The following is a 144,179-nucleotide window of genomic DNA, read 5'->3' as shown; positions in this document are numbered from 1 at the left end:
TGATTTTTAATTACTGAGTGGCCTAGTACTTGGATGCTCAGAGCTATCTTTTAATAATAGAACAGGTTATTTCTGTATCTCCCCTGCTGTAACTCCCTGGTATATAACTTATTTTATTTTATTTTTATTTTCTTAAACTGGGCAAAGAAAGAAGCAGGACTCAGCTCCTGCAGACTTGTGCTTTGGCTAAAACACCAGCAGCCATCAAGATTACGTGACCAACCTGCATTTTGGTGCTGGTCAAAGCAACTGAGTAGAAGGCGATGTGGGGTTTGTTATGCTGTGGTTGCCATAGAATTATTTAAAAGGTATTTCATTGCAGGACAGCAAACTTCAAAAAACAACAGTAGCAACATGAGTCTTCCACATTTTTCTTCAGTTACCCTTGCCCCTGTTTACAAGTACAAATATTTATATATGAGCCAGGATAGTTTATCCTTCCTGCCGCCTCAACAGCAACACAATATTACTTTGCAGATCTTTAGTTCCGCTCACACAGAGACCTCAGCCCATTTCAGGAAAGAGTTTATCTGTTAACCCTTTCAAGAAGTCCAGGGGTTGTAAGATTATTACCTGCAGATAACATTGCTCAGGAGCAGTGGTGGAACCAGAAGTAAGGTCTGGGAGCAGCGGTTGTGAGGTCTTGTGCTGTGGCTGCCAGCCTGCCCTCCTCCCCCTTCATCCTGCAAAACAAGAAGGGTGAAAATTTTGTAGCCCAAATTCAGCATCTGCAATAGCACAGGAAGATCCCAGAGCACAGTACTGGATGAAACCTAAGATTGTTCTGTTTAAGATGCACCTAACCACTCCTGAGGCTCCAACAGGCACACTCATCTCTTTTTGAAACACTCAGTAATGGTGCTTATCCTCTCTAATGAGAAAGGTCTAGTGCCCAGCTCGATTATTTCAGACTTTCCTCAGTGGTCATACTTTCTACAACTGCCAGGTTTGTTGCTGTCTGCTGGACAGCCCCCAGTGTGTCCAGAGCAGTCAGCCCAGTGTCCTGGATGTGACCTGCCACTGTCAGGCTCCCATGCTGCTGGTGCAACCATCCTATTAACAGATGTCAGAACAAAACTTGTATTTTTTTTCTCTACTTGCAACACCCCAATACCAATGGTTTATATCCAGTTTGTGACCCAGTATGTTTCAATGATTTATTTTTGTGATAGCCCTTTGTTTTTTGCACCTGCTTCTTTCTCTGGGTTTTTTGTTTGTTTGTTTGTTTGGGTGTTTTCTTTCCCTTTTGCTTTATTTTCTTTGTAAACTGAAATGCAGCTGCAGTCAACTTTCCCCATGGGAAGCCAAAAAAGTCTGCAACAGCAGCAGTGCTTGGAAGCTGTGGCCATAATCTCATACAGAAGGTTCCTCTCTTGAGGAACACTCAAGACGAAACTCATAGCTAGTTCAAGGCTTGTGTGCATCACAGAGCATCTTAAATAAGCTTTCTTATGAGTTTTGTGCAGTGTCAAATGCACTTTGATAGCCTGTGTACAGATGCTGTTGCTTGATGCATCCCCCACTTCTCCCATGTGTAGAAAAAACAAGTGGCAGATAAGCACCAGCCTCCTCCAAGTCTGCTTTCATGCATTCCTTTCACCCTTGACTTGAAACTGCTGCTCCACTAGGCATCATTTTCTCCCCCAGGCCTAGCAATTTAAGCCTTGCTCACCATCCCAGACTTCACCTCTTCCCCATGACTGACAGTGCCGAAGGTCTGTGCACCATCCCTTGTTGCCATAGAGAATTAGCTGGGGGGGGGGGGGGGGGCGTGCACCTCTGCAGGCTTTGCAGAAAAGACACATTAAAAGCAGACACAAAGACAGTAAGGGGGTTCTCAAAGGGTTGCTCAGTGAAATGGGAAAAAAAAATGGAAGACAAAAGAAAATAATTAATTTTCCTGGGTCAGCAATGCTGGTAGACATTTAGACTCCAACAAGGAAGGGACTAAACAACCATCAGCAATCAGAGGAAAGGACCATTTAGCAAACACTGGTGGATTCATTTTCTCCTGTTTTAGCTTCAGCCTCCTGCTTACAGGATTCAGGCTTTGAAGTGCCACATTAACTGTACCAAAGCATCGTACCTGCAGATTGATGGGAAAACTCACAGAGACTCTTAGCTCAAAACAGACAGCAGCAGTCCAAAGTCAACATTTTTACATTAACTACCAGTATCCTCGGGACTTCACTCCAAGCCCTCTGCAGGGACTTACAGTAGCTACTGTTCCTTTTCCAAGGACACATTCACTTGAAGGTACATGTGGTACTTCTCAAGCACTGAGAGACAATGTAAAATTAGATAAGACAAACCTGATAAGATATAGTTTTATATAGGTTACAGTTTTCTAACTGGAAACCAGCCCTTTTATTTTTACTTTCCCTCCAACATTATAAAAACCTCCCTGCTCCCAGTCATTAGCTATTTCACTTTAATTAAACATATCCATTATTTTTAAATACAGAAGTAACTCAATTTAGGCAGGTCCATTAGCCCATGAACCCCTCTAAAGCTCTGCCTCTGTAGCCTAGGACATGACTCAAGGCAGCAGCAGAGCAGAGCACTGGGCTGGATGTGCCTGTTTGGAGCAGATGTTTATCCTTCCTGCCCCTTTCATTTCCACCTCTTTGAGACAGGCACATGCAGTGGCTGTGGCTTACCCCTGTCATGGCTTACATCACCTCCACTGATTCGGGTGGAGAACTGAGGAGCAGGAGAAGAACCCCTGGCATTCATACCGTGCACAATCCCCTCCAACACCCAGGGCAGGAGGGGCACAGCCAGGCCCTGCAGCAGCCCTGCTCCAGGTGAAGGGCACAGCTGGAGGAGGAGAGGTGCCTGCTCACCAGCCAGACGTCAGTGCCATGTTAACCATGGCTGGGGGGACAAAGGCAGTCCGAACCTGCAGCTGCCTGCCCTCACCAAGAGCTTAATCCTTTTTAAGTTCAGAGAATGAATGCCATGACCTGCAATTATTCATCTTTTGTGTTGTTAGCTACAGCTCCCTGCACTGTGCCAAATCACACAGTTCCAGACCGGTTTGGTGGTTGGAGCCTTATCAACAACCCCATCTTTACACTCCTCTGCCTGCCCTCTCCCTAAACCACCCTGTGACACTCCTGCCCAGTCCCTGGTGAGGGGCTTCCAAGGGCTGGGCAAGATCAGTTCTGCATGCAAGGTCCCCAGCGTGGTGAGGGAGCCCTTGGGGTGGCACATGGCCAGCAGGCACTACACAATGATGCCACTGAGGTGCTGAGCTGTCCTGGCAGACTCTAGGCGACAGGGAGGAGGGGACCAGGAGTACCATGTACCTTGCAGGGAACGTGCTGTGCCACCTCCCACAGTGGCTCCTGCCGGCTACCCCATGGCAGCACCAAGGCTGCACTGTCAGGGAAAAAACCAGCCACACCAAAAATACACCTTACCTGACAGATTGCAGGCTGCAGTTGTTATCACCAGGAAGAGCCTGGGTGCCAGCACAACCACCTCCCATCCCTGGTTTTAGCCCTAAAAACATGCATTTCTCCAATGCACTTTTTAGACATCCATAGTCGTGAGCAGGGAGATGCCCATGAAATGCCAGAAAGCTGCTGGTGCTGCCACTGTGTCTTTCAGCTCTCAGGGAATGTGCAGCTGACACAGGGCACCACTCACCTCTGTGACTACTCGTGGGGCAGACCTAACCCCAAGAGCAGCTGGTGGCCATTACATCATCACCCCTGTACCTGCTGGGCTGTGACTGGAAGAGCTGGGCTCTCCTGTCATTTTCCAGGTTGGCTGAAGGACCAGCAGGTGCTGAGCCCATGAGGGCAGGGGTGTAAGAGCAGCCAGGACCAGGGACAGGGTGCCTGGGCCTCCTGCACACACACAGCTTGTCTGTGTGCAGCATCGTGGAGCCACAGCCTTGCAGAGCCCTTTGGTTGTTTCCTTGTGCCCAGTCAAGGCTGTGAGGCTTCTGAAGGAGCTGCAGTCCATTAGGCAATGCTTATTAATGGGACACCTGTCTTCAAGGAGTCTTCAGATCTACACAATTAATACAAACAAGGTTTCATTTCATTTTTTCTCCAATTATCATTCATATTTAAATGCACTATTCACTACAGAATTGTAATTTTACACTTTTAAGTGATACACAGGACTTGGTTCAGGGCATCTCCTGCTTCACAGGCTATGCTTATAATTAGACTGTTGATTTGTGATGAAGTCATGGGGGTTACCCAGAGGATGAGACATGGGTTTGGCCCAAGTGGTACCTTTTTGTCCTATGTGAACGCCCAGAGCTGCGGAGCAACCAAACACAATGCTGAGGGCAGATATAACAGAGGGTTATATATTTGTATGTAGGTTATAAACAATAACACAACATTGTTTAAACCAGGAATAAGCAAATAATTGTACTTAAAATAATAGATGAGTACAACCTCCCTTCTATCAAAAGTAAAATGAGGTGCTATAAGTAGTAACATTTCTAAAATCAGACCCAAAGAAAACTTTATTGTTACAAAACTTGGGTTATCTTTAGTGCTATCAGGTTTTACTACTTTTTGAAGATGCCTAAATAGACCTTTGACAGCTGCTACTGTTATGGTATTTGTGCTGCTGGGGCCATGGCACCTAACAGATGGAAAAGCAGATAATGCAATAACAGCATTCATGAGTAATGTTTCAGAAGCAGTAGTCATGGTCTTTAAATAAAACCAGCAAAGCAGAACTGAGTCAACTTCACTCCTGGATCAAAGAAAGCTCCAGTTGCTTCAACTTTGACAATGTCAAAAATGTTCCTCAAAAACTAAAAGGACAAAAATTTAAACTCCATACCTGGAAAGATGCCTGAGTGCCTGTGGACTCTCCAAGGACAGCTGTGATGAGGAACCTGCAAAGAGCCCACATACAGGTGGGAACAAGCTACTGCCACCAGGACTCCTTCAGTGAGACCACCCGCAGGCTCTCCTCGCTGCTTCCAAAATGTGGCAGGAACTGTAAGGAACTCCCAGCTGCATTTGGTGGGCAGGCAGTCCCAATCACTGTGGCAACTCAGGAAGCCCTCAGTCCTTATTCTCACAGTGACAACTCCCACTAGAACCTATGCAGAAGGAAGGTGCACAGAAATCAAGTGAGCAGGACACAGCAGTGCCACCCTCTCACAGAGAATATTTTTAGTACTGTTCATAGAAACAACACATCAAAAGAGCGTTGCTTGTCTCCCAGCCAAACATGGAGACCAAATAAAATATTAGCAAAAACCCACTTGGCTGGGTGGGGCGAGTTACTAGTTGTGTCATGTCTGGCATGTTGATACAAATACATGCTGGATCCAGCTTGCCTTTCGAAATAATAGCTCACTCAGTCTTCATTGTGGGATTAAATGAATCAACAGTCCTTCAGGACAGCTCCTGATGGAGCCTGTTACTACCATTTGTATCGAATCAGTGGTTATCAGCCCACAGGAAATTATTAGTAGTAAGTCAAAATATTTGGTCTGACTGCCTCAGGGGAGGATGAACTGCTCATACCAAATCTGAGTGTTATCTCATCCCTGGCACCTATTCTAATCAACGTTTGGCTTCACTGGCTGAAAGTTCTTTGTACTTCAACTCTGAAGCTTGTACTGCTGTTGCAAAGGGTGAGAAGAGACAGAGGGCAAGACAAGAAGGCCAAGAGAGAGAAGTGAATTGTCATCCACCAGAGACTCCTGTCTAGCAACCCTTACTGAGTCATTTGGGCTTAAATCCCTTGAGATACTGAGGTGTCACCTCCTGCTCTTCCTTTCAGCTTCCTACCCTTGTGTCAGGGCACTGAACACCAGTACCTGGTCCTGCTGCCCCTGAACATGACAGCTGAGCTTCTGAACACCCACAGCACCAGGATGGCCCAATCCCATTCAGACAAAAAGGGCTTACAACTACAGCTGGTACATGAAGAGTCAGTAGCATTAGGTTTAGTCAGTAAGAGGAGTTTCCCTCTGCACTGGGAATCTCCTCTGACCATCTGCATCCCCCAAGGCTCCCTCATGTCAATCCCTCTGTGATTTCTGGCTCATTTGAACAACTCCCACCAGACAAAAAGGTCTCAGAACTCACAAAGAACTAAATCCTCAAGTCACTTTGCAAAACCTCTGAACTTCAGGCATCACAAAGTAAGCAGACCATACACAAGGTGAGTGACCAAGGGAACCTGATTTTCCTTCACATCTGTGTTTACAGATGGACTCACAGCTCCTTGCAAGTCATCCTGCTACCTCTTGGAGAAGCTATATTCATACTCCTGCAGAGAGGAGAAGTCAAAGCTACTTCAATTCAATAATTCTTTAACAATTTTGCTGACTACAAAATGGATTAAGATGGCAGACTCTGGTATTTTCCTGGTAGAGGCACAGCAGTGGTGAGATATCAGGGTGCTGGAGATTTGCTGGGAAGCCACTCTGGGGATTGCCTTCATCCTCTTCCTGCAAGTCCTCACCTATGCACAGGCAAGCATAAAATTGCATCCATAAAACACTTTTATCCTGATTTCTGAATGGAATGAGGTATGGGCAGTGTTTTGCTTTCTGCCTGACTAGTACCTCAAAATTTTTGAAAACATCAGTCACTTCCAGTAAAACTTGGCTGTGAGGCAAAGATCTAAAGGTGTTGCCTTACCAACAGGTTTTGGGAAAATAAACAGTTGGGCAGAGGAGAGTCTGCTCCTGCCTCCACAGAAGCAAGGACCGTGGTGCAATCTCAGCCACCCCTGGGGACAGGAGGCATGAGCACTTATCAGAAAATCTGCAGCCAGAGCTCACACTGTGTTCTGCAGAAGTTCCTCCATCCTTGGGCTTGGTTTTATTTCTGTACATCATCAAAGCTCCTGGTGCCCACGGAGACAGAAATGTGTGCTTAGGTGAGAGAAGGGGTTCAGGAGATCACCCTCCTGCCTGGATCCCCTCATGCTGGGAAGGAGCTGAGTGCACACGGCAGCTTCTCTCCAGGTCAGAGAAGTCAATCAGAAAACAGATTCTTTGCTTCTGTTGTCCAGAAAACTCACAAATTAAAAGTTTAGGACTCCCAACTCACATTTTAACTGCAAAAATCAGTCATAAGCTCAGGGTTTCCTATTCTTTTGACAAAGTATTTTTCTCCAACATCTTTAACTAATACATACAAGCATAACTATTTTTGTTATTTTTGGTATTCTGACCTTGCAAAAACTCAAGACAAAAATCTCTGCTCAACCATCTTTATTTCTTCTTGTGGCTCTCTGGTCTGTGAAATTGAAGGGTTGCTCTACGGCCCAGTACTGCTGCAATTTATCTGTTTAGAGAGAAGTGTCATTTAATCTGTGCTTTGAAGAACAAAGCAGAACACACAAAAAATTACATGGACTGTGCAAAGAGATTAAAAAGGGAGAAAATAGGACAAAACAACGTAGGTTAAATTTGGGACATAATCCAATATTGTGAATTTGTGGTTATGGGCACAAATGTTTCCTCTTTAAAATCGGTAATTGTGTCTGAGAGGGGCTGGCGTGTTTGTCAGCCAGCCTCTTGCTACAGTGACAGTTCCCCATATAGCACACACTTACCATCTAAACCACACCATTAAATGTCTTCACCTCACAACTGCCCACACACACAGGACTCCTCTCACAGAAAAGGGGGCCACTGAGAGCAGTGCGACTGTGCACAGAGTTAAAGCACAGGGGTGAGTTACTGCGAGTTCTTCATTCACCAGCCCTTTATCCCTACAGGCACAAACCCTTACGTTTCTAATTAAATTAACTCATTTATACCTGTGGGAAAATCCCAGCCCAGTATCACAGAGTGCACTGCACAAGCCAGTACACTAACATTCATAACAACTGATGCGTTAACTGGGATTTGAATAGAATCATTTAGGCATTAATAACATTTCCATCTCTGGATGAAGATCAAGCCTTTTCACTTCCGTGCATTTTGACATCCTTTAGCAACTGAGCATATTCCTAACAGAAATCTTAGTAAAGCCAACACACCAAGCATTTGTTTGCATAAATACAATTGGAACCTGGGGATAAAATTAGTGCTATAGAACTGTGAGAGTCTAGCATAATCAAAAGAATCTTAACATTTAGAATATATATTCTTAACTAGTACACATATGAAATGGCTGAGACAACGATACTCCCAGGCCAGTACCCCACCACCTTCCACAGAAGCTTTAGGAGGAAAACTAAAGAAACTGTCTAGATAAGAAGCACATCCTCAGGAGATCACATACCAAACCCCTAAGCAATTACTTGTGCTCAGAAACAAGAATTCCTTATTTCCATGTATCTCAAAGCAAGTATAGCATTTAAGAGGATTGTGTTTTACAAAGATTTCTAGAAGACAAATCATCTGTGTGACTCCACATAGGAAGTAGAGGAAAAAATGCAGCTGCTGGCTCACGACAAATAAAATATCTTCTGTAGTTACTAGCAAAATGTGTCATCCAAGGTTGTTTTTCAGAGCTACTACGGTTCACAATATGGTCTCATGAATGACTCCACCAGCATAAGGAGGTGTGGGTGCAAGGGGAGAAGTGGGATCACTTCTTTCAAATGATTTAATTAGAATTACAGGCTGGGATAAATAACAGAATTTCCCTGCCTGCTTCTTTTTAACATTTCCATATACTTTCATTTTTTGGCTCTAATCTTGCAAGCAGCCATTGCTTTGGGCAAGACCAAAGGCTGATCCTGCCCTGCATCTGCTTGGATAGTGGCCAGTAGCCAGAACGATGGGGAAAAAGCAAAAGAAATATGGCAAGCTTAAAATGACCCTTCCTCCATCATCTTCCATTAACCAGTAGTTTAGAATCCTCACGCAGAACTCGCTAAAACTGTGAAAGAATCATATCAGAAGTATTGCTCCTACAGTTCACTGCTACTTGGAAGAGAGTTTTAAGGGGAAAAAACACATAAATATGTATAAAAGATCTGATCAGAGAAAGGCACCATCATATAGCTGCAGTAATTATTGCAGTTCAAATACGTGCACAAGCTGTCATATACACAAGTACAGCTGTATTTCACCAGTCTGTAGGAATTACTGAAAAAAAAAATAGCTTGCAAAAAACCTATACAGAGGGAAAAATAGTCGGGGTAAGCAGCCCCAAAGTAGTGGAAGGATCATGCTCTAGAGGCACTCAAGCTTTAGCAATCTGGCTGCTGTCCCAGAGGGACTCATCACCCACACCACCTAGGTCAAACTGACAGCACAGATACTAGGGAAACTTCTCTCCCACGCGCACGGCTATTAAACAATGATCAGTCTAGCTGCTTATCCAGAAAGATTCAAAAGATCTATCATGTAAAATAAAACCTCATTGTTCCCAGCTTTTAATAATAGTTCTCTGAAAAGCATCTCTAATGATCGTGACCGCACAGGCTTTACGGGAGAGCAAATCACGGAGGACAGACCATACGTCTTTGCCCTGGGAAAAGCCATGGAGCGTTTCTTCCTGGCCCCAATGATCAACTGGAAAAGCAACTTTGGTTTAGGAGCAGCTGGAGAGAGAAAAAAAGAGGAGACTATCACAAAGGTTTTCAAACCATAGTTGCTATGAAACTGTTGTCTTAGAAGTATCTGCTTGCTACTTACTGCAATACAGCAGCTCTCAAGGCTCTCAGATGCAGAAAGACTTCCAGCACCACCAGGAACACGCAGAATCACGTAACTATCTGACTTAATGGTAACTCTTCCCTTGCCTTCCTCTGCCTCCTAATGCCCTGGGGTTTCTGCCAGTGTTCACCCTAAAGCCTTCCCCAGCAGAATGTACACTGACATATATAAATAGGAGCAGGCACATGCAACATCAACTGATACTGATATTCTGGGATATTAGTGAAAAAGGGAACAAGGGAACCCTTTAGAACTTGCCTTCACCAGCTGCCCTTTGTTCTTTTAATTATTTTTTTTCCTACTCATGTATAAATAGTGCTTTAATGGTTTCCTTGGGACAAACTATTCTGATAAATGTTTATGGAGTTAATAAGGAATTCCCTGCTCTGTGAGTAGGTAGATGTTTAGACAGTTTGATACTGGAAACATTATACAGCCTGTGCTGTAGCAGTTCCTAGGAAAGTTTGATGCAAGATCAGTTTCCTGTTCCAGTCATATCACATTGCAATTTATAGCAGTGACCATGAGGTAGCAGCTCCAAGGAAAGCAGCCTGCAGAAAACAAAGGGCATGTCACTGCAAATAGTACCATTCTCCAAGCACCAGTTTGCAGGCTTTTGGGGTTTGTTTTGATGAAGGCTTTTAGGGGGTTTTTTCTCTTTTTTTTTTTTTTAATTAGACAACAGAAAGGATAAGAGACCTCAAACCCTCCCACTTACTTGTAGCAGAATGATTGGTAATACCTCTCAGTCCTTAACCCAGACCAAGAGTCCACTGCATGAGGTGCTGTAAAAGCAACAAGGTCCTTTACCTTCACAGAAGCCACCTTTTCCTGCTTACCTGGAAGTATCATCCACAGGTAGTTATTTTGCATCCTGAATCCCAAGCTCTGCAGGAGAGACCTAATGTTTTTTCCACTGCTGCAGATGCTCAAGACCTTCATCCAAGCTCTCTTCAGGGCCTGATTCAACCAAGCAATACACTGCCTAGTATTGCTAGTAAATAAGAAAGTTTTATTAGAACAAACCCCACCCCCACCCTGGACCAACAGTAACATGAAACAACATTTCCCCATCAATGCTGTTCAATCACCATTCAAACAGGAAGCAAAACAAGAATTTCATTTTGAAGTAGCATTTTATTTTCTATTAGGTTTGTATACAGAGCTTCAGCCTAGTTCAGACAAACTGTGCACTGCAGTAGCTGTAGGGACACAGGTGCTTGCATGCTGTGCCTTTGCAATACCTCCTGGGTTGGGTTGGCAGGGCAAGGTTTTGGTAGTGGCATGGGGCAGGGGGTACAGGGGTGGCTTTTGTGAGAAGACACAAGAAGAGCCTGTCTGACAGAGCCAATGCCAGCTGGCTCCAAGACAGACCCGCCCCTGTCCAAAACTGAGTCCATCAGCAACAGTGGCAGTGTCTCTGGGATAATGTATTTAAGATGGATGAAAGAAACCTGTGCAACTGCAGCTGGAGAAAGGAGTGAGAATGTGTGAGAGAAACAACTGTGCCAGCACCAAGGTGGGCAGGAGGTGCTCCAGGTGCTGGAGCTGAGCCTCCCCCTGCAACCTGTGGTACAGAGATCCACCTGCAGCCTGTGGAGAATCCCATGCTGGAGAAGTGGAATGCCCAAAGAAGGCTGTGACTACATGGAAAGCCCATGCTGGGGGTTTGCTGGCCAGTGACTCCGTGGGGAACCCATGCTGTTGGAGAAATTTGAGAACTGTCTCCTGTGGGAGGGACGCCACAAAGGAGCAGGAGAAGAGTGTGACAAAACCTCACCATGAGGAAGAAGGAGTGGCAAGGACTGATGAACTGACCACATTCCCTGTCCCCCTGCACCCTTGTGGAATAGAGAAAATCAGGAGTAAAGCTAAGCCCAGGAAAAATGGAGGGTGGGAGGAAAGTATTAAGATCTGGGTTTATTTCCCATTATCCTACTCTGATGTGATTGGTAATAACTTAATTTTTCTCCATGTCAAGTCTGTAATTGGTGATCAATCTCTCCCTATTCTTATCTTGACCCATGAGCACTTTATTTTCTCTCCCCTGTCCAGCTGAGGAGAGGAGTGATGGAGCAGCTTTGGTGGGCACCTGGTCTCCAGCCAGGCTCAACCCACCACACCACCGCCTCTACGCAGCACCACTTTACACACTTTTCAGAACACCAAAGCAGTGAAGTAGTATTTGCACTAAAAAATTGCATTATAATAGCAAAAAATGTGTAAACCTTTTTAGTGTTACTCAAATACAGCATCTATCTTGAATACTGGGCCACATCCCTACAAGATAATGCATGTTATGGGAGAGCTCTCTGAACAGGGCCTTGTTGTGCCTGTAAGCTACACTAAAGGCTGCTATGAAGTCCCCCAGTGCATTCTGCAAAACCCCTACTCAGCCTTTGAGCTGAGGGCTAGTTCTGTTTTGACCAGCATAGTCTAGATATCCACATGCAAGTGGCACCAAATGAAGAATTCGTCCAAATCACAGCTGATATTTGTATTTCAGCTTCATAAAATATGTTCTTGGTGTTGGCTCTTGGTGTTCTCTGATAATTCCAAGTGGACAAAACTTACAGAATTTTTCAAAGTGACCTCTGGTTGTGGTCACCTGCCTTAATACCTTAGGGATCAGACTTTCTCTAGGAGACAACACAGGAAACTGTTAAATGGCACCAGGGAGCTCACTGCTGTTGAAACCAGACAGTGTGAGCCAGGTTTTTAGAGTACTGAGAAATCTACAATCCAGTTTTTTATTAGAAAGTTTAAATTTTAAAAGTTTACCCTAGAGCTCTGTATTGCTGGATCCTCTGTTGGAGCATACTCCATAAGTCAGAACTCCAGCTGTTTGGGCTGTGGCTGCATCAGCACTAGATTTGATCAGTCACAATGCTGAAAGCCCTTCATTGCTCGCTGTTCCACAGTCTCTTCCTCAAGCACCTGTTCCAGTAAGACCTGTTTGCAAATTGGAGGTTAAATGTAGTCCAGAAAAGGTCCAACAATCAATGCATACTGTACTCTTGTAGAGATTTAAATTGATTTCAGGCTTTTTTTGCCTGTAAATCAATTTCTATTTTAAATAGCTTGATTGAACCTGGATATGTGGGTATTTAAACTTCCCTTAAAAGTTCCCTTGTAAACCAGAGTTTTGGATCTCATTTCTCTTAGTGGCATAGCAGGTAAAGAGGAGTGAGAACACCCATTTGATATTATCTAGGGAAGTTAGAAATGAGCATAATGAACACAGCCTCACTGCTTTTCTGTTAATCCACCCTCAATGCCTGCCTACACAACAGCAGCAGAGTGCACCGTCTTTCCCTGCAGCATTCACCCCACTATGGAAGAAATAATGGCTTTTGTGCTTTCTGTACTCTCAGATCCTGACAATTCATGGTCAGACATACTCACACACACCAGTGCCTGGTCTGGGTCTCCCATCACAGCCAGGTTTCTGGCACAGCTTTAATAAACTATCAAACTACCTATTTTGAAAGCAAGATAAGGAGGAGGAAGAGAAGAGGTAAGTATGAACTATTTCATGAACTTCATAAATCAAGAAAACAGGTCACAAGTCTATCCAACCAAGCCTACAATCTTCCTCAAGATGCACAAAAACTATTCAAAGCATAAATACTCAATAAATTCCAAACCTGCACAGGCAGGCAGGTTTCGTCTCTCTGTGGGATCTTAACGAGGGTCTCACTACATTGCTTACACTTTGTTTCCATGCACAAGAAGTCTCTGAGAGGTATTTATTCCATTCACATGAAAAAACAATTTCATGTACTTGAAAGTCAAAAAGGATGGCAGCACAGAAAGTTTTCTTCATTACAAAGTGTTTTTCCATCAGGCAATTATTTATAAGAACTTTTGTTAACACTGGAGTTGAGGCTCTGGAACAAAGTGGATATATTGTTTACTAGCTTTGCCAGTCAATCTTCTCTTACAAAACCTCTCCCTTCCCCCTCTCCTTTTCCGGCCAAGTCAGTCCCTTGCATAGCTCAAGAGTTTCCTTTGTCACCAAGATCTCCTTTTCCACAAATTGTCCCTTGAATAATGCCATCTTCAATGTAGTGGCCCGAGGTATCTGTGCTCCTGCAGAGAACTGTTGAGGGGATCCGAGATGACCGTCTCTCCTGGCTCTTATCCTCAGAGGAGCAGCAAATCATCCTTTTCATGGTAGCCCACATCTCATCATCTTTGTAGGAATAAATTATTGGATTCATGACAGAGTTCAACAGGGCCAGGAGAAGAAACCACCTTTTAACATGCTGAATCCCACAGTCAGTACAGTTCAGGCCATCAAGCAGTAAGACGACCAGGCCAGGGGTCCAGCAGACAACAAAGGCACCTAGAAATATAGGAGACAATAAAAAGAAAACCAAAGCTGACTTCAAACTTCTAGGGTTTTGGAGTGTTTAACATCTTACAAGATTATTGAGTTTATCAAAATTCTACACAAAAATTATAAAAGCAGGAGAGGACAAAATTCTAATGACAGTAGAAAGATTATATCTGCTACAGCTTCTCTGCCAAGCCCCACGCAGGAGACAGGACAGCTCTCAGAAGACTGCAGGGAGCAAGAATCTGAACTGCTGACAGCATCAACTCAAACACATGTGGGAAAAGGTCATCACAACAGTGATTTATCCATGCTGATAAATAAACAAGAGCTCTGGATCATTTAAAAGCAGAGAACTGGCACTTGAACATACACTTCCTCTGCTCATCTCTCCTATGTACTGGAGGAGAAGACATCAGGTGGCTCACTTCCACCACTGCTGTAATATGATCTAAAGGGACAAGTCTCCTACCACCCTACAGCTGACTCTGCAGTGCCAATTAATTAGACAGGTGTCACATAATCTAAATGTGTCCTGGGTGGGAACCCACAGCTAGTGTAGCATGCATGCCACTGCCTACAATGCACAAGCACTGTCGGCTCCCCAGTCAGAGCTGAGCCCACCTCCTTCCACTGCTCCATCCCAGCTCTGCTGAGCCTTGAGACACAGTGATTCGGCTGCAGGAAAAAATTCAGTTACACAGGAAAAGAGAGAAGGAAACAGATGAGTTAGTGAAGGTGAAGTGAAGGATGGAGCAGTCAGAACAAAAAAATGAAGGGGTAGGAAAGAAAACAAAATCACAACACAAAGTATGAGGAAGTAAGCATATAGTGGTGGGGGAAGAGAAAACTCTGTGAGAGAGGCCAAAAAAAAATTAAAGGGAGAATAAGGGAGAGGAGATCATAGACTGGACACAACACAAAGAAAGCATTAAAACCACAGCTTAAAGCTTAGTTCAGTATTGCATTTGCACCTTCCCATGTTCCTGCACATCCACACCATAACTGAGGATGAGGAGGGGGAATATCACTACCAAATGCAGCCTCGGCCACAAGTTGGAGAGGGGCCCTGGACTGCCCCATCTGCCCCTTGGTCTCCCTCCTGCACTGCACCCCATGATCCCTTGCCCAGAGCCGAGGCAAGGAGTAGCCATATGCATGATAATACTAACTTAGCACAAGCCACAATTGCTGTCTGACATACAGAAATAGAAAATTACAACTCTGCCTAGCCATCACAGTTTGAACAATGTACCAAGGAAATTCCAATCACTTATCACAGCAGAGTTTCCCCATTTTGGAGCTTAGAAAAAAATAATTCAACAATAATAGCATCTACATGCCTAAAAGCTCTGCTGGGGGTGTGGGTATCTGTTCAACACTTTTAGTAGAACAAGCAAGTCCACCTCATCTTTTAAAAGCTGCTGCTATTCCCATATCCAAGCTGTGGAAGCCAGCAGTGGATCACAGCAGGAGCCAGGCAGTGCCAGAGCCAGTGCTCAGCAGCACCCCAGCCACCCCAGCAGCTGTGCTGCACACATGGGCTGGTGTCAGCAGCTCTGACACTTCTCCCCACCGAGCACTGAAGTGGGCATTGCCCATATGACAGGCAGGCCATAATGGTATTTTAAGTGGATTTGTGTGATTTAGCAAGCAGTAGGATTGCTGGAGAATGTGTCCAGGACAAGGTATTGTGGATCTTGCTGCAACTTAGAGCTCCTGGACTACGGGCAAAATTCAACCAAGTGATTTACTCTGTTCTAGGCAATATTGAACAGAAAGGCAAGAGACCACTTTCTTCAGAAACTGAATTTTCTGCTGCACCAAGATTTTTCTGATGCTAAGTACTAATTTCATGGTGTTAGTTTTGAGATACTGGTTAACATCAGTAACATTCCTCCATTTCCCAGTGGCATCGGGAGCTGCATGCTTCTACCACAACACTTGTTTTCCCTGGTCAGTCTCTGTTTTACACACTGGTTTGGCTCCTGCATGCTGAGTAAGCAGTTGTGAGCAGGGCACCAGCTCTCTCTTATCTACAGTGGAGAAAACACTGCACAGATTTGCTGTCCTGGGGTTCACCAGCAAATCCCATCAGTTTTAACAAGAGCTGGAACCTAACCACCCAGACAATACTGTGCCTAGTTAAGTGTCTCAGCAAGTATTTGAACACAGAGCTTTCACTACTGACCAAGGGTCACTGGCAAAGCTGCCAATCCACCAACTCCACACAGAAACTGAGATGGTAACAAACCTTCCTTACAACAGATGCTGAAAGCATTTTGACTACTTGTACCACAAGGTGTGCAAGGTCCAACCATGCTTTTATAGAAATCAGCAGGAGAAGAAAGAGACCCCAAAAGCCACATTTAACAAAAGACACAAAAATGTCTCCTTCAAACAGAACGCAAGATTTCAGGCAGGATTAGTCCACGAACTCCTAGGATATATCCCTGTCTGCCTATACAAGCAAAATCCTTAAAGGTTTCAGCTGCAAAAGTAAGGGAAGATAAGACATCTGCAGGCATGTCTCCACACATTTCCCATGACTGAAAACAAGGACGAAGCAATGCAGTGACAGTGTCCGAGTTACTGGAAAATGCTTTCATGGGGCTGCTGTTTTGACTCCATCAAAAACACATTTTGCTCTTAGCACCACAAAGATGAAAGTGAGGCACATCTCAGACTCACAGCCTTGCTCAGATTTTGTTATTTTTACCACTAAGCTTTCAGAAGAAACCATGGTTAGGCATAAAAATATACCTTAGTCTCAGCCCTTTGGCAATTTTCTTCTTTGCAGAATATTTATCCCATAGGAGCTCCCCCAAAGTACCACACTGCAAAGATAATTTAACTTCTGGGACTCTAAAATTCACGCAAGTGACATGAAATACAGCCTGGCTGCCACATACATTAGAACAACTCAGAGTCTTTGCACTAGATTATGGGAGATCAGGTGTCACAATGCCTAAAGGTTAGTTTGAGGATTTTCCATTAGATTTAACTATGGAATTTCTTGTAGATTACATCATCTCTGCTTAAAAATTAATTCCTGTGGCTCTGGAAACACTATGAATACTTCAATAGCATAATTTCATAAACCCTTGCACATCAAGGCTATCCCTGAGCATGCCAACACTGAGAGAAAAAAAAGCACAGTAGGTTCCAGCTGCCTTTGCCACATGTGCGTTAAAAGAGCAAGTCACCAATTAAAGTCTAAATTCACTGAAACTGAAAATCATCCACCCCAAAGCTGCTATTTCAGCAGGAATCTCACTGCCAGGTTCAGAGGAGCTACCACATACACAACCACCTGAAAATCACATACCTGCACACCTGCAGCCACTCTTCTTCAAGGTTACAGTCACAGGCTGAGCTGGGATTATGCCATAAGGTCAGTCCAAGGGGATTTTAGCACCTTTTGCTCGGTTTCACATCTTCCAGTTTCAACTAGATAACTCCCTGTGGTTCAGCATGCCAAAAGGAAAGCCTTACTCCTATGCCATGATGGACTATTTTAGGGGTTATGGTAGGGATATGTAGATGACAGGAACTTGACTCCTAGCATCTGGAACGACCCTCCAAGCCTAAGGGATGGTGCAAAAAGCCACCTGAAGCTGTGGTGAATGAATCCAAGGAATCCATAAAATCTCAATTTCCCCAGCTCTCAACTGTAGGGCCACAGAAGAACACCCAGAAAGGACAGGGATGTTCTGCTGGAAGGGCAATCAGCCGTAGCCCAGCCTAACCAAGGAGGGAGCAGGAGGAAGCTGGGAGGAGCAGCATGCCAGCAGCTCCCAGCTACACACAGCCTCCTTCCACACAGCTGCAGATCAGAAGGATTTTGTCCTGAATCTCCCATGAAACCAACAGAGTACATGAACAAGGATGCTGGGGTTTATTATGCTTTATCCAGCACAGCACCTTGGAATAGGCTTTCAGTTAAGACCATATCAGGCATGTACTCCAAAGCATTTTCAGATGTTTTGGAACAAACCATTAAAAATAACTGCTTTAGGCAAAACCCATGTGCTGCATGTAACTGTAGGCTCTTGCATCAGTGGTTGTAAGCAGGACTTTGGAAGAATCCTTTTGGTCACTTGGCGACTCCTGTGGTAATAAGAAAGTCCAGAAACAAGCTATGTGGTTTCTAATACATTTTGCACAGAGTGCTTGAATGACGTGGCCAGGAAAGTACATTTCAAACTGTTTAAAAAAATAAGTTCTCATTCTTGGAAATAAATGTTTATTAAAAGCCTCTCAGAGTCAAAATTTGGAGAACTGATATGAAGGAACATGCCAAGATACATTTCCTCTGACCCAGGAGCTTGAAGTAGATTGTACACCCAGCAACACCAGCACTAATTCGACTTCTTTGGAAGCAGGCTCTGTTTTGGTTTTGTTTCTGACTTTGTGACTGACAAAGTAATATACAAAATTATAATCTCTGAAGTAGCACTCAGGCTTTCTGAGTTAAATTTCCCTGGCCCAGCACACAATATCATTAAATGCTTTGCCAGAATTATAGTTCAATTTCATGGCTGAAAAGCCATATGCTGGTGAGTAAGAGAAAGCTAATGCTGAACTTCAAATCAACCTATAGTCCTAAGGCCCCACTCCCTAGTAAAAGAAACATTAAGTTCGAAATGAGATTTTAAGCGGGGTTTATTTCCACACAGTCACAAAGAACACTGAAGGCTTGCCACAGGCTAAAGGACTACAAGTGATGAGCAAATGTCAGCCACCATCCCTGCCCCTCCAACTCCCACATCTGCTCCAGAGAGCAGTTCTGCCTTCAACAGAAATGCTCAGAGAACTGCTTTCTAAAAGTGCTCTGTTTTCTGTCTCTTTCCAATGCAGCAGTTAACTACAGTCTACTTGATCCCTATGCATTAGGGTAGGATCATATTTGGAGCAATTCAGAGTTTTTCTGCAGGGATTTTCTCCTTTCAGGCGGGTGGTTTAGGTTTCACTGCATGAGAGCTTAGATAGGGAAAAAATCAGATCTTGCCCCTGCAAGTCAAGGGCGGGGGGACAGGCACAACCACCAAATTGACTCTATAAGTACCATAAAGTGAAAGGGAAAGAAAGAACAGCTGGGGAAGGATTTAGAAAGACAAGGCTCTGGCAGAGGACAGGCCAACTTCAGAAGACACAGAAGTATAAGTGAGAACCTTGTACATGCTTGAACTATCTGTCCACTTTCTTTTACAAGTCAGGCACTGTGAAGTTTAATGGATTTCAACTTCTAAAGCACTTTAAAACATCATTTGGTAGACAAAGGTGTTATGTAGCACAGCACTAATATTTCAGAAAAAAATAATAAAATCAGATACCAGTCTCCTCAAACAGCATCCAAAAACTGCAAGGGAAAGCAAGTGTCCTCAGCGTGAAGTTCCTACCCTGGCGAGTCCTACCTCCATGAAAAATTACAGTTTTCTCCCAGAGCTCTCTAGTACTACCATGCTGCAGCATGAAACAACTGTGTCCCAGGTATACATGGCCACCAGCTTTCCCAAAAGCTTTCACTTTTCTACATTGGCTCATCCAACCTCAGTAAAGCCATAGTTGTGGGTTTAGAGTCCACCACCACCTGAGCCCAGCTTCACAAATGTCTCAGTCTACCCCCAGTTCCACCTGGAGCCCTGCTCACATGATACGTGGTTTCCCAGAACACATCTTGTCCAGATTCAAGTAATTCTGGGGAAAATTGACTGCTACAGCTGGTATTTGTTCCAAGGATCAGTCATCCACTTTGTTTATCTCTAGTTTAATGTGCACTACATCACAATTACCTGATGAAGTGTTCTGAGCTGCTCAAGTATCAACAGTGTCTTTAGGGTAGAACCGAGGTCAAATCTCGTGTTATGATTCAGAGATCTAAGGTTATGCTGCACCATCATTATCTAAAAATATTTTACACCATGCAATATCCACAAAATGAAGGTGAATCTTTCCCTTGAAAAGCAAACTTCTGTCAAATTCATGGACCCACCAGGCATCCTCTCCTTTCCCTAGGGAAGGTACATTTCTAGGGGGAAGAAGTTTCTGTGTTCAGGAAACAGCCAAGAGGAAGATGTGCAAAAAAAACCTATTGATGTCCAACATTAGAGCTCATGGCCTTGTGCAAATATTAAAGAACATTATTTTGAAAATGTTCTACTAGGTAATTGTAAACCTTCACAAGCTGTTCTCCAAAGTGATTTTGTATCTTCCTGCTCAAAAAAAAAATAAAAGCCAAAAAACAAAACACCTTCACAATTTGTGTTTTGTAACAAGGTGCCTAACAACAGAGACATTTTTCTTCTGTGTGCTGACCAGTCCTCTATCTCATGTTTCTGCATAGTGCAACAGCTATTTCACTGTCTAAAGTACACAGAAGTTTAGATGCCTCCAGCACTTTTAAGTTCAGTGAGGTTTTTTGTGTTAGGAGGTTTGAGCAATTTTTGTGGGATTTTTTGTTTGTTTGTTGGTTGGTTTGTTTCAAATAAAAGCTAAGCCAAACCAACACAAACCAATCCATTGGCACTGCCAGCCTTGCCCACCATGGTTTGTAGCCTCTTACCTAAGACAGTCATGACAGTCTTCATAAGCTTCACGGGGGTTCTCCTCCGGCTAATGGACCCGCTGGTGTGTGATGATAAGACATTGGTTTTCCTCTGGACGTACATGTAGATTCTTATGTAAACCACCACCATAATGAAGAAGACGACCAGGTTTAAGACACTCCAGAACACCAGGTAACTTCTGCTGTAAATGGGTGCCAGGGATGAGCAGACAGTAATGTCACAGAGGCAGTTCCAGCCCAGGGTCGGAACAGCGCCCATGAAAATAGCAATGGCCCAAATTGATATAATTAAGAAGGTGACTCTCTTCTTGGTGAGATTGCTGTGGATCTTCATCCGCATGATCGACATGTGCCGCTCCACAGCGATGACGAGCAGGTTCACCAGGGACGCCGTCAGGCTGGTGTCCAGGAGGCCTTGACGCAAAAACCAGCGGTTAACTGTTAGTGTCTTGGACACGGGGCCGGTGTTGAACATCAAGAAGACATAGGCAATTCCAGCAAAAAAGTCTGCAGCAGCTAAGTTGGCAAGAAGATAATAAAAGGGAAAATGAAACCTCTTGTTCTTGACCACAGCTGCTATGACTAATGAATTTGAAATAAAAATGAAGAGGCAAAAAAATGTCCCAAAGCATAGAACACCAATGAGCTGTGCTCCTGTCCACTCATCCGCTGTGTCTGTCTTTGTCCTGTTGTAGAAAAAGTCCATGCGCTTGTCATAGTAGCATTCGTTCATCCTGGATTAAAGCCCCTGCATCCTAGGAAGGGTGGAAGGAAGAAAGAAAGAAGATTAACAGCCAGGTAATAGTCCTTGCTTCAATCACCATACCTTCTTTTTTTGGGGACAAGGGGTTGTGACATGGACACGAGAGGGTATATACTTGGAGGCCTTAACTAAAAATTCGAACTGTACAGGGTTGATGCAGAAGATATTCTGGAGGACCACACGCCATGATGCTTGGATGAATCAGGAATTTCAAGAGATTTTCCTACTTAAAAAATTCCAGCACAGTTCTCTTGCACTAGCAGTCATACTGTAGAGGCAACAAGGTGGAAGTTAAGAAGTTAAAAATTACTTTCTGGAGATCATGGAGAAAATCTGAGCAACAGCCAAGCCATTCTTGCTGTGAAATCCCATGTTTGAGCCACAGCCCCATCATTATTTCCATTTCTCAGTGTAGCCAGTAGGGATAGGGAAGAATAAATCATAACTCTTCCATTTTACTGACTAAGCAATAAAAGGCCCATTACACAAAAAATATTTTTTTTGTTTTTCAATTATATATTAATAAATGTAAAAAAAGTATGTATATAAGATACGACAGGCATATATATTCTGAGCACATACCTGTTATTTACTACTACAGGACTTAAGTAAATGTGCTGCAAAGGGAAAAATATATTCTAGATATCTGACTATTCTAAAGCCAGCAATTATTTTACTGGGCTCTCAACCCACAGGCTTGTGAGCACCGCACAGCCCACTTATCTTTAAAACCAAAATCCAGTTCCCTAGCCAACCACAGGTTAAAGCAAGTTCTGGGAACAGCAGTATGGCTGGGGTTTATTTCTCATACCCACTCAGCACTATTTTGGACACAGGACTATTAAACCTGATGATGGAAAGAGAGTCCAAGTTCCAGATTACATCACACTTCAGCTACTCTGGTGAGGTCAATGTCAGCTGCCTTGGCAATTTTACTGCCTTTTTTATGAACCAAACTGAACCTGGACTAATTTACACAGGAGATCTGACAGCAATTACTCACAGCTGCTGGACCCCATGCAGGGTCTCACAGCCTAGAAGGGAGAGTTTGTATCTGATCATCACTAGCCCTCACATTCACTGTCAGCATCTGAAGAAGGGTTTTAACAATTCATTAATAGATATTGTATAGTTCTAGCAAAACACATGAACGCAGCCATGGAACAAGAGCCTGATCACAGGCTTTCTTTCTGCCTGTTACTGCTTCTTCTAGGTTTCTTGTTGGTTGCCACTCTGTATAATATCTATATCTATATAATAGATATATCTGTATAATATAGATATTATACAGAGTGGCAACCAACAAGAAACCTAGAAGAAGCAGTAACAGGCAGAAAGATTTAAAAAAGCATAGGCTTTCCATCTCTTCAGCTAAAATTGTTGACACATAAACATCAGGTTCACTTTGTCTATTATTACCCTGTGGTAATAATGAGGTCCCATTTTACAGTTATGTTTCATCTTCCCAGGGACTAGGAAGCAAATTAAACAATCCCCAGCAGGCTGGCTAAAATGCCACTTTTATATTAAAGGTTCCTTCCAAGCTTTAAACTAAAAAGGTCCATCCTTTGTCGTTTATGTTTTGCTACTTGTGTTATTTCATGCAATATTTACAGTAATTTTAAATCAAGTTACACTATTCCATAATTTTTTCAGCAAAGTTATCTTTTTTAATGTTCCATTTTTCTGAATTAGCGCCTTAGCATTTTTCCTTGATTTTTCTTAATTCCCACCTAGTAGTCAACATGAAAGCAGGCCATTTGACATTGTTGTCCACTTTATTATCCTCAAGAACCTGGCCAGCCACTTTTTTATAAAAGACTGTGTTACTTAAAGCATCAAACTTGAACACATAGTCAGAACACTAAGAACAGCTACTTAAGGACAAGAAGTGGAAGGAAACAAGTAAACTATCCCTTGTGCTGAAATATTACAGAGCATCCTTCCATCTAAAAATAAAAAAGCCTCAGGAATGCAAATCCACTGCAATGAGTCAAATGAAATTCAACGCCCACTGCTCCCTGTTCAGGGCAACGTAGGGGAGTTGGGCAGTCAGTACATTCCCCATTCTCACCCAGGAAGTACTCAAAAATCAAATTCAGTCTGTAAATGACCAGAAGTCCCTGAGGAGCTGCAGACAACAGCTACTCGAGTAGCCAAGTGCTGGGAACCCTGCCAGCAGAGAAGCCTCTGCTCTGACACATCAAGGCAGCAAAGGACCTACTGAGCTTGACATGAAGGTTTTACAGAACAGCCCAAATGCCTGTAAATAGAAGCAGCATTTTGGGCAAGAATGGCAGGGGGGGAAAAAATAAAAGCAACCAAACCTGTGAAAATTACAGGGAAGGTTTTCTGAACATGTTGTATCTTACTGTGTAATCATCTCAACATATGCATCTCTTGCTTGCAGTGACAGGAGAGTAAAGAAATCTGCAGCTGCTTTTTGCATCTCATCTGTTGAAAAGCTTAAAGAAATCCAAAACATCAACTATGAATTTATTCTAAATACTTCAGCTTAATGAGGTCCCATCCTTATTTGAAGTAATAAACAAAGAAAAAAAATATTCACACATCCATAATTCTCCACTGAAATAATTACACTACAAACACTTACTGTCACACAGCAGAGCTCAAATGACAAATGATTTTGAAAGAGATGTCTTGAGGTGTTGAGGTAAGATGAGGAGAAGAAAAGCATCGAGCTGAGGTCTCAGGGTCACAGGGCAGACTGGAGATTTCCAAATGGAAGCTGCACCAAAGCAGAAGCTGAAGTGGAGCTAGTTTACATCCCAGTCCTTCAAAGTGGAGATGCAGCACTTGGCTGTCTGTACCAGCCTGTTTATGAAAAGCACTTACAACACCAGGGCCCTTGCAGACAGTGGTTTTCTTCACACCTTCATCTGAAGTCCTCCCAGCAGAATTAGCCTGGTCTCAGGGGAGCTGTGCAGCCGTGACAGAGCTATGCAGCTGAATCCAGTGGTCCTGCCCCAGTCCACACCAGGCACAAGACAGGATATCCCATAGCTCCTGGCACATCACATGTCCTGGCAGGACTTTCTTCTCCAGGTCTTGTCTTCTGCAACCAAATCAGAGATGCTTATCTTAACCAGGGCAGGTTTAAACTTAAGAAGAAAAAATAACCCTTAAATATAACCCTTTGTAAAAATAGTCCTTAAATATTACATATTTCAGAAAGTACAAAAGAATTTGAATATTCAGGCAAAATATTGTTCAAAGTTAGTAGAAAACCAGCTAAACTTATCAGTCCAGACTTATAAAGGCAAAAGAGTCTTCCAGAGTCTGCAGCAGAGAGCTCCCCAGTTGCGCTACACACTTTAAGAATTGCCTTCTTTTGCTTTGAAATTGGCTCTCCCAAGCTTGGTATTTCTTGGGGTTTTTCATGGGAAAAGACAGCAAAAAAATCTCTGTTCACCTGTTCTACGCCACTTGGTATTTCCTATCCCACCATCCAGACCTCCAGCAGTTATCCCATGTTGAATATTCTACAGGTGAGTTGAACTAACAGCTTGCCCTGGTACTTACAGGCAAATACATCAAAACTTTGCAAGTGCCAAAAGCTTGTCTAAAAGGTTATTTTCCTCATTGCAATCTATTTAATTACCTCATTTCAACCAAGAGAGGCTACAAAGATCACAAACAGATGGACTGTGAACTGCATTTTCCTCTACCACACTTGAGTAAACATTAAAGCTTTTTCTCTTTTTTTGAGTGGGAAAAATCCTCTGTTCCAAAGAATCTCAAAGAATTTGGGATTTTAGTTAAACTGTTTTCAAATGCAAAAGCACACTTTAAGAATTCTTCCCAATACATAACACCTTGAACTTTGTCTTAATGACAGTTTGTGTATCATAATTGATTTTAAATTCCTCTATGAAAGTGTAATTCACACCAAGTCAGAATATGTTCTTCACCATTCTTTAAATAAAAGTCAAGAATTTGCATGAGTATGTAGGAATATATTATACTAGCTACCTGAATAAAGAGTCAGTGAAATAAAACATCGTCCAGATAATGTTTTCGACAAAAGGTTCAGCTAGTTGCAAGCTAGCATGCTGTAATGATTGTTATTCAATTGGAATCTTGTTTGCTTCAATAAAGCCACTAAAAATTTTTATATTTATAATAAAATTTAGTATCAGTTATTTAAGTCAAAGGTTTTTCTGATTGAAACTGTGATTAAAATTACCTTTAAGTTATTTTGATTAAAAATTAAATTTTGCCTGTAAATCAGCTCTAAGCTGACTTACTCATTATTAATGCAAACATTTCTGAAGGAAAACACAAATAGTATTTTAATGATAAAGTCATTATAAAATTTATCCTGCAAGCCATAATGTGATTCATGGCACACCCCCATGGTTTTCTGCCTCTTCCCTGTCCATTAAAAACCAAGATGTTTCAATACACTGGCTGCAACTTTATTGAAGGGCTGGCGTCAGTTTGGGGGACTTTGATGGCTTCTGCCCTGTTTCTGTATAAATGCAAAAGGGAGGGAGCAGACAGGCCTGGGTTGGCACAAAAAGCTACTGTGAGAGGATTCAAGCCAACTGCAGAGCTGGACTGAAAGGTCCTGACAGCAAGATTGAGCCTATGCGGAGTGGTGAAGCCCTTTAGGTAGGGCAGAAATTCAGCTTAGGGGAGAGGGAGGGGTGTTTGCCCAGGCAGAACACCAGCCTGGTTTACTGCTGTTTTTCCTGAGCTGCTGCAGGAATTTCTGTGTAGAATTTCAGGGTAGTTCAACCAAAATGATACACTCTGGAACAGGAGAGATCACAAAGCCAGTACAGTCTGGGCAGGTCTGTGAGACGGTGCAGAGGAGCAAGCTGTGCCCAGGCTCAGCCTGCAAAGCAGGCAGGCTGCCAGCTCTGCCTGAGCACTTTGCCTCCTGCCTCCCCTTCTCCATTAACAAAGACCAGGTATTAAATACACATCTCTAAGAGATTTGGAAACTTATTACAAAAGTTGCTCTGCAGAAAGCTGAGTTTATCACGCTGACTGATCACAGGCATAGGTGGGAGAAAGAGGAAGAGAGTCACTTGAAATACTCTCTTCACACTCAGGCTGTCACTGCAGAGAAATACCAGCAGCAATTGCCTACTCGCACATATTCCTTCGGCTTTTTAAATTTACCCTACAAGCAGCAGATGGTCCTTGACAGAGCACCACAAAAGGAGTGTCTGGAGACTTGCAGCCTGTGCCGCCCTGTCCAAGGGCTCCCCACAGCCCTGCATTTGCCTGCCTGCGCCCTGTGCCACAGGCAGACACGGACACCCTCTGTCCCATCCTCTTCTGCTGGGTAAACCACTGCTGCTGCTTTTATTTTTCTCATTACTGAAAAGCTCTCTCACCTTATTCCCCAGAGGAAGGTGCAGGCAGAAGGAAGCCAGAACACTGGGCAGCCAAAGCTATACATACCAGCAGTACCAGTTCAGAAAGGCAATTGGTTCCTTGTTCCCCTCCACACCCTGCTACATGTATGGCCACGGAGGAAAACACAACCAAATGATTGCACCAAGAAACCCACCCAGGTTACCTCAGCTTAGAAAGAAATACCAGTGCAGAAAAGGGTGTGTAACACAGCAGAGGCCAAAAATGTTAATATGTAACTGTAAGGAAGAGTTTTGTGAGGCAAGTGCTCTGGTTCCCCTTTAATTGTCTTTAATAGTTAATTGATATTATAACAAAAATCAATTTAGAAAAACAAATGAAAGGAAGCACATAGAGAACACAAAACTGCACAAAATGTATCTAAACTAAAGCTTTTTTTAATCTGGTACTACTAGAGGATGTAATGGAAGCCAACATTAATTTAACAGGTTTTACAGAGACAAATTATCTCAGAAATGCAACTGTTTTATTTTGTTTATTACAGAAATTGTGCAGGCACTGCCTGTACTTGAAACAGCATGGTACATGGTACAATTCAAGGACCTGAGAATATAATTTTTCAAAAACATTTTTAAAATGTAGCTTTAAAATTTGAAAAAAAGTTATGATTAAAAAACTATGGGGCCAAATGAATAAGTTTTTCAACCAGAGAACTTACTTAGTAGGGAAATCTACTTGTGGTTGTGCTCGGCTCTATTTTTTTTTTCTTTAACTGAAGTATATCCAATTTCAGGTAACTGGCTGAACTCAAATCGATCACTCCCAAGCAGCATTATCCCACTCCCTTGGTCTTCAGTACCTTTTAGGCTACGGAGAGCAAAGTGCCACATCCACTTTCTCTCCAAACCTGTTTCATCTACATAATGTTAACTTGATGAAAAGTATAGCAGCACTCATACTTCCACCATGGTTCTGGATATTTCCAGTAATAGTCCATTTCTGTGGTGTCATCTTTTGGACTGGGAAGAAAGTAGGGCAAAAGGAATGAAGATGATTCTTTGGCAATTCTTAGATATCTGTGGTGGAAGCATTTAAGGTTTTTATGTATCATACATCCTGCACAAAAGACCAGTGCTATATGGTACAAATAAAGAGCCTCAAGAAAAGTATTAAACCTACCAAAAGAACCTCAAGACTAAATATTTAAAGTTGCAGAGAGAGGAAACAGTACCGTCAACCACAAACCAGAGTGCTCTGTACACACAGTCTGATAAGAGGCTTAAAAGTCACTGTCAGGACACACAGGTGTCATCCTGTGCATGTAAGTAACAATGCTGTTCCTCTGCAAACTGCTGCAGACTGACACTGACAGCTGAACCATGAAACAGAGATACAGGGGCATCTCCATCAAGGTATTACAAAGCTCAGACTCCAGCTCCTGAAATGCCTTTAGTACAAACCTGCTCTACTGCACTAAATTGCTTCTGAAAGCTCTGATACATTGGAGAAGTTGTTAGGGACAGATACCAAGTAACTCACTAGTTACCACAAGTTTAGACTCCAGACTTGGTAATTTAAGACTTTCTGAAATTATGGTTTAGTAGATCTATATATGGAGTTCAAACTAAAAACTTTGCTGCAAAGCCTTCATTTAGTATCCTTTAAGTGTGGTTCTGGAAGGAGCTGGCAGGTCGTCCTATAATGCGGAAACAGACACAGCATTTAAAGTATTTAAAAGTCATTCAAAAAGCCTATACATTGTGAAACATGCCTAGAAGAAAATACCTGTTCTGCTTCTAAAGTAAGTTTACCATTTCTGCAGAACTTCCAGGTCCTCTCACTGATCACTACCACCTCCAATTTGTTGAATTTTACCATTCAACAAATCAGCTTTCTTCCACAAAACCTACAGAATGTGGATACAGACTATTTCAGCACAGTCCCAAACAAGTCAACTTTCACTGTTTCTTTTCAGCACATATTGACAAGGACCTAAGTCACACCACTGCTGATTAAAACAAGTCACTTGTCTATATAGAAGCTGTTAACAGATTCAGAGCCTGGGTTTGCAAGCAAATGTGTCAGTGGAACTGGTAGAAATAGCACATTCCAAAACATATTTTCTCAAGACATAGAAGTTGACCCAATGGCATAATAGTAGAATTCAGGTATGTCAGTCTTTAGGGCTAATACCCAAGATAAATATATTCTCTACAGTGTCAAATCATATACTTCAGAGATTTTATTTCATTATCTGATAGCATAAAGCCTATGCTGGAAGACGTTCTTAAATGGTAATGGTCAGTGTAGCACAGGACACATCCAGACGAACTTGTCTGAAACTTTCGCCTAGGATTCTGACAAAAGCTAAATACATCTCTCAGCTTTACATGCTGGTAAGAACTGTTGCTTCCTTACCGATTCTGCAGATTTGGTTTGTGGGGTTGTTTGATTTGTTTGTTTGCTTTTAGTTTAATTTTCATTACACAGATAAGCTTAGTGAAATCAGATTTTTCACCATATAACTGGATTTGAGTTGTGCTTCCTACTGCACCTTTTAGAAGACTGTAAGAACATGCAAGGAACCACATACTCAGCACAGCTTAAAGAACAAAGCTACAGCAATGCACCTTGCAGTCTGCAACAAGAAACGTCTTTTTCTAGACTCACATCGCAGATGGGAGAGCAGACCTAATAAGTACGTGGCCTCTGGAAACACAAGGGTACAAAACTGCTTCCTCTACCTCTCCCTCTCCTCCCACCCGACCTTGTTTCCTTAGGAGAAAGAACTTATCAAAAGACATAATGCGAAATAATGGCAGTGTATTTCTTCGGTGCGTTGCATAGATTAAGAAACACAGTGTTAAAAAAACCCCACTTAACAGAAGGCCCTTCCCAGCGCCCACAGTCCGTACCAGCTGCCCGCGCCTCAGCAGGGCGCGGCCCCCCTGCACCCAGGGGTGTGCAAACGGAGTCTCAAACGTATGGAAACTCACGTGTATGTTTTTGTACGTGCCCGTCCGTGTCTGCACACACCGCGACGTCTCGCCGGGACAGAGCGGCAGCACTGCCCGGGCTCTGCCCCGCCGGGCTCGGGCTGCGCTCCGGGCGCTGCCCGCTCTGCTCACCGGCACGGCCCGGGGCGCGCCCGGGGCTCCGGCACCACCGCAAAGAGTTTTACAGAAACGCAAGAAGTTTTGCCAGCCCCACTCCTGGGGAAAAGGCTCATTTCTCCCGGAGCTCGTTCAGCCCGCGTACGTGTTCCCACCGCTGCCCCCTTCACCGAGCCGCCGCTGCCGCCCCGGGACGCGCCCGCCCCGCCGCCCCGGCCCCGCTGTGGGTGGCAGGGGCTCAGCCCGCCCGCCCCGGCCCCACTCACCGGCAGCCCCGGCGCGGAGCGGAGCAGCGCCAGCGCCGCCGCCAGAGCGAGCGGGCCCGCCCGCCCCACTCCGCTCCGCTCCGCGCCCCGTCCCGCCCCGCCGGCCTTAACCCGTCCGGCCCCGCCCGCCCCGCACCTGCCCCTGGCGAACGGGAGAGCTCGCCCAAGCCTGTGTTTCCTCCCCGGGGCCAAGGTTTGGCTCTCTCCCGGCACGGGCGGCTGCGGAGAACGTGAGCGAGACCCCCGAACAAGCGGGAGCTGCACGAGTCTAAAGGGCTATGCTGCCTGAAAAGCCCATCAGAAGGTCCATCATCATTCACCCATTAGGAAACAAATTCAAATCCCAGATAAAATTGCACTGACTTCTGCGAATAGATCCGGACAGTACAGACAGGTAAAGCATCACACGTAGCTGTTCTTTGAAACAGAGTGTAAAAGCAAACGAGAAACACTTCACACCCAACACTGTGACACAGAAACTTTAAGGCTCATGTCACCTCCAATGGGCAGGACTGAGCACACACAGCTTTGCAGTTAAGGACAAATCAAACGCAAAAGTAGAAGGTAATACAAAATCAAATTTATCTGAAGCCTGTGATCAGATGGATCTGACCCATTGCTACGTACCTGAATCATTTACTGAGGCCAGGCATATCTGGAGAACTGACAAAAGAAAAAATCTCAGCAGACCTCTGCCCCACTTCTCTGAATCCTGGTATCAATCACAGCATGAAACTTAGGGTGTTAAAGCCTGCGTACAGACTTGCACATGAACATTATATTTGAAATGCCAAACGGACTCCATTCCAACATTTTTTTTCTGTTTTAACCAAAAAAAAGAAAAGCCCCAGAATAAGAGCCCAAAATCTTACTGACCCTGTTCCCCTTACTTAAATGCTCACCTTGAAGATGGCTCAGGAAATTTTCTTCTCTTCCTTCTTGCCCATGTCTTTCTAATGCAAGCTTCTCACTGTCTCATCCATTTTTCTCCTCCTTTTGTTAAGTACTATAAGCAATTAGCAAAAGCTTCTTATTCCCAGAGAACAAGGCAACAGCCCTTTCTCAGAGCACTTTGCAAAAGTTTATGTTCCAGTTCCGCTTCCATTACTGTGCATCACCTCCTTCGCAGCTGGAGTGGGACCACCTATCAGCCAGCAAATGTGTTCAAATCTGTACTAATGTGCAGAATTCAGAGTCAACACATGCCAGATTTCCTCTAAAGTTTCACCTCTGTGGAATAGAGAGCCAGCAATAGCCTCCAGCAAGCCTCTCTTATCTTTTTTTCCAAGAGAAAAAAAACAACTCAGAGCACCAGATGGTGAAGATAAAAATTGGTTTCTACAGCACATTAGTGACCCGCTCTAATATGGTAGGGCTGAAGCAGCAGTCTAGCTAGCAATGATTTCATATGATTTAAACCATAAAAAAATCAATACTGGACAAGAAAGCTTTATGATTCCATTACAGAAATTAAGTCTTAAAATGAGTTAAGAATTATTAAGTATTCTCTGCATTCCTTTTGTTGATAATGCTTTCCCGCATTCCCTGAGGATTCTCTCACAAACAAGTATTTATCTGAGCAATGGTTTTGGCAGGTCACATTAAATGTCCTACTAAATTGGAAAGAGAGAGTTGGAGCTTGAGTGAGGAGCCACAGCTCCTGCACCATGACTCAGTGTCAGGGGTATGGGAGGTACCTTACCTGCTGTAGGGAAGAGAGGCACCAGGCCTCTGGAGGTGATGAGCTTGTTACCTTGTTCATACATTATATGGCTAATTATCCACACACATGCTTTAGTATCTGCTTTTGCTAGGTTCAAGTCTCTAACTCAAGATTTCTGTAAGTACTGCCAGAGAACAGAGTGCTACAGTGGGGATTCTGTAACACAATGTATCAAACAAGGAGGCCCGTGGGAAAGAAATATATATGAACCGATTCTTGATAGATGTTTCAGAGATGTTTATTTCCCCAGCCGCATGGCCGGGGCTCTGCCGAGGAACTGAGGCAATCCCGGGACCCGAGGGTCCCTGCCCGCGCAGGGGACACAAACCAACCAATGTGGAACGAGGCTGACCAGGGGCAGGGAAACCCCGTGCCTCCCCTCAGGGCCCCTCTCCCAGGGCTCCATGGCAGGGGGGGAGAGCCCCAACGTTTCACCCATTTATTTTAATAAAAGGAGATTTAAAACTTAACATTGAAAACAACTGGATAAACATAACAAGAACAGTTTCAAAACAAAACAAGCCATGCTCCTGAGTCTTTAAATGCCCAAACAGATTCTCTGGAACATCTTAAGGGTGACAGAAGGGAGACAGGACTCTCTGGGCATGCTTTGTGGGGAAACTGAGGCAGGATGGGGTTTAATTTCTTCCCTCCCCCTTTTTCGTCCCCCCCTCGGCATTGGAGAGGAATTGTAGGAAAAGGGAATTGTATAGGGAAGCCATGGGATGAAAAACGCATTACAAATAAACTGGGAATGGGGTAAACTTAGGAAAGGGTTCATATTGGGTATAGGGTAAAAGGAGAAAGTAGGTTGTGGGTAGGGAAGCTGCTGGGATGGATATTGTTTATAATTTCGTGCATAACGGCTGCCTTTGACTGGAATACCTCCAGGCCCAGTAACATTTGCTGCTTGAAAACCCTTCTTTCCTCCTTCTATATCAAATTGTACAACCTCCCCATCTCCTACACTTTGCAGGTAATTTTTAGGGTTATTCCTTTTAATGGCAGTTCTGTTGATGAATAGATCTCCCCCTCTATCATCTCGTGTTATAAATCCATAGTTGTTTTTGACATTGTACCATTTCACAGTTCCTGTGACTTTCGTGGCTACAACTCCTCCTATCATGTGCTTGCGTGTTCATCCTGGCTGCTGGTCCCGCGTGGCCGCTGCCTCGCCGGCTCCGATGTCTCGGCCGGGCCCCTGCGTTGTGGCTGCTCCTCGCTTTCCGAGCGGCGCTGCTCCGGCGTGTCTGGGCTCTGCGCGGCCCCGCGTTGCCATCACCGCTGGCTCCGTGCCCTGTGAGCGGTTCCACTCCGCAAACTCCACGCTCCTTTGGGTGCAGCACCGTTCTGGCTTGGCTCGGCGCTGCGCGGCTTCTCATGTCGCTGTGGAAACCGCCGCTTCCCCCTCCGCAGGGCTCTCCGAGCCGTGTGCTCAGAGCGGGCTTCCATGCTGACCCCCGATTCCTGGCTGCTCTTGGGGGCCCACCTCTTTGCTGCACATCACCCACGGCACCCGTGGCACCCGCAGCATCGCTCCCTCACTCACGGCCGAGGACCCCAAGACAGGGATGTGGTCCGTGATGAGGCGCGCGCTCCCGAGGGGGCCGGGCGCATCCAGCACAGGCATCTCCACTGGCACGGCTGCAGTCATGTGCTCCCGGGATGGCGGCCGCGTGGCCTCGGCCAGGGGATTACGGCCATCCTCTGCTCTAGGGGTAAGGAGACCATACAAACGCTCCTGAAGAGCTTCACTGATTACAAGGAATCCACAGAGAGGTTCTGTCACTAGTGCATGTTTTGTCTGATCCCCTATCTCATCCCAGATCTCGTACCAAAAACACCAGAGACTAGTTCCAGGAGGATCAATATCAAAAAGTAAGTCTCGAGAAATATATAAGAAATTTTTGAAAACCCAGTTTAAAAAATGTTGTAGATCTCTCAGAACAAATACTTTCTTGTTTCGTTGTTCAAGGATTCCTTTAACTTCTAGATACATTTCTTTCTGTGGTTCAGAGAGCCACATTTCCCACAATTCTTCCATAGTCCAGAGAGAATATCCAAACCAAGGTGAGAAGAGAGAGATCTAGAGTGGTTTTTACTCACGAATTTTCTGTCCTTAGGGATGGGGGATCGTTCTGCCCACATTGTCCACCATTTGTTACAGTGGGGATTCTGTAACACGATGTATCAAACAAGGAGGCCCGTGGGAAAGAAATACATGTGGACAGATTCTTGATAGATATTTTCAGAGATGTTTATTTCTCCAGCCACATAGCCAGGGCTCTGCAGAGGAACTGAGGCAATCACAGGACCCGAGGGTCCCTGCCCGCTCAGGGGAACACAAAACAACCAATGTGGAACGAGGCTGACCAGGGGCAGGGAAACCCCGTGTCTGTCCCCTCAGGGCCCCTCTCCCAGGACCACATGGCAGGGGGGAAGGAAAGCCAAGAACAAAGCAGCAAGGAGAACACAATTCATTTTCAGACATGATGGAACTGTTTGATTTAGAAAGAGGCACTCCAGAAAGCCAACTAGTAAAATAGCAGGAAACTCAGAAAACTCCAGCGTCTTGTACATAACCAAGTAGATAGCACACTGTAAGAGACAGGGGGACCTTGGCAATCAGTTTATGCTGATAATTCTGCGGTCTGCAGAAGATTTTTTGATTACCCAGGGCCCCAGAGAATACACCAAAAGGCTAACATTGACCCAAACAAGTCTTGCAGATAAGCACTAGGAGAAAAGCCAACTCCTCTGCCAACAGTGGAAGACAGTAATTCTCTGTTCTAGATCACACGATTAATGAAAAGACAATTACAGAAAATCTTTGCTAAGAGCACCAAGTCTTGGTTATTGGTAGCAATTTCAGTTACAGCCACAAGCTGTAGTGAGATTAGGCCACAGCAACACATTGTTTAGACTGGGATGGGAAAAATATTCTCTGTCCCAAATATATTTCAGCAATAGAAGCATTAAAATGTGCAGAGCCTGGATGCATCGAAATACTGACACCAAAATTCTGTTCTAGACACTTAGCTGCAGCCTAAGCAAGACAAAATGGCATTCACTTTCACTAACAACAGAAAAAGTTTAATTGTTATGAAGGTAAACACCAGGCAGGAGATTAGAACAAAACAGCAAAAAAAAAGGAAAAGCTGCCACTCATCTCACTCATACCAGGGCAGCATTTTGAATTGCCTTTGCCATTTGAAACATTAACAAGCTAGAACTTACAGAGAACACCATTAGTAGTTAACACACAGCAAGACCAACTCCTAGCCAACACACTGACATCATCTGCTGAAGAGTGGCATTTTAGAGAGCAAACAGGGGAGAGACAAAAGTGCAGCATCTAATATAATAGTATACTCACCCCAGGAGCAGTCAGCACTCCTGAAAGTTTCCAGAAGTACCTGATTAACATCTATGCACTACTATCCTGGAAGTGCTTTTAAGTTCCCCAAAGTCCTCTGTTCTCATCAAAAAAAGCTTATAAAGAGGCAAGGGGAAAATACAATCTTTATAGTTGACCATCCCAAAGACAGCTAGAAAGTCACCTGAACAAAGCAGCTACAAGACTCAGTTGTTACATATTTTTTTCCAATTCACATGTGCTTGAAATAGAAGCAAAGCTCCATGGCACCGTTTTTGCCTGAATTTGTCCTCTGGATTATGACAATACAACACTATAGCACCACCAAAAAAAAAAAGAAATCTTTTCAGCAGTCTTCAGGTAATGCTTACCATGAAAGTTTCCAACCATGCAAAAAAAGTATCTAACTACAGCTAAAGCAGCAAGTTTAATCTGGACACAGTACAAATCAATATTGTGCGTTTAACAGAAAAGACAGCCAAAAAAAAGGATAACAAATTGCTTTTCAGTAAAGCTGTTAAAGAAAAGACTGTGACCTATAAGTGATTTGTGTTAAAATGATATACAAGAGGGAGAACAGCAATTATTTTCCACTTTTGTGCAGCTTTTTAGTTTATCATAAATTTAATTCAAATAAATAAAATGTACCAAGCAGAAATGACAGGCTGGATGCATCACTTTAAGTGAAAAACTCCTCCCTTCTTGACTTCCTTTTATTTAATACTTTTTAAACACGGGATATTTTTAAAAATTATTTTCATATAATTTTTTCTTATTAACAACAGTTGATTCACCACCATTTTCCTTCCTCCACAAGGTTATCAGCAAACAGAGCTCCTACAGAAAATGCTCAAGGATCAGTCTTCTCTAACATGATGAAACTTGAGGCAAGAATACAGAGTTCTTCACAGCTCTCCTTCAGACACAGCTGCTGGGCTCTCCTGTTGGTCAGCCAGCTGACATCACATTAATAGTTTTCTTCCCCCAAAAGCTTAATTAGCTAAGACTAGTCTGTTCATGAGGCAGATCCAGATGGTGGGTTCCACTGCAATTTGGAGAATTATCCTTCTCCATACTGCTATGCTTCCTTTGCATATATCAGTGGTGAATTTCAATGTGCAGCCATCAATTAATAAGTATCAAGTTGTCATCACTCTCTTGTCTGCAAAGAAAAAATTCACAATTCTCCATTCAGTAAGAAATGCAATAAGGAGCATTTACCCATACAAGTTGAGTTTTGATCCTTCTGTTCTCTGCTCTCCCATTTCAGTATACAACTCTAACATCTGCACTAGACAATGATGCAAAAACTGCTACAGCAGCAAAAGCTCTGGATTTTCACTCCATCTACCAGGCTTGTGCACTCAGTACTGCATAGCATTTTACAGTGTATATTTATTATGCTCAAGGGCACAAAAATCTCTTATTCTGCACAATGACTTGCCGGTGAAACCTGAAGCTGGACCTGGCTGGAGCTCTTGTTAACTAGTTGGCTCTCACATGCCCCCAGGAACCGCTGGGATACCTGCCCATCATCATCTCACATGCTCCTTTTTGGCTGTGGGGTTCCCCTCTGCCAGGGTGTAAAGCTGTGTTTCACAAAAGCATTGGTACATAAGTAGACAACCATCCTACTGCTAAAAGAGGCTTTGTTACACCAGCTGTGATTAAGTGTTCACATTTTGGTCTGTTCCTTCTCCCATAGCCTGGCTTCCTTGCACAGTGCCCACAGCCATTCTGTGCACATGAATGGATTATCCTGGACTGCCTAGGGACAGTGACAAGATCCCTCCTGTCTCAAACAGGGCCTCAGAGGTGTGTTATTTCATTTCAGAAACAGAATTCAAAGAATAAGCTCTCAGAGCAGCAAGCACCAGGTGAGATGTTCATCTCTCACCACCGCCTTAAAAAGGACCACTGCCACAGTGTCTACAAGACATTTACCAGCGTGTTTCCAGCATTCTGGCAGATGGTATTCAAAGTGTTTGCCTCAGACACAGCATACCTTGGGATTATGCACCAACCTCAGGCTGAATCGCCCTCTTGCTTTCTGCTACTACTCCAAGCTTAGTAGCAAAGCTATTTAGAAACAAACAACTTGCAAAATCCTAAGAAGCAGAGACTTAGTTTGCTCCAGAACCTGTGGTAGTTTCATGCTGTACTCCACAGTCCTCCCAACAGCTTCTGCATAGTAGTTTTCATAAGAGAATGAAGAGAATTAAAACATGTTTAAGCTCAGAATTGCTGCCTTTGCATCAGCAGCTGACTAAAGATCTAACTTGAAGTAAAGTACAGGAGGAACAACAGCATCCAAATATTACACAGGCTGACTTCCGGATTCTTCAGCATTTGTGAAGCAGCATTTTGCAGTGAGAAGCTAAGTGTTGTACTTCTCAGGAAAACACTCTTTAAAAACACTCTACTAACCTCCTGCAGCAGCAGATGAATGGAAAAGTTCTGTCTTTTCTGTAGCCAGTGCTACTATGGTCTTTTAGAAATTCGTGTAAATCTGTTACTGGAAAACCACTTTGTTGGTATTTCTGAAAGAAAAAGTATTTAATTTACAACGCATGAGAAGTTAGTGGGCATGAAACATTCTAAAATTTCCTCTAGAGTGTGACAGTAAAACCGGACTATTTGGTTCATATGTTCAATATTGCTGTAGGAAGGAAAAAAACCATTTCCATCCTAGAAACACTACATAGCTTGCTTTGTTCCACCAACAGTGTAAGTGATGGAAAATTCACATTGTTCACAGATTCTCTTATGTCTTTTTTGTTGCCCATAAGGCCAAGCAAGTGATCTCAGGCCATAATGGCACTGATTCTCCCTTGTTCACAGTGAGCTGCTGTGCTCATTGAGTGCCCTGGACTCCTTTTCCCTAAGAACTCTAATGCTGGATTTGAAGGGCCCCAGTGTGGCTATTCAACATTGCCATGCTGAAGAAATGCTATGAAAAAACAGTTCAGCATACTGAAACAGCTCTCAATTGATCTGTGTAAAATGCTCAGAGGGAAGAGCAACAGTAAAACACCATTTTGCAGGTCAGACCTTCCAGTAAACTCAGGAGCACAATTAAGTTATATTTTGGTGTGCTTCAAAAGTGAAGCTCTTGCTTAGTCTGGAAGTTGTAGTTCATGTCAGACCAGCCTCATTCTGCTGGCCTGTTTCTGACACCAAGACAAGAGTGAGATGAGAGCTGAAGGGTGTGACCCACATTGCCTTCCCACTGGTCACCGAGGCTACCAGGAACACGAAGGGCAGAGAGCACTTGAGGTCAAGAACAGAAAGTAATTACTGAAAACTTAGGTTCACTTTCAGACGGTCCATACTGGAAATGGATGGCACAATTTTAAACTGAGTGAGAAGTAGTGCATCTTTCAGAAGATATTTCCTTTTAACCACACATTTCCAAGCAGCACATTAAGGAGGCCTGGACACCTAAATGACTTCAGAGTTATCTGCTTGAGCCTTTCCAAACTCCTGCCAAAGGCAAGTCTCTGAGATGTCAGCAAACTCAGTCATCCTTCCAATTTTTTCACAGACTAAATGAAAAGATTTTAATAATCTCATCACACACTGGAACCTAGAGTAGATGGTATGGTGTTGAGCAATTAACAAGAATGAATACAAAACTGATTAGAAGTGTAACAGAAAACAAATGCTTTACCTTTATGGTGTCATAGGAGTCAGTAATGAGTGCAATAAAAAGGCTGAGGATCATGTATATAAACAGACTAATGAAGGAGTAAAGGTATAATCGGCTGAACATCCACACCAGCGAACTCTTCTGCTGGATTTGAGCAAATGTTGCAAACATATCATCACCATTGACCAAAGAAAACAGACATTCAGCCACCGTGTTCAGATCTTCAAACTAGAAAATGAATACAAATTATTAGTAAAAGGTGAAGATCAATCAAAACACAAAGTTCGAGTTTTATTCAAAGGAGACAAAAAAGGTAACCCAAGCAATCAAATGTTACCACACTTTCCTGTACATTCAGACCAAAATATACATGTCAGTAACAGAACCATGCAGAAATATCATATTAACTAAGCAGGATGTGTAGACATCAGAATATTTATTATCAAGAAATAAAATTTGTGATGTTCAACAGGCAAAACAGTCAATAACTGACCACCACAGAAAGTTACTGAATTATAAGCAATTTTGAACCTGCAGAAAAGTATAATTCCATTTCCCAAAGCACAGCTAAAGTGATTTCACAGAATCTATATACTAAATTAGTGGTAGTATGCTGGGAACACAATCCACATCCTCTGCTTCGCAGCTCTGCAGCATTACTGGACTATGGGTAATAAATCAATACTGTGTTAAGGGGCCAGAGTTAGCATATAGCCTTCAGAACTCAAATGATCTAAACTGAATTAACAATCTGTCACTCAGAAAGCCCTCTCTGAGCTGTAAGTACAAGCTACAGCTGTATTATGAAGCTGCGAACACACCCTGCACAAAAATCGTATTTCATTTCAAGAACATTCTCTTAAATTCAAACTCTATCTCCCCAAGATGGAATGTGTCCTGAGGCTAAACTCCATTCAGCTACCAGGTAAGCCCACTTCGCCCTTTTGCTCTACCCTTCCCAATAACTGGATTTGTTAACTATAATTTACTGGGCAATATGAATTAATAGCCACATTAAAACATTGTGCATTATCAATGAACTAACACAGTTGTGGCCCCAAAACAAGATGTCAAGAGGCATATGCTTGTAAGGAGAATATATTGGTGCACAGGAGCAGCAGGTCCAGTTTACACCTATGGCTTATTTTATTATTACTGAATTCTAAAGCCATTGTGAAACTCAGCAGCACATTTTCTGGGAAGAAAGGGGTCATGGCACAGGTAACTTCTAAGCACTGACAGAGAAAGACCTGCAAAGGACTGCTCACCTGGAGGCCCCTGGACTGACATAGCACAAAATGCAGGATACCCACTGCCTCTCTCTGACTATAGGAGAGGATGTATTTCCGTATTTTTGAGCATAAGGAGCTCTCCAGTGTTTCTGCACATCAGGGAAGGCTCTTTCCATTTCTTAGCAGGATGGCTCGGGAGGCTGGAGAGCCCTGGGAAGCCAACCCTGGGCTGGCCTGCCTTGCACAGTGCCACATTGCCTTCCCGTGGGACACTGGGGAACTGGCAGGAACAGGAATCCTCCACAGCTACAGCTGCTTTCCTTGACATTGATGTATGATATTTAGGCAAGAGGTAGCATCTTCATAGATAAGCATGTTGTTGACTACCCTTCCTTTGGCTCAGATAACGTACTTGTTGCAGGGAAGTTACAAAAGTAATTATGCTGTGCCTATTATAAACAATTGAGCCTCTAGTGTGCCAAAGGATCCCCCTGCATCCAGAATCCCACAGAGAAATGCATTGTCATCAACTTGGAACATATGCAGACTGAATACCTACATTACTCAAAGGAGAGAACCTAAGTAAGTTAGAGCAATCTGAGCTCTGGGGGCAGAAGAAGCTGAATCAAGCACTGCAGCATGTCTCTGTTACATATACACTGTGTGCAACCAGAGATCAAGAATGAGAAATTACACATTTGTTAGTCATTAATGGACATTCAGAATTTGTCACAACAGGAATCTGCCTCTGTTCAAACTGTCACATAGAGCATCTGCCAAGAGGACAAGCAAACAAGCTTTAGGTTGTCTTGGCTTGTGTTCTAGAATACACAAAGCCTTACTCCTGCACCCAGGTTTCAGACAAGACATACCAGGCACACACTTTGATACAACCTTAAGAAAACAAACAAACCCACAACACGCCCCCACACAGGAAGCAAAGCAAACAAGGCAAGCATTCATCCACCCCTTTATGAATCACAATTTAGGAACTGAAGTTACATGGCACGGGAAAGATTTGGAAAAACAAAGCCAGAGCCAAGGAGATTCCAAAAAAAAAAAAAAATTAAAAGTTACAGTGAACTATTTAGTGCCTCTTCAACCCAATTGAGCTGGGATTGCCAGAAGAGGGCGGAAGAGACACAGACCAATGCATGTGGCCCGGATAAACCATCCCCTCACCGCAAGCACTGCCTGGTGCGGGAGATCACCCTGACTTCAAGCACAGCACAGCTAAAGCAAGAACAGTTATTTTGTTAAAAGGAGTAGGTAGAAGGAGATACAGATGGAACGAGAAACTCCCAAATTCACATTACCACTTTTAAACAGACATTTTCATTGAAGACACATTTCTGTTGTTTTGACTAGGAGCTATACACACACACAGAGGTATTCCCATCATTACACCACAGAAGGAGTGATACTGCTGATGTACCTTTTCATGATAAGGTCCCAGGACAATCCAACCACAGAAAGTATAGCCAAGATAGATCATCCCAGCACAACAACAAAACCTCAGCACTTTTGGCAACGACGCCTGCATAGTTAAAATGAGCACCTACAAGTCAGAGTGGAGCAAAGAAAAAGGGGAAAAAGGCAAAAAATTAGAGATCTGGAAAAAAACTGACGTGTATATATATGCTTTAGTTGTTAGACATCTGATTCCCTCCTTACATTGTAGGTTTGAAAATATCCCAGGTATCTGATGACTCCAACCCAGACAAACAAAGTTGATGTTCCAAGTAAAATGCTGCAGACATCATAACTTGTGAGGTTCTGAGGGATCCAAACAGAGCAGGTGGTCAAGTTACAAAGCAGTAGGTATGTCAGCTTGACAGCCATTCAAGTTCCAGCAGTTCAAACAAACAAAGCAAGGCAGTCCAATACTGAAAGCCGGTTGCTACATCACAAAAATCAGATCAATGCGAACTGCAGTATTTACTGAGATCACTCAAACACGACAGTGCTGCGAATGAAGTACATCTATGCTGATATTCTTGAAATTTTGCATGAAGTGCAAAGTCTGGAAGAACAAAAGCTCTTAGTTTGGATACAACAGTTTCAAAATTAGATTGAATAACTAAATTTTTATCTAAAAAGAAGGCTACTGTATGCTGTTAGGCAAAGAAGCTCTCATTCACTATTTAAAAAAATATGAGCCATCATTTACATGAAAAGTGAGCCTTGGGGCCACAGCCCTTTCCATGCTTACATGCATTTACATCTCTGAACAGGTTGTCTGCCAGCAGTTCAGAACGTGAACATTGTTTTTACTACAGTGAAGTTTACAACCAAATCTACCTGCACTTTAGAAGGCTAGAGCTGGTTGCAGTAAGCACAAGAGAGCCATCTAGCTCATGTTTTCCTACCCTCAATCCCCACTTCATCCTACAGCCAGCGATTCCCAAGTGCTTCTTCTGAAGGCCACTCTGGGATCTGCCCTTTGAGCCTCAGTACACATGAAGCAGGAGCAGCACCCTACCCACTCTGCTTTTCCCAGAACACAGAGTTTTGTGAACACATGAATTGTTGACATACATCTATTGAAGATTAAAAAAAACAAACTAGAAAAAAACCCACCAAAGCAACCCCAAATGCCTCCTGAAGAGCTGCCAGCTGGACAAAGCACATTGATTCCAGCAAGCCCAGGCAGGGAGGTCAAGGATGAGCAGATGACACTGTCTGTGCCTATGCCTGCCAGGAAAGCAAGCTGAGACAGCTGTGTTTGCAGTATTAGGGGCCATTGAGACCCCTGCTTCATTCAGAGGGATGACTCCTGGTTTCCCTGTACTCTATGTGCTGCTAGTTCTTACAGAGCTAACAACTCAAATTGTTGGGTCCTTCCATTAGGAACTGTCAACTTGCAGGTCCCACACCAGGGATTAGGGGTCTTAGAACTGTAAAAATAAGATGTTTAAATAGCTTACATGGTCTTACTGAAACACTTTGGGCAAGAGTGACTGAAAGCAGTTATTAGATGAACTAGCACTAGGAAATGGACTAAAAAAAGCAAACAGATGACTACTCACTATTATAGCTCACTTCCACTTGTCCCCAAGTTAAAGCACACTACACATGGTTGTAGCAAGATTGGTATTTTAGCTGAAGTATGAAAATCTTACCTTGGCTTTTATTTCCATTTTTAGGATTGACCCAATGATTGTCATCACATCACTGATAATTACCAGGACATACCACCCATTTAGGAACTCCAGGCGGTCAGCATAACTAACACGGCGCTTGTATTTCTCCAAGAAGAAAGTCACAAATCTCTATTGACAAGCATTCAGACATTTAGTTTCAGGTGACCTTAGATGAAAAACGTGGCAATATTCAAGTCTCACACACCCCCTTTTCCTATAGTATTTGCTGGAATAGTAGTTTAAAGCTAATTCTCAATAGCAACAGAAATAAATAGGAAAAAAAATTAAGATGGATTTAGGCCAGTGGAAATGAACTTTCCACAGAACACCTGACTTCATAACCAATCCCCACTAGCCTAACCATGGCCTGTTACCCTCTTTACCATAGGTTCTATCCACCTCTAACAGAGCAAGGCCACCCAACTAAAGAAGTGAAAAAACTCAAATACAACTACAGGGCAAGAACTCTCATTTCCAATAGAGTAAACAATATCACCTCTATGCCCAACACTGCCCATCTGCTTTCACTTGCTCTTTTTGCTCATGAATAAATGTGATGTGCCCATTTCTGAGAGCAGTTTGACAATGCCTCTGTTGAATCATGTCCTTTTCACTCTTGGTTTTGTTTCCAAGCTATAAAAAGGATATATTGACCAAGATAAACAAGTATCTGTGTTTTCATATCCTACCTACCCTGGACTCTTCTTCTAACTCATGAGCCACATGCTTACCAAAAAGACAGCCAGAGTTAGACTATTTGCTATGCTTTACATTTTCTCCAGTTAGAGCTGGCTTTGAGGGATGTTCATTGAGGCATTAATTTATGACTAGACCTCTATGGGAATTCTGCTCTGAAGCCAGGGAAGAAAGAATTTGTAGTTTGGAGGTGTAGGACACATTGCCTGTTTGCAGTACAAAGACTCAGAAGTCTTTCTGTCTAAAATCCTGGGGAAAAAAAATGTCTCCTCCTTCTGCCTTTGAGAGATACAACAAAATACTTCCTATTCCAGCACTACACAAACAGAAATAAAACCCATTCAGTTAGCAATTCAGTTCACCAAGATACCTACGCTTCCTTTCTGGAGATAACAGTAAGAGAGGGACATCTCGCAACAGATTTACTCAGTTTAATACTCCATGTTTCAAGAGGTCCCCCTTCACAAGACCAGCAGCAAAGAAGGCAGAGACCAAATAAGCATTAAGGTCATGAGCACTGTGCCTACCTTCTGTAGTCTCCAGGCAAGAATGATGGAGCGTGTGCAGAGGATGAGAGAAGCCAAGCAACTTAATATGACAAATCCATCAAAGACTAGAATATACTGAGTGTTTTTCTGGAGAACTGTAAAGAGTCAAGGAAATGCAGTAAGGTTAGTCTTTGCACATCTCTTTTAATGCAAGTTATGTGACATTTTGTAACAATTTGTGCTCGAATACTCTCATCCCATAAACAGATGGGTTTATAAACTATATTCTTCCTGTAAGCATGTCTTGAACACAGCTAGGCAGAGAATTACATCAAGCCACAAGAATGAAAAGCATGTTCAAGTTCTTCAAAATAAACTCAAAAATCAGTATAATACAGGTATCCTCCTTTTTACCTGTTCATCAGTACTTCCACAGTGTTATAATTAAGGGAGGCAAAAGAAATGCAGATTTGGTCTGTATCAACACCATTAAATCAAAAAAAAAAAATTCTCACCTTAGTCTGCAATAAGAAACTTGTTGGACTTCCTGTACTGTTTTCTTTTCATCCACAAGTTTAAAAGCCATCACACGAATGCAAATTAGGTGTCTTCCTTTGCTTCCTTACATCAATTGTCCCTATCTTTTCCATAACATACATTTTTAACTATATGAAATAGAGGCCAGTGCTCATTTTTAATTGTTGCAATAGCCCTTCAGCACACCTTTATTACTGAATTATGCATGCTCCCTCATCCGGTTATTAGATGCAAAATAAACTACTCAGCAACAGGGAGTTGAAAGACAGCCACAAGAAATTACCGGACAGAGATGCAAGCCAAGGCACTTTGAGGTTATTCAGAATATCCTACAAATTACCACTTTAATGTCAGTACAACACGGAATCATCAGAGAAAAGCTGGCTTTACCTGGGCATAAGGGAGGCCACTTGACATATTTATTAATCAAGAGACTACATAGCACACTGAAAAATATTGCTCCATCACAGTCCTTTACAGCAAGTCAACACATGGGATAAGCAGTTGCACAGTGCTGACACAGCTACTATTCCTTTAAGGGGCCTTTAGTACACATTCCTGAGCTGTCAGACCAAGCCTTAACACTAGAAATGCCTGGCAGATGCCAAACTTTGCTCACACACATCATTTAATCTATCAGCAGTGGCAAAAAAAAAAAACAAAAAAACACCAACACAAAAAAAATCAACTTTCAAAAATAGTGTGCTTCAATCAGTTGAAAAAAAACCTGAAAGCTGTAGAAGGCTTCAGCTGGAAATTTACCCACTGTTAGTGGATTAAATTGAGTCATCTCAGAGCAGCACAATTAAAAATCTATGGAAGAAACATTCATCATCCTTGCAGGTAGAGCTCACTGCTAACACACAGTGTTATGCAGAGGTGATCGTGTCATCTCACAACACCCTCACAAAAGGAATTATTTCTCACCTCTTGATTAGCAAGATGTAATGAATTGCATGAGGCAAGTTGCATTGTTTAAAGGGCAGAAGGATGAACAGGCTGGGGAATGTCTTGCTGGACAGACTGTTACAGACCAGAGAAGGCAATGGGAGATGCATAACTGCTGTTATCCAAACACACCATACTTACCAGAGTTAAATATGTGCCAGTCTTTGCATTCCTGAATGTCAGTGTCACTATCAAAATAGATCTTGATTTTTCCACTGTGGGCTCTATTATTGAAAGTTATCTGAAAATACAGAGCTATGTCAGAAACAGGACTAGCAAGATTTCATTCCAGAAAATAAATCCTGCTGAGTGCTTTGGACATAGCATGCATTAATGTTGTTGATCAGATAGGCTTTAAGAAAGTTGTCACCATAAATGACTGTGTAGACATGATTTGAGAAGACGACATGTATGGCCTAACGAGCAGTAATTCAAGAGGCCAAACTTCACATTTAATCTTTAGATGAAGAACAATTCCTTATCCCCTTCTTGGGTTATGAAGTTACCAACCGGAATATGTTATAAAACAACATTGTGCCATGGCAACACCATTTCATCAGCCTTTGGGAAGGCGGGGTAAGGACAAGGCCGTGCTCAACTGTGTTTCCCTTGCAGTCTAGATAGGAGGATGACACCTACACCTTAGCTTAAGCTCTCATTGCATATACAGTGTTGGAAGTGCCACAGCCCATACTCACTCACAGTATTTTGAAATGCATAGCAGTCAGGCAATTCTCGGGCATGGATTGTCTGTAGAGCAATGCCTTTCAGCTTGAAGGAGATTTCAAGCTGTATAAGCCTGGATATTTCAAAAAGCATACAAATATATTTAAATACCACAAAAATATACACAAATGGCACAAATCAGAATCCACCATATTAATATGAAAGGACAAGATGAAATAATTTAAAAATCCCCATCGCTTTACCTGTAAAATTCAAGATTGAAAAAAGAAGAGTTCAGCTTCAGTTCTGCCTTTTTACCAGTTAGTTCCTTTGGCTTTAAAAGGATACATTCTGGAAAAACAAGAAGAAAATATGCTAACATAAAAACTTCACATTGGAAGTAGGATTAACCTGAGGTAATCAATGTGCATAGCAAGTCCTAATCAAGCAAAACATCAATTTTGAGCAAACCTATTCAGAGGCCCAACTAGTGGGGTCAGAAGCAGGTTTGTGTACTAATTCTTGAGCAGCTAGCAGCAGGACTCAGCTCTGAGAGGCAGTAAGGGCACCCACCCAAGGAAGGTACTGACCAGCATCCAGAATTCTGTATTTGAACCTCCTGCACAGAGGGGGAAGAAGTGCATTTAAGAAAAAGAACAACAAAACACCACCTCAGCATCAACTACAAAGAGCTTCACACCCTGCTAATGACAGTGGTTGAAGAGAGCCTCTTATAATCACAGCTGTCATTTCTAGACAGGTACTAAAAACCGACAGGGAAATAAGCAGGAAGCACAGTAATGTTCCTGTGATTGCCACACAAAAAGCTACTGGTTTTAAGCTTTAGAATTAGAATTTAAGTAATCCACAGCAAGACGTTTTAAGTACAACAGTACTGTACCTGTTTCAGTAGAAACATCTATGTTCAGTGTATCATTGGAAGGAAGCATTGTGCCTCTCTTGTACTGCTGTTTACAGATTTTTAAACCTGATTCTTCATGTTCATAACCAAGTGTCCCCAGGGATATGTTCTTTAAATGCCTGTACTAGTTTTAAAACAAAAACAGAAGTGGAAGTTGGAGAAACTAATCCTTTTTGCATTAGACGGCAAATTGAATCCTCAAAGTTATGTGTATCAATACAGGTTTTTAAACTTAAAAAAACCCTTTACTTTCACACCCAAGTTACAGACAAGAGGGCTGGCTGGCCACTAATTAGTAGTGATCAGCATCCTGGTGACAGGGTGACTGGGAGCCCTGTGCCTACTGGGCTGCCTGCAAATGATCACCCACGTGTCAGACAGCTGTTAATTAGATGCCTGGCAGAGACTTCAGTGCAGTATTGCTGCTAACCACACACCCCCCAGGGATATCTTACATCTTCACCTCATGAAGGTGATGGTTTTCACACCACTTGAAACTTGATCACTTTACATGTGATCCAAGTCACGGTTCTTATCAAATCCATACCAAGATCAAAAGCAAAGCAGCTCCCTGTGGGACTACAGAAGAGAGAAGCCATGCATTCACTATATAACAGAAACCAGGGAACACACACAGAGTTCGAGCAGCCTCCAAAAGTAACTTAACCTGCCTGCTTTACACAAGCACAGAAGCAGCTGAAAACATGCCTGTGAGGAAGGTACTTTCCTTTTCCACTTACTCCAAAATACAGCACAAGCCACCTTCTTCATTCGCAAGATATGCTTGAAAGCAAGGACTAAAAGTGGAAGCAAATAAAGCTGTGCCAAGCCAAGCAATGACCAAACATGGACCAGCAGCCCAGAGCAACATCAAGAGCTACATTCCAGGCCAGTCCTCTCCTGACCTGCTTTCCACACAACCTTGGTGTCTACTGGAAGCAAGATACAGCCTCTGGTCCCTGGACTCACCTTCCAGTCCTGCACAAGTGAGGCAAGCCCCCAGGGCACAGCTCTTCTGGTAGCCCTTGGCTCCTCAAAAGCTGAGTTCAATGACTAACCATGAAGGCAGCTGCCTGCCAGCTCAGTTTCCCAACAGCTAACACTGTCCAAGAGAAGCCAGACAGACCCATGGCCTTTTGGGGAAGAAGGCATAAACACATAATAATTTGTTAGTTTTCATCATTACCTCACCTAGCAAAAGAGCTCAGGGCAGCATACAGCAGTGGTCTGCTCTCAAGAAAGCACTTAGCTTTCTTGGGGGCCTGAAGTAAATAAACATGGAAAGTCAGGCAAGGTTTCCTATTCCTTACAAATTTGATCAGCTGCCCTTGATAATGATTAGTCCCTTTTCCCCTTCAACGTGGATTTCTTTATTATACATTATTCATTGTCATCCTGTTTCCCCCTTCCTATGAGCATTATGGCCACTAGCCCATCTTGTGAGGCACAACATCCCACCACTCACTAACAACCACACACTCCATGTCCAGAGCTGGAGCTGCCACTGAAACTACCACACTTCTATCCAAAGCTCTGCCTTGCAGTGCCACTTTGAGTGCACAGCTAAGCTTGCAACAAGTTTAGACAGCCCAGGAGTAAAGCATGGCCTCTGTACCCTGTCAGAACAATATCTGAACTCAGAGTAAGCTAAGGAAGCCACGTCTGACTAAGGCAGGTCAAGTGAGTGGAAACAGCAGTTAGTCACAGCTGCTCATCCCACCCAGGACATCTCCAGATCACTGCATGCAGCAGCTGCTGCCCCATCCACGTGTGCTCGCAGGCTCTGCCCTCCTAACAGCACAGCACAAGGGGCTGGGCTACCCACACACCAGTTTCAAACTACACTATGAAACAGCAGAAGCAAAATTCCTGTTTTATAAATTTCCAAGCAGCCTCAGACAAAGCAGGCAGCAGAATACCCTGGTCCTACACCCTCTGCCACAGGGCAGAGCACAAGAGTAACAACTTCACACAGCTGCTTCATAATAGAAACTTCAGCTTGAACCCAGTAGTGAAGCAGGGGAAACCTGTGTACTCTTCCAAGTGTAAAAGTATGCTTGGGCTTTTATTTTTCTGGTCTTTTTGGGTTTTTTTCCCCAAGTGTTAAAACATCCCCAGTGGTATATTACACAAAGGCTAAAATTCAATTTTTACAACTCCAGCTTTGCTGTGCACAATTACTATTTTCTGTAATGTCATATCCTTCCACTTCACCCACCCAATCATGCATTTCAAAAACACAAAACAGAACACCAAACCCCATGTATTCTAGCTGCCCATCTCAAAATAAAAAAAATGCTTTGCTTTTAGCTTAGGAGTCATCTAAATTGGCTCTTCCCACAAGGCACCCTCTAAAGACAGACAAAAAAAGGCAGCAGTAGTCAAAATGTTCACCTGAAGGCATGCTTTTTGAGTTCTTATGTGAGATATCAAAATCTCAGAAACTCCACAGGACACTAAAGAACTCATATTTCACAATTTAAATCTCTTTAAAGGAGATGATTTATACCACACAGACATTTTATGAAGAGACCTTTTCCTGATGCATGGCTCATTCTTGAGGATATAAAGCTACTATTTCTCTACTGTTCTGTATCTGGAACACCTCAGCCTTAGTGCCTACAAAAGAAGGAAAGCGAAACAAAGCAAGCAAGGAAAGAAAAAAAGAAAGCAAGCACAGTTTATTGCAGAAACAGTGGCAATACTGAGAGTTTGAAGAAAGACCGAGAAAACTACTTCACCATTCATTTAAAATGCCAGGAATGAGAGTCTTGGGTGTAGTCCAGCACATTTGATCAGCTGGTGGCTCTGCTGCAGCTTACAGGAGAGGACAGGAGAGCAGCAAGCCCCCAAAAGTAGGTGTTTGAGAATGAGGTTTGGCCCTTCAGAACCCTGCAACTCTCAGGTGCTGCTGAGCACAGCTGCAGGGCAACACTGCTTTAATCCCAGTGCCAGAGCTCATGTGCCAAGGCCAGTGAAAATGAAAGGTGGTTTAAAGCCAGTTTTTATTCACCCACTGTTAATCATTTCTGGGCTTATAATCATTCCCAACACAAGAGACACTTCATATTCCAGAGTCTTTCATCTCGTGACTTCCAAAGGTATTAATGTTAAATACAAAAGCATTTACCGAAATTTCATCCTAGATTTATTCACTTTTTCCTGAAAATTGTAAAGGGACTGTTCTCTAAAATACCATCCCTAACCAGGGTGAATGCCCCTACATTCCTGAAGTACCATATTCCCCATTTTGAGGCCTCCAGCACTCACTACAAAGCTGGAATTCAGGAGAGCTGCAAGGACAATTTTTTTTAATACCATGCATAGGTATATTCAGGCCCATAGGTCTTCCAAGACCTAAACTAAAGTTCCAGATCATGCAAGATGAGCAATTTTCAAGTTTTCTGGATTTTGGTATTAAGAACTACCTGAGTAAAATTCTGGTTTGGATTCACCTCCAAGAGAAATATTCAGCTACAACACAAACTTCAGGACACCCCACCTACACCGATTTAGTGAAATACCAGACTGAAATCCAAAAATAGAAACAGAAAACCAGAAACTTAGCAGAAGTTTATATCTGTAGCTTCAGCTTTAACTCAGTTATGAACACACACTCACACTTACCTGATTAATAACATAAAAAATGCTATCATATGCATCCTGTTGTGTATATATACTGCAGCTGTAGTCATCTTCATCAGTTCCAGAATAGCCTTTCAGGAAGAGGTGTTTAAAAGCAATTGTGTTTTCCTCTTTGAAAGAGACCACCAGCTGGTTACTCAAGCCAAAAAAAACAAGCTGAAAAGAGAAAAGAAGTAACACATTTGAATTTTGAACAGTGGTCAAGCAGCAGCATTTTGGAAACAGCTTTCTAATTACAGTAAATACAAAACACACAGGTGCCTGTTGCTGTAACTCTGCTATGACAGGAGCAGAGAACCTGTTAACTAATGGCATAAGACTACCAAAGCCAAGTTTATCACATTCAGGGTAAGAGAAACAGAAATCAAAGTGCAGCACTGAACAGACAGCTACATCATGTGCACCTTTTACACATCATGGACCAACAACTCTAACTGGAACTCACAAAAACCTTTGTGGAGGATGCAAATGGCAGACAAGCTAACTTAAAGTAGAGCATTTCAGGCGTAGCAGGTTGTGCTGTTGCTATGGTCAAATTCCTGCACCTTTCCTACCTCTAGCATGGCACAGGATTAGAGCAAACCTATGTGGGACCCTACAGCAATAAAAAGCATCACCTGCCTGAGCCAGGTGCTGTTTAAGGAGGCTATAACAGGAAGAAACAGCAGACAGCAGAGTTACTAGTGAAGACTTGTGTTCCCCTGCCATGTGGATGTTCCCATTTCCACCACCACAACCAAGGAAAACACAAACAGAGCCTAGAAACTGATCGGTTTTTCAGCAAGAGCTTCTTCACAGGCGCAGTAGCAGGAGGACATCCCCAAGCCCCAGCTATAGGCCTGACATCTGAGCAAAACCAAGGGCTGACAAGAAAAGTCTCAAGCAGCAGTCCTGAAAAATCTTGTGGCCTTTGAAAAGCAAGCAGCAGAGCACCCCTTCTGCACACAAAGGATAGTGGGAGACTGGGGCAGCAGACAGAAAAATTACATGTTCAGTGATATCCCCAAGAACTGAAGTCAGTAGGTTAGGACAGACGGCAGTACTGAACCTTTTCAGAGACATGTGAAGTTGTATTTTGTGTCATCATTCACATGCAAAGTTTACTGTCCTGTCTTTGAAGGAAGAGGAACAACCCACATATGAGGTGCAGCTGCCAGTAAAGAAAGCCAGGAAAACCCTTCCTTTCAGCTTACACTGTGCTCACACTGCCCACCACCTCCTTCCCCCACACACTTTGATACAATCCCTGTTCCCATCAGCTCTATCTGTACAGGTCACAATTGTGTCACCACTAGTGTAAATCCCATATTTTAGTAGCTTTGCCTAGACAGACCAATCGCTGCATCCTACTCCTGCCTGCAGAGAGGCCTGTCAGGATCTGGGCACAGCACAGCAGCAGCCAGACCCCAGCCAGGTGGGGCCACAGCACCTACCATAGGCAATTAAACATAGGCACGTGTAAGCTGGGGTTGTGCTTAATTTCATTCATAGCAGGCAACTCAAACACAAACCAGGGATCCCACAACTCAGCACATATATTTAGCTGTTCTTGCAAACTGCCAGATGTCAGAGTCTTGCATTTCAAAAGTTCAGAAAAAGTAATTTCTACTTATGTGTGTCCCATTTTGCTTCCCTCCACATGCAGTCACTATTAGCGGAGTGTAAAATAACCAACTGCACTGTGATTCCAGTGCAGCTTAAAAACACCCTCTTCTTTGCCTCCACGTAGTATCTCAAACAATACCCGAGTTTTCAAATGCATTATTTGATGGCAGCAAGCGGCACATCCAATTCCTGTAGCCCAGGCATCCCATCATCATCAGAAACCATATCACCTTCACATTGAACATGCAAATTTCAATTTTCTGATTGGAGATAAGGAAAGATCACTTTTGAAACAGTCCAGTGAAACTGTAACCTAAGAATGTAACAGGAAGCAGTACTGTGACAACAAGCCTGAAGACAGTGCTGAATTTAGTGGGAAGAGTAATCTGCTTTAAAGTATTAGGTCAAAAATGGCAAAAAACCTGGTCAAACACTGCCCGAAAACCTCCAGAAGGCTTTTGTAATTTATGTTATTCTTCCCCCTTGAAACACCTCTCATAGTATTTCTTCTTTATGGACTGAAATGGGAAGTTCAAGCCAGTAACAAATATCCAGAGATGGCAAAGGCCCAGAAGCACAGACATGTTTCTCTTGCACATCATTGCTACTTTAAGAGTAAAAACAAAGGATTACCTGTGTAGTAACCATAAGTATCTTCAAAATCTGCAAAGCCAGTTTCCATGGTATCTGACGTCTTGCTCTGTATTTTTCACATGGGTTCATGAAGTAAAACTTCAAATCCTCTTTCAAAGCTGTCTCTTTTAGATCTAAATCTGACTGAGTCATCATATTTCTGTCATAAATAACATATTAATTAGAAACCAACAGAATGCTTTGGCAGACAATTTCCTCATTGCAGTTTCACCTCAGATCACCACATGACATAAAAGGACCAAAATAGTTTTGGGGTTATTTTACTGAAATGCAAAAATACTTCCCTGTGATCACATCATTAAAAATCATTCAAACATACCTGATCATTAAAACACACCGTTTAGACAAATAATTAACAGGCATTAAATAAGAGGGTCTGTAATAGAAAGAAATGTAGACTTGCTATTACTCGCTTAAAAATCCATTTGAAACAAAGGGGGACCACTGCTAACACATTTGTCTGAGTAACCCACATTCTACCAGAAGAAAAAGCTGTCCTAAAGATTAAACCAGAGCAGCTTTATACACACTTCTGTTATGAACATGCAGCTTTAAGGGCTAAATTCATAGGCATTTATTTATTTAAATACCTGGGCGTGTAAAAATCAGAGGACCAGGCACAGAGGACTGTTGTTGTAGGTGTCCTAAATCACCTTACATTTCTCCTTCTCAGTTGAATGGGACATTGAAAAAACTTTCCCCATCTAATCATTTTGACCCTGTTTTCCAGTGTCATAAATTTTCAGAACTTTCCTACTTCAAGCACAGTTCAGAACCAAACTTGTAATTCTTTCCCCTCTCTTTACATGCGTAGTGGGTTGAACCTGAGCTGATGGACTGACTTCACCACGACAACATGTCAAAAGGATCATACCTGACACTGGCTGATTATCAGTCCCATTTACCAATCAGAATATTATTCCTGATATTCTGAATTTTATAAAGGATAGCATTTTGTCTGAGGCTCAAAACCAAAAGCATTAATTTCCAAGTTTTCAGATACTTGGAATACTTTTTCATTTTTACTTATTGCATCCTCACCTGTCCGAGGTGCACAGGTATTTAAGCTCAGACTGTAGATCACAAAGCACACTTGATTTGCTAGAACCAGCTATCCCACAAGAAGAGAAATGACAGTTAAAAAAGCACAGTAAAGCTGACACTGTGGTGTTTCCTCTGAAGAGGAAGTGAAAACAACAAAAAATCTATTTTAATGTTAAAAGCGCAAAAGTTATCTTTCCTACACAGCCTTAAATCAATCTTTCATGAAGATGATGAGAGGCAGGATGATTGTGGTTTTTGAAGCAGGAAAAACATGGGAAGTTTCCAAGAAAAAGAAACTGTGGATAGCATCTCTATTTAAAATTATAGTAAAAACACACAGGAGTAGCTTTAGGAATGTCTAAGATACAAAAACTGAAAAATGCAAACACACCTGACAGAAGAGCAGGTGATAGTTATAGCTGTGAGCATTGATTAAGGAAACAGGTACATACATACTTTAATCCTGCACTGACACCCAAAGACATCACTGCTCCTGTACCAGAGCTTCTCTTCCACAGGCAGCAGCATTTGTATGGGTACACAGTGAACAAGAGGTAACCCAGAGTGAAAGTGATAGGAGGGGGCGAGAAAGAAAGAGGAAACAAAAGAGGGTTAAGCTAAATTTGGTCAAATTTTAAACCATGAAGGTATGGCATAAGAACCACACCAAGATTTCAGCAAAATCCTCCCCTAAGCTTCCCGTAAAAGCATATCAGAAGTGACAAATCTTTAAAAACAAAAGAAAAAAAAAAAAACACAAACAACTCCAAACCAAACAAAATCAAACAGGACACTTTATAACAAACACTATTTTTTTGATATTCAAATAAATATCATAACAGACATAATAGTTTACTCCAAAGTTGTGTGTCAAGACCTTACAGCTATTCCAAAGACTTTATGTTGACTAATAACAACAATTCCACATCTACACAACTCTCACTTACTGCTAAGGATTATTTTCATTGATGTCTTTAGCTCCCTTTACTAATTAACTGTGGAAACTATGAGCAGGAAATTCCACCAAAGAAAGCAACACATTTTTTCGGCTTAAGAGGAAGATCCAAGATTCAAGCCTGTATCACTGTTGAATTTTTTCTTCCAATAAAAAACAGGCATTCTCTGGTGTAGTATTTAAGAAATAATTCATTTCTTAAGCAGGTGAAACAAGTAACAGGGTAACAGGTGAAATACATCAACTATTTTTCAATTCATTAATTTCTAGGATAGATTAAAAATTACATCCTAGCCTAATAATCTAAAACTAGCAAAGCACCCAGCTCAAGACAGAGCAATGAAACAATAAATTCCAACACACTAGTGTCATTAACACCACTCAATACATTTCCATAGTATGTTTTGTGAAGCACTGACACAACCAAGTTTTTTGTGAATGAAGACTATCTGTACTATGCATGCTTAGGTGCATATCCAGGTGTCATGTGTCTCATACATAACAACTCTTACTAACTCAATTCTAACAGCTGCATCACTGTCACCAACGCTTCAGTGCTGTAGCTGGTAGGACAGTCTGCTGTTTGTAGAGAGGCATTTTAGAGCTCAACATTCCACTCAAGAAAGAGGCTTCAACAGTAAGGACTACAATTTACAGCTACCTACTTACGAAATACACTTGTAATACTTAGCTCTTCACCCAGCAGAAAAAGCACCATTGAATCAAGTGGCTAAGATGCGCTTGGTAAGTGAGCACAGTCACTTTTTCTTTAATGAGTAAATCGCTACTGTAGTGACACTAACTGTCCACCAGAGCTCCGAATCAGCAACATTTATCTACTTGAGCTCTGAATCTTGAAGACGTATTAACGAGATTGATGGGGTGCTAAGGGGGCAAGAAGGAGAGGGAAAAAAAGGGAAAAAAGAAACCGAACAAAAAGCATTGAGTTGAATTCCACGTATGAGCCTGGGCAACCCCAGCTGCACTTTCCCGATCTCTACTAAGCTCAGCACTCTGCCAGAGGACGGCGTCGCCTTGCACTTGTCAGAAATGGAGGGAAAAGCCCTCCCGTGCGGAGCTCACACCGGCACCACCCGCTCGGCTGCCGCGGGAGGAGCGGCGGCAGCCGGGGCACACACGGAGAGCGCTCCGCTGCCCCTCTGCGCTCCCCGCCAGCCTCCCCGGCGGAGGGCAGGACCTACCTTGTGCAGCAGCCCGAGACACGAGTGTGCCGCGGCACCCGCGCCCGCTGCCCGCCTGCGCCCGCTGTCCGCGGCGGCGGGAGCGCCCTCCCGAGCGGCTCTCCCGGTGCTATCGCGGCCGGCGAGATGGGCTCGACCCGCGCCCGCCCTCAGCCGCCGGCGAAGGAGCGCCCTGACCCCGCTGCCCGCCGGGCGCGCTGACCCGAGGGCTCGGCGCCGCGCCCACCCCGGCCCGCTTCGCTCACCCGCTGGCGGCCCGCCCGCCGGGCAGGGACTTGAGGGGGATCTCCATGGGCCGCAGGGCTCGGGCGCTGCCCGAACGGGGCAAGGCTCCGACAGAACGGCCCAAACCCCACAACCTGCCCCGCCGGCCGCGCCGCCTTTATGGGCCCGGCGGAGGAGGGCGCCCGCCGCCCACGTGCCCCGCGCTGCCCGGCCCGGCCGCCTGCGGGTCCGCTGCCCCCCGATGCCCTGTGCGCGGGCTCTTGCTGCAAGAGCAAGGCTTGGTGCTCTCAGGCACATGGCGTGACTCTTGAGGATGTCCCGTGAGGGGCTGGCATGACACTTGGGGATGTCCGGCGCACGGCTGAGAGCTGGACTGGATGATCCTTGTGGGTCCCCTCCAACTCATCTTAATCTCTGATTCTCTGATAACAGTAGTTGCCTTACTGCCAACTAGTAGCTGTGGACACGGAGATAACGTGCAGGGAAGACTGCAGGTGAGATTAACTACTACAGAGTTGGTTGTCTTGCAGGTCAAGGAGAACTTAGTTTCTTAGAGCATGTGATTTAATGCGGTTACTCCAAACTAGGGTGTTCAAAACAGAACGTAGATTCATAAGAGGCATCATTGCAGCAACTGAGCTCTCTACCTGCCCACACAGTGGGCATGGGCAGTGTAGGATTCTTACATAATGCTCTCAGATGATGCTGTATTTGGTTATGGTCACACTGTGTACGGGAGAAGAAGGAACAAAAGCCCAGACAAACATCCATATGCAGTTTCTCAACATTAGAGGCAAGAGCATTGTGTCAGCTCATGCACGAAAGTTTTCTTAAGGCTTCCTCTGCTATTAGCTACTGCCTGAGGCAGAAAAATGCTCCTGACAGATGCAGCTACGGGTTTGGTTTTTTACAGCAGGGTCTGTGTGTCACCCAGTTTCTTGTTTCCATTCCTGTCCCTCCCTATCTGCCAGATAAATTATGCCTTTACACATTTTAATACTGGATAGGTATGAGCATATCCAAATTTGATTTCTTACTCTTTTGCATGCACACTGTTTTTCTTCCCTTGAGAATGTGCTTCAATCCAACATAGAAAATTAGAAACAATAAGGCCCCCACCTCTCTTCCTCTCTGTGTAACTTCATTAGGTTTAGACATCCAGACTGCTGAAATCAAGAAGTTCTCCCTAACTGTATATGCAAAACATTGGCACTGAAATTAGCCTTGGTGTGAAAACAGCTGTTACCCAGTTTAGCACCCTGCAAAATTTTCATGAGGAAATACTGACTATTGGTATTTTCAGGTGACTTTCGAGAGCCAGTGAGAATCAGAGCAAACAAAATCTCTTACCCCTCCACAGCTTCTTGATCAGGGCTGAAAGCCCTGTTTTCCTTAGGATGCAGTATTTAAACATGAGTTTACAAGATGCTTTATCTGCTTCCTTGCTCTCCCCACTTGCATTTTACAGTTCTATCTGTGCCTACTTGATTGTATCAGCATAAAGATACCAATGTCTCCAGGATGCAGCTTTACATGTGCTACCAGCATTGCTAATGCTGAGATCACTGATACTCTGAAGTCACAAGGGGTTTTTTAGAATAAGATCATTGTCACACATCTTGGCTCTGCAAGGCCATAACCAGCACATCATATGTTGATAAGATAAAAAAACCTCACCACACACACAACAGCATCAGCCACAGATGTGGCAGAGCTGTACTTCATCTCAAATGCAGTCAGCAGGCTAGAAAACACAGCATTGACTCACTTCTTCTCAGGTGAGCACAATACTCAGGCAGATGAAGATCTTAAACACCAAGGATCAAGCAGGTCAGAAATCTGGACAAGCAAGCACTTAGACTGCCAGCAGTAGCACCAAGGTAAACAATGCATGTTTGAGTGTCTGCTTGTTTCTTAAAAATCCATAATGTAAGTAAGTATCAGATATATAATACAAGCAGCATTTATTTTCCCAGTCAGAACTGGACATTTTGAGCAGTTGTAAGCCAGTAACCTTTCAGGGTACTGTTCTTCTTTCCCAGTGTAACAGCCTGCACCTGCAGCCAGAAATACACAATTGCTGCCCTGCTAAATTTATAAGCAGTTGTCCCGTCTTTTCCCCTCACCCCATCCTATCCTTTGCTTTAAACATCCTTCTCCTCCTTTTAGATAGCACTTCCCTCTGGCTTCACAGTCTGCCCCTGCCCATTACTGGCTGAAGGCAACTTGTAATTCATCAGCTCTTTCCTCCCCAGACCCACACAACTGCCAGCAATGCTGAATTAAAAGTTGTGGAATCCAGCAGAAGTAACACAGGCCGTGGCTTTCCAATTAATTTCTGCATCTCAGTTGATTGACATTTTAGCTGTAGCACAAGCACAGGTCATCACTTAAAGACTCCACCAGGGATTTCACTGCAAAACATGCAGCACTTCAGGCAATAGAAACTAGTCTTCAGTGGAAGACTTCTCCACTTGTATTAGGAATAAAGAATATATGTACACTGTCTTTCCTGCTTTGCAGCACTCGTGGCTTTCCATACCTTGTGCTCATGCTGCAGGCTTCTATTAACATGCTTTTTCTCTGCTGTTGCAAAACTCTGTAGGAATTTTATACTTTAGAGCTCTGTCAAATGTTGTTGAAATTTGCTGCCGATTTAATAAGTTAACAGTGATGAAGCATGTGTTCTGCCTCGTTTCTGAAAGAAATCAGACCAGTTCTTGCCTTATAATTATATTGGCAAACAAAGTATTCCATAGCTGTTTACAAAATGTACCTGTATTTTAAGAGAATTATTAATCTTAGCTTTCTCTTAACTCTGTATGAAAAAGCTGTATGTAAATCAGCCTTCTGCATGCCATTGATCTTAAAGTGCTTGCCACCCTTGTCAGAATTCCTTGCATAACTTACTTTATACAATAGTGATGTGCACATTATATTTTGTGTGTTGTCAAAGATCCATAAGGAGTTAATTGTGTCAAGAGAAAACATAGTCACTTAATATTTGCTTTTTGAGGCAAGACTGCCTTGCATCTTCTTGAAAAGCTTTAAAATTCTTCAATGTTAGGTGGAGAGTTGAAAGACATGGACCGTGGTACACAAAACTTTCAGATAGTGTGAATAATCTGTTCTGCCTATGCCTTGCATTTGGTTTGCCTTTGCTGAAATTGAGGAGTGTTTTTTAGTGTAAGGTTAAATACCTGAATATTTGTTTCTATGGCAAGTTCTGAAATGCTGTTAAACATCAGCTGGAAACAGGTCCTCACCAGGATCCACAGGAACTATCATGACTACAGGAAATCCAAGTTCACCCACTCCAGACTCTGTTTCATGCCAGAAATTGCATAGTGCTATTAAAAAACAAAGCTCCTATATTAAGCTGGCAACAGATTTACTCTAAAGATGAATACTGACACACCCAATACTTACTGCAGCTGGAAGTGTTTATTGTAGCACATTACAATGTGTAAGCATTCAGACAGAACATGTTTAGTGTCCTCTGCAGCATTATACATTGTCACACACACCTACAGCTTGCTCACAAATGCAAGTTCCCTAAAATATGCTTCCCTTCAGTTTTCTATTCTGCTCCCAGAGTGAATAGACTGCAGAAAATAAGGCATCCATTAAATGGTATCACAATCAACAAAGAGTATAAACTAAGTTGTCAAAACTGAATTTTATAAGAGCTAACGTTTCAGACAGCTACTGACAGTAGCAGGTTATTAGGTTGGTAGGAAGCATCCAGTTTCTAAAGTGTGGAGAGATATGACTCCCAGAGACATATCTCCTATGTATTTAACTTAGTTTAGACTTCAGGTTTACAGACTTGTATGTCAGAGAAAGATTACAAATTTTAAAAAAATAGGTATTTTGAAAGTGCTTTAGTCTGATTTTTCCTTTAAAAACATAATATACAAACACTGTTAAGCTAAAGACTGTAAATGATCCTGCCCAGTGCTCGATATGTGAGAACATTTCTCCACTCAACTCATCCCTCAAACTTCAGTTCAGCCTGGCATATCCCAGCCTCTCTGAGAACAGACCACCACTTACTTCCAGTGGTACTTATGTTTAAAGAAATATTAATTTTATGCTTTCAGCTATATTTGAATGGCTTGTGTATCAACTCACTGTAATGACTCCAGAAACAAATTACACCAAATTTCATAGTATTTATTTTTACTGTGAGTGCAAATAAACAAAAAATGGTGAGGGCTCTAGTGAGCTTTCATTCAATAACAGGTCAGCCATAGACAGATAATGCCTGCAGTACTGAGGGCTAGGTTGGTGTTCAAAGCTGAAATTGTCCAGCACTAGTTTTACTTATAGTTCAAAGTTACTACATTTATATTCTACTCTTATAATTTAGCCAAGTCTCTGAACACAGACAGGTTTTTATGCTCCTGGCATTCTAACACAAACTGAGGAAACAAATAGAATAAAACTAATAAAAACCATCCCCAAGCCCCCTGAACTATCAGTGAGTGTCTAATCAAAAAGTCTGTAAGTTTAGCATAAACTTCTGCCACAGGCTTACACTGCTTTTTGAGAAAAGCAAACTAAGTCTTCAGAGATAAGGTTTTCCACCAGCTCCATTGTCCAGTTCTTGAAGTGTGTGCTGCTTTAAAACCTCCATGATAGGCCCCCACAATCCATTAAATATGTTCACTACAACCTGTATAAGAGAGGAGGGGGAAGTTGTCAGGTACATGCATCAAAACAATAGTTTCACTGTACAAGGAGCCTTAAAAATGCAACTGAAGTATTACTAATTTGACATTCATTGATAAGAAACTGCTATGAACCAGCAGAAAACATTTTGAACATGAGACTGGTCTCCTGGATGCCTGATCACCACTGCACATTCAGTAGCAAAATTATTACATCCCCACCCTCTCTCCTTATGCTGGCTTTCTTGTCTGGTTAAACTGAGAGGTGTGTGCAGAAAAGGAAATATTAACATGTCCATGCCCTTTACCCAAGAGCAAGATGCCCTGCTCTGCTTCATCCCAGACTTTTATCTCCAGTAACACACTCGGTCAGAATAGGGGATGGCTCACAGCAGGCTCTGTCAGCTCCCTGCTCCAAAAGATGTCCCCATCTCCTCCCTCTCATAAATATATTCTGTCAGGCATATAACAATACAGCCCACCAGAAAAGCCCAGTACCAAGGAGTTGCAAACACCTTTGATCTTTTTAATCAAGCAGCAAATATTTTACAGCTCCCCCACCAAAAGGCTCTTCAGCAAGGAAGACTCAAGAGTTGCTGCCAGCCAGGTTAAATATAAACCATGTATCCTGCAATCAATATTCCTGAAGAAACACAACTTCAAATAACTGAAGCATTTTCTCTCCATAATGGAAGTTAGGCAATGTTTTCCAAGTGCTGTGATAGTATCTTAAACTGCATGCTGTCTTAAAACCTTGACAAGCTGATTTTCTCCACAAGTTTCAGGCCTGTTACCTGCACGAGGTGTCATTAAAAAGTGGGTAAGAGAACACTGAGTTCTCTAAGTCCTGCCTGTTTCAGTGAGTACAGGAAATGTTAATGCTTATGCATTACACATATGGGGTTCCCAAGTTACTGTGTATATATCTAACTTTCTGTATGATTCTTCACATGTTAAGTGATTCTTAATTTGGAAATTCCCTCACATCTTCCAAGAAATTTGTTGGCTGCAGATATTTTGCTGAAGTGCTCTGTTCATTAGAAATAGTTTGGAACTTTTGCATGGGTTTTCCCCCCAACAACTTCCCCCAAAATTTAAGTACTTTTCATGAACATTGTACCAGGGACATTTTGTAGTGTGTTGCTTTTGCATATACCTTAATAGATAATTTTAATATAGTTACATACCGTTACAACAACAGAAGAGAGATGCAGAACTTTCCTCCTCTAACCTGTACTTCCCAGAGTTTGGTGAGTCTTTGCACTGTGATACAAATCTCTGAAGTTCTGTCTCTGGAAAGCCATCTTGCTGGTAGTGCTAAAAATTGATACTTAGTTAAACCTTTAACAAGGCTAAAACCCACAATAACCCAAACTCTCCCCAGACTGCTTTTCAGACACTGCTCAAGTCTGAAATTAGAAGATTCACAGAACCTAATGTGAAAATACTGCTTTTTAGTAGATATTTAGCTTCCATTGGAGAAGAGAAACAGAGAGACTTTGAGAAAAACAAAGTAAAGAGGGATTAAAAACTGTCCTGTCATCACTTTGCACTCTCAAAAGTAGTCATTATGTTTATTCTTTAGATTGGCATGCACTGCAAGTTAAAATATTGAGGGAGATTTGAGTTTTGATAGCACCAACCTTGCACTGTTTTTCCAAATGAACAGTCTGTGCTTACCTTGACTGTTTCATACGTGTCTGTAATGAGCGCAATGAAGAGACTCAGCACCATATAGATGAACAGGCTGATGAAGGAGTAGAGGTAAATCCTACTGAATAACCAAACCAAGTAACTTTTCTGCTGCATTTCTGCAAAGGTGGCAAACATGTCATCTCCATTGATCAATGAAAAAAGGCATTCAGAAACCATGTTCAGAGTGCGAAACTAGAGAGGAGGGAAGAAGACAAGGATGTGTCACTGCTTTATTTGGACTCAAAGATTGTACACAACATGAAAAACACACAGCTGATGACTGGCTACCTCAGATCTCTCCCTACACCTAGGAGATGACAAGGTGCAAATAGTAAAATATCCGAGGAACAAGCAAAGTTTGTCACCTCCTATACACCTGCGCATTCAATTCAGATAAGCAAATTTCTCTTTTAAGAGGGATAAGCATAATGTCTCCAAGATTTTAGTCTGATACCAGTGTTCTGCAAAATGGAAATTATTTCTTAAAATATCAGCATGTGATTGGGAGTCACGGCAGCTTCCACTTCTGACTTGGAGCTTTCATAACTTGAGGAAAGTCTGGTTGAGTCACAGAAGTCAGACTCCTCAAACAGAGCAGCATCATGTTGAAGATGCACTATTTTTACATTAAGGGAAGCCTTGACATGGAGAACTAGAAAACAACAGTAGTAATCTCTCATTCTTTTATTCAAGTTGCCTTTTTTCACGGTCAGTACATCACCTTCACATGGTATGGTCCCAGTACAATCCATCCACAGAAACAATAGCCCAGGTAGATCATAGCAGCACAACAGCAGAACCTCATTACATTGGGTAATGCTGCTCGCAGTGTTAGGATGAGAAGCTGCACAAAGCAATGCAAACAGTTAGAATTCAACCAGATACTTCTTCCAGTCCTCTTACAGCAACAAACAGAATAAATACCAACAATATGAAGATCTCAGGAGATCCTTACATTATACTTCTGAAAGAAACCTAGGTAGCGAATGACTCCAAGCCAAACAAGCATAGTGGATATTCCTAAGAGTATGCTGCAGACATCATAACTTGTCAGACTCTGAAAAAAAGCAAGAGAAGAAACAAAAAAATAAGAAAGGAAAAAAATTAATTATTGTAACAACCAGGTTCTAAATTGTGCCTCCCATTACTACAAAGATTGGTTAAGAAACATTTTTCCTTTGGCAAACTCTCCCAATTAGAAATTCGTTTGAGGCAATATACATTAGAGAGAGGTCCCACCAAGGAGCAGGGACACTTTCAAGTGCAACTCATTTCACATGCCTTAGCACATGGCTGTTTGTAAAACAGATTCTAACAAGATAAGCTTTATTTGCAAGGCCAAGAGTGCAGGTGCACTGCAGAAGCAGAGACACGCCCTCTGTACCCAGCTCACTGAGATCTGCAGTGACACTGCAAACATTTTTATGCTGCTTCCAGACTTGCATCAACTGCTTCTGGAATCTGCATTGACAGATTCCTCAGAGCATCTTAGGAATCTCTGCACTGCATCCCAGTGGAAAGTGTAGACATGACACAGAGCAGAGAAGGTTCTTCCAGTATGTGGGAACAGCTGTTTGTAAAAATTAGCATGGCTTGTCAGCATTGCTCAGATAAATATTCAGGAGGATCTTGTTAGGTACTTGGTAACTATAAGGTATAGAAAGCTATCAAGGAGAAGACTAATTAGCTTCTAATTAATTCTAACCAGAACTTATCTTTATTGGCACTCTGCTGTTTTTTCCACCTATACATACTGGCCTATTTTCATCCAAGTTAGCATATATTCTGTTCCTGAACTGCAGCTCCAGCTGTCTGAAATGGATAGTGACAGCTTACTAGAATAAGAAGTTTTCATTATTTTCTGGTTTTATTCTTGTAAGAATGAAATACAAATAATAAGTATTGGCAGTGGATATTGGCTAATCTTTTCTGTCAGCATTATTCATTTAGAGCTTGACAAGAAACAAATTTAGGCTACTGTAATGTGAATTTGTTATTCAACAACTTTCATACTGTAACACGGAACAAGATCTTGTTATTATGGTCCACAAGGCTTGCAAAATGAAGTGAATGTGCCTGTAGAGAGGAGCTTTAGTAAAATACTCTTTTAGAAAAGCAATATATATAAATAGATGTATTTATAAGATACAGAAACCCCAAATGCAAGATCTTATTCCAATCTTGTTCTCTTCTTTGCTTCGCCCAAAGCAAGATGGAGCTATCTCTTATCTTAGCCAACTTCCTCACAACTTCTTTCTACTCTCAGTGAGTTTATAGCTCCTACGGTAAGACAATTTGTACAGGGTGTTTGTGATAGTCAAGCTGTCAGCAGATGGATTTCAGACCCATCCTTTCATCACTACTGTCCAAAGTCCCCTGTGTTGCAATGTCACACTTCAAAGTCTGCTACAGATTTTGTGAAGAACAATATTATCTGAATATCAGAGTGCTTCAGGCTAGTAAATTATAATAATTTTTCTTCCCTAGTTCTGTAAAACATAATGTTTTACAAGTTTTGAGTTTTGTCCATATCAATTTTATTGTAGAAAGTGAAAACCCAGAACCTGCTGTGGCTGACTGTTATGTACATGCTGGAAAACAGAAGCTGGGAAAGCAGCAAAGAGACGTTTAAGGAGAGAGACTCTGTGCTAGTTAAACACTTGCAAACAGAGTTCCAAAAGTTTGATGCTAAATTAGAAAAAAACCATCAAATGAGCAAATACAAATGAGGAAGGGAGGAAGTCAACAGTCAAACTTTCAGAGAAAGAGATTAAGTTCATTTTATTTCTCAGAGTCAGAGGGAGCAAAGATAATTTGGAACTACAATATAGAGTGATATTTGGATGTCTTAAATATTGCTACTAGAAACAGCATGCATGAGTTGCAATTCTGGAGGAGAAGACAGAGTTTTTAAAATTTCATGCCCCTCAGAAGCAAGTGCAGCCAGCCTGAAGTCCTCTGAGAGATTTAAACCTAGGTGAGACAGAAACAGTTTTGCTTCCATCTGACATGTGAAAGGCTTACCTTAGCTTGTATCTCCATCTTTAGAGTTGATCCAACAATAGTTAAGACATCGCTAACCATAATCAGGATGTACCATCCATTGACAAATTCCATTTGATCACTGAAAGATACTTCTTTCTTATAATAATATAGGAAAAAGCTTACAAATTCCTAGGGAAAAGGAGGAAAGAAAACAGTTAATCAGGCTTACACAAGACAAGGTTTTCCAAAGAAGGAGTTATACCCACCCTTTGGAGCCAAATTCCTTTAATCACTGATCGAGTGCAAAGGATCAATGAAGCCAGACAAGTCAATATGACAAAAGCATCGAAGATCATCATGTAATGAGTGTTCTTCTGTACTGCAAGAACAAAAATATACATGTTTATAGTGCATTTAATCTTGTTGACTATCTTGAGTATTGAAGTAAAAATCAAGATGTTAACTATATTTATACAACAGAATTAAGAAAAATCTTAGCATTTTTTCCCCCAAAAGTTTATTTGACATATTTTCATAAGAGACACAAGTGCATCTGCACTACAGATACCACTTCTGTAAATTTTGGAGGGTTGATACCACATCAAAAATATACCAGAGTGTGGGTGCTTCTTACAACCCTGCAGAATCAGAGGTGAGAGTTAGTAATTTTACAGGGACTGAAATGGCCTTTGGAGTGATAGAACTTCTCAAAAAAATTTTAAACAATCCTAGGAACTTTATAATATGTATCGTCTCTCTCAGAGCAGTATTTGACAATCAATTTTTCCATCCTATGGCAGTGCAGATAACTTGTACTACTGCTCAGCTAGCCAAGATCAACATTGAGTTAGACATGAGTTCTCCATCTCTTATGTTACTAAAATTCACATTCTTGATCATCTAACATTAAACATTACACCGAATCTTTTTGTTTGTTTCTATACTTAGCATACAGCTGAAACTAGGTGAGACAGTTTAAGGATTAGATTTTTAATGTTAAAAGAATGGTGGTTTGAGAAAAAAAGGAAAAATCAAACAAATAAGTGCTGAATTTGCAAGAGCATGCACCGCACCCCGGCGCCGACCGTGGGGCGGCGGCGGCCCCGGCAGCGCCGCCTGCTGGGCACTGCTGGCACGGCAGCCGGCGAGCCCGGAGCACCGCGCGCCGAGCCCGGCGATGCGCTTCGTTCGACCCCCCTAATCAATTTCAGCCTGGGTCTTTACAAAAAGTACCAATTCTCCTTTTTCACTATCAGCTCTTCATTCCCTAACACAGGCATAGCAACGGGGAAAGTGCCAAAGTAGAAAAAAGGACCTAGGTCATCCTATTGCACAGCAGAATCTAAAGTCCTGGAAACTTTCTGACTATCAAAGAGATTATTTTTGCTAATGAAAAAAGATGATGTTTTGACCAGGCCAAATAGCTGCCAACAAAGGTGGCTCACTCTTGTGAGTCACTATATAAGAAATTTACCACAATGTGAACCTCAGCCATAGCCAAATACAGGGCAAATGGCATTTAAGCAACAATAAGAAGTGTTTCTAACCATTCCACTCCAGCAAGCCTTAGCAACAATGCTTCCTTATCTTTCCTGGTGCTAAGTCCTGAAATAAGAGTAAATCAGTTTCAATTTTCCACCACTACTGTGTGTCCTATTGCCTGGTGCTAGAACAGTTCCAACCCTGCGTTAAGAAATGAGCAGCTTAAGTTCCATAGCAAAAGATAAAAGGATTTACAGTGAGGCACGGAAAAATTTGGGTTTGACATTATCAATGGTGCAAGCCTTGAGAACTGCTACAGAACATAATGGTGTGGCTGGATTCCAAGGATTTCAGATCAGAGATTGAAGAACAACAATTTCTTAGAAAATCAGAGTTAGAGTGCATGTACTAGAGATGGTATGTCAATGGTGCCTCACCTTTTAATAAAAAAAAAGGTTAAAATACATTGTGCTACTGGCCAAAATTTTGGCATGAAAATTTGAACGCATTTATGTCACTTACTTGATCCAGAAACATGCCAGTCCTTACATTCCCGGATCGCTATGTCATTGTCTAGACTTATTTTAATTCTTCCACTGTGTGCTTTATTATCAAACACAATCTGTATTTAAAAAAAAAAAATGAAAAAACATGCATGTCTTTATAAAGTTAAACAATTACATATGTAGCCCATTGTATTGCTAAGCCTGCATAACAATGCAGAATAATTCTCCTATGGGAGAAGTTACAAAACTTTTTTAAGCATAAAGTAATTCCAGTATCTTCAAATAAATGCTGTCAAAATGAAAGACAAATCTGGTGTATTTCATGTACTTGCCACAAATTGCTTGATCAACTAGTTACTAGGTGAAATTATTTTAAACTACATTCTCATTCCTCTATGATCTGAAAACAACCTTTCCCAGAAGCATCTCTCCAAAGAGAAGAGATTTACACTTTCATTATACTTCAGGTGGATTAGAGCACAAGTGGCTGTAAGCCAAGCAAGTACTTCAGGACCACATCAGGAGCACTCAAAGCTTAACCTTCCACAGTGACAACTGCTGGTTATTTACAGAGTACACTAAGCTCTAACAGAGTAATCTGGCACCACTGACCCAGCAGTATTCAACACTCTTCAGAAAATATCTGTGCTGACTGTGTGCAGTAAACCAGCATGTTAGTTTCTGGTTTTGAACAGAAGGACACAGGGCAGGCTTCCACATACCCTGAGAGTGAAATCGTAGCAGTCGGGGAGCTCGTGGTGACGAACAGTCTGGAGGTTGATTGCCTTCAGATTGAACCTGAGCTGCACTGCCACCAGTCTGCAACAGAGCTTCAGATTAGCCTTTCACAGGGAAAAGGCACCAGTACCCCAACACAGGAGGTGCTCATTCCTCCTCACCTGGGGAAATCCAGAGTGAAATTCAAATTGTGCTTTCCCATTGTTGTGTTGTCTAACGAAGTAGTTGGCTCAATGTACAAGCAGTCTGGAATGGATAAGGACTCACAACAATATCTCATGGATTATCAGGTTGTTTAACTGTAATCTGCCTGTCCCACTCCCGAGGCTGTTATGAGCTGTTGGCTATACCAGACAAGATAACACGCTTGAGTGAGGAGTCATCTGAGAAGCCAACTGACAAATACACTGGCTTCCTTGAACACCAGCCAAGTTATTCATCATGAATTCACAGGGAACGCTCCTGAAAATTAGCCCCAAATACTTGTATTAGATGGTCATCAGTCCTAAAGGCTCATCACTTCTTTGTGGCATTAGACATTGAATGTGAGGGCTAGAGGTTTGTTACACAGTACTTTTCTTACCAGTTTTGGCTGGTAGTAATAAGACTATACAGTACTGTCAAGTATTTTAAAGAATTTATCAAAAATGTAGGGTCCCTCCTCCCAAAGAACCAATAAAATAGATTAGGCTCATCACCAGTCACAATCTCTGGGTCTATATCAAAGGTGTCGTTTCCAGGACAGATGATTCCTCGCTTGTAGAACTGCTGACAGACAGCCAGAGGTGTCTCTTCTTCTCCCCTCTTCTCGTACGCATGATTTCCAACAGAGATGTTGGGCAGCTGGAGGTACTAAAGTTCAGAACAAACAAACCAACTTAAATGGCAATAAAGCTGTTTGTCTCTGAGGAAAAAAAAAAACCAAAACCAAACCAAAACAAACCAAGCCCAGATGAGTTTGGATCTGTTATAACCCATCTCTTTTATTTCAAAGGTCACCTAAAGAACTGTGAAACCTAAACCACACAACAGCTGAGTCGTTAAATATTTTAAGATATTTGACAAAAACACTTAGTACAGGATTTGGATCTAAATACCTTTTTGCTTATTATGTTTTTCTCTTTACAATCCTTACTAGAAAGTCTAATTTGTTACTTGCAAAGAATTTTGGCTCAGATCCAAGGAGTACTTTTAGTGTACACTTTTACAGTACTTTTACTAGTACACTGATTAGCTTTAATGATGTCACCACAGTACAATGCTCCAGCAATGACAGAAAACCTAAATGAGTTGATGCTTTAGTCTTAAGCAATTGACACAGAAGTTCAATTCAAGAAAAGGTACCCAGGCAAAGATCATATATATTGTACATATTGCAGCAACAATCCCTACCTGGTTTATTGCAAAGAATATCTGGTCATAGACATCTGTTTGTGTGTATACAGCATAGGTATCATCCATTCTGTCCATATATCCTTTCAAGAAGAGATGTTTGAATGCGACAGTGTTCTCTTCTTTGAAGGCAACCACCATTTGATTGCTCAATCCAAAAACCACCAGCTGAAAAAGACATTTATATTTCCTCTTCAAAGACAAAGTTGGCTTCTGGATTAATATACGAACCCTGTCTTATGAACAGCCAGTGTTTTGTCTCACTGGTAGACATGGCAACTACATGCAGGCTGCTCCATTTCACAGCTAGCCAAATGAAAGTTTGACTTTAGGGAAACAGTGGGTTTCGAGTATGTGCCTTTAACAGGCTTACAGCATCTTGGCCAAGGACTTGAATTTTTACAAAGAAAATGATACCATCTCAAGTTCAAGCTCCCTATATACTGTTACACATGCTTTGTTAGTTCAGCCTGGCGTCAACTGACTTCCCCTTGGGTAATATCATTGTTCCTCAGTCAAAAAGGCAGGACTAGACTTAACAAGACCCCACTTTGAAGCCCTTACTCCAGTGCACAAAAGGCAAATTGAGGACAACTCAGGAAAACAAAGATGTCCCAATCAAGTTTCAGTGAAAAGCGCTTGAGAATAACTGACCAAAGCTCTGCTTGTAACAGGATAATACCTGAAGCTGGTAAAAAAAATATATTGCAGCCATTCGTGAAAAGTGAGCACAAAATTCTGTTAGCTACTATCCAGACTGGAAAAAGTTTCTAGAAGTACATGATGTATTCTTTCTGGGAGCTCACAATTCTCTTGACTATTGTGTCAAATCTGGTGTCAGGTGTATTGTGAAGAAACTCATCAGAGATGTCTGAATCAGTAGTCTACAGATTAGTTTTATGGCCATGGTGCAAACTGGATATGCAGATTTGGATAAGGGTAACTCAGTTACAGAGATAGTGGAATGCTCTGTAGGCAAGCTCAGTGTGCTCGGCACACAGGAACACACCAGCAAACCAACAGTGCTAAGACTGAATTACTTACGGGCAGATTTTCTCTGAAAATACTAAATCAGCATTAGTTTCTTTCTTATTTGGATTCTTCCATCATCAAATTTTACTTTCAGGCGCAAAATGGGAGAGATGGAAATCAGAGAAGGATGGCACATTTAAACACAGAGCAGTAAGGGACACAAACATGCTCCCAGACGCACAGCAGGAGAACACTAATTTCTGCAGTTTCTGCCATCATTCATGCAACCATGGAAAACATTCTTTTCTATACATGCACTGTCATAGCACAGGCACGACCATAAAGGGAAATCACATGTGGGCAACTCTGAAGGATCATCATCTGAGGCATTAGAAAGGTTTTATGAAAAACCTTCTTCTGCCTTAACCACAGAACTTTGAGACAAGCAATTGTGTTTTGGGCAGCAGATAAATGTGTTATATGAAATCTGTGGTGCAAGGTGGGTGAGAGGAACAGTGAGGAAGAATTTCTGAGGTTTTTTTCAGTGCAAAAGTTTGTATGCCATATGCAAGATATAAGCGAACATCATGAAAAAGTCACCAATTTCAGTTCTTATCACTGTGATATTGAAACAGAAGTGACTTTTCCTTCCCTCAAACACAACAGTGAAGCAAGTATTGGGGTAACAGATGTGTAGGGATGCCATTCTCTGGGGGGGAAAAAATGAGAAAGAAAAAAAAAGTAAAGTAAAAAGTCAAGTTGAGCCCTTAAACATGGTTCCTTTCATCTGTACTGCTGGAAAGCTATTTTTTTCAGCCTATAGTTTTAGGAGAAAATTATGCCACCTGAGATCTAAGCTACATATGTGCAAATAAGATAATTTTGCAATCAATCCTTTCCCTTCCTCTGCACTGCACCATGAATAGCATGTCACCTGCATTCATGTGACTGCCCACATGCTGAGTCCCTGCTTCCATAGGTACTCACCTGAACTGTAACCATCACTATTTTGAGTAACTGAATCCCAAGTTTCCAAGGCTTTCTGCCCCGGGCCCAAAATTTCTCACATGGGTTCATGAAGAAAAATTTTAACTTCCTTCTAAGCTGGTCTTCCAAAAGCCCCTCCTGTGATACTGATGAGTGTCGTTTGTAGCTGCAAAGGTTTTCATCATCACGAGCACTGCAGCTGCTCACAGCCACTTCAGGATTTTCCATTTCTGAAAAGAAAAGCAGACCTTGTCAGTTGAAAAACATGCAAGCATCAATATAGTAGCACTAGATCAGTCTGCACTGACAACCTGGACTCCAAAGACATTATCTTCTGTGAAAGGCACTTGCACTTTATACTGAATTTCAGACCTTTCTCATATTACTGCACATATTCTGCAGAACTCCAAGAAAAATTTGGGCAAGTTCTTAAATTTGCAGCTAGGTTGCCAGGACATTTATTTAATAGTGGAATTTCTGTCCATTTGGAATTAGAGGGTGACTTCCTGAAAACATCTTCCTCTCTCACTTAACAACAGCATTATGTGCAAGACATCCTGACTCAAGAAGAGCACCAAAAGCCTCTCATGAGCACTCACTCTTCTGGAAGAATTATCTACTGCTGTAGCTAGTATTTTACCCCACGCCTATGTCCAGTCCCTGAAAGAAATGGAATTTTCAAGAGAGGCAGCTGTTTTCTCATATGTTACTATTAGCATTGTTCACTCTTGGAAATGGAAATGGAGCATGACAAATTGCAATTCAGATAAATTACCTGAGAGCATTAACTTGTCATTTGGCAGGATGATGTGTTTTTCTTTTGCCATAAAAGACCCAATGCAAACCAACAGCGATGATGAACCAAACAAAAAGATCAAGAGGTAACTGAACTGTGATTAGCCAAAGAGGCTCACATTTGAGTTGAGTATGAAGGGAAAAGATTAGATGAGAACCTTATAAACACACTTTGAGACAGTACACTGCATAGTATTCAGCATATTTAGATTTTGATCTGTTACTAAATTCACTGACTCCCAAACATTTTATAAAGGCTTTATAAAATAGTCAAGAGTTAGCCAGGAACATTTATTTCAGATAAAAGATTGGTGACATTAAGAACAGAGAATACAGCCTAGGCTGTCAATAAAGATGTGCCTTATTAGTTTATTTTTGATTTCCAGAAAAATAGTTTTTAAATAGCACAAACAAAAAATCATCATCAAGATTGATTTTTAAAAATGTCTAGTCACATCCAGTCTCCTCTGGCAGCCGCTGCACACAGCAGAACAACAATCTGCTTCAGATATGATTTGAAACCTTCAATTTCCCCAATTGTCAGGGAAGGCAAGAAAAGTTTTGAGTCAGCAGTTTAACAGTAAAAACAGGCCCATACAGAGGCTTTAAAAAGTTCAGCTCCTGTTTTATCAGACTTCCATTGTCCTGCAGGATACAGTACAGTATGCTGTGATTTCCACTCATCTTTCTTACAGCTGATCCAGCATTCCTAAAATTAAGCCCTACTCTGACACTGCAATAGTCCTATCAATATATGTGCTGGATTTTAAAAAAAAAAAAAAAAAACAAACAAACAAACAAAAAAACATAACCAAAAAATAACCAAAAACCCCAAACCCACTTCTGGCCCTCACAGTGGGCATGAGGCGCCGTTCCAGCAGGCGCAGCCCCGTGCTCCCCCACGACCCGGGCCGGGGTCTCGGCAGCCGGGCGGTCACAGCCGGGGCTGTCGCTGCGGGCCGGGCCGGGACGGGCGGGGCCGGACCCTTCCCTCAGCCGCCCTCGCCTTCCCGGCCGCTGCAGGCGGCCCTCGACACCCACGGGCTGCCGCAGCCTTGCGGATGGCACAGGGGCCGGCGCGGGAGCTGCCCGCAGCCGCATCTGCATCGCCAGCCCAGACCGGGCCGGAGCGCGGCAGCCGCTGCCCGCCCCGGGCTCGGCGCCCCTTTGCCGTGGCACCCCAAAGGCGAAGGCTGCGGGGCGAGGGCGCGCCCTCCGCCCCCTCTCCCCCGCTGTTAAAGGCTCCAGCGTACCTGCCGCCGGCCCTGCCGCTCCCCGGCCTCCGGGGGCTGCTGCCGCCGCGGGGGCGGCCGTGGGAGCGCGGTGCCCGCAGCCGCCCGGTGCCCGCAGCCGCCCGGTGCCCGCAGCCGCCCGCCGCTCCCGGCTCCGCTTGGCTGGGCGGGGGAGCCGCGGCCTCGGCCAGCCCGCCCCGGCCCCTGGGCTGGGCTGTGCCGTGCCGGGCTAGGCTTGGCTATGCGGGGCTGTGCCGTGCCGTGCACACGCGACCTCTGACACCTTGCGCTGTACATCTCCCTCCTGCCGCACGTGACGGGCGGCTCTCCACACTGTAATACACTTCCTATAGGATGGTAATGCCGGCTCCAGATTTATTGACCTAGGCTTCTCCACCAGGGGAAATAATGCTTATGATATAAAGAGCTGTGTCGCACTCGTCATAAAAAATCCCCAAACAAACAAAAAACAGCCCCAAAAATCCTTTTCAGGTCACAGAACTGTAGTTATGTAGGGCAGCAAGTGGTAGAGTGGATATGCTTAAGTCATTCCACTTATACACAATTAAGCTATTAAAGTTATTAACTGAACTTCAAAGAAAACGGAGTCCTGCCTTGGGTGTGTGCCAGTCCCACTGCACTGCGTAAATGATCCCTTTGGCATTGCTGCGTGACAAGAGGATACACCTCAGGCTATAACTGCGCACAGTCTTCAGCTGCCTAATTCGTGCTGCAAGTACCACTCTGAACACTCGTATAAAAGGAGAAGGTACAACAAAGCCAAGACCAAAACAAGGACAGTAGCAGGCATTTTAAGAAAGGGAACTTCCTGGCTGTATAGATTGAAACGGAAGACAGAAGGAACCCTCCTCCTTACCGTAAGAAGGGGTGGATGGACCTCGGAGTGGCACCAGGGACCAGCATTGGGTGCTCCGCACAGAAAGAAAGATACTCCGGGGCTCCTGTGCTTTACATTGCAGCAAGGCAAGCTAAATTATTTGTATGCATCTTAAATATGAAAGATACAGAATACAAATCTTCATATTAACAAACAGCATCGAATCGCTTAAATCCCAGCTGGAGACAGCCCCAGCACTGCCCGGCAGACAACACCGAGGCGGTGCCTGGGCTGGGGTGCGCGGGTGGCCCGGCTGCAGAGGGGACTGCCGCCGCCTGCCGCCTACAGACCCCATCATGCCCCGTGCCCCAGAGCCCCGCCGGTCGTGCGTCTCCCGCGCACGGCATGCTGGGACGGGTAGTTCTGGTCCGGCGCATCCCTGCAGCCGCCGCCGCCGCGGGGGCGGGTTTGCAGAGCAGGGCGCTGATTGCCTGTCCGAGCCGTCAATCACTGCTGGCCCCGTCGCCGTGACAACCGCGCGCCGCCGGGGACGCGCCGCGCCGGGGCCGCGGCCGCGCAGGTAGGGGCCAGAGGGCACGAAGGGCACGAAGGGCACGAAGGGCACGAAGGGCAGCCGGCAGCGCTGCGGAAGCGGGTGAAGCATGCCCGACTCGAGGGCACACGGGCAGCAGCCGGCCGGGCACAGCGGCTGGCGCGGAGCCCGCGACTGCCCTGTGCGACCGGGCCGCCTCCGCCGCCTCTGCCCGCGGCGCTGCCAGCGGGCCCGAGGCAGCGCCTCCCTCCGCGCCCCGGCGGGGCTGTGCCGGAGGCTGGAGCGGGCCGGGGACCTGACCCGGGCTGCAAACACTCCCCGGGCCCGCCGCAGCCCCCCCGTGCTGCTGCAAAGCCCCCCGCAAATCCACACTCCCCGTGCCTGGTCTCCATTCATGACCTTGTTCCAGCGACCCAGCTCTCACAAAACGATTATTTTTCTTACCTCTCCTTAAAGAAGTCTTATCTAACGTAAATTTTTACAATATAGCATTTCTGTTTCAAAAGTCATGACAAGGCAACATATGTTACTGTTTGGTTCCTGGCAGGACCAGGTTATGACAACTTCTATATCATACTTAGTAACTTTTAAAGTACCAACCACATTGTTACAATATTTTAATAACCTAGACCGGCTGTACTGGCTCATACCAGAAGTTGTGTCTGGGCAAGATTACAGTAAAGCCATACTTCCACTTTTTGCACCCTTTTTTTCTTGAATTTGTGGTTTCATTTCTATAGCCAGATGTATTATCGTTTTTTTTAGTAGCCCTCAATTTTTCATCTGTCAGTTTGCCCTGTTACTTTTTGAAATTGTGTGCTTCTGACAGCTGCCTGTCCACAGGCAGTATATTCCATAATTCAAGCGCTTTTTGTGCAATGAAACACTTCTGCAGTCCTGTTGTTTGTTCCTAGTTGTTTGTTCCACATCCATAAGCTCATGTGATGCCAGCTTGATCTTTTGTTAGGACCGTGAATCAGCATCTCCTCGTCACTTTCTCTATGTCTCTTGTGATTTCACTGACTTCTATCTTATCCTTTTCAGGCTAAAAAGAATCCTAGCTTATTCCCCGTACAAAACATGTTCTATGTCTTCAATCATCCTTGTTACACCTTTTTCAATTTTAATCTATTTCTCTTTGAGTGAAAGAAAGGAAAAAATAATGGAACACTGTATTAGCCAACATTCTAATGAAGTTTTCCATTTTGTTCTCTTACAGCTTTCTTATTAATTCTTAACCTGATTTTACACATACTGTACTTAGCATCCCAGATTCTGTAACTACACCTACTGGTTTCTATCAAGTAACAAAATCAGCACCGGGTTCAAGTAAGCCTGATTTAATGAAAAGTTGTAAGTGTGAAACCAGCTACATTCAAATAGAACTATTTGTGTGCTAAAATGATTGCCAAAACTTCAGCTGTACTCCCTCCACCTTCTCCAGTGAAGTTGCATCCAAATATGCACAAGCATTATTAATAACTTTTAGTAATTTTTTATTATTTGCTCGTTGTGTAGAGCAAAATAGAATAAATTTAATTAAAGGGAACATTGTACGTGAATTTCTGGTGAGACAAAGTAACTCTCAAGATGGTATTTTTAACAAGTTCCTAAATGTTTGCCAACAGAAATGTATTTTTTAGCTTGGTAGTGATACAACAACACAGAAAAGCAAGTAGCACATGGTTTTGATCCTTTCCTTGTAGTGCTTTTGTAAAATGGACATGCATCCAGTTCTCCTGTCATTCCAAATTATAGTAAATTACAGGCCTAAAGTAGTAATGCACACAAGCTGGACCTTAAATCATTCAATTAGGCCACCAATGAATCATTCTGTGTCCTCAAATCAGACAGCATCTTTTGTAGAACTGATAGCTAATTAACTTTTGCCTTTTGCAGTACCTAGCAACTTCACGGATTTGTTTTTGGCTGTAAATGTTTCAGTACATTAAATGATTAGGAGAACACTCTGATCTTATTTTTTCTCTTAAGCCTAATGTTCAAAATATTAGAGCCATCTGTCAACAAACTAGGCTATAAAATGCCAAACAAAGTTGTCAAATATTTGCCCAGGTTTTAGCAAGTACATAATGTAACACTGTGTTCCACTGAAAAACTGCAGAAAAATTAGACTGAACATAATTAATTAAATATTACTTACTTTTAAAAAATCAAATACATGGCAATATTTGTGACAATAGATTTTCAAGAGCTATAATTTTATATATGTCTTGCACTCTTAAATATGTTAATTTAAATGTAGTTTCCAACCTCCTCTCAATCATAGAATCATGAATTTTCATAAACATAATGGAAAGGCATAATAAATTTCTGTGTGTCTTGACAAGTCCTTTTAGAATAAGCAGTATAGAAATATCCCTAAGAGAATAGGAGCTAACCATAGATTTAAAAAATTAACTGTTTGGGTCATATTTTCAGACAGTCCACTAATACAGACTGATTTTTTCATGGCTTTCTTGATAGGATTTGGTAGTTTGTATAAAAACTTAGTGAAAAAATGCAAACCCCTGAGCTAAGAGGTAGTTTCTGAAAATAGTAGCTTTTAACTTACATATTGGGACTTTTGTTCTTTTCTACTTTTTTGGAAGAGAAGAGGTGCAAAAGGCTGCTCTTCAGTACCTATTTTAAAGTTCTCAGTGTGTGTTTGTGTCCTGAAGGGAGCACCTGGAGCTTACCATATTCCTGTGTAAAAACCAACTTTGCATATAGGCTTCGTAACTGGCTGTGGGCCTGGTTATGCTTCCAAAGAAGTTTCTGGAAGCTCTGCTTTCACTTTCTCTGCAGGCCTTCCATGTATCCTGACCACTGACAATCATATGCCCACAGGATGACAAACGGGCAGGGGTGATACGGTGTTGGGGATAGTGGAAAAGAAGATAAATAGTTTGTACCTTCCTATCTGCGTTCCAGCTGGGAGGTCCTGTGCATCCCAGAGGGAAGCACAAACAGCCCCACTGACTGCTCTATTCGTCTGCAACCCTTAAATGGGGGCACTTTTTGTACTAACAGATGCAAATACAGGCACCAGGCACTGACACCAGCTTCACCACCACTGCCCTTCTCTCTGTAGTGCTGCATCTACCTCTGTACCTCTTCCTTGCAATGTAGGAGGAGGAACTTATTACTGGGAGACCATTTTCAAGAGTTTTAACTGGTTTTATTGGTAAAATATACTTGAAATCAGTTGAAAGGAAAGGGATGTTTTTATTTGTGAGTTATTTAACTAAACATAGGCATGTGACTTACCTCAGCCTTCTTGGTGTTCCAGCCATTCATGTGACTTAGTTTAGGATACTCAGAGGAACTCACTCAAAATTTCCAAACTAGCTTTGTTGCAGTGCATAATTATGAAATGTTGAAGTAAGACATTGTGACTGGAATATATATGACAGGGTTCATATTGTCCTTCAACTAATTTCTACAACAGCTGGCCTTACCTCCTATCCTGGTGTGCTGTCTCTGTTACACAGAGGCATAAAGGTTAGCTTCAAATTAGAATACTCACAGAACCCATTTACAAAATGGGTCACAATTTTTGTATGTAAAATATATAAGAAGATAGATAAGAAAGAGTTTTGCACCTTTTTTCTTTGTAAATAAGGAAAAATTAGTCTCTTTTAACCATATGAATTGATATGCACTCTCTGTGAGGTAGGCCTAAGTGTTTCAGAACTGTAAGTTAAGCATATTGTATAGGCTCCTTTGAAAGATTATACCTACATATGAAAATATATAAAAATATATATTATATATATATGAAAATATATTTACTGCTACACAAAACTGTGTTAACAGCATTTCTACTCCTGTATTTGACAAAAGGACTGTGAGAATGAGGGCAGAAAAAACACCCAATTTTCTCCTTAGATTCCTTATACATGATTTGCAGGGTTTTTAAAAACATCATCCCACAGCAAAAGTTTCAGAATTCAGAAACATTAATTTTCTTTGCATTGGTATCATCATTGCATTGGTATCATCATTGCCTTTTGGAAGAAGCAGAAGATTAAATTGCTACCATTCTTCAGACGTGAATGAAGGGGACTGCATTTGCTATAATCAAGAGAGATTAAACAGAGAAATAGAGTAACATGCCATGGATGCAGCCTGCCACCTGTGGTCTGCAAGATCTAATAAGATACAGAAAAGAGTCTGAGGATTTATAGAGTATGTTTTTCTATTTTGATTGGAGTAAAAAAGAAAAATGCATAATTGTAGCAGGAGTGTCAGGCTCTGCTCACATTAAAGTCAACACTGAAATTTACCTTGAATTCATGGAAGGTCAACATGTATCCCAAACCTAGGATATTCCATCAGGCTATAATCCATGACTTGTATCTTGCCATCAGTGGCCATCTCCAAATTGAAATTCAGATCAGAAGCTAAGGTTATATTGCTTGCTTCTGGAGTATTTGAGAACTGTGTCACAAACAGTAAAACACTGTTTCTCAGTCTGGGTATGCCACTGAAATTGCAAATGCATGGGCCACAGCATGTTTTAGCACTCACTATTTTAGGCTGTTCATAAGGAAACTCTCAATATAGAACTTTTATATATATATAATATAGAATTTAATAAACTCACCTTTTCACCTTAAGCATCTTGACAGTGAATGTGCTGTTCACGTGCACAGGCAGACGGGCTGTAGCTCTTGTAAGAGATCATCAGAAAGAGTTATGTCATGCCAGTGTTCTTTCTGTCCTATCTGCATCCCCTTTCCTCTTGTTAGTGTTAAAATTGTAATAGCATCCAAGTAGTGGTGCAGACATTTAAAAAATGGTTCCTCTCCCAGTCAGTTTACAGTCTTAAAAAGTGTGAACATGGAAGAGGGAGGACACAAAGTGAGAGCCCCATTGTCCTCATCCCATCTGAACACCTCTGGCTCTTCAATATTAACATCGAACAATTTTAATACTTCTAGGAGAATTTGGGCCATCCTGGTTTAGCTGTTCCACGGGCTGCTAAGCGAGCACCTCCCACATGATGGTGCTGTACGTCCTGAGCAGCAGGCAGGCTGAACTGCATTTCTTGCCATGGAACTGAGTCTTTCCTGCAGTACTGTTCTAATCCCAGGTATTGGAACGAAGGAGGGCAAATGAAACAGGAGTAGCCTTCTATACAGTATCATCTCCTGCTGTGTGGTTGCTACATTTAATTATGTATATATCTTCTTCCCAAGTTTGTCCTCCACATAGCTACACTGAAAAATGAACTGGAAATAGAAATGCTTTGTTGCAGCTGAGTAATGATTTACACTTACGAACATTGGGACAAACGTTTATAACTGGTGGATTTTCCAGCATGTTCTTCTCACTTTAGCTCAGGTCCTTAGCTTTCAGTAGGGGAAACCTCTATCCTAATTTAACCTGTCACTATTTTGGACAGTCGGTGTTCATTTTTAATTGCCCTGGACAGAAGAAATCTTTCCACCTAGTACTTATGATATGAAAATATAGCTTATGATTTAAAATTATGAAACATACTTTTAGATGCAAATGAAAATATTACTATAATTATAAGCTACATAAAGTCGTGGACCAAATTTTCACTCATACATGGTGCATTGTCTATTTAAAATTATTGATGATATGTATCTTTCTCTAGAGAAATCTGAAAAAATGTCAGAAAGTGTCAAATCCAGCAAGACCACCTTGAAAGGTTCAAAAACATCGGGAAAGAAACAAAAAGGTAAAACAAAAAAAAGCAGCAATCTGGTCTCACATGAGATCTACCTTAATTATTTTGATCCCATGCATTAAAAAAAAAAAAAGAGATAAATTAGAATATGCTATTTTATATTAAAAACTTAGAGAGGTAAAATTACTTGTTACAGTTTTGTAACCAACACTACTGATAACATCATGTCATTATATTTCAGGTAAAAAGGATGAAGTTGATCTTTCTATGGCCAGTATAGGTAAGCGCTATGATGACTGAGCTTTAAAGTAGTAGTTCTGAAATACTCAAAGCATTTTGAGGCTTCAGTATTACTAATGCCAGAGAATAAAAAGGAAAGATTTTTTTTTTTTTTAATGAATGAGAAAAATTAGAAAATATGAAGAAATGCAGTTATCACAGTGATTACAGGGGGTCTCTGAGCAGCAGGCAGCGCAGCAGGAAACAGGTACGGGTTTGTAAAAGAGGGGTTTTTTCTTGGTTTGAGAGGAGTTGGGATAAGGGGAAATAAAAAAAGCATCACAACAGAATTATAGGGGGCAAAATGTTTGCATTTAGAAATAGTTTAGGAATCGAAAGAAAAACAAGAAATATTTTTATAATTTATTAATCTTTGAAGTTTGTCAAACCATTATTAAATTTCATGAGAAGATGATTTTAGAATATGACTTGTGAGTTTTAATCATAGATACCAATAGACATTGGTTAGCATTTTTTGTTTGTAGGGGAAAAAATTAACCATTTAAAAGTCACAATTTTGTTTCTGTGCAACAAAAGTTCAGTTTTAAGCATAGCCATAGTTAAGGGCTAAAAGTATGCAATTATCTGAATTTAACGATATTATTTTTTCTTAGACACCAAATTATTTTCAATGGTTTTTTTTGTTTTCCATATTTCTGGTTCTATTTTTCTTCTCATCTGATTTGTGCAATTATTCCTCAGATATAAAGTAAATTGATGTCAATGTAAAATTTATCTATGGTTTAAAGGAACCAGTCCAAAGGGTTATCTTATTAATTGGCTTGTAACAGTACAGCTTTTATTGTTAAAAGCTAAAACGGTGTGGCAAACAAGGAATATACAAACTGGATAATTTTTAAAGAAACTGTAAATTACCTGTTTTCCTACATGATCCTATGAGCACTGGGTGAAAATTGCTCTCTGGTTAGTGTTACCAAAATGGCTAAGCTTCAGGTAATGAAAATGCACAAAAAGTGATCCCTCAGAAGATTAAAGTGTTACTTTAAAAAATGTATTTTCAGTGTTCCAGGAAATACTTAAGTCAGTAAGAGAGAATTGTACCTCCACCTACTGGCAAATAAGGTTAGAGCTGTAACAGCTAAACTACTGCTACGAACCTGTTGCTGAAAGCAGGAAAATAACACTGGTGTAAGCAGACACTGCCTGTGCAAGAGTTAAACTCCATGCACGCACTCCTTAGCATAAGGTCTGCAAGTGTTCTTTACCTCTTCCTGAGAGTTTCTTGTCCTTTGTGAAGTTCTCGTAGCACTAAGAGCTGCTGACTTTTACAAATGATACAGGTACAATTTACTAACAGAAAAACAATGTGAAGCCTATGATCAGATGTTACATGCTTTTTACTGGAAAAGAGCATTCAATAAAAATGCTTATAATGTAAGAATTCCAGTATCAGGTCCTTATAGATTCTGTTAAAAATAATATTCAGCAATATAGAATTTTACTTCTTTAGACTGACAGGTGTAATTTTAATTCTGACCATTACTTTGTTTTTAACTTGGGCTTATAGCAATAGAGCATTGAAGAAAATACACTTAGGGTATGTGTCTTACTCTGTTTCCTCTCACAGTGATGTCTTTCGTACTTCTGCTTAACTTTAATGCATGCTTGCATCATTTCACTTGACAATGAAACCTACATCGCTTTAAAAGGATTTTTTTTAGCATTAGCATTTGTGCACAAGCCTGTACACATGATTCAGCATTTTAAAAACCATAGCATAAAAACTTATTGAATAAACAACCATTTCTCCTGACTGGGATTTCTGAGGTCTGGTGTTAGCAACAGTGAGTTTGGACCAGATGACTTTGAGGTCTTTCCCAATCAACATCCCTATGATTTTGTATTTTTTGGAAGCATCTACACAAAAGTCCTGGAACACTCCAAGATATCAAAAAGGAAAATCATGCAATATTGATTACAGCTTGTGATGAAAGTGAACTAATGGCCTGTGCATGCTACAGACTGTGTGTGCTATGAAATAACTAGTGGCAACTAAGTAATCCATACTTGGAATAGTGTAGCATGTACCAGAAACACCAGGCATGCCATTAATTTTAGTGATGACTATGGCAGAGCAGATGCAGTGGAGTAGCAGCACTGAAAGATTTTAAAGGATAAATGTCAGATTCATCAAACATAAAGTATTATGTGATAGGATTATGCAGAGATTAAGGAGGATTTATCGTTTTGTCAGTCCTTGTTGGCTTGGATTAGAGATGACTTTTCAAATACCGCTGACACAGCTGGTCACATTCATCATTTGAGGTATGTCAACTTCTCTTCAAGGTGTACACAAAGAGGAAAAACCCCACAGGTGCTGGGAATTAAGATAAAATACTAAGTAACTTAAACTAAGAGACTGGAACAAAGATGATAGAAAATATCAGCTATTATCACAACAGCCAGCACATTTCACTACAGAAAAATAGTACACCGTCTACATGTCCCTAAGTCCTTTAGTTTCCAGTTCACCACAAAGATGAACATCTGCTAACCTTCTCAGGCAAAAATATAGGGGCCTTCATGAGGAGTATTCAGAGTGAGACAGAGCATGAGTCTGCTAGCAGAGCAGTATAGCAAAGGAGGAGTCTCAGGCAGGATTCAACGAGCTGGGCCTGGAGCTTTTAATGTAAGCTGGAGGCAGAACACGTAGCATGAGGAAGACCAGCATTACATACATTGCCTTACTCACATACAGGTGGCACACACTTAACAAGAAGCACTCCATGTTATCCTCAGATTGAGTGTTTGCAGAGCACAGCTGACAGGTCACCTAACTGCAGCCAGCCTCCCCAAAACCAATGCAGACATCAGTGCTAGAGCAAGGATAAGAAATATCTTGTTCTGAGTTAATGTGTATGAACCTAACAGAGATCCTGTGTGTAGAAAACAACAGCTATATATTCTCCAGTAAAGCTGAAAAGAAATATCTGACTTTAGTGACCTTGCTTTAGTCTCATTTGATTAGTGAGAGATGGTCTCTACTACACTCTGAACTCAATGGGAGCAATATGAAAGTCCAAAATCAGAAAAGCATCCTTACTTGGGAGAAGCCTCACCTAGATTAAACTTTGGCTTAAATGGTGCTGCCCCACAGGAAAGGACCACGGTATATTTATTCAAAGGCTTTCTTAAGTCAGAACCATGCACTTCTGCCCTTGATATATTATAAACCAGTCCATTAAAGATTTTTCACTGAAGTTCTTAATAACCTGTTGCTCAAGAAGAAAAAAACCCTCATACCGGGGAAATCATATTGATTATGTGCAAAATGTTGGGTATTTTCAAAGGTTAATAAAGTAAATATAATTTGTATTTCATGCCTTCCAAAATACCAAAAACAAAGCTGAGAGATTCAAAGGCATTATGCTAGAAACTGTAAAGACATAGAGTTATCAAAGTATACGTGCATGTTTAAGCAACACTCTGAAGTTATCATGCAATTTTGCTTTTTTTCATAGGCCACCCAGAAATCTTTCCTTTGCTTTTGACTGCAAAGACCCAAAAAATTTTTAATTGCCGGGCTGATGAAGATGTCACAGAGGAAAATTGTTTCAAATGTATTAAAAAAGAGGACATAATTCAAGACCTGAAAACAAGAGCTAACACTTCTGATTTCCACCCTCTCAGAAAAGTTATTCTAGTATGTAGCTTATTTCATCCTCACTTTAAGACTTAATGCTCTCAGAGTGTCCATTCTTTTAAGGAACAGGTCTGTTCTTGTTTGACTCTGTAAATGCACCAATGCTGTAATATCTGAGTGCTATCATGGACTGTTGTTGACTCAAACTTTCTCATGGCTTGCCATGCATCTTTTTTACTAACTTCAGATTGAAAATATGCTAAAAGTAACATAAATACTATTAGTTTTGATTCTGTGAACTGACAGAGCTTCACATATTTGACTTCCGCTGATTCATGGCCTATTTATTGAGAATCATTCAAACAGTTTCTTTTCTGATTAATTCTCTGTACAAAAGATTCGTTTTGTCCCAGACTTATTTTTATTACAGAATAAACCCCATCTATTCCTTTAAATTAGCACGTGAAATTCTCTGTTAAGAACACAAAATTAACCTAAGGTACTAAATTTACACTAGTGGTAGCTTTTCCAGTCCCAACCTCATGTTTGTTTTGAATATTATTTGTTTTCAGTTTTCCACTAATTTTTTTTTTCATTAAAATAGGAATATCCAGGGGAAGAACTCTTGGTAGTTTTTGACCCAAAGTTCCAGTATGGACAGAACTTTTACATTGTTGCTTCTGAGGAAGCCAAGGAAAACCTTCTAGAGGTAAAATCCAAGTATACCACAGCATTGTTCTATCTATGAATATTTCGAGTCTCAAACAAAGATGTCAGGAATGGTGTTGCTAAGCATCCGGTGTTTCTCTAATGGTTAAGGTGATCATAGAAAAATATGTGTATCACTTTAAAAAAAACTTTTATATTGAGAAGGGCTAAATTAAATTTTTGTATTTTACTTCAGAGGGCCAGTATAACACCCATTGCTGCATTTTTTCATTTTTTAATAATGAGCATTAATTTTATTTGCCAATACCCGTATTTCTCAGACATAAAAATAACAGCCGATGAATATATTGAATATTTTCAAAGAAGTATTATACTTATTTTTCATAATATCTATGAATATATTTTTCAAATCATTAGAATGTTCTTGAGTTCTAAATAGCTCTAAATAGATAGAACTTGTGCACTACGCTGTAGGAGAATGTTTATAGAAAGATTATATAATTTTTCATTATGAGTTTGCCATCCAGCATCAGGGAATCAGGAGAAGAAACAATTAAGAAAAGTAAAATGAAGTGCCAGCCCATAGGCCCTAATGGAAAAAATCACTTCAAATTCTTTTTATATAGTATGATTTGCTTTCAAGAGGGCAATCCCTCTTTAGTAGTTAAATATTAAATATGCAACATTTACTGGAAAATTCTAATGCACAAATGAATGGGACTTAACCCAGCCCTACGGAGGGGCGCAGTATACCCAGGCTCACTGCACTGAGACCAAAGTAAAGGATGTGTGAATGAAGACTGAAAACTGGGTTTCTAGTTCATACTTACATTTCAGTAACAAATTTTTGAGAAAGCACCATTTCTCACTTTTCTTTTTCACCACTTCTTTTGCAGCTTTCAGCAACTGCAAAAGAAACAGAAGAAGATAGAGAGGAAACTCTGGAAGTCCACAAAGCTTGGGTTTCCCTTGGCAGCGAAAAGGAAGTTGAAGAAGAATCTGTTAAAGAAAGGGATACAAAGGTCAGAACTAACAGATGTTAGTCAATCCAATAAATATAAACCCCCTACATGTAAGCTCCTTTAAAAAAAAAGTCAGGAAGTTGGAAGCTGCAATCCCAGTTTTTCTTGAGTTCTTTCAAGAAAACTAACCAAGAGAGAGAAATACAGAAATAGCTAAACTTTTAACAAACACTGAAAGTGCTGCAGAAACGTTTTTTGTAAAAACTCTGTTCTCTTTAAGTCTTGCATTAGACATAACTACTTTTTAAGGTGTAAGTTCAAAAGTCCTGATCATCATTGGCACCTCTGCCACTTTTTGCTCAATTTGGCCAGATTACAATGGGAGTCGTTGCTCTGTTTCCATGAAGCTCATAGTATATAGGTGTCATTTAAGTAGCATGCAACACCTTTTAAGTATTTACAGGCATTACAAGCTGACTTTATAGAAGGACATATTTGATTAATTACATCTACAGATTATATTGAGAGAATTATATGTCCAAAAACTAGATCCACTCACAGCTGTCACTTAACTGGTGATGTGTGGGGCATCTCCAAGCATCTAACTGTCTATGAGTAATTTTTACTCAATACCTAAATCCCTCTTCAGGGAAGACTGGCTAAATTTTGATAGTTCTCGGCAACTGGACATCTCCCTTACACTTAAAAAGATGTCTGATTGTTCCAAAGCTAATTCACAGTCATTAAATTTAACACATTCACAGTCCAAGTATTCTGTATTCTGCAGTGCTGGCAAGGTCCACTCAAAAGAATTTTTAGTGTACTTTCCTTTCCAGTTCTGTGGGAGGTGCTGGGAAAAAGTACCTGGATATGAATCCAAGACAAAGCAATACCTCTCTACTGCTGGAAATCAAGTGCCTGCTTCTCTTTGTGGGCAGAAATCAAGACAAGTTCCTTCTTCCTTCCTAGTTCTCAACATAAGGAAACTCCTCCAAATTTTTTTTGCATCTTCTTCAGAGTGCTTTTCTCTCCCTAGGCACTTCAAGGGAAGCTGAAATACCTCACCCAAAGCTGAGAATTCCACTGAGAGGGAAGAGCTGAAAAGTTACATCTTGGAAGCCTAATTCAGTATTACATAAGGCTTCCTGCAAATCAATCCTTTAACTAAGTGTGCAGCTTTGATATTGCATGAATTAGAAATGTAATTCTCTTATTCTACTGCCAGTAATCCAAAAATGCTACAATTTCTTGTTTTACAAATGCAAACCTGTCTTCTATTACATATGCAGTTTATTTATAAGAGCACTTCTGAATTTCAAAGTGCAGAAATATGAGTAAGCTCAACACAGAAATCATTAATAGAACTAATTCTACAATTATATGAATGCTGCCATTTTACAGAATGAACTGTCCAAAAACTTTCTTTTCTGCTAGCCATACAAATATATCTTTTCCAGATTAAGTACAAAATTTCTCGAGTTCGCAGGAAGTTTGGTGCACCGATTACATTTACTGATAAGAATGCTTCAGATGATAAAGACAGTTATGCTGAATGCACATCCTATGAAGACAATACTTTTACTATTAAAATGATTGAAAGGGATGTGGGGGTGCAAACAGTTCCAAAAGTAAGAGAAACTAGTACTCAGACAAAATGGTAAGTATGAGAAAATATTTATCAGCTTATTTATTAAGCTCTGCACTGTTCCTTATCTCAACTAAAGTTCTGGAGTTACTCAGTTACAAACTGATTAATAGAACAAAATTGGATGCTCTGTTTGCATCTTTTTTCTTAAACTCTTTTCTAAAAAATTTCTAGAAAACTGTATATTTAAAATTTACACATTACATGGGTTTCTGTCTTTGAAATGTTTTCTATACTTACATTCAAATTTATTCCAATTGGGTAGGACCTATCCAAGAAACGCATCCACGCAGTATTATACTAGAGAGCTGTCAAATGAAGCAAAAGCAGAGACCCTGTCTTCTGAGACACTGAAAGAATTTCTTACAGCAGTACATATAAGGTAAAATTACTGCAGCAATACGCTTAAAGACTACCTGAAATAAAATACAAGCAAGTACTCTTCTCTGAATGGATCATTGGTCTGGTCAAATAACAATTTTATTTTTTGTTTCTATATTTTTTGTCTTTTTTATTATTATAATATTGACAAATGTTAACTTAATACTTGTTTCTATGAAAATAACCATGAAGTCTATGCTATATAAATATGAATGTTGGTTTAAATAGATATCAGAACTGCTAAAGTTGATAGCGTTACATCTTTTCAAACAAACTGCAAAGCTGATCTTTCAAACACTGCCCACTCAAGCAGATGGTTGTGCAGGGAGCAAAGGGGCTGTCCTACCCAAGATTATGCCCTTAGCCATGTCCCATTAATGGGACAAGTCCTACTTAATGACATTTTTTGCACAAGAATTGGACAATTGCTCTGTACTTGGTCCACAAAGAACTAGAGTTAAATTCTTGGTACAGTATCTATTTCTGTTTAAACAGAAGAGGGTTTCCTTGCAGTGATACATCACTGAGGAATTAATACTTGGTATTTTAAGTAATGTGGTCATAATTTTGTGAAAAACAAAAGCTACCTCTTTACAGAAATATTTGTAATTCTACTATTGAGTAAGTCACATCTGGATTATTGAAGTGTTAACTCTGCTTTTCACACCACAGAATGGAAATTGCATTGCAGCAAAATGAAATTATGGATGTTTTTTTTGATGACTGGAAGGCCCTAGCAGAAGACAAAGAGGAAGGCAAGCCAGATGTTTATCTTAAAGCATACCAATCATTTACAGATGTGCAGTATCTCAAGAACAGAACCATTAGCTGCGTTCGCTGGCATCCAACCATTTATGGTAATGCACCTACAACACTGATTTGAGTCTTCAATGACGGGTATTATATAGCTATAAAATATGCATCTTTCATAAAATCATCAGCTTTCAAATTTAAAAAGAAATCAAAACTGATTTAGTATCCCTGTTTGAATTGCCAATTCGAGACAAAATGAAAAATGAGGCAGGCAAATTCTTTGTAGAATTCACACAGGCAAGGCAAAGTCCTTTACCCTAATGTGTAAGCGGAAATCATAGGAAAGAGAAATTTCCCCCCATGAGGCTCATTTAAGCAGAGTTGCTCTGCCAGGCTTTGGTTGGCTCTGCATACCATTGTGCTTGTCCCCATGCCTCGCTCTCGTGGCACGCCTAATACTTGTGAGGAATGCTACAGCCACAATGGGACATGGCTCTGCCGAGTGCCAGGGAGCATCACAAGACATACTAAATGTCAGCTCCTGCTCCCTGCTGTGCAATATTGCTCTGCACAGCCAGACCTAAAGGCACAATTAAGTTCTATATAAATGCCCCAGATCCCACCATACTACTAGCCAACACTGCAACCTGTGTAAGAAAATTAATTGGGTTACCAAAGATTTGTTTTCTTGATGGGTGGCCAAGAACATATGCCTGTCACATCATTTCAGGTGCAGTATTACGCCATTGAGGAGCACTAGCAAAAAAAGAGGAGTTTTGTCCTGATGCATAGGTTCTATGACTCACTTTTAAATAACTTAATTTACAAAAATAGTCTCCTCAAAGCTGATCTGAAAAAAAAAAAGTAAATACATGATTGGTTTGTTTGGGGCTCCTGTCCTGCTTTGGTTTTTTCCACTGTTTTCAGAAGGCATAAACATAAGTCATTTAGAAGAATTATCAATGTGTTGAAACTTGAATTGTCTCTTTTGAGAAAATCTATTTTCTCTCAATCAGGGATTATAGCACTGTCAGCAAGAGAGCAGCCTTCGTATGAAGAGCAAGTTAACCTTTCTAATAAATCACTGCTCCATCAGTCAGTTATACTTCTCTTGAGTTTTTTTGACCCTATCTGCCTCCAGGTATTTCATCAAGACTTTTAAATATGCCAAGTATTTAAATAACATGAGAACAAACAAATGGTGCGACTGTATTTCTCAACTATCTTGTTTTTCTTCTCACTAGTTAGTGTTGAAGGCTCCTGAAGATATTTGCTGCTTTCAGTTCAGTCCAAGTGATCCAAATATCATTGCTGGTGGCTGTGTCGACGGACAGGTTTTTTGCTCTTTAAAAATAAATTTGCATATTTCTGTATTTTCTTCCAGTATAAACATAAGGGTGAAGAGAGGTACTGGACATCCATAGTAACACATAGAGACAGAAGAGTCCTGAAGCTCTCTTACCCCAGACTGAAGCTATGTCTGGTTGTTCCATAGCTGAGCCATTACTGTACGATGCTTCTTTGTAGTATTGATAAATAGGTCAAGTTGTAAAGACTTTTTTTAGAGACAAGTGTAACCTTTCTGTTGATTGCATCAGACTAAAGAGAAGATACTTTAAAGACTTCCTAAATTCTAGTGCAGAGAGTGAATTTCTTGTTTTTCCCCAAACCTCCATGATTTGAAAAATAAGGTGTATTAATACACATATAAAAATATAATTTGTAATATACTCATTTCTCACTGTAGGTTGTACTGTGGGATATTTCTAAACATGAAGAAAAGCTGCAAAGTGCAAAACCTGTTGCTGATGAAATCACTGACGTGTCAGAGGGTGAGCCAACAGCAGCAGCAGTGGTGACTGAGGTAATTTGGGGGGTGATGGTTGGATGTGGTGTACAGGGGTTCCCCAGCAGTGAGCACTGCAGCACAGAACACCAACTAAATCCTGGGCTGCATCCAAAGCAGCATGGCCAGCAGGGCATGGGAGGGGTTTTTGCCCCTCTACTCTGGTGAGATCCCACCTGGAGCACTGCATCCAGCTCTGGTGCCCCCAACACAAGAAGAATATGGAACTATTGGGGCAAGTCCAGAGAAAGGCCACAAAATTGGTAAGAGGACTGGAGCACCTCCCCTACAAAGATGAGCTGAGAAAGTTGGGGCTGTTCAGCCTGGAGAAGAGAAGATTGCATGAAGGCCCCATAGCAACCTCCCGGTATCTGAAGGGAATCTAGAGGGGAGGTGGAGAGGGACTCTTGGTTTGGAACTGTGGTGAAGGACAAGGAGTAATGGGTAAAACTTAAAAGAGGGGAAATTTAGGTTAGATATTACAAAGAAATTGTTTGCTTTGTGAGGGTGGTGAGACACTGGCACAGGTTGCCCAGTGGGAAATAATGAATACAAATTGGGGTTGTGGATGCCCCAACCCCAACAGTGTTCAAAGCCAGATTGGATAAGGCCTTGAGCAACCTGGTCTAGTGGGAGGTGTCCCTGTCCGTGGCTGGGGGGTTGGGACTAGCTGATCTTTAAGGTCCACTTAACATTCTATGATTCTATGAAATCAAGATAACAGCTGTTAATATGGTAAATGCTTCTGTTGTAAGTTTATTGCAGTGTATCTATATGTCTGTGGAGGAAAAATGGGTGAAGGTATCCTGACTCAAAAGAGAGGAGTAGATAATCTTTGCAATGAGACACTAAAAAAGATAACAAACCTAATGAGTTCATGAAATAAAACCATTATCACAATTATCATGATATAATTTCTACCTGATTAGTACACCTTAATAGGTTTACTGCCTTTTGTGAAACTTAGGCTTCACTGAGTCTGTTCTTTAATGGACACCAACATGCCCTCCACTCTTACCTTATAAAGCCTGTCAACTACAGATAGTGTTTGCTACTGAATGCAATGTTGAAAGTATTCTAGATGCTTATGAACAGAGAAAAGGTAGCTTGGAAGATGAGAAGATGATTTCAGTGGAAAAAGACAGTAAAGAGGATAAGTAGGAGGAAGACCTAAGAGCAGAGGAGACAGTAATGATGTGTGTGTCTGTGGAGGCACATTGGAATTCTTTTCAGAGCTTCATATCCAAAGACGTGTTTTGATGCTTTGCTTTTTATTTTTTTTTTCCCCAAATGGAAGGTATTAGACCCCTAGAAAGTTATATAAACTGATCTGAAATATATGAAGAAGCATTAACAGAATGCAAAGTAACCTTTTTTTCTTTGATAGATCTACTATTTTATTTTGGAAATACACTAAGATTTCTCTTAAAACATTTCTAGCCATCACCTATCCAAGGCCAGCAGAGCAGCACAGAGCCACCTCTAGTGAGACACTGTGCAGCCTCTTCCATACCATATAGTAATGAAAAGCCAGCAGCAGATATACAATGGCTACCATGTAACTCTGAGGTGAGTTTAAAGATTCACTTCTCTTCTTTTTATTGCTTTTCTAATCTACCATCTCAGAAATTCTAATGCAAACACAAGAGAAAATACCGAAGAGTTAATTATTTGTACTCATTATTTCTCACTGCATTTAGTAAATTTTAATAATCTGGTGCCTCTTGTCATGCTCATTGTGCTTTATAACTGTACTGTGCTCTCAGTCTGATATGAATCTGCTCATACTGGAAAAAATTTCCTTAACTTTACAGAAAATTATAATTCAAAATTATAGTAAGCCTTCCATATACAAAATGTATTGAATTTCTACTATGAGCAATCTAGCCTGTCACTAAGAATTCCAGGAAATAACTTCAATTACGTAAATATCTGGATACCCAACAATGGTGTTATTATAGCCACCTTAATTTTTCTAGATGCTGCCTGTGTACTCAAAACTTACTTTTTCTGTGATGGTTTTAAAGCTCCAAAGTACTTAGGGTCTATGTACTTAAAGGGTCCAACAGGAAGACTGGGTGCTGATTTACTCTCAAAGTATTGCAAATGGTTGCTAAACTAATGTAAATGTCATCAAATGCAAAATAATGACAGTGGAAAAGCAGGCCAAGAAAAAACCTGAAATCTTTAAAAGGTTTATGGAAATTATATATCCGTGAATTTTTGAAAAAACAAAACAAAACAAAACAAACTTCAGAGATACTACAGTCCTTAGTGACATTTCCAGAAAAGTGAGGAAAAGGGCACACATTTATCATAAAAAGACAGCTGATACCACTGTTCATTATTATTTTATACAGTAATAGTCATGGATACTAATTGGTACCAGATGTAAAGCATGAAGAGAGGGATTGGACAGAACATTGTTGTGGTTTTTGTTGTTTGGGTGGGGTTTTTTTAGCCAAGGTTTAGGCTCAAAAAGCTGTTTTTGTGTTCATCTGGGATAACAGATACAGGAGACCCAGGCTTCATAAAGAACACTGACAAAGGAGTCACTTTGCCAGTATTTAGCAACATGTACTGGGACTTATTTTTTGTTATATAAACATGGAATATGTATCAGCCTTTACACAACACAGCAGTTTTTATGGCACAGTTCCTAAAATCAGCAGTTTTATAATTACATATTCATGAAAAATTATTCAAAGTCACATCCAGAACCTAATTCAGCTTTGCCTGGCTGCAAGACTACCATTGTGATTACAGGTTGACAAACTCATGCATGAAAATTAGAGTAGGCCTAATTTGGCCTAAAAAAAAAAATAGCTGGAATTTTGCTGCAAACTTTATAAGTACAGTTTTTGCCAAAATATGTTTGTTTTTTATATATTAGAAGTTAGATTTGATTAGCTTATGCTCACTTGTTACCCCTGACACCTTTCCTTTATTTTCCTGAGTAATTAAAATTAATTTGCTATAAACCAATAACTACTTGGTAAATGATAAGTAACATAAAACCTGCAGAACCCCACACAGACAAACTAAAATATTAATAATTAACATTTGAAGGCACCATTACGATCCCACAGTGAGGCTTAGCCAAGAGATAATTTAAGATAGATGACCCATGGTGTAAACTTGGCAAAGAGCCATCACTCCTACTACAGTGAACTGTTGGAGATAAATCTCTCAATTACCAGCTCTTTGGTTAAGCTGCAGAAAAGAAGTTACAAACATGGCACATTAAAGAGGGCCTGACTTGCAGTGGTACAGGTAAGTATTTATCCTTCTAAGTTAATTTGGAATTTTAGGTGTGTAGGAGGCAAAGCTGGTATCAGTTCACTTGAAGTACATTTGTAAAACAGCTTGACTTTATAACTGCAAATTAATATGTCCTGATTTTCAAACCTTACCCAAGCAGAAACAGTGACTTTATTTCTAGTAGCTTGTTTTGTGTTGAAGTACTTATGCATCAGAGTGTGATTTTTGTCTTTCATCTTCTTCCCTTGTAATAATTATTACTGTCATTTTCAGGGTGACCAGAAGGGTGGTACTTCTGAAAACAGAGATGAAAACTACCTGCAGCTTGTAACCTGCTCCCCTGATTGGTATATACAATACATACTCTACAAGACATCTTTCAGTTTCCTTTGGAATACTTTATGAAGCATAATCCATGATTTAACTAGCACATTTCCGGATTCCTATCAGCATATCCTGAGTGGCTGAAATTATGTATGCAGAAGACAAGTACTTTGCATTCTTGTCCAGTCAAACCCTTTACAGTAATGGCATTAAGAGCTTATTAACTGAAAATCCTTGCATATATATGTTTATATTCTGTGTATAACACCTTCAGAAGAGTGTTGATCACACATGCATTAGCCTGGAAAGCCACATCCCCACACTTATATTTGATTGTGTGACATGCACAAAAAGCTCCTAAAAGATGCTAAGACCTATTTCTACAGAAATACTGTAAACTCTAGGTAAATTTGGAGACTTAGCTGGCAAAATTTTTCTTTATGAATCTCCTCTTTCGTGGACTGAATAGTTGTAATAGTTATTGTTCTGTGTGACTGGCAAGGGAGCAGAATGCAAGAAGTGGAAATAAAGGTTTAGCTTCCATGATGTCAGAAGGCTTAAGGCTTCAAGGCTGCATGGCTGGGCTGAATCACATATTTGTTAGTTACATCAAAGGGAGGGTCAGAGAGAGCAAAATTTTATAATGATGCAAAGTTATTTTCCCTAATCAAATAACAGAGAAGACTTTGAAGAATTAAATGAGAAGAAAGATCGCAAATACACTTCTTAATAAGTTTGCAGTGTAATGCAAGTAATTCACATAGAAGAAATTATTTTAACTACTCACCCACCAGGGTTCTAAATTGAAAGTATTTACCTGAAGTTAAGAACAGGGAAGTCACTGTAATGTCATACTTGAAGAGCACAAGTCCCTGAGCAACTCCTGTTAGAAAAGGGAAAGAGATATCAGCAATGAGGAAAGTTTCATTGGCTGTATCAAACCTGTGAGTGAATGTCCAAAGTAGAGCAAAAGGAACAATCAGAGGGCTGAAAACTGCAATGAGATAACAGATACAAGTGAGTGGAGCCATTTGCCTTGAATGTCAGCAAATTGATTGGTTCACACAAAAATTGGGACTGATCTTCAATTTGAATTACTAAATTACCTGCTACAGCCTTCAGGAATTTCACCCAGGCACTGCCAATTAGTTCACCCAATAACTGTCCATAAGCAAACTGTATGAATACTATCAAGCTGCTTTGGTATCATTAACTGATGAAATGGTAAATAAAGAAATATATTTCATCACTTACAAAAGAAGAAATTAATTATTTAGCCTTTGTCTGATTTTCAGAATCTCTACTGTTATATAAGGCTTGAAGATAAAAGGTTAAAAAACCCCAAGCTTTAAAATTTAAGGAAAATTGCATGTAACTTCAAACCAAAACACTATACAATTATTTTGCAGCTCAATATTGTTTTGGGATATTCCGTCCATCGAACATCGTCAAAAATTTTTAACTGAGAAAATAAAGGAGGAGAAAAGATCTTATATACCCCCAGATACTGATGAGGATTTAGATCTCTCCTGGAAACCTCTCATAAAGGTAGTGTACACAAACACAGAACACAGGGATCAAACCAAACTGTAGATATGGCCAGAACTCCATAGGAACATATTCTTTTGCTTCCCAACTCCATTTTTTCCAGCAAATTGTGACTTCCTTGTGATTTTCTTTCTGATTATGTAGTTAAATACTTCAACCTTCCTTTGAAACGTCAATAAAATGCATTTTGTAAAGCTAATTAATGAGAAACAGCATGACTGCTTCTAAAACACTGCAGTAGGTGCAGAAGTAGTTACATAAACAGTGTTAAGTTCCTGTCAGCCTTTTCAACTGCTCTGCTGTCTATCTCAGTGGGTCCCAAATGGTGGAACATGGTCATAGTCAGCAGAACCATAATTACTAGCAAACAAACATTCAGTTTCATGAAAATGGTCATAGGAGCTTGTGAAAAAAAGTGAGGTAAGAAAAAGAAGTTATCATTTTAGACATGCTGATCTGTGCTGCTCAGAATTGCTGCAGCTGGCACAGTTTTCAAACCTGCATGACCGCTGGAGCTGGGTTGTTTGGACTTTTTGCTAGAAACAAAGCAAAATTCTTACAGGAAAAAGGTAACACAAAGAGCATTTTCTCCCTGCTTGTATGTGAGGCAGCAAATACTGCTTGTGGAGTATTAGAAACACACTGCAAAGATCTGTTCCATTACAGCAGAAAGCCATTCAGACTTGTACCTCAAAGATCTGACACAACGGTTTAGCAAATGCACTTCTTTCTGAACAGATAAATCTGCGTGAAAGGGATTCCAACACAGACTATGGTCCCACCAGAATTAGTTTAAGGGAACTACAGTATCGTTACAAAACCTCAGGTAATATTTTTATTACACCTTACTGAGGAAAATGTTTTTAATAAGCTTGTATTTCAGTATATACATAATAAAAGCAGAGCAACAAAATGCTGTATAGCTAAACACACCTGGGGAAAATATTTCTTAAGTATACTGATATTCAGTGTGTGACCTACATTTGTTAACTATGAAGAGATGTGCATGTACTGAATCCAAACTGAGCAGTTCCATATACACAGTAACTCTATCTGGTTTCACTTAAGAGCCCATGCAAATCCCCCACCCAATCTCTTTATCCCTGAAACAGTTTTGTCCTTTTCAGCCATTACAGAAAACTATTTTTAGAAACATAATCCATTCCCTGGAGCAGAGATGTTAGCTCCTGGTTGCAGCAGCTACGGGCCATGTGTAAGGGCAGTTCCCACAGAGACACTGGTGCTGTGTAAAACTGGTGAAGAACAGGATGGTGCTCTCCTAAGTATTGTCTGGATGTGGGAAGCACTGACCAGAGCTGCAGCAATGGGGAGATGCCACCAGGAAACCATAACCCACAGAAATGCTGCTTTACTTGGCAGTCTTTCTTCGTATCTTCTCTTGAAATTCCCCTCATCCACAAACTACCTTTACAAGACAAAGGGTTTGTTAGGTCTGATAAATTCCATTGTATAATAAAAAGATGTAACTGTTGTTTCCCAGGGAAGGCAAAATCTCTGAGCACACTAAGAGCACCCATCAAAGAGAGCCCATATACAGAGATGAGTGCTTCTTCAAGCAAAAATCTGGAAGTGCTAGAAAATATATCCACCAACTTTTTTTTTGGAAATGAAGTAAGTGAAAATAATATATTACCAATTAAAATGTTAATCTAAGATATCTAAAAGACTGAACAGCTAAATAACAGTTTTCACAAATGTATGGACTTCCATGTTTTCTTCAGGTGTAAGTTAAAAGATCTTTCTGAACATGCCATATTTTACTTCCATACTAATACTTTTAGCTACATGCTTAAAAAATTGATAAACCTGCAATATTCAATAGATGATGAACCCTTACTTTGAGGGCAGATTTAGAAAACATTTTCAAAATATGTTGAGCTTAACCACCTATTCAGAACCAGAGTGTTTCCTTATTCCAGAACACATAAAATCAGTAACTTCTTTTAGTGTCTTCCCACATGCCAGGTGAAAACATTTATACTACAGTTTGGCCCCCAACTTAATTTCATTTTAGGAAATCCAACTATTCATAGCCCGCTACCCACCCTATGCACCTAAAATTCATGAATCTTTCCCAGTTCTGAGTTCATACAGAAATGAAAATTTGGATTCTAGCTATCTTTTTGCTTCCCGTCACCTTTTCCCTAAATACTGGAGCAAAGCATGAACTATAAAAACCAAGCACCTAGTTCTGCAGGAAGGACTGCCTACATACATCATGGCAAGTAAAGCTGTTTTGGCAATACAGAACTGAAAAATGGTGATGCAAAACTTTAGTGTGTTTTCAGTCATTGGCTGCAAATTCAGGTTTAAATTTACTCAGACTAGATTTAATGATGGTTATAATTAAGAAAAGTCACAGCTTAAAATCAAGTCAGTTTGAAATAAGCCACCAAGCTCTAACATTAGCATTTGCTTGATTTTTTTTGTCACTACAGGATGGAGAAGTTGTTTATTCTGACTGGAAAATGAAAATTGATACTCATTCAAAAAAACCAGTTAGTAAGTTCAAGTTTCTCTATATCTGTTTAAATCTTAATATATCACTAACTTTAAAATATTTGTGTCTATACTCTGTCTTTTTAAGGTTCTTGCTCATAGCTCTAATAGTCTATCTCACTGATGACACCCAGATTTAACAGTACCCTCAAAAGTGCAAGCACTTTAGCTGGCATGACAAAATAGCACAAAGATGCTGGCACAAATCATGGATGTAAATAGATTTGTGGCAATTCCAATTCCTGTACCTTGCGAGCAAAAATAAAGAGGCTGGTATCTTCCAGGCCTGTGTTGAGTCCTGCACTCTTGTTTCTTGATCAATGAGGCACTAGTAACAAGCAACTGCCTTTTTCCTTCATTAGGTCAGATGCACTTGCAGAAATACACCCTCCACACTGAAACTATCAACACTCTCCAGAACTCTCCATTTTTCAAAGACATCTTTCTAAGCATTGGAGGCCAGAAGTTTGCCATTTGGAAAGAAGGGGTTACAGTAAGTTGCTTTAACACAGCTGTAACATATGGGATAGGTATACAAGACAGGTCTGTAACAGGCTCAGAGACTGTATTTTCAGAAACGTGTAAGTCACAAAGCTTCGTAGCTTAGAAACAAAACAGATATAAAAGAAGCTTTCCAGCTTCTTCACATCAGAACACTATTTTAGATATAGCTTAGTAAACTCGAGTTTTACAAAAAAAGTGAAGTGACTTTCCTAAATTCCAACCTTGTGAAAAATGTAGCTTCCCAGCTGTTCATTTCTGCTGCTAGGGGAATGCACACTGAGCAAATCTGAAGAACTTGTATTTCAGGACAAGGTTTTTTCATCATGTGAAGACAAAGAAACATGGGGGGTTTTTGAGTTTGTCTCATGTAGGAATCCAGGTTAGCTGCACCTGACAAAATCTCCAGACTATAGGTTTTAACAGCATACAGACAGGAAGTGAGATACCAGGTTTTTTATTTCCCCACAATCCTTTTTATCTGCAGCGGGTGGTAGGAATTTTGCCATTGATATAATTTTTGTAATGGGACCATTTAAATTGTGAGCATTTTCCAAAGACAGGAGATTTGAAGTAGTGAATTGATAGTACTGTTTGATTGTTGGGTCTCTCTTTTATTTGTTTTCAAAAAAAATTAAGAATGGACCAATCCTTCAGTCAAGTTGCTCTGCAGGAAGATACACTGCAGGACAATGGTCCTTAACAAGACCAGGAGTTTTCTTCATTGGCAGAGACAATGGAAATATAGATATTTGGGACTTAATGAAGAAAACTCATGAGCCATCTCATTTCCAGAACATCTCCAAATCAATCATCACTTTCATCAGCCCCTCCAGTGCCTCAGGTATGTTGGTGGTGATTACACTTCATTGTGCTACCCTGTTTGCAAAATGCCCCATGACTCCAAGGCACACAAATCTAACTACAAATGATCTTATATAAGTACATACTTCCACAAATTTAACACTGTACATACAAAAATGGATACATCAGTTCTAAGTATACCACCATGGCATAAAAGCAACTGAAAATATTTCATTTTAAAAAGTCTGTTAAAAGAAAAACTTTAAAGGAATTAATAAAATAAGAGAGCAAAATGGTTGCCTTTTTTGCTGCAGTGAACAATAAACTAAAAAGACCAGAAAAAAAAGGAACCCTCTGTAGCTTGTCTTTGGGTGGAGGTTCACATTGCTGTTGGAATTTGGATTGTTTATATGTTTTTTTGTCAAATATCTTTCAGCAGAGCAGCATTTTCTAGCTGTTTCTGATGATCTTGGAATACTGCATATTTTGGAAATCTGTCAAACACTATGTCACCCTTCGAGTAATGAGGTTGGTAAGAATTTCTATTAAATCTCTTTGACACTTTATCCTGAAAACTCCCAACACACAAACAAGTCTGCCTAGAGAAAAATGCCTTCAAATAATGGCAATTAATTTGAGATGAGTATAGCCATATTCTCCAAAGATCACCTGTAGCCAAGCTGGCTTTGCACAGAGCTTAGATAGGAGTCAACTGAAGGAAATCTCAGTGACAGTTGGCAGAATTCCACTGTTCCAACCTGGCTACATGAAAACACAATTAAGAGGTCAGTATTTTTTGCCACATCCATAAAATGACATCTTTCATGCATTAAAACAAGGCTTTAGAGTGCATAGCAATGTATATATACTGAATTCCTTTTTCTTTACACCTTCTTGTCCACATTTGTGTTAATTTTTTTCCTTTAAATTTAGTAATTCAATTTACATGTCTTCGTATCTGGTTCTAGTTTAGTGAAAGCACATTTTGAAAACTGTTACTAACATTCCCACTCATTCATGCTCATGAAATAAGGACTATCTGTACCAAAAGGCCATGGGAACAATGCAAGCAGTTTTAATTTCTCTTTTTTTTCTACATAGTTTTCAGTTGTTCTTTTCCCCCCACTCCCAGCCAAAGATTGAGCCAATGTTTCAGTCTAGCAGTCATGCCTGCTACCTCATCTGTTACTCTTACATCACAAAATCATCTTCCCATTCTATTACAGTTTTAAGTTTATGCAGGCACTTAAATAGTTCATAAACATCCCATAAAGGTCTGCCATGCACAGAGCTGCCGTAGGCAGCAATAAAACATCAGGTCAGCAGCTTCATTTCAGTAAACATAACTTCTCCAAAACAAAGCAGGAGGTAACTGAGTGATATGAGGAAACACACTGCTTCTGCACAGATTACCTGTGTTTGGAACTAAACTGTTTAGGGTGCAGAATTACCAGCCAAGGAACAGTCACTAATATTTAGGTTATGCCCATTGTAACTGAAGTATTCACTGAAAAACACTAGGCTGTTGAAGAGACTAATAAAAACTAAAACACAGAATCCCAGATAAAACGAATGCCTAGTGTAACACCAAAGTATGGTAGTTTATGGTTTCTTTGTGCTTGAAGTTGGTCACATCTTTACATTGTTTTGTTGCAAACTACTGGGAGAAATAGAGATATTTATATTTTCAATTTAGATAAAATATTAATACCATTCAGACCATCAGCAAGAGATCTGTGTCTCTGGGCATGTAATGACCCTTGTTTGTCACTGTGTTTACAGCATGCCAGTGTACTTGATTACTTCGAAAGAGAAGTCAAATATCTGAAGTACTGTGAACAGGAGTTTAAAGAGTATCAAAAGTTTAAAGCCAAAACAGAATTGAAATGGAGCTGGAGAGAGAGAGAGAGAAAACAGTATGTTATACTTGGAGTTAAGAAAACTTTCTGTGTTCCTTTGTATCTTTAAAATGCACCTATATTGCTAGACAGGATTTTCCACAGTATTTTCAAAAAACCAAGACGGATATAATCAGAATAGCTTAGCAGCTCTTTATTTCATATTTACAGTTCTTAAGAATGGAAAAGATGGTCCTAGTTCATGTGGGTGCATTTCTTGGTCAAGTGAATCCCCTGCAAGAGCATTAGAGCCTATGGACATTTAATAACTATGAATTTGCTTTTCATTTTACACCAGTTGCTTGTTCAAAAAGTTACATTTTGGCAACTTCTCTATAAATATTGCTCCTTAAAGGAAGGATGGCTTCCAGCCTTCCATTCTTTACTCACATAAGAATTTTGCCTATCCATTCTTTGGTAAATGGCTTAATAATACTAAATAACTTAACTGTCATTTCTTTGGTTGATTGATGTAGCCCTAGGTGATGCCTATTTTCATTAATTTGTGACAGCTCTGACACAATCCATTGGAAAGCAATGGGGTCACATACAGGTTTCAAAGCTTAACAGTGCATTATTTCCCGGTACGTTTTTTTCCTTCAGCATATGACTACAGAAAACAAAAGAAGAGATGGAGGAGCAAGAAAATGCACATTATACTGTGTTTCTGGAGCTGGAGAAGCAGACAGTAATGGATTTAGAGACAAGAAATACTTTCCTCATTGGATGCTTGGAGCCCATTATCACCTTTAGAACCAGCAAGCTTTTTATTGAAAGACCTCTCTTTCAGCAGAACATGTTTAGCTTTGGAAATAAAGAATCTTGCAACGAGAGATTATTGTTTCATTAACCTTATGCATTTGTTTGCTCACAGTGTGGTTAAAGAACAACTGATTTGGACCCAGTTTCGCCACTGTTTTTCATTAATACAATTATTATTAATATTCCCTTTAAAAAATAGTTTTCAAAGCTCTGTCTGTCAGGACTCTGAACTGCTTTTACTGGCCATCATCAGTTTACAAACTTATTGTTACTTAATCCTGGCAAATGCTTACAAACAGAAAACCAAGTCCATTAAAGTATATTGTTGCCTCAAAGAAATCAGTTTAATTTAGAACAACCTGCTTCTAGTAAGCTCACTGTAGTTGTGCATTTCTGTCAAAAGACAATTATCTTTCAGAGAGATCAAATGGTGTTATACAGAAGTTTTAATATTTACCAGTGTAAATGAGTAACAGCTCATGAATATTAATGCTCACCCTCCATCCAGAGAGGACTCTTTGGTAAGTGGTTCTGCTGCTACTGGGTTTCAACAGCCAGGTCAGACACCATGTAACTGAGCACAGCCTGTCAAGCAGAAATTAAATCTATCAGAGGAAAACAGATTAAACTCTATACGGGTGAGTTCACTCTTTCCATGACTCACCAAACCGTTTGAGGGTCAGAGACTCCTGTCAAACAAATGTCCATGTGGTCACAGTAGACACTAAAGCACAAAAGACAACTGACACACTGGGGATTTGCAGAGAGGATCTTCAGCTGACAAGCAATAGCCAGCCCCAGTGCTCTGCTTCACCAGAGTAAAGCACAGCCAAAGAGAAAACAGGATCAGTGTGAGGCTCCTGCATCCCAAAATAAACACTGCAGCTTGGGGTTAGACAGTGTTGAAGACATGCCCCTTCAATTTTCTACAGCCAGGATCTCCCTGTCATGTACTTTTAGCACTTTGATTGAACTTTGGTCAGATTTAAGAGAGGTTTGGTTCCACTAGATAAGACTCGGTTTGAAAAATGGTCTCTTGTTTGCTACTTTGAAGTTTAAATATTATAGCAATATTCCTTGTCCTTCCTATTGAACTAGTTCTAAATTAAAACCAAGGAAAATTCAACAATCATGTCCCTAGCACCTGCAGCACAGTGTTTGCAGTCAGAGTGCAAACAGGAAGAGAACACTGCTCCTCTGCTAAACCAATATTTAACTAACAGCCTGCTCTACATAGATATGTAAATATCATACAAGTGACTAATTAAAAAGCTCATCTCTCTGTTATCAGGCCTGGACTTCATTAGTACACCATCTCAGAGCATCTTCCACAGATTTCTTTTGATTAACAGGGCTGCAAACTACATATGTATGTCAATCATATGGTCATGGCTTATCTGGAAAGCCCAGCCACCCCCTCCACTGCAGTTCTATCACTACTCCTCAGAAGAGGCAGCAGCCTCAACGGGAGCCTTGTTCCCCACCACAGAGACACTCTTAAGAGTTTTGATTAAGAAAATATTCCAAAAGACGGAGGGATTTTAGAGGGTTTTCCTAACAGTAAGGCCAAAGAGGCAGGAGATCAGGGCTCTGCTCATCAGCTCCCCTCCCTCCCTAGAGCAAAGTAATTTGGGGAGCTGCAGGAATGCCCCAATGGAAAGGGAGTAACCTTCCTGAGAGCCGTTTTCCTCCTCATCACTGTTCCCACAGGAGACATGAGATAATACATCCCATCAGGATCCTTTAATCTGTCAAATACAAACTTAGATGTTCAAATACCTGTAGGGTCAGCTTTGCATCATCTCATGTCTGGCTGTTCCAATTTTGCCCTGAAAATGTTTTTGTTAAGACACATTACAGGTTTTCCCGCATGGTTCTAGAAGAGTCAAGCCGAATGAAAACAGTAAATTCATTATGTAGGATGACATTTTAAAGCAAATGTATCATAGTTACATGACAGTCCTCCCCCAGCCCAAATAACTTTCAGCTGGTGTTAGCTCCAGACTGTGAGACAACAGCTTTCTGTATCAAAATACACTTACTGTCAAGAAATCCCAGTATCCCCATCCCGAGGTAAGGTAAAGGGGTTAAGATCTGACAGCAGAAATACCACATGTGCCTCTGGCTTATCAGATTTATAGATTTATTCTGTAAAAATCCTGAATATCTGTTGGGGATGTTTCCCTCTACTTTTAGAACATGTCTGAATACCTGCAGGTCCATTTCTTACCTGGAGCATTAACAAACATACACGTATGTTACACATTTGGGAAAGACAGATGGAAAAACCTGAAATTTCTGAGCATGTAGGCCCCCCAGTGGCTTAAGCCAGCCTGAGGTCATGCCACCCCACCATTCCCACCCACCTGTTGCTTGCTCCTGTAAGAAGCACTTTGGGAAGGTAAAAGGGGGAGAAGCAAAAAGGTGGATAAGCCACAGAGCACCAGCAGTGTCTGGAATTTGGAAAATCCTATTTAAACAAACAGGAAAGGATTAAAACTCTACGAATGGGCTTAGCCCCTTCCTAAATCCACCTATGTGTATCATATCCCTGACACTGGCAGCAAAGCACGGCACAGACCATAGACCTTTGCATTTCTGCTTTTCCCCAGGGACTGCAAGCTACAGCTCTTGGTTGTGACCCAGCCCCGCACGGGGCCATCGCTGGCTTGTGCTTGGGTAAAACCATTTGTGGGTGCTTTTGGTGCAAGTCTGGGAACTGCTTCTGTGAAAGCACCTGCACCCATTTTCTTTACCTGGGAAGCAGAGGTCACACCTGAAGGAAGTCCATGGACGCCAAGGACAATCTGCTCTCTGAACTCCACCGCAGGCTCTGCCCTCTGCTGTTAACCTCTTCCAGTCCCTGGTGAACAGGAGCTGTCCTGATGCCAAACGAGTCTCACCAAGCAGACAACAGCACAGGTCAGCACAGCAAAGGAGGCTCCTGGCTGTGGCCACAGGGTTTGGAGGAGCTCTGCCCTGGAGCCACACACAGCCAGAGGCTGCCCTTCTGTGTAAAAAAGGTCATTATGGCTTTGGTAGAAGCAGGTTGCTTTAATCTCCCAATTTAATGTTTCTAGATTAAGGTAATTCCCACAGTAACCCCGTTCCTTAAGAATCTGTCACAATCATAAAAAGAATGCAGCTTCACCAGATTATATAACTAACTATGTGAAATATAACAGTATCTATAAGAATAGATGTATAAGGGATAACAAAACAAATACCATTTGGGAAATGTCACATTAAAGAAGGATTTCTAAAATACAAAATGTATTTTACAAGTTGTTATAACTAAATTACCAAGACTTGTTTCATTTGAGTAATATATTACTGTATTTTAATTACCTCATGAGATTAACATGAATACAATTTATCAAGTCATTAATTTCTGCTGTTGTAATATTAAAATATTAACGTTGACAGAGCAGTGGACTGCTGCCCTGAGTTACAGACCACTCCTGGAGAAAAAGCTAACACATATTCAAGAGGTGACCACTTGTATCATCTGGATTATTACAGGCAATGGAAGACTAATAAATAAGTTTAAATGCAAACATCTTTCAAAGAGTGCTAATGGAGCAGTGGTTTGCATTTAATTATCTAACTCAAACATTGGGTCAATCTAGACATGACAACAAAACAAAAAATGTGAAAAGCTAAATGCCTTTATGGAATTAATTCATGTGCGCAAATGGATGACATCAGCTTAGACATGTTTAAATAACCACTAGCTAGGCACAGACAGATTTTGTTCTTAATTCAAATTTTATTTAGAATTTAAATTTATAGTTTAAAAAGTATGCACATTCTGTAGGTATAAAAGTTTAAAAAAATACATCAATTTATTGATAAATGCTTCAGGTTAAATTTACATTTTCATTCATATCATTATATTGCAATAATTGTTTTGCATCTTTTAACACTTATAAAAATAAATTAATGAGATTGAATAAACCATTGGAACCATGCTAAAATAATTCCTTAGAAAAGAGGGGTGAAGTTTGCCATAGCAATTCCTAATTCCTTGCTACTGTAAATAAATAACTCTTCAATTATCAGTATAAGGAAGTACAGGTTAGCAGAAAAGCACTTGCCCACAGGGTGAATGGAAAGGCATGGTGGCATGACAAAAATTGTACCAAAAAGATGTAGAATTAATTTCTACCCTGCCAGCTGAGAGCAACTCTGTGTCTGACCTCTCAAAACACCAAAACCTTCTCACCCCCACCTGCCCAAACCTCCCTTCCTTGGGGGTGTGTATGTGACCTGTAGAGGACAAGGAATGACTTCACATGTCCTTCTGGTTAGGACTATCAAAACATCTGTACACAATTTGGTAACTATTTTTAATTGAATCAAGAATGTGTGTCCTTAATGTGAAATTTTAATGGCTCACCATAAATTATTAGAGATAAAAGAGGCTCTGAGCAGATGGTGATAGCTGAATCTAGTAAGGTCACAGTGAACTGCAATCCCACCCAAACTCCCCAGGAGTAACATCCTTCCACCCATTCAACCTCGTGTGACAACTCTGATTTCCATTTCAGGAAGAGTAATTTAAAAAAAAAAAAAGTAACTGGCTTTGTGCTGAACTTGAATCTTGCATCTCCAGAGCCACAAGCCTTTACAGAGGGCTCAAATGCACCTAACTACCAGCAGCAGCCAAGGGTACCGCAACAAAAATACACGAAACTCTGGAGAGAAAAAAATGTACCAAAACATTAAGAATAAAGTAACAGGTTTCAAGGAAAAATAAAAATTATTTTTTGCAAAGTAAATGCCTTACAGACCTTCTTTATATGTGAAAAAAACCCATGGAGGAAGAAACAAACAATGAAGTAAAAAAAAAACCAAACAGAGAAAGGGTGGTGTGTGTGTGAGAGTTAATAGTCAACACCTGCAAACGGCTATTCCTGCAATACACAAGGTCATTTACATTAATCATTCACCCTACCTCCTCTCTGGCTATGTTTCTGTGCATAAATCAAATGCTGTGTTACCCAAAGGGTAACCTTGTCCTGGCATCACTGAACATGTCTTCCTAGAAATGGGAACATTTCATAATTCTGAGACCTTTCCTTTCTAAAGATGGCTACAGACACATGCACATTTATACATAGATATATACAAACAAGGTTAGAAAAATATTTATTTTTGCTTGTTTAAATAATTACTGGAAAGTGTTAATACAGTAATACGTTAATATTTGTACAATTAAAACTTTATATATAAATATTATATAAAGCATTTTTCATAGCAGCCATTGCATATATAGTAAAACAAGTCTATCTGAAATCCCTGCTGCAAAACTCAGGCCAAGCAGCGCTCATCCTCTTCTGAGAGGAACATCCGTACCAGAGCCAGGAGTTCAGGAATGAGGAGCTCTGCTGCCACTGACAGCAGAGATGTTGCTTTATCTTCTGCCAGGTATTGCCCAGGCCACCTAAGTGCATAGTGTTTTTAGGGAGAAATGCCACTATGTGGAATCACATCACAGTCTAAGCTTGTCTCCAACACACAAATCAGGACAATGCCTTCTAACAAAAGGCAGAAACGTTACGGAATGGCTTAAAATGTGCTAACACAAGGTGGGCCATGGCCTTACCACAAGGTGTTCAGGGGCACCATCACTCCTCACACAGCTAGGGAAGCCCAGCAAGGGGCATGGAGGCACAAGGAGGAGATGTCATGCAGGACAGAATTTAGTAACTCATGTTTAGTTTGTTTTTATTGAGTTCCCTTTCCAAGTTTCCTATGAGAGTATCAATACTTTCCTGCAGGTCCTTGAGGTGTGCTCTGTGGTCCACTGCAGAGTCCACATCCTGCACTGTCAGGTAGCTCCCAAAGGGGTGCTCTCCGGGGCTGGGCTCCGGGCGTCTTGCGGGGACATCCAACTCCTCGGCTTTGCTGCTGTCATCCCCGCTCTCCGTGTCCTCCGAAGGGACATCATCGTAGTCTGCCTCAGCCAGGCAGTCTCTGGGGTTTAAGAAGTAGTTCTCCCCACAGCTGCTCCAGTCCCCAGCGTAGCGGTTGCTCGACGGGCTGTCCAGACCTGCTGGCCTCGGTCTGAGCACCCCCAACATCTCGGTGCCGCTCAGATTCAGCATCTGAGGTCTCTGCCTCTTGGGCCTCAGGTAATTCAGGGAGGATGAGTGCTCAGGAAATGTATTCAGATGTGCTGGTTCTTTGGCAGGTGAGTGATGAACTAAAAGAGAGAAGTTAAACCAGTCAGAACTGAATCCATGCTGCAACAAAAAAGTCCATGGCAGATGCCCACTGTGCTCCCTCGATGTCCCACTAAGAGCGTGCATGAATACATGCAGCCAGAACATTGCACATTTTTTGCCACAGTTTGATATAAAATAATTAGGAGGAACTACTGTAAAATCTCAATTTTGAAGATCTATGCCAGATTCAAATTGCAGCAGAGAAGCCTTTCTAAAAGTAGAAACTCCCAGAACACCAATTAAAGTCACTGTATGAGTTAATCACCATCCAGCTCTGGGTCAAAGAAAAGCAAACAGCTCAGCTCACACGCTTCATCCAGGCTAAGGAGTAACAGAAAGCAGGCACAACAAAAGAGGTTAAAACACAACAAAAATACGATCACTGAGAAACACCTAGAGAAGCTGACACACCAAGAGCTGAGCTCTTGTGCTTCTCTTCTGCCCTGACGTCCTGTGCTATTAAAGAAGCTCACTTGCAGCAATCTTCTGTGCAGCCACACGCCCATGGCAGCCGTACACTCACACAGGGTTGCTGGCAGTGCTACCTGAGCTCACGATTGCACAGCACAAGTTACTAACAGGCTCCTCCACTGTCACCCACTGCCTATGGCGAACAGCACAACTCTGCACTGACCTGTGCCTACTGAGCGGCTGAGCTGCAAAACTTCTTCTGGTTTTACACAAACCATTGCTTCTTGCAACGAGCCGCAGAGACTTTCTATCCCCATTCACCACTGAAAGGCAGTGCACACAAACCCAGGCAGTTCACCATCTGAGCCCTCCTTGTTAGACTCCCCACATACAAGCACAACGGCTCAGTCCTGAAATGTGCCCAATCCTTCTCCTTCTGGACTCACATTACAGGTTCTCCAGGGGATTTTACTTCAACAGTACCTTTGCACAGTAACATGCAATAACTCTCACTGTTTTCCCCCCCACTTCTACTATAATAAAACCCCTTCTGTTTAGACTATGCTCCATTAAGACAAAGGGCCATGGGTTAACAATCACTTGCCAGTGTTACATGGTTTAACCAAACAAGGACTATTTGTTTTCGGTTGGAAATATACGGAAATTGAAGTATTGCACAACATGTTGGTTATCAAGCTGTCTCAAACTACAGAGGATTAAATGTAAGGGATCAGACTGTGATCCTTCCATTCAGTCCAAGTGTGCTGTTTACAGTGCATAGTGTTCATCTACACAAGTCTCTGTACTTGTGTTTTACCTCCTTTTTAGCACCACATCCTGCACACTTCTTGCAAGACAAGGGATAGCACTCAGCTTTTTCTTCTAAGTGAAGGAAAACTCTACTACTTACCCTACTCCTAGCCTCTTGGAGAATTCACACTCCTATGGGCAGAGCTTGGTTTTGTAGTCCACAGCAGCCATGCCATAACCCATCTCCAGGGTTTCATGATTAGTTTCTACATAGTATTTGCTGCCCAAACAGCTCTTGGTCTCCCTCTTCCCCTACCTACATGTGCCATCTCTCCTGCACTAACTCACTGATCTCACTAAAAGCTTCTTCTCATTTTTGGTGATCAGCAGCTTTGGAGCTGCCCACCTGCAGCTGACAAGGGAGCAGCAGCATCTTCCGTCACCTCAAACCCATCATGGAGCAGCAACAGTTTTCCTTATGCAAAGCTCTGCAAGAACAAGTAGAAGTTACAGAGCTCTTACTCTAAGGATGCTTTCAACTCTGCCAAATTACAAGGGCAGAAATAAATTAACCCCATCGGGCCAAAACTGGAGAGCAGGAAAAACAAAATCTCCAAACTCTCTAATTCAGATGTGGAAACTTTAATGTCACTGGGCTTGTGTTTTCTAGTGTCTTTACTCACATAAAATCTTCACCATTTCTTACATTACTCAAACTCTGCCATCTGGTAAGAAAGCAATTAAACCAACAAACTTCCCATTTAGCAAAGTGATCAAATAGAAAGAGTATATTGTAAAACTGTCATGATTTCTTTAGATTAATAGGTGATGCCATAGTACCTCACATTTTAAGAATTCTGATGCCATTCAGTCATCCCGTGAATTAATGTACAGTGTCATACAGTAAAAACATACAGCAATGGTTTGGCTTGTTTTGCTTGATCAGATTCATGAAACAGTACCTGGCCACAACTGAAGTAAGTAGTGAAGAACCTCTATGTGCTTTTTGAAGTCCAGGGCACTAGCAAGCTCTTCTGAGTCTGTGAAGACTCTGTTGTTATGGTTGGTGGTCTCCTGCCTCTGGCTCAGTAACACAGGGCCAAAACACACAGCTAAATTCTGGCACGTCATCTTATTTACTTCGTGGTAAGAAGCCACCAGTTTCAGGTGATCCAACAGCATCTTCAGGGTAGCCTGAAGAAACAAAATACTACTTATGAAACCAAACACTAGACAACTGTGGTGTTGGTCACTGCTCTAGAGGGAAAAGATCAAGGCTGATAGCTCTGGTTTTACTACCAGTAGCCATCAACAGAACATCTAAGTGCCGAATTAGAAAAGTTGTATTTGACTAGGACAGAGCAGACCAGTTAAAGAGACTTTCTGGTAAAACTCAGCTTCTTTCTTATCTGAACTCAGTTTTACACGGATGAGTTTTCTCACAGTAAAAAGGGTACATCAGGAAGGGAAGAGAGGCTGCAGAAGCTACATTAGAAAATTAGATCCAGCTACGTTAGAAAATAAAGAAACCCTCGATATGATGTCAGTGTCTGAACAAGCTTTCAGGTAACTTCCGGATACTGTGCAGGCCCCTCGCTCACTCCCTCCCCCAGAAGGGGCTAACTGTGGCTTGCTGCACAGGTGAATTTGGCAGGTAACAGTGCACAGACCTCTTACACTGCACAACACAAGAAGAAAAGGCTCTACTGCACATATTTAAGAAAGAGGAATGGATTTGCCCAGGTAATTATGACACACAGATCAGACTGCTCCACAGAAGTAGAGCAGGACAACACAAAGGAATACTCATTGATCTAATCATGTAAAAGTAGTGATCACAGCAGTTTTAAAGAAACAATATAAAATGAAAACTAGAGCAAATCCAACAATACAGATGCTCCTATTCATTACAGCATGGAAGTATTTTCAAATATGTGGAGCGTCACAAATCCAAGTGAACCACTTAATCTGATAAACAGTTCTGAGGCATTTTCTATCGAGTGTGAAAATGTTCCTTTATTTTCTGAAGCTTAAGATTTACTTGAAGGTGCTAACACTACTCACCTTCTCAACATCTGGCAGGCAATCCAGGAGGGCTGCTGCGTAATCAGAGTCACTTGGGTCATTCTCACAACCATTTGCTGTCATTCTCAAGGGATTTTTCACCATGGCATCCAATACTGCTTCGTAGAGCTGCTTGGTTATCAGGGGGGAGGGCAGCTCTCGCAGATAATCCTTTAGGACACCTAATGAGACACACCAACAGCTGCCTTTAACAAGCTGCAGATTCACTTTGTAGCAATTTTTGGGAGTATTAAGGCACATCAACTTCACCATTCTGTAAGAAAATCCTGTGTGTCAGTGACAAAGCTCGCACGTAGGAGCAAGAGATGGGAGGACAACACCAGAAGGGCACAGCAAAGAGGGGCTGGGGCACAGCAAAGAGGGGCTGCATGTGCAGGAGTGGGGACACTGGGCACCAGGTGAGCATCTCTCCAAGTTTCCCTCATGTTAAGGGTGAGGGGAGGCAAGGAAAGGGCTCAGAGCAGACCACCTCCCATCCAAGGGAAGGAGCTCCTACAAACACCAAAGTCCAGCTTGATGACCTCTCCTCTTTTATATAAGCCTATCAGTTAGTTTTTCTGTTCTGTTTATTTTCAGCTACAAAATTATGAGCAAACATCCCAGTACTGGTGGCACATACAGTGAAGCACATGGTGCCTTCACACCCAGCCAAGCACAAACCAAACATATGCTCATGAGAGAGAGCCACCAGCTCCCTGCCACCCCTGGGTACCCTGCAGCTCCAGCACAGCACTCGCTCCAGTGACAGATGTGATCCACACCCACAGGAGACATTGCCTAAAATTCCCAGGCACTGAGCCCTCCCTGTTGCAGAGAAATACTGCACCATTTCTGAAGCTGGGGATGTGCTGGGGGAGAGGCTGTTTCTAGGGATTGCAACAACCAGGCAAGCACCTCATTAACCCCTATTTCTTCCACAAATGCATTGAGTGTTTGCATTCTTGTAAGCTGGCTTTGGAACCTGGCTGATACTTCATTTGGAGAGGGATTTCAGTGACTGCAAGAATAATAATGAAAGAACCCAAAATATTAAGGCTTCTAACAGCCTCTGGAAAGGACATAGTGGGATGCTATCCAGGAGCAATACCCAATAAGACCAACAAAAAAATTGAAGGAAACAAGCCTGCTCCCCAGCAGCTTTATTTTCCTTTAAAAATTGCATTCTGTGCCACAAATATCTACTAACTTTAACTAGATCACAACTGCATTTAAATACTTTGTTAAGAAGAAATGAGGGATTAAAAGAAACTGTTTAAAAGCAGGTACTGCAGTTAACAAAGCAGCCTGTTCTCCAAACAGATCGTGTTGGAAAGGCAGAAGATGTTTTAGCAGGCACTCCTCACAGCCTTGTAAAATCTCACATCACAGCAATTACCATCACACAGTGCTATTTAACAAAACAACAGTTTTCATTAACTCAAGTCTGTGTAACCGAGCTGTAAAATGAACTGTACAGCATGGGCTTTGTTACAAGGTCATTTCTAAAAAAGTACAGGGAACAGAAGTTAACATTAGGCCCTTCACATGCAGAATGCAAGTAAGAGTTGGCTTCTACCTGTATAAATATTTTCATTTAGAAAGAATTCTGTACTTGCAGCAGCACAGCTACTGAAGCTGCGTTGCAGGAGCAGCACTACCTGAAGCAGCAGTGCCCTGATCCTGAGCTGCCAAATCACCTCCCCCTGCAGCACGGCCATGGGGCAGTCAGGCAAAACCATCTCTGCAGACACCACACAGCCCCCAGGAGAGCTCCCTCTGTGCTTAAAACGGGAACATCCCCTCAGGAACACAAAATATGCAAACAACCATTTTTTCCTGAAAAAATATTTCCTCCGGTGGTTTGGTGGGATTTTTTGTTTGCTTTAAAAACAATATGCACTTTTGGTACTTCTCCACTTCAGTGGCCAGTTTTTGTTTAGTAACTTACTCATATCCCTCCCTTCCCACCAAGTATTTTTATTTCCCTGAATTTAGAGGCTCGTGTTTCCTATGTGGATTAGCTGGTTAAAATATTTATGAAACAAACGTGGCAGATGCTGGTGCTGTACAACATGATCTGGGATATTTTCCATTTTTCATAAGCAAAACATTAGCAAGAGATGCTGACTTCTATCAAGATCTCTCTTTCACCTGTGCTTTTTTTGAAGGCAGAGGCTGAAATCAAAATCAGCTTACAGTAGGAAATGGTATGTTCTAATCAAATTAGCTTGTACTGTTGGAACGCTCACAACTGTCTATTAATAATTATTTAGCAGGAATTCCTGCAACAGCATCCACAAACATAGGACTACCACCTGCCAAAGGACTTTCTCCAGTTCAGCCCTGGATAACAGGATGATTTAGGAGCCATGAATGCCCCTTGACCTTTCTAAATCCTTTTGCTATTCAGTCAGCTAAATTAGCCCTCTAAGAGGCTGCTGTTATTTTTTTCCATGAATCTACGCTTCCCGCTGCTGCCAGCCCACTAGCACATTCCTCTTGACACAACCACACACAACAAATTTAGACAGAGAGCAGAAATTGCCATCCACTTCATTAATTCCTCATTTTTCTGACCCACTGAACTGTTAAGAGTATTGCAAGCTTTATGCAGAGATATGAATTCACGTGGATGCCAACAGACACGATGCAACAACACAGCTACAGGTCAGTTCCATGAACTGCCTGCACGCCTCAGTTTGATCCATGAGCCCACTTCATTGCGTGTAAGCCTATGCCAATCCCAAGAGCATTTCTCAGTCAAGATTTAATCATTAAATATTCATTCTTTAGTCTTTGGAGAGTTGTCAAAAAAAATGTTGTTAATCTTTTTGGAAAGGAGCGCTACTCAAATTTCAAAAAGGACATAAGGCAGCACTTCTCTTCAAATCAGCCAAGATTTATGCTGAGGATTCGTATTCTGCGGAACACACATTCTGGCTGATAGAAGTATGAATCATGTGCAGCAGCCTCAGCATTAAGTAATCAGGGGAAACATTCCCTCTCAACCCAACTCCCTAAGCACATGCAGTAAGTTTTGTGGGCTCTTTTATTCCTAGCACTAAGCACAGTGGCTAACTCAGTTGTCCACAAAAACTGTAGGTTCCCCCGTCAATCCACACCAGGCATTCAGTTTCCACATTCAGTTTCCAATAATTAGAGTGACTACATTTTGGTCAGTGGAAGTTACGAGTGCCAACACCCCCTTTCCCCCCCTGCTGCCCCAGCCCACAGAGCCACTGCAGTCAGTCCTTGCAGCACAACAATGACAAAGGCAGTGCAGGCACTTGGACAGCACAGCTGCAGGGCTACCAGGGAAAAGAATCTGCTTTTCTAATGTATTTTTCCCTTGTAAGGAAAGCAGTATGTAAGTAAACTCTTGCAACAGAACACATACAAAAGGACACCCAGTAGATTTTCTGCAAGGCAGAAAACAAAGCTGTAGTCTTTTCACTTGCAATGCAAACTCTGGAAGCAAAACATTATCCTCCAGTAGTACCACCACCAAGCCACATTTGCACGGTCACCAAAAGTTCACCACCAACAACAAGGCTCGGAGCAACGTATACAGAAAAGTGTACTTCAGTTTCTCAGTTCTCAAGTGTACTTCAATTTCTCAAACACCACAGCACAAACTTGTGAGGGAAAGATCAGTCAGACTGTGTTGCTGCCCTTCTAGAGTTGTGCAGTAGCACTGAGTTCTCCTGCAGGTCAGACTTTGGCTTCAGCCAGTTCTGATTGGTTCTGAGTGTACAATATACTCAGGAAAATCAAAATGCTTAGGAAATGTTCCAGGTTCCTTTGTATATGGCTAAGTATTAAATTCCTACACCCTTTCCCCATGATATTCCTGAACCATTTCTACAAATACTGTTTTATTTTAATGATTACTTGTAGCATGGAAGTGCAACGCCATTTTTAGTATCTAAAATTAAAAAAGAGTAACAACAAAGTTTTCCAGTACCCCAAAGTTTACGTTAACCAAATTGCAGTTTGCCATTTGTCTGCTTACAAGTCAGTATCAGACAGCTTTTGCTGCTGGCAGAAAGCAACAGAGGGGTTTTACTCCACCTTACGAGTTGGTCAACAAAAATTTGAGAAAATAGGACTTCAGTAATTTCATGGAACAATTTAATCTTAGAAGTTCTCACCACTTTTTCTCATTAATTTATTTGTAAAGAGAAGAAAATTACCCAGTTTGAAAGATCATTTATACTTTTTACCTTTGCCATAAACCTTGTTTATAAAAGCTGTATAACATCAGAGTGAATCACTGGGTGGGTTAATGGCTGGACTTGACCATCTTAAAGGTCTTTTCAATCTAAACAATCCCATGATTCTATAAATACAAGTTTCTAATGCTGAGAATGCTGGTACTTGTAGACAGTACCGAACCTCACAGTGAAATCAGCCAAGGCAAGTAATGCGAACTGACTGGCTGCCCACTCTGAACCAAGAGGTTTATGTAACTCAGTAAATGTCATTGAGTAGTATCTTCTGATAACATGTTGTATAATTACAAAATGTAATGAATAAAATTAATTCCCAGTAAATTGAAATGAAATAAACCACCAACCAGGGTATAACTCTCCTATACAGCTGGATGTTGGATATTACAGAAAGGGTTTTGGCACAGAAAATTTATACCCCAACTGCTGTTACATTTTCTACCCCTTGATATACAGGCAGTGAATGCCTCTGACTAATTCCTCAGAGCAACTGGCTTACTCAGTGATGCCTGAAATTAGATCAACTTTAGCTTACATAACAGATATCAATAGTTACAAAACTGTTCCAGTTTTAAGCAAAACAAAAAAACCTCAACAACTTACTTCAGTTCTGCAGCGCAACCCCTGTGAAGAGACCCATGTAAGGAGCTGATGCAGACAGGCCTCCCTGGACCTTCTTACCTGTGCCTGGAGCTTGCTGTGTGACACCAAGTAAAGGTGTCTCACTCCAGGAAGCAGGACAAAGCTTAGTAAGGTTTTTTAAAAAGCAGTGATCAAATGAAGGCACTTTTCCTGCAGCTCTAACTAGCCTGCAAAATACGACGGGAAATCTGTTTCCGTAACTCCTGCAATCTCCAACACAAAGGGGAGAACAACAACTGATCCAAGCCAGCCCTGGGTCACATGGTGCAGAGCCACCAGCACAGCGGAGGTGCCTGATCACCACCAAGCTTCTCCAGATCTGCTCCAATAGAAACCAATGGCAGAGGTTTAACCAGTTCCAAGACCCCAGCTCCTTTCAGACTCCCACATCCCTCTGCACCTGGCAGAGCAGTTACTGAAAGCAGGTCCTTCCATGTCCTCCTCTCCCTACAAACCACTGCTGCTTCATCCACGATTACACATCCCCACAGTAAGCGCCCTCATTCCCAGCCAACTTTCAGCAGCAGTTAAAAGCTTGTTAAAATGACAATAGAAAACTAGTTCAAAACACAATTTCACCTTTTAAAAGGTACATGAGGAACAGGGCACAAGTCTGCTAGAAGAAAAGCAAGGACAAGTGTTACCTGTTATGACATTAATGTCTGGGTACTGGCTTTCACAGAGCGCGACCGCCTTGCTGTCCCTCTCAAACGCCTCTCGAAGCTCTTTCTTCACCGCAGCCGAGCCACAGAGCCGGTACAGACCCACCACCTGCAAGCACAAACACCGGCCCCACGTCAGCCCCCGGCCTGCAGAGGGACCCGTACGTGACCCCGTGTGCTGTGTCATCCAGAGAGCAACAGCAGCTGTGTGGGAATGGAAGCTCGGGACAGCCACACAGTGCAAACATCAGCACACAGCATCGGACGCCTCGCAGGACACACCGGGGGGGCTGCTCAGCAGCAACGGAAGGATGATCCTGTTTTCAAAACAGTGAATGTGCTGAACAGTGTTTTATTGACATAACACAAGTTTTAAATGGGAATTGTTTAATGTTTTGCTTTTATGCAGACTCAGGAAAGAAATACAGATTAAACGTGTATTTGCTTCTCACCCTGCTCATTCAGACCATCATAATTTTTCCTGGCATAATTGTTTAATTATACAAAATAGAATTCAAACTTCAGCAGAAAGAAGTGAAAAGTGTTTAGAGCTCTATGTAGACAAAATTACATTACAAATACAGTTACTAATCATTAGCAGAAAAAAAAGTCATACAACTGACTCCATACTAAAAATAAGAAGTTACAAACCAACTGATAAGCCAACACAAACCCAAAATAAGCGAAACCGTTTTCCTATAGTATTACATTATATAGCAAAAAAATTAAAATTTAATTCTATAACCTTAACCAGAGTTTCAAGAAAATTATGAATACTCCATTATTACACCTATAATATGTTGTTTTGAAACTGACAACATGCTGACTTCCATGTGTTTCAAATGATATTTAAAGTTTTCTGCAAAACAGAGGTTATTTAACATGCTTAAGGTGATAGGAGTGAAACCCACACCACTCTTGAATTGAATTATCAGTTAAATCATGTGCTTTGAAATTTTCCATTTTATCATTTTTCATTTTCATCAACACCATTTATAGAAAGCACTCCTATGATCTTAGAAAACCAAATGTTAAAAATGTTCATTTTATTTTAATTAACATTATAGGCAGCTGTATTGAGCAGGAAAAGGTTAATTCAAAACTACCACAGACTCAAGACAAAAAAAAATACCCAATACTAAACCAAAAAATCCCACCTGGACTGCCTTAAGACCATGAGAATGCAGGTCTGCAAGCAAGAGTATTTTTCTGGTCATATATTAATTCCTGTTAAATGAATGGAACCTTACCCAACTCCCCCTTTCTCAAGACAGAATACAATCTAATATACGCCTAAGAAAATTTCTTTTAAACTTTCAAAGTTTCCTAATGCCACATCTGAAATTCAGGTGGAGATTATGCACCATGGCAGTAGTCTGCAGTGTACAGGAAAGTCAGAAACATCAGACAAGCGCGTGGTTAAAAAAAAAGTTAACAGGGTATTTTGCAGTTTTGGTTCCCCCTGCGCAAACACAAAAATAGATTTCACGCTCAAAAGCACCAGGTACATTCAGATAACTCAGATCCCAACTGTTTCATTACCAGTGTTGCCTTGATTACCCAATATCATTTGCATGACTAGGTGCTAATAAGCCTGTAATAAAATACTGAAACCATGGGACACATATACTGGAAAGAAAAAAACTTCTCTTTTCCAGTGATTTGGATGTAAGGAGAAGTACTCACAAGAAAAATCACAGTTATTATCAGCAGTGACTTTCAGCAAAAGAGCCACATAGAAGTACCATTTCCCTCTATAGGTCATGACCTGGGTTATAAACAGCAGAGCTAATCTCATCACACCTGGAAGCATATCCAACCTGTCAGCAATTTAAAATAGCAACAGTGGTAGGTGTGACTACTTCTCAATTTCACCTGAGTGAGAACAGGTGCAAAAGACAACCAGGGCTCACATATCCTGTGGAACAGCAGGCAAGAGTCCTCCCACCAGTTTCAAATTAATTGCCAAGGGGAACATCTGAGATTAAGACTGTGTACAGTCCTTCCTAACAGACCTCCTGCCTAGCATCCGTAACTGGTGATTTGTTTCCATACCTCATTTCTCATACATATTTTTGTTCATTACATCAACCAATAAAACTATATTGGGATGAAAAAAAAAGACACTGAACACTTCTGCTTTGCAGCAGTCCCAATTTTGAGAACAACCTGAAGAAAGACAAGGAGCAGTGGTGTGGGGAAAGAACTAATTCAGCCCCTCAGGGACTCATCCTCATCCTAATGCTGTGTACAAACTGATGACAGAGACAGGTCTTAGACACACTGGCTTCAGGCTGCACCAAAAGATATGCTCCTCATGACCATGTCACTGCACACAGTATCTCAGGTTTGGGTTGGAGGGAACAGTGAACCATATAATTTTTAAAGTTGGACGTGTGTCCATACAGAATGATCCATGTCTCAGGAGTCAAGCATTCTCAAATTCTCAACTGATCTCTGCTTTCTCGGGGTGTCTCTACACACTGGCGGCTGCAGGTTTGTTTCACCATCCCCACTCCTAAAACTCTGCTGGGAGCAGCTCCTGCGAGCAAGTGTACTTCTCTACAAAGGCCAAGCTGGAAGCACTGATTGCACACAGCCCTGTTATTCTTCCCACATTACAATGGCCAGTGTTCACCACACAGAAGCAGCAAAGGAAAAAAAACTGACTTGTAAAGATGTTTTTAATTTCCCCCATTTCCACTCACTGCTCACACTGCAACAACAGCTATCTCAACACAGAAACATTGACAAAAGAGATTAAAATATGCACAGTACCTGACAGCCTCTCTTTTCAATCTCCAGAATGCATTTCTGCAGCAAAAGTGGCACCATCAAGCCTGCATTTTCCTTCTCTACAACTTTTCGAGCATCTACCCCAAACATCACAGGCTCCCGGTCTGTGTCAAGGCCATCAAGAGAGTTCTCCCACTGCTCCATGAGTGACAGCTTGACATAAATAAGCCCCCTGGGCTCCAGTTTGACAGCCAGCTGATGTGTTTTGGTGACCCGAAAGAGAGTGGGAAGAGCCACAGTTCCATGACAACACACTCGGTTTTTCCGTGGGGTGGGTTCCCAGCTGAACACCACCAGCTTTAAGTGCTGAGCATTTTCGATTTCTATGTTGAATGTGTGGTCCATGTCTAGAAATGTTGTCCTACATGTAAGCAGGGCAGTCCTTGCTTTATTTACTGAGTCAACCTGTATTGCACAAAAGACATCTTTTGAGTCTATTCGTGGTGGCTTTAAGTCTTCAGCACCATAAAAGTGAATGCTCATGAGTCCAGAGATGTACTGAGAGCACTTGGGTTGATCAGAAAAGTTGTAGTGTCTGAAGGCATCGATATCTATTTCGGGTTTACCACTGTTACTTGGAAGGCTCTCCTTTCCTTTCCCGCACTTGGTTTCATGCCTGTGTTTACCTGATTTTGTTATAAGTTCAGGAGAGTCACCATCACTGAGGTAACCACCTTTGTTGAAGGATTTGGAGCTCCTTGAGCTCTTCTTTTTGTAGGTGTGTTGTGAGGACACACTGCTGTCAAGATGGTAACGGCTTATCACATTCCTGCTGGCAGCTGTGGTTGAGTTTCCAGTAGAAGGCAAAGACACTGTATGGCTTGTATCCCGGCAGCTACCTTTCAGCAGGGAAGGAGGATTATCTGAACTACTATGGCTTGAAGTTCCCTTCACACTCAGCTTCCTGCTCAGCTCTGGCAGCTTTTTCATTTTCATGGAAAGCTTCCTCACGGTCCTGGGAGATTTAATTCTATCAGGGAAAGGCCAGTTGATTGATCCGCTTTTTTTCAGAGGACTGGGACTTGGAGGAGAAACCTCTGTGGAGGGTATATCAGGCTTGTGTGCAAGAGCAGCTCCAAACCCTTTAGAAGAAAAGAGAAGGAATAATCATTTTCAAACTGCAATTCTTGGCAATGAAAAAATAAATCTTGAACTTGGGGAAAACATGTTGATTTTTCATAACTTGATAAGCACAATTCATTCAGACAACCATCACTCAGTCAGATGCTCACAAGTGTTCAGAAAGATGTGCTCTGCTGACTCGTTCAGCCAAATTTGGCAATTCATCGTCAAAAGCCAGATTTGTTCTGCTTTATGGAGATGAAAGGGCCAGAAACTACATATAAACAAATGAGCAATTGCACCCGCCGCATTCAGCTTGACCCATTTGTGCTGCATCCCCCACACAAGCACACATGGCCACATTCCTGGGGCACAAGTGCAACAAAATCAGACTTAATGAAAAAATCCTGGAAATACGGCAAAGGCGCCCTTGTCTGCAGAGCAGTTAGCTACACAGCCAACACATCAGCATTGCCACTCCTCTTAGGTCTAGAGCAAAGACACTGTCTCTAGTAAAGAATATGGCTCTTTGTGTCCCTCTATTACCTCAGAGCCCTAAATCTCTCCTGTGTAGATGCAGGCAGTCTCACACCTTTTCTTTCATTTCTCTCAGCTTCTCCTTTCTGCAGCAGGATGTAAGATTTATTCCTTCCAAAAGCTGCACCTTGCACTGTCTCATTTCACTGCCTGCCAGCAACTTTCCATGTTTCCTGACACTACCATCCCACAAGAGTTTAAAGTTAGACAGTTCCCAAGCGACATCCTCAAAGGAAATCACCCCCCTTTCAAGGTACCAAAAAGAAAAAAATTATAACAGCAAGCACTGATGCTAAAAAGGGGAAAAAAAAAAAAAAAAAAAGACTCCCTCAATTTAGCATTAAAGAACAGCTAATTAAGGAACACAATTAGACATAAGCTAGTACTGCACACAGACAGGAACCTGTGGTTCACCTCATGCTCTAATACTCAAGGAAATGCAAATACCAAGTCTTGCTCAAGACATTCTCACTTTTTCCAGCATGAGGCAGTAATGACTGTAAGAAAGTTGATCAATTTACCTGAGTTAAGGAACCATGCAAGAGGGAAACGGAGGCCAGAATGATAGATATTAATTACATGAGTACTTCCACATAGTCATTTTTCCACCCCTTGAGAAACAAAGAGTGCCTCTTGCTAGCAACATCCCAATCACTTAACATTTTTCAAATGTTAGCAGCTCCCAAGAGGACTGAGTAGCCTCGCCTGTGCAAGCTGGGGTGCTGTAGAGCCCCTAAGCACACCAACCCTGTGATGCAATTAGCCCAGGCAGCTCACAGAGACTCCAATACCTTTATCCACCCGTCATTCTCCCTTGCTAGCCAGCGAAACGGAGACTGTTTACAGTATATAAAAAGAAAGAAAGAAAGAAAGAAAGAAGTGCTGTTTTCACAAGATTCTCAGTAAACCATACTTTACAGAGATTTCTCCTTCAGACTTGCCAAGGACTTACTTCTTTAATTCTAAACTAATCACTTCAAGTCCACAGCAAGTGATCCTTACCAGTGCTTTTTGCATTCAAATTAATTTTCACCATTGGACTGTAACTTACATTTTATACTTCACCAAGCTGAAACAGCTAAATCAGGCAATCTGGTCTTTAACCAAAGTCATTTGCTGTGGTTTTGGTCCCCCCAACCCCTTCCAAGAAAAACCCTACAAAGGCTAGTTCTAGTCTCAATAGAAGTTTGGATTAAGTAACTTTTGCAGACAGTTGCTTAAAAGAGTATCTTTATAAAAGGAAGTTTCAGTGACAAAGAATAATGCATGGAATCTCTTTTCCAGAGGAACAGAGGAAAATTCATTTAATCCTGAATCTCATGGAAGTAGTTCCCTTGCAGGGGAAGGGCTATTTCTAGCACGCCTGCTGTGCTTTTCTGGCAAGCAGCTAGTTAGAAATGTGGTGCTTGATAAAGGCAGACAAAGCCTTCCCTTGTACTGCAAATCACCGCACAGTCCCACTGGTGGGCTGGTGTGGAGCACTCCATAGCAATCAGTGCCACACTGCAGCCTCTAACATTAATCTTCCCTTTCTGTCAAAAGTCTCTGGCACAGGCTTGGAAAAGCAGGCCAGCAAATTAAACTTCCTCCCCTCCAGCTCATTAAAACCAAAGAGTCAATCTAACACTATGACTTTTATGTGTCCAACTTCTGCTGCATTCAGCACCAAACAGTTAAAGTGAAATATGTGGCTGGAAGAAACTTAACAGTCGAGTATTATGCAGGATGGTATTCCCATCAGCACTGAGCCACATGTTGTTCCACTAAAGCCAGCAATGTGCTGAGGTATGCACGCAATTTTAAAAGAGTGTACATGACAACTCTGAACAAGCTGCAGGAGTTGTAGCACAGTCCAGTAACACTTCGCTTCCCAGCCTACCCATCTGCCACAGCTTTCTTACAAGGGTGACAGCGAAACTGAGTTGCAGCTCTTTTCTCAACCAAGTTACAAGACTGCTGCAAACAGCAGTTAGACATCGAAAATATCCTTACAGAAGAGCGGTAGGAGAAGACAAAACGTAAGAGGCACCTGTTGCACCAGGACAGCATGGGGCTGGTCAGTTTTATATTAACAGCTGACCACTTGTGTGTGTGTATGTATATAACGTTTATCTTTTACAGTGGGAACACTCAATCCCTGGAACAATCACAGACGTGGCAGAGTCCTCACCGCTACAGGTTTCCAAGCTGCAACTGCACAGGCTGCTAGGTAGTCTCATTTAGGCTCCCCGTCCCACTGAAGGGCGGGCCAGATGATCATCTGATGTCCTCTCCAACCCGGGCTGTTCTATTAGATACTGTCTTTAATACATTTACCTTATGCCTTCTGACACTTCAGCAGCATGAGTAACAGAAAAAAAAAAGCTTTTGGAGGACAATGCAATCCAAGTCAAAATGACTTGACACCCTAAGTAACTGTGTGTAGCATGTGCTGTGTGTTCAGCTTGAGTACAAAGCCACCTTTTGCTTTGCTCAGCACTATGGCTGTGTGAAAGCATAAAGCCTTTCCATGACCAGAGGAACATGAAGAGCCCACAGTGCTTCACAAACCAGGTCCCTCACCCAGCCCATCCATCCAGGTGTCCACAGGACAGTCACTAGTGTCCCCTCAGCCGAGAAAACCTACCCCTACACAACACTGCCCCGAGGGAAGAGAGGGCTCAGACTGCCTTAAGCACTTACAACACAGCCCCTGCCAGACATACGCAGTGATTTAGCACAGTAAACATGCTTGTCTGACCCTGCTTAATGCTGTTTATATGTGTTTGGGCACATATATCACTGTCACACCCATTGCCAGCAACTCAAGCTGTTTTACAGGCACACTTGACTACCCTATTATACATGTCACATTCCTCATTGCTCAAGATAGAGTTTCTGAGTTATTTTAAAGTTCCTCAAAAAACCTGTAATTTATTTTTGGGACAAGTTGAGGGGAATGAGTAGGTCAGAAAGCTATCAGTTGCTTATTACACCAAGCTATTCAAGTATCAAACAGCCACTCTCACACCTAATGGAAATGCTGAGCTAATGTATTAAAAGTGAAAAAGCAGCAAATCAAAACAGAAGACCCCAAATATTTCAAAATTGTTCTTGTAGCAAACAATGGGTGAAAAAGGGCTACTGTTTTTCCGTGGTAGATTCTACAAGAGATACTGATCTGGATCCTCAACTGACACAAAATGCACATCAGCTCTACTGATGTCAAAGGCTGTTAAGTTCCTCAGGTGCAGGCACAGTTCTAGACCTGTTCTGATAGAAAACTTCAGAGCAGAACTGTAAATGGCATTGAGAGAACAACTCATGCTATACCAAATTCAAGCGACTTCAATTAAAACGTAAGGTAAGCGTCACCTCTACATCAGCAACTGAGCAAAAGAAAATTAAAAAACTAAAAAGCACTTTAAAAAACTGAGTTAGAAAGCAATTATTTCTATGTAACATCTTAATTATTTATCTAAATAAATAGAAGAATCTCTGCCTTTAACATGTAAAAAAAGTCTTTTTTTACCTCTATATAAATTACTACTTTGACCAATGCAGTGTCTATCTCGCATAATGCTTCAGAGTCAAGGAATGGAGAAATTATTAAAAAGGTAAAAAAAAAATCTCAGAATTCTGTAAAGAGAGTTTGTTTTCTTTGATTACTACACACACTGATACTAATAAAATTGTGATGAACCCATCAACCCAGGGATCACTTTTATAGGAGCAAAAGACAGAAAATACATTGCCTTAAATAGTGCATTAATTAAAATGGGAGGTGGTTACAGCATAACCCCCGCAAGGCTCAGACACGAGAGGTGACGGGGGTGACCAGTGCCTGCTTCTCATCCTGGTGGTGATCCTCGGAGCATCCACCACAGGGTACCTCACTGCAGAGAGGAGCAAGCACGTGTAACAGCACTTTAGATCTCTGACCAGACTTAATGAGCATGAGTTTGTTGAAGATATTTTAAACATTAATGACCCTGCGACGCTCATGAACCACAGCCAGCTCTGCTCAGACGCTGGAGCCGCACCAAGGTGCTCGCGGAGCACCGCAGCGATGCCAAGCACTGTCTGTTCAGGCTGCTCTCACGAACACTTCCTCTTCTCACTGTGTCTTTCATGGCATGAAAAGCAGCTTTGCCCCTATTTTCCCCATCAGAGGATATAAACAGTTACTCAGGACAAATCAGAAACTGAAAAAGGCAATCACTATTTTGATTGAACTGCTTCCACTCCACAGCTGCTGCATCCTGTTGTCTCTTTCACCAGCACATCTTTATGGCATTGTCACCCCATGAATCCAAGACAAATGCGTGAACAAGCCCTTGGCCTTCAAAAGCACATGCACAAACTCCCCAAAAACCCAGCGAAAAACTGGCTTCACCTCTGCAGGAGAAAGATGGAGCAGAGGGACCTTTCTGCCAAACCCCTAACCATTCTGGTATCTCAAGCATCATGCAGATATTTCACATCAATGCACTTCTGTCTCATGAAACCAAAGCTCCTTGCACTTGAAAAACAGGTAAACCACAAAACATCTTCCATCTGGGAAAAAACATGAAATTACAAAAATAATATTGACAACATGTGGAAGGAAAGGGGTAGATAGCATTTGCTGCCCAGTATATTCTATGTATATTGCTGGAAGCATGCCTGCAACATGTAAGCATGCAAAATATTTGTCTGCATTGGCCCCAAAAGATGTATTTGGAAACCAGGATAATGGTCACAGTCTAAGTGGAGAAAGAGCCCTCTAGTTTTAATAGGAATTAAGCCAAGTTCCAGTTGGCACATATCAGGGTTAAGTGGGAATATGGGATCAATCTTCACTTGCCATAACACTGGAAAGAAATTGTTTACAGTGATTCTTACCAGGATTTTCCACCCAGACAGCTAACTCAAGTAAATTTTTAGTAGCAAAAGCACAGTCCAGATCCTGGCAACCTCCAAGGCACAAGTCCTACCAGGATGTCTCTCAGATACAGATACATGAGATGATTCCACTCATTAGGTAGACACTAATCCCAACAGTAAGTCTCCCCAAAAGCAATAATATTGCAAATTCTGCATAAGGCACTATTCAGAGCTCCATGATGTAAATCTGTCTCAGGAGCCAACATTACAAAGGGGCGCTTTTCTTCAACAATTTGCAGGTGATACACACATCTATAAAAACATGCAGTTAAGAATTCAGTCCTAAAGAGTTACAAAGTTTATTTTAACATTTTACAGTGAAAAAAAATTTCTCACATTGCATTTATAAAAAAAATATTTCTATTTTTCAATCATAACCATTTTGCCTGTGCAAAGAGACACATAATTAAAAATAGTCTTCAGGGTTCTTTCCATTTAAATGCTTCTCCCACAGACCTAAGAGCCCAAGCTGGGCTGTTTCTACATTATTAACTTGGAACCAAGTTACCTTCTTACTCTTACCTTTTGGGTACGTGTTATAAATAAAATACATTAATTATTTTCCCAAGTTCTGCTATAAGGGCATCTTATTTCTAATTAGGTTTTTTTTAAAGCCAACAAGGCTAGAATTATTCACTAAGGAATTACCTGACAAATCCCATTAACATAAATGGCATTTACTGTAGAAAGTAACCAGATTAATACCAGGAGCTAGCAGTATAAATTAAGACTATGAGACAAATTAACACCTTTACAACTATGATCCATTGTACTGGTAACAGTTTTGCTGCTCTGTTTGAAAAAACTCACAGTAACAGAATTCAATCATTTATTCTTTTGTTAAAAAAATATTCTGTCTAATAAAGAGTCTCAAAAAACATAACAAAAAGAAAGCACCGTTACTATTTTCTCTCTACAAAGTTGGAAATCCAAGAAAGGCAATAATGTTTAAAGTTTCAAAGGTAAAATTGTTTCCATTGTCCAAAGAAGAAAACAGCAAATGACTAAATGAGCAAATATATATATTTTGTTGGATTTTGTACTGCCCCACTTTTTTCTGTCTATGCTTCCCAAAACCTAACTTTTAGGCTCTAAGGCTAACCAATATTGACATATATAAATCATATCAATAAGAAAGGTAAGCAGACTTTTCTCCAAAGTTGTATTCGCTTGTTTGATGGGAGTTACTGCTTAATGTAACCAGCTCTCTATAAACAGAGACATACATTTCATACCAGTTGTGTAATTCAAACAAGGTCCTAATACAAATAAAGTTAAATTGGCCATGTTGCCCTTCATGCAGTTGTTTTATATGGATGAGCTGTCATTTTAAATTTGACTGAAAATAACTGTAGATACTTTAACTGGATTAAAAAGAAGAACTAAGCCACTTCTCCATAATTAAGCCAATTACTGAGCAGCAGGGATCCACTTCATCATCAATTAATCTATTCAATGTGATCACCACCCAACACATGTAGAAGGAGAGCTGCATTTGAACTACCTTAATTAACTCAATGCATAACAAACAGATCAGGTGAAATTCGTAACTTCTCTCCCACTTGAAATGGACAACTTTGCTTGCAGAAATGAATGCATCTTCAGCACGAAAACAAGTTTGACATTTTTCTTCCTACAGAAAGGGATTTCTTTCTTTAAACAAAGAAATAGTCACCCCTGTGTGAGAGATTAACTAATCAACTAAATGGGGGTCAAACAGTTTGCAGGACACACATGGCCTTCCTAAATAACCACACTTACTGACCGCTACAAAACATCTAGAGTCGCAACAACGACAATAATCTACCAAAAAACAGAGTATCTCATCTGTCTTGCAAGCAAATGAAACTGGTCTAAGTATTTAAAGCAGCTATAAAATGAGCTATTTGTAATAAATGCCCAAGAACTTTTAACACACTTTTCAACTACAAATATGCTTGTATCTGGAGCATTTCCACGAAAAGAACAAAATGTGAGCCCCCAGAAGACCAAGTGTTTTTTCTTCTGCTGTTTACAGCAGTTGCTCTGGTGCCTTTGAAAACAAACCCTGTTCCCAGAAGTAATCTCCACACCAGGAATCCAGGCACAGCAGCTCCCGGCACACAGGGACATGGGGCCAGAGGCTGCCAGGATGGTGAGGCTGGATGGGGACAACCCAAAAGGAAGCCCCTCTGGGAGGCAATGCACACCTGGGCTCCCACACCAATGTTTCATGGAGTTTCTGATGAGCCAGGCAGAAACACAGGCTCTTAAATGTCAGCGTAAAGAAAGTTTAACCTTTCTCCAAAGAAAGGAACCTGGAATTCCCGGTCTCCTGAACTTTACGCTGTTTCTAACTTTGAACAGGACACTACAGTTAAGATCAAGATAATATAAGGCACATAAGTAATTAAAATAATACCTTTTTGGAAAGGGTTGGGAGGGGTTTTTCTACTTACTTTTGTTTGGTGTGGTTTTATATTTGTCTGGGGTTTTTTAACAGACTGGGAAAAAATCCTTAATATGATGCTGAATTCACACACTAATGGAATTATGGAAACGAGACTATCAAACACTCAGCCAAAGATAACAAGGAACAAAGAGGCTGGCTTCTGAAAGTGAAAACCACTCTTCTCCAGTCTATTAGATTAGCCTGAGACAGTCAACAAGACAGTAATTACAGAAAGCGACGTGATGAATAGCATTCATATGGTCTACCAAAAAGTCTTTATTAAAAAGTCCCAGACAGCAAGTTAAAGAAGCTTCTGCAGACATTAAGTAGCTTTGAGGCAGGAATCCAAGGCCAGGGCTAGACACCAGCTGACAAAGGAAACCCAGTGTGTCCTCACATTATCAGGCTTCAGCAAGCTCATTTTGTAAAACCTTTGTCTTCAGGGAGGTGGGGGCCAAAGAGAACAGAGGCCAACCACACCTGGACATGTCATGAACAAACAGACTGAGAAACGACTCTGCAGCTCTGCACTTAGTAAGCATCAGTCTCACAATCTGAGTCATTTTAAATGCACCTGACATGCATTGCCACTGAAAATTTGCATAATAACATAAGAGGTGGAGGAAAAGGGACACATAACAAAGGTTTACTAATCCTCTAAAAGCCAACAGAGGTCCAAACACTTATGTTCCTGAACTCTCTTACCTGTGGAAGGGCACTTAAAGGCAGGATTGTCCTCTGCTGCCGGCACACCCGGAGCCTTGCAGGCAAACTTCTGTCGCTGCTGCTGCGTGTGCTCCCTGGGCTGCGTAGCATCCGCCTGGCTCCCTTCACCGGGCTGCGCCATCCAGCTGCTCCCCGTGCTCTCCATGGAGCGTGTGGGACTCTCACGGGGACTTGTGGCCATCGCAGAGTCACCCCCAGGGTGGGCTTTGTACCGAACTGATGGGGAGCCCACAGCAACAAGGCTATTCACAGCAGACGGGCAGACCCTGGGCAAGTCGGGTTCATCATCTTCAGGGATGGGGTTGTACCATATTTCTCCTTCATCATCCGCATCACCATCCTCGCCGCAGTCCAAGGCAGCGCTCCTCAGCGCGGCGGCGCTCGGCAGGGCACAGCTCCGCGCCGGCCGCTCCCGCCCCACTGCCGATGTGGAGGGAGCCCACGGCACTGCGGGCCCGGGCAGCGGGATGGGAGATCTGGGTACCAGGATAACAGCCCCGTGCACTTCCTTACAGGCATTTTCTTCTTCCAGAGGAGGAGGAGGTCGTCGGTGGGTGCTCTGCTGCAGCCAGCTGCGTTTCTTGGAAACGGTTATGCTGTTCACCTGCGGCCTGTGCTCGGGCTCCTCGCTGGCCTGGGGGCACTTGGGTTCCTTCCTGCTTCTCGAAGCTATGTAAACATTTTCTATGAAATCTGTTCCCAGAAAGGAAGGCAAAAAGAGAGGGAAAGACAGACGTTTAGAATATCGTTCTGCTTTTGACAGATGAACACATTTGCTGTTGTATAACACTTGCATCATCCAAAAGGACAAAAGATAAGTTGATATCATCACAAAATTAGATTTCAGCCTGTCAAAACAGAATGTGCACATAACTAATAAAGAGTCAGGTTTGTTTGGCTGTATTTTTAACACCACGTAATTTAGATAAATGGCAGTGAGACGGCTCTGCTGAAAGGTCATGCATACTTACACAGAAATGGCTGCTCTTTTCTGCCAAGTTCAGGTGCAACCAGTTTGAAAAGTTACTACACAATACTTCTCCAGTTTAGTTATGCCAATGGAGAAACAGTCCCTACTTTTCGTAGGTAATGTACTGCTTAAATGGCTACAAAACCCCCACATATATTCATTTCTAGGTTTCTGTTTAAACAAAAGCAAGGATATGTCTTGCACAAAAACCTCCAGAAAGGGCTGTCCTAACCAGCTTTATCCTACAATTAAGACAGAGGCAACCCCTGATTTGGGGGGAATAAAACAAAACACACCATCATGAAAATAAGGAAGGAGAAAGAAGAAATGTAGAAAAGTTTTTAAACAACAAAAATTTCATGCAACAGGTAAACAAATTGCACTGACTGTTCCCAAAATTTGACACAGTTTCATTGAAGTAACAGACATTTAATTGTCCATGGAAAGCACCACTCACACTTGAGCCCCCTGTCAGAGCACACCCAAGCTCCACTCAGCAGCAGCGCCATACCCCCGCTGGCTGCAGCACATCCCAGCCAGGGAGCTGCAACCACTGCACTAGGACTGGAAGGAAAGCTGCAAATACATCCAAATTAAAAACAGGGAGCAGGTCAGACAAGCTTCATGCTGCTCTGCACAGGAGGACAACACAAACAGGGCTTGCCCAGTCATTAAGCCTGAATGGGGATAACTGGGTTCACATAAAACAGACAACCTATTTTCACATGAAGCCCTCTGCAATTTGAAATTCCAGATGGAAGCAGCTATTTGTTACTGCCTGAACATTATTCTCGGCAAAGAATTATTTACACACCAATAATGGATGTTAAAATATGGACACCTCTCTGGAGGACTCAAGGAACAGCTCTGTAAATCCAGCCAAGTCCGCTGTAGAAAGGGAGACATGAAAAAGACTCATTTGAACACCTTCCCTTTGACCCTCTTTAGGTTTGTACTTTAATGATAGAAGAAATCCTTGGTAAGATCTGAAACACCACCATTTTATTTGATGAAAGATTCATCATTTGGTGATTTTTTGAAAGAGTACAGTTTGCTTGTTCAACTAAACTGCAGTATTATCACTGTTTGTGATTTGAAGAATTAACTTGCTTCAAAGAATTAACAAAATTAACCATAGTCCTTCTAAAGCCTTTGCAAACTTCCACTGAAATGCTTTGCTACACTGTGGCCCATGTTGGTCAGGTAACAGAATCTGAGGAAAATGTGAATGCAGATCTCTGTCAAAGTTTCAGTGATTTGGCAGCAATCATATTCCTTCCCCCACCCCCAGCCTGAAAATGCAAGCATGCCATTGTAATGGTTCCTTGTTACACACTGTCACACTACAATTCCAAGTAAGAACTAACCAAAAGGATAGGAAACTAATCAGCAAAAGGCATAGGGCTAAGCCTATGTTTCCAAGAAGTCCATTTGGATCAGGGACTTCTCGGGCAGGCATCCTCCTGCCAGTGACAACTATCCCAAAGCCCTTGCTTCAGTCCAAGGATGGTCCCTGTTCCGGTGACATAAATAGATGGAGCATCTGAGAGCTGTATTTCCACAAACAAAAATATCTACTACTTCCTGCTTTGCTGTAGAAAAATGGGTCCTTCTGCACTGGTTAAGACAGCCTACAATTCCCAAAACAACAGGCTCCTAAGAAGTACAGTGTACCTAAACATACACCCAGTGACACATCTGGTGTCAGCCTCAGGCTGCCCTTCGGTCCCAGCAGCAGAAAACTTTGTTTTCAACGTCCACCTGGGTGTCTTGATAAGGAGCCATCTGCAAACGCTTAGCACAGAAACATTGATAACCACAAGCCTCCAGCCTCCTCCACCAAAGCTGCTTGCAGGGAATGCCACCTTCCACAGGACTCAGGACGAGCCCGTCTCTGATCAGCCAACATGCTGCCAGAGGTCATCGATGGGAAATGCTCACTGAAACTCGAGCAGATGGTACACTTACACATACATCCCCCAACTGCAGTTTCTGCAATTGCTAGCAGTATTTGCAAGCAGTCCTTCCCCTTTATTCGAACTTGGCCCTGCTCCTGAAAGCCGTTATGCCCATGTCTATTTTAGTAACAAACTGATTCACATGCAAGTATCTGCACAACCAGTGGTTCAATATCACAAAGTTTTCAATGTTGTTAGCTGTTACACGAATGAGTCAATTTTAAATAAATACAAAGCTTTGAGAGACATACGGGACAGGAACATACTTTTTGTTCTAGAGCAATGTTTCATTCAGAAGAATGCTGCCTACTATTAGCATTTTCAGATATATCTTTAATATTGCATTTAAAACAGTTAAGACCATGTCTTCACACAAATACCAAACATGACAACAGTTCCTCCTCAAAAGGCTTCAATACGGTGTTCAAGAAGAAGAAGAAAAAAAAAGAAGTCAGGTATTCTCTTCCCCTTTCACTCTATTGACAAAAATTTAAATAAATCCATATTTCAAATTAAGCCATGATAGTAACAACACAACACGTGTATGCTCAGAAATCAAAGTTTCAATGTTTCAACTCAACTGAGGTCAAAACTGACACTCTGCCAACTCCGTTGGCACAGAAAATACTTCACCGCGATACCATGCCTTGCTTTGCAGATTGCATGGAAGCAGGGAACAGCTTTATCCAGCCTCTCCATATATGGATCAAACAATTCTCAGTTCTTCTGGCTAATATTTGAACACGTTCTCTTTCACTAAGTTTCCTAACAAAAGTATAAAATACAAGTACTATATATTCAAATGGAACAACGGCAAAACTGAAAATTGATCTGTAAGATTTCGAGTGCATCTTTAAAAAGCGAACAAACCAACCAACCCCAGCGGGCAACCAGCAGCCGAGGAGTGACAAGCAGATGTGGGACAAGAGAACGAGCAGGGACGCGCACACAGCGCTGGTCTAAGCCCCAGCAGCTCTCGCTTTCCTGAGGAATTCCCGCTCCCAGAAGAAGCGCAGGCACCGATGGCACGCTGCCGCCGCTGAGGACTGATTCGAGACCCAAGCTCACGCCCGGCCCCGGCGCGGCGCTCCGGGCAGCGGGCACGGAGCATCCCGGCGCCGCGGGAGCCCCCGCCCGGCGCTGCTCCGCAGGTGGAGGAGCGGCCGCGGACGGGCAGCCGGGGCCGGGCAGCCGGAGCCTCGCGGCCGAGCCAGGCGCACACTTACCCTGCGGGGCGCAGAGCCCGCCGTGGCGGTACCCGGCGCCCGCCGCCGCGCCTCGCTGGGACCTTCTGCCCCTCAGTTTGGAGAGCGTCCTGCGGAGCGGGTCGGCCATGCCTGGCGCTGCCTCCGCGCCGCGCTCAGCGGGCGCTGCCCCCCGGCCCGCGGGAGCGCGCAGTCCCCGAGCGCCGCGGCGGCCCCGCCGGCAGCCCCGGCCCCGACCGCCCCATGGCGCCGCCGCCGCGCGCGCCCGGCCCCGGCTCCGCCGCGCACATACTTGGCATAGCTGAGCGGGGTGAGAGGGCGCCCGCGCCGCGCCTGCGCAACCGCCCCGCCCCGCCCGCTGCGCGCGGGGTCGGCCCCGGGGAGCCGCGGCGGGGTGAGGGGCGGGCCGGGCCCGCCGGAGGGGTCGGGAGTGCTGTGCCGCCGGAGCCGCGCCAGGGCCCGGGCCGTGCCTGCCGGAGGGGCCGGGAGTGCTGTGCCGCCGGCCGCGGGCGCTGCGCGGGCACGGACTCCCCATCGGTACCCTGTTCCCCACGGCGGCCCCCAGTGTCATCATCTCCTTCGGCAGCCATGTGCATAGCGTTTCATGACAAAGACCAAAGGAGTCGCAGCATATTTTAAATTCTTCTTTTCCCTTGATGTTGCTTCCCCCCGCCCCCAAAGAAACAAATCTGTGGGCTGAAAACTTTTTTCTGCCCCCTGGGCTCAGGCTGTGCGTGTGGCAGTTCTCACTTCCCGGCAGGTTCTCCGCAGGTTCTGCGGGGCTGGTGTGCGGGGATGGAGTTGGCCTCGTTGTTAGCAGCTGTTACTATGCCAGCCCAAATGCCACGCTGGTAGAAGACAAACAGCATTAGGACAGGGCAAATAATGTGCTGAGGTTGCTCAAGTGCGCAAAAATCTAGTTTTGGTGTACGTGCTGCTCAGCATTTGTTCCATTAGCAAGTGCACAGCCCTTCAAAACCGATCTTGGGAGATGAGACGGCATTTTTTACCAAGATAAAGTACTGAGACAGTTTTGTTGATTAAGTTGTACCTGGGTCTCCATCTCCTACATTTAATTTCATTATAAATAGCTTCAGGACTATATTTTGCAGCTTTTTATGCGGCATAGCTTACAAACAATCTGCAGTACACCTGTCTTGTGGTGAGAGAGCAGAGGATCCACTGCCATCTCCTGCCCGTTGGCCGAAGGTTGGCTGTCACCTCACTGTGGAAAGCAGCCAGGAGCAGCCAGGCATTCCATGCATTCTGCATGCCCAGCACTGCCTCAAATCCTGGGCCAAAGGAAGTGCTCATTTGGTTCTAGAGAAAGCAACATGCCACGTATGAACATCATACATGTTCGTAGATTTCCACTCTTACCAAATTTTGAGGAAAGTCTAACAATTTGCTCATCTGAAATGAAATCTTCCTGAAGAACAAAATTAGATTAAAATTTTGAATCTTTATATGTGAGATATCAACAGTAGTACCCAGTAATTCCTGTATTTCTACAATATAAAAAGAACTCATTACAGAGTAGTTGTGATTTCTCTTAACCTAAAATAAATCTCACAATAGTTATCATATGTGAGTGCAACAACTTGAAATGCTATTTTGCCATGCTGTCTTTTGAAATAATTTGCATTCCTTTAAATACACATATTGTGAAATATCTGTGTACAGGTTTCAGAGCAAGATATAAAACCATTCCAGGATATCTTTGGTTGGGAAAAATCCCAAAAGAGATGGTGGTGGTTTGGACAGTTCCAATACTCACTGCTGTGCAGATGAGCTCTGAGTCCCAAGGCATCTGTCTGGCCTCTGTCCCTGCAGCCTCAGATCCTGCTCCCTCTGACAGCTGCATTGCAGCACCCATGGACTGGGTTTGGAACTGCATCTCGGGCAAATTAGCATGCAAGAAATGCATAAACTCAAAACTATCAATGCTTTTCTGACAGCACACTTGCTGTGCACAGTTAATGCATCTGCCTCCAACAAATTCATTCACAGTTACATTCTTCTTCATTACCCAAAGGCCCAGGTAACGGAAAAGCCCAGTGCCACCTCACCTGAATCGATCTCACCTGTTTAGGTGGTCTTCATTCCCAACAAAAATTATTTCCAGCTGGAATCAGTATGTAAAGCTAAGCCTTTTACTATACCTCCCAGAATTGATCTGTAAGGATACAGTCGAAGAAGAAAAGTATAAACAAATTTGATGGGGTTTTTTGTTGCTGTGCATGTCATAATTAGATGCCCAGAAAACATGTGGGAATTCTATCCTGGAGACACTGGAAACTTGTCTGGCCCTGGCCAAAGTCACCTGCGTGGCTCCTGCTCTGTGTTGGGTGGGGCTGACCAGACAAACTCCAGAGGTTCCATCCAACCTAAATTACTCTCCTGACCATAAAGTTTTCTTCTAGTGGAGCTGCCATGGTCCCTAGCTTAGACATGGCTTGGATAGAAGGAATGAAGTCCAGCCAAGCAGAACACCAGTGACAAAAATCCCCGTTGAAATTCTGCATGGCCACCACAGCTTGACTGCCGTGACCTTACTGATGCTATCAGGAGGTGAGCTGTGCCACCAGCACATGCATGCCTGAAGCAAAGGGCATGCATGTGAAGTCTGGGAGAGGAAATCTGTCCCACTGAAAAACACCAAAAAGATTGAAAACAGCTAGCTACTGAATTCTGGGCTTTTTCTGCAAGAAACATTGTTGCAAACATCTCAAACTGAGCAAACCAGTTTACATTTACCTTGACTCTTACCTTCAGACCTTCACATTTTCCACATGTTCTCATAGGAAACTAGACTCCTTCTGTTTATGTGTGCCTTTGATTGTCTGAATTATTATACTATGGAATAATAACTTGCTGCACTTAAAGTAACTGTATGTAACTTTTAGCAAGTTCCTCTAATTTAGGAGGCATTTTTGAAAATGTTTGTTACTTGGATATTTCAGCAATTAAAACAATATTAGTAGAAAGTAAGTACTGGCTAGAGTAAGGACCAAATCCTGCAAAGAACTGGCGTACTGGTATTTGGTGTGCAGTACTTACTGCCTTCTCCCATGAGTATTAGCTATGGAGACAAAAGAAAATTCAACACCATTGTGTTTTCCATGCTGCTTCACACAGTATTTCCTTCATGTTCTGTATGGTTTTAAATGTTAGTTTAAGCACTTAGATTATTCCTCTATGCAATAGGCACACAGGAAATAGCTTGGTGAAAAGCTGCCAATAGTTGAGTCTATAAACACAGTTTGATCTGTATCTTAGAAAATTGTTTCCACTCCAAACTGTGGTTACAAAGCACTTTTTCTTGTTGGCAGCTGGATTTTTTTTAAATCCCTATGCATCCTGTATTTGCCCAACAGAGTTGGCATTGATCGCACAAAAAAAGCCCCTGCAGATAAAGTAACATTAAGGCTCTGGCTGGAACTAACTTGAGCCAGTGGAGTAAGAGTCAAAGCTGAGCTTTTGTTTTCAGCTCAGCCTGTTTTGTTCAGGAGCTGCAAAGCACACAGTGCTGAATATAAGTCCTTTTACTTGGCCTTCTACAAAAAGTAAAGGCAGCTTTAGGAGGATGGGCCTAGAGCTTGCATTGACTTGAAGAGACTTCTTAGGAGACTGGCAGATATTTAGGACCAGTTAAACAGTGCAACTTTCAACAAAGAGAAAACAGTATTCTTCTGACGGTACAAAGAGAAAGGTTTTTAAAAGTTTTTTTCATTAACAGACTGAGATTTCACCAATTACTTAATTTTTGCTGAGTTGATAGTGTGAGAACTGTAAATAACTGAACAGGCAAGAAGTCCAACTTCAGTTGTAAAAAAAATGCATTGATCAGAAGGATATCCATGGTGAAGATGCTGATGCATAGGTAGCAATGTTTGGGCACTGATACAGATGAATAATGAAATTATGCAGCTATGTATTTCCTAATAAAAGACTGAAAAATAACCTTTCCAGCCTTGCTGACAGCAAGATAAGTGTCAGAGATAAGCTCTGCCTCAGCAGATAGGTTGAAGTTGTGCTTTCCTAAGCACGCAGGCTTTCATTTCTGTATGTGCTTGGGGACTAGTTTTGAACTGCTCCAGTCTGACTTCAGAAAATTCCATCTCTCATAGCATACAAGATCTCCTCAAAGGTATCTGAAATAATAGTTTCTTATTAATTTACTAAGTACCTGTGGAAAGATGTACTTTTATTTTCCTTCAGTGGGATTCTTTTGTTTGAGTAAAACTAAAAGTGTCTGGAAACATGAATGAGTCTCCTTTTCATTAAAGCTTAACAAATCAGTATCTTTCTTCTCTCAAGACCTGTTGCAGACAGAGGGATAAAGTGACAACTATATGACTAAAGTGGAGTTGATGACAGCTGGGAACTGGAAGCATTTGAATGCCCAATAAAATCTATGAGCACTCTTTTTATTGAAAGCGTCTGCCTTCCTGACATCAAAATGGACTGAAGTAAGAGTCCCATGAAACTCTATCAGGCAGCTAATAGCTGTGTGTCTTATCTCCAGCCTGCCAAATGACTGATTTCTCTCAGATACAGACACCATTACAGTCATCCATACCTTTGTTACCCCCCCACCCTATTTTGAACCAGCCAGCCAAGGCACCCCGGAGGCCCAGAATACAGATGCTTTTCTTAGGAAGACAAACCAATGGGAGAATAAAACATTTGTATTCTAAACCTGAGGAGGCTGATAGACAACAGGCTGGACAAAGCTGAAGTGTTCATGACCAAAATGGGTCCACCATCTGCTCCCTGGTCACTGGAAATATTTGCAGTTGGAGTTGCCCTTTTTAAAAGCAGATTTTAGAGACTCCAAGAGCAGTGAAGTGTTTGGTTCAAACCACTGGCTCCATCTAGAGAGCATCCTTGCCAGACACCTTCTTCAACCAAAACTGCTTTAAGAGGCACTGCTGTCGAGATCTTACACCTGGTGCAGTGCACTTGCATTGCTGTTGCTTGGCCATGTCCAAAAAACCATGGATGCCTTCTTACCAGGAGGCAACACACTTCTGAGAAGGCACTGCCACCATCAGTTCTTCTCTGACTCCAGTGGCGTGGGCCACCTGGATTCTGGCAATGTGACCTACAGCATCAGGATAGTTACCCTGCCTTTATGTGAAGTGCTGAGCCCACTGCTTCCAGGGGCATGGTATACCTGTCCTGTTAAACTGTAATTAAAATTAAACAGGAAAGGATTTTAAAAGCCATATAAAGTAAACCTAGATTCAAATGAGCAATGTGATGGAAATTCTTCTGTACATAGTTACCAGCTAACTTAAGCAGCAGGAATGTTCACAGCTCTGCCTTCTGTGCTTTGCTTAAGCAGAAATAAGACAGAAATTCATGCCCTTTTTAGCATCTTACACTTATTTTTTTAAGTTAATAATTGACTTTTTAGAGAATGCAAGTTAACATCTCTATGAGTGTTTCAAAACATGTCATTGAACTTCAGGGCTGTCATTACCACCTCTGCCTGCAATCTTACAACATCCCAGTGCTATGGTAGGATGTCAGTCTCACTGAAGATATGCTAAAAATACCAAAGTATTTTGGATATAAAGAAGCCAAAGCATTACCATACAGTAAAAATAGCTGGTATCATGACCATCACCACAATTACCTTCTCCTAACATGGAAACAAAACCAGCAGATTGGTGGGACTCAACCTTGCTTGAAGTGAAAGTAAACACCAGCAAACAGTGTAATATATTTGGTCAAAAGAAAAACAGCTTCAAACTTTTGCTCAAAACATCAGGAGATTCTCTGTGAAGGAAATGAAATCACTAAATAAGCATTTCTCTGTCTATTTTGTCCCATGTCTTTAGGCCAGGACCATATTTGTGGTCCTGCCATTTCTGCTCCAGGAGGACAGAGAAGAAGCAGAGCTCTGACCCATGTCCACCAGTGGTCCATCTTTCTCCTTGGCCTTGTGCCTTCACAAAGTCTCCACCACCATTCAGGCTCTCACAGAATTTGGCTATTAATCCAAATTCAGATTAAATGTAAGGTTTGTGAATCTCATCCCCCACATAGCTAGAGCTACAAGGTTTTTGAGCTGTGTCCTTTAGCAGCCCCTGTTAATATTGAACACGAGCTTGTAATGCCTGCAGCCCCTTAGCACGGCTGGCTCTGCCAGGCCACCCAACACAGTCCAGGCCATGTTGCAAGGTACATCTATCATTAATCACATTATGCACAGGGCCTTAAAACCTGCTGCATATGCAAAGTTTATTTATTAAAAATCCTGCAAAACTTACAACACACTAAGAGTATCTTGAATGATTTCCAATCACCTACTATCAGCCAACAAAATGCCAGATTGGGGGAACACAGTTAATGAGCATCTTCTTAGGAACTTTGAGAAAGTGGATTCCCGTTTCTTCCACTTCTAGCATTAGAAATAGTGATTTTTCAAATCATCAACTTCCAAACTCTGAGTTTCACACGAGAGCAAAGTACAGAGGACTTCTAAATGTGGTATCAGGAAAAGCAATACATAGAAAGAAGTGGAAACATCCTTAAATTGAAAGACAGATCCTTTTGAAGAACTGTATACAGTGTGCTGTGCTCAAAGTACTTGACTTAATCATAAGGATGCCTTAAAGATGTGTTTTCGTCATCTTAAATTTTAAGTTTCTGTAGGCAAAATCTGGCAACGACATTCACAAGCTGAAAAGACCTATTGTTCTTTTTTATGTAAGCAAAATAATTTTATTACTCAAAAAACTTTACATGTGTGCATATAAGATAATTTCATTATAGTTATCCTGTATATTACAAAGCCAAAATAAAAGGGGGAGGGGGGGCAGGGGGGAGCCAGAGAAACACAGCGTATCACCTCAGGCTGCTGGGAGATCTGTGGAGTTCCATATGCGAAATACTCTCTTTTTTTCTCGCCACTGTGTGTGCATCAGAGCAATCAGAGAAGTTAATGGTAAGAAACATGGAGGGGTTTTTGCATGTCCTGGAGTGCACCTATCAAGTAAAACTGTGTTTCATCAGAGAAAAAGGTTTTCCTGCTTTGGACAGCCAGCATGGAATACATGTTTTGACCTGATGAGCTTTCTAGACTTGTAAAGAGCAGTGCAGCAAGGAGATTAATACTTGAGCCAGATGACTGCAGCAGGGAAAGTCCCTTATTTGCAAACTTGCCAGAGTTGCTACCTACCATCTGCTGACAGCTTGCTCCCAGCACTCGCTCACTGCTGTGATAACAAGGAATGGCAAAAGCACAGCAGCTCATGGGAAGGTGCTACGTCAAGCTCCTTTTAATTATTAATGTCCATCATAGCATTCAGTCACTCCTGGGAGACAAAACAGAATCCAAGGAAATGGAGGTGAAAAATAGATTTTGAATCTCATTTGTGCTCCCTTAATCACACATGCCCTCCATTTGCTCATATTCAAATCCATCTGTGTTTAAATATCTCAAGTTATATGGTCCTGTTATTATTCCAACGACCTCACTGGTCATGTGGTTAGGAAGCATTTCCAAATATTTAACCCAAATATTAGTCAGCTGTTCTATCTTGTCGTGTCTCATATGATGTACTGGTGTAATGTCCTGCTGGTCTTCTGTGGCTGCTCAGACCATGGCACATGGTTCTGGGTCACACCTTTCCCTGCCCAGCCTAGCAGACCACACCACTGGAGGCAGAGGTCACACCAGGCACTGGCACAGGGACCACCAGCCAGTCCTGCATGGGTTCCTCTGAGCTTCCAGGAATATTACCTGCACAATAAAATATATATTCAAATGCAGTTTAGTCTTTCAAGTAACTGAAAATCAGTTTACTTTTCACTTTGACATATTGTCTCCATGGGAGTGGAAAGTCAGTGTGTCTCAGCTGATTTCAAGTATTTGGGAAAGGTTACCAAAGGCTTCTGTGCTTTCTCGAGTGGGCACTCACAGTAAGGGCACTCTTCAGGTGAGATCTGTTAGAGGAGTGTGAGCTATTGAAAATATTCAAAATATTTACATTCTTTAGTGGATAGAAGCACTACTTTATCCTAATCTCATCTCTAATTACTTGAGTTTCCAGCTATGCCACAGCATAATCTGTATAATGTTCACAACAAAGAGTCACAGCATTTTAATACAACAAATTTCACATGGATATCACAATACTGGGGATTCTGAAAGACTGTGTATATCTAATAGATTACATCAATTTTTTAATATATATTTCTCCTTATTTAACCTCTCAACTTTCCTCTTAGTGCTAAAATTTGTTTCCTAAATGCCATATTCTTCTCCAGAATAACAAGACTCACTGGTATGTAAAAAATAATTATTTAAAGTTAAGCTTCTGGGTTTTTTACGTTGAGCTGTGAGATCTAAAATGACGAATTTAAAAATATATCTATTTTTTCATAGGTTTAACTTTGAATGTTTCCAAACACCAGTTTCTGCTCTGAAACATCGTGTCCAAGGTCATTTTCAGTGTTCTTCCACTTTTGTCTGGCAAATTCCCCTGTTGGCTATATATGAAAGAAACACATTTAAACCGGATATACTGAGTGTAAAAACAGAATTTGCATGGGAGGGACAAGGGCAGAGGGAAGTCTGAAACTAAAATCACTCCAAGTAGCTTATTCAAACTGTGTTTCCAAGGTGACAAAAAACCCTTTATTGCACGGTTGCTCATTTATGTTGTACAGTTGCCAGGATTTTGATCTAATTTTTAGTACTGAAGAACTAAAATTATCCCACTTCTTCTCAAAATAAAACCCAACCAAACAAAACAAAACAGATTTTAACTGTGTAGTGCCTTCTGTCTTCAAAACCGGCAACAAAAGAAAACCAGGTCAAATTGTAGAGCTGCCAATTTTAGCATCCCTTTGGAAGATGTTTCCCCAAATAGCACATTCTAATCAAGCATGCAGTTCATCAGGTGTCACAGGCTAAGTTATGCACTGAAACCCCACTGCCAGTTTGCAGCCTTTCTGAGCTGGCACCTTGCACACGCGTGTGACAGACAGGACCCCACGTGGGCAGCTATTGGTGGGGCAAAGCAGGCTGAGAAAGGAAAACCTGGGGGAAACATACCCTGAATGTGCTCCTTCAGATCTTCATACATGTATTTCAGGAAAAAAAAGATCCCTAAGCAAACACCAAAGACTGCATCCTGCACAGTTCTATGAACAATCCCAAAACTGACAGATCAGTTCGGCAACACTGCTGAGGCAGTAAAGTGGATGTTTTGTTAACTACAGTATCAAGTCTCAGAGCTTTAACACCTGAATATCATCAACACCTCGTCCCAGGATTCAAAGCCCTCTTTTGCACAGCACGTTGTCCTTCTTTATGGACAAAAACTGGGATGTTTCTTCCCCAGTCCTGCCCCTTCCTCTTATCAACATCCTGCTCTCACAGAGAACACTCCAAAATTTGACTTCAGAGTCATCTTCCCCCTCCACTTTGCCTGCTTCTGAAACACAAGAAATCAACTAACGCTCTAAGCTAGCATATTTTTCCTTTCTAAAGAACATATGGGCTCAATGAAGACTCCTAGGTATTTACCTGCTTTACCTGAAGAACCACAGAGAATGATGCCCCCCCCCCCCCCATAGTTTTACCTCCTGT

General features: G+C 41.7%; 5 protein-coding genes across 6 annotated transcripts; 1 reads left to right on the top strand and 4 right to left on the bottom strand.

The window, feature by feature from the left end:
* Positions 1–13,617: 13,617 nt before the first annotated feature.
* LPAR3 (lysophosphatidic acid receptor 3) lies at positions 13,618–21,259 on the bottom strand (the record flags this gene model as incomplete). Its single annotated transcript, XM_082287591.1, has 2 exons — positions 13,618–13,967; positions 20,524–21,259. The coding sequence occupies 2 exons, from the start codon at positions 21,257–21,259 to the stop codon at positions 13,618–13,620; spliced, it is 1,086 nt and encodes a 361-aa protein (XP_082143717.1).
* Positions 21,260–36,241: 14,982 nt separating this feature from the next.
* On the bottom strand, positions 36,242–56,794 carry MCOLN2 (mucolipin TRP cation channel 2; the record flags this gene model as incomplete). The annotated part of the gene is made up of 14 exons (XM_082287355.1): positions 36,242–36,278; positions 37,544–37,656; positions 38,787–38,993; positions 41,433–41,555; positions 41,672–41,773; positions 43,120–43,269; positions 44,364–44,479; positions 45,951–46,050; positions 46,512–46,608; positions 46,739–46,826; positions 47,377–47,521; positions 51,025–51,198; positions 53,281–53,440; positions 56,748–56,794. 14 exons carry the CDS (start codon positions 56,792–56,794, stop codon positions 36,242–36,244), a joined length of 1,659 nt encoding a protein of 552 aa, XP_082143481.1.
* Positions 56,795–60,450: 3,656 nt separating this feature from the next.
* On the bottom strand, positions 60,451–75,266 carry MCOLN3 (mucolipin TRP cation channel 3). The gene is made up of 14 exons (XM_082286704.1): positions 75,062–75,266; positions 72,158–72,387; positions 70,199–70,366; positions 69,505–69,658; positions 68,968–69,052; positions 68,791–68,887; positions 68,085–68,184; positions 66,347–66,459; positions 66,120–66,269; positions 64,051–64,152; positions 63,817–63,939; positions 63,081–63,287; positions 62,588–62,717; positions 60,451–61,405 (listed from the first exon to the last, which is right to left on the bottom strand). The coding sequence occupies exons 2-14, from the start codon at positions 72,383–72,385 to the stop codon at positions 61,386–61,388; spliced, it is 1,677 nt and encodes a 558-aa protein (XP_082142830.1). The 5' UTR covers positions 72,386–72,387; positions 75,062–75,266; the 3' UTR covers positions 60,451–61,385.
* Positions 75,267–75,573: 307 nt separating this feature from the next.
* Positions 75,574–103,016, top strand: DNAI3 (dynein axonemal intermediate chain 3). Of its 2 annotated transcripts, none has more exons than XM_082287346.1 (22): positions 75,574–75,602; positions 81,202–81,285; positions 81,476–81,514; positions 84,996–85,177; positions 85,722–85,826; positions 86,683–86,808; positions 88,206–88,405; positions 88,659–88,775; positions 89,447–89,631; positions 90,544–90,668; positions 90,772–90,861; positions 91,275–91,391; positions 92,814–92,942; positions 94,908–94,981; positions 96,368–96,506; positions 97,245–97,332; positions 98,008–98,138; positions 98,966–99,029; positions 99,389–99,519; positions 100,167–100,371; positions 100,771–100,859; positions 102,833–103,016. In XM_082287346.1, exons 2-22 carry the CDS (start codon positions 81,216–81,218, stop codon positions 102,980–102,982), a joined length of 2,556 nt encoding a protein of 851 aa, XP_082143472.1. In that variant the 5' UTR covers positions 75,574–75,602; positions 81,202–81,215; the 3' UTR covers positions 102,983–103,016. The 2 variants fall into 2 exon arrangements, with proteins under 2 accessions (XP_082143472.1, XP_082143471.1); XM_082287345.1 differs by having other exon boundaries at positions 100,768–100,859.
* A 3,794-nt stretch (positions 103,017–106,810) lies between these two features.
* SYDE2 (synapse defective Rho GTPase homolog 2) lies at positions 106,811–134,710 on the bottom strand. Its single transcript, XM_082286820.1, has 7 exons — positions 134,591–134,710; positions 130,416–131,129; positions 120,758–121,857; positions 117,962–118,088; positions 112,447–112,628; positions 111,345–111,576; positions 106,811–109,199 (listed from the first exon to the last, which is right to left on the bottom strand). The coding sequence occupies exons 1-7, from the start codon at positions 134,697–134,699 to the stop codon at positions 108,697–108,699; spliced, it is 2,967 nt and encodes a 988-aa protein (XP_082142946.1). The 5' UTR covers positions 134,700–134,710; the 3' UTR covers positions 106,811–108,696.
* Between the last annotated feature and the right edge of the window lie 9,469 nt (positions 134,711–144,179).

The sequence above is a fragment of the Coloeus monedula genome (genome assembly GCF_965178545.1).
Source record: "Coloeus monedula genome assembly, chromosome: 9".
NCBI classification, from domain to species: domain Eukaryota; kingdom Metazoa; phylum Chordata; class Aves; order Passeriformes; family Corvidae; genus Coloeus; species Coloeus monedula.
Note: the sequence above shows the minus strand (reverse complement) of the source record. Positions and strands in the feature narration are given on the sequence as shown.

What these genes read in the sequence shown, in the direction of transcription:
- MCOLN3 (XM_082286704.1), bottom strand. Translation starts at nt 72,385, where the DNA reads ATGGAAAATCCTGAAGTGGCTGTGAGCAGCTGCAGTGCTCGTGATGAT. An exon ending in AGACCCAGAGATTGTGACTG is followed by an intron (nt 69,053 to 69,504) that starts GTGATGAGCCTA and finishes TATCCATTCCAG; the next exon opens with ACTGCTTGTACATTGAGCCA. An exon ending in TTCACTCTGGATTTCCCCAG is followed by an intron (nt 68,888 to 68,967) that starts GTGAGGAGGAAT and finishes GCTCTGTTGCAG; the next exon opens with ACTGGTGGCAGTGCAGCTCA.
- DNAI3 (XM_082287345.1), top strand. Translation starts at nt 81,216, where the DNA reads ATGTCAGAAAGTGTCAAATCCAGCAAGACCACCTTGAAAGGTTCAAAA. An exon ending in ACTAGTACTCAGACAAAATG is followed by an intron (nt 88,406 to 88,658) that starts GTAAGTATGAGA and finishes CCAATTGGGTAG; the next exon opens with GACCTATCCAAGAAACGCAT. An exon ending in TTGACCCTATCTGCCTCCAG is followed by an intron (nt 90,669 to 90,771) that starts GTATTTCATCAA and finishes TCTTCTCACTAG; the next exon opens with TTAGTGTTGAAGGCTCCTGA.
- SYDE2 (XM_082286820.1), bottom strand. Translation starts at nt 134,699, where the DNA reads ATGGCCGACCCGCTCCGCAGGACGCTCTCCAAACTGAGGGGCAGAAGG. An exon ending in CGGGCTCTGCGCCCCGCAGG is followed by an intron (nt 131,130 to 134,590) that starts GTAAGTGTGCGC and finishes TTCTGGGAACAG; the next exon opens with ATTTCATAGAAAATGTTTAC. An exon ending in TTGAAAAGAGAGGCTGTCAG is followed by an intron (nt 118,089 to 120,757) that starts GTACTGTGCATA and finishes TTGTGCTTGCAG; the next exon opens with GTGGTGGGTCTGTACCGGCT.